General features: G+C 36.4%; 4 protein-coding genes and 1 long non-coding RNA gene across 5 annotated transcripts in view; 3 read left to right on the top strand and 2 right to left on the bottom strand.

The window, feature by feature from the left end:
- Nucleotides 1–12,674: 12,674 nt before the first annotated feature.
- On the top strand, nt 12,675–31,086 carry LOC135154283 (uncharacterized). The gene is made up of 15 exons (XM_064100243.1): nt 12,675–13,013; nt 17,160–17,222; nt 17,672–17,728; nt 19,150–19,182; nt 19,517–19,609; nt 20,453–20,599; nt 21,693–21,963; nt 22,064–22,340; nt 23,066–23,302; nt 24,278–24,354; nt 24,559–24,666; nt 25,065–25,270; nt 26,676–26,744; nt 27,093–27,188; nt 27,536–31,086. The coding sequence occupies exons 1-15, from the start codon at nt 12,817–12,819 to the stop codon at nt 27,789–27,791; spliced, it is 2,187 nt and encodes a 728-aa protein (XP_063956313.1). The 5' UTR covers nt 12,675–12,816; the 3' UTR covers nt 27,792–31,086.
- LOC135154284 (spidroin-1-like) lies at nt 29,624–39,487 on the bottom strand. The gene is made up of 4 exons (XM_064100244.1): nt 39,302–39,487; nt 34,317–35,255; nt 32,542–32,781; nt 29,624–31,591 (listed from the first exon to the last, which is right to left on the bottom strand). The coding sequence occupies exons 1-4, from the start codon at nt 39,368–39,370 to the stop codon at nt 31,319–31,321; spliced, it is 1,521 nt and encodes a 506-aa protein (XP_063956314.1). The 5' UTR covers nt 39,371–39,487; the 3' UTR covers nt 29,624–31,318.
- Nucleotides 39,488–53,154: 13,667 nt separating this feature from the next.
- LOC129262106 (sushi, von Willebrand factor type A, EGF and pentraxin domain-containing protein 1-like) lies at nt 53,155–80,300 on the top strand. The gene is made up of 24 exons (XM_064099468.1): nt 53,155–53,511; nt 54,298–54,327; nt 55,540–55,566; nt 56,736–56,915; nt 58,345–58,530; nt 65,375–65,548; nt 66,617–66,793; nt 67,663–67,839; nt 68,471–68,644; nt 69,420–69,599; nt 70,222–70,395; nt 71,092–71,268; nt 71,877–72,053; nt 72,238–72,417; nt 72,790–72,966; nt 73,329–73,502; nt 74,130–74,306; nt 74,741–74,926; nt 75,259–75,432; nt 75,895–76,088; nt 76,878–77,275; nt 78,064–78,175; nt 78,772–79,066; nt 80,290–80,300. Exons 1-24 carry the CDS (start codon nt 53,433–53,435, stop codon nt 80,298–80,300), a joined length of 3,990 nt encoding a protein of 1,329 aa, XP_063955538.1. The 5' UTR covers nt 53,155–53,432.
- Nucleotides 80,301–80,520: 220 nt separating this feature from the next.
- On the bottom strand, nt 80,521–87,646 carry LOC135154282 (uncharacterized). Its single transcript, XR_010293726.1, has 3 exons — nt 87,494–87,646; nt 84,455–84,574; nt 80,521–84,096 (listed from the first exon to the last, which is right to left on the bottom strand). It is a non-coding gene; the product is annotated as an uncharacterized LOC135154282 (long non-coding RNA).
- A 24,949-nt stretch (nt 87,647–112,595) lies between these two features.
- Nucleotides 112,596–117,661, top strand: part of LOC129262107 (CUB and zona pellucida-like domain-containing protein 1) — a 7,767-nt gene continuing 2,701 nt past the window's right edge. The window contains exons 1-5 of the mRNA XM_054900151.2: nt 112,596–112,748; nt 113,516–113,530; nt 114,515–114,529; nt 115,788–116,011; nt 117,069–117,472. Of these exons, the coding sequence (XP_054756126.2) occupies nt 112,700–112,748; nt 113,516–113,530; nt 114,515–114,529; nt 115,788–116,011; nt 117,069–117,472 (707 nt within the window). The 5' untranslated portion in view covers nt 112,596–112,699. The remainder of the gene's footprint in view (nt 112,749–113,515; nt 113,531–114,514; nt 114,530–115,787; nt 116,012–117,068; nt 117,473–117,661) is intronic.

The raw sequence follows: 117,661 nt of genomic DNA, 5'->3' as shown, positions 1-117,661 counted from the left end.
TATATATAATGCTCATTACAAGCCCACGAGAAGAGAAGGCATTGACCTGAACCTACAAACATATGGGAAGAATGAGAAGAAAAAGGGTTAAAAACGGGGGATTGTTAAAGGAATATTTTTTTTCAAGTTTATCTGCCCTTCCATCATGTCCATGGAATATATATACATGTATATAATAATAGATAATTTGACAGACCATTTCGGTAGAGGGCGCCGGACCTCTTCGAACAGCGGAGTGAAATGAACAATTATGATTCATGTCGCTTTTGGCCAATCTCCAGAAAATGTTCAAAATTATGCCACAAATGTCTTGAATTCTTAAAGAAAATAAATCACAAATTCACAAGTCTGTTTCGCAGTATTCTGTTGTATCAGATTCCCCCAACTTGCTGATCTATCTTATCCTTCTTTCATAACTTCTCTTTATAAACTCCATATCTCTCCAAGCCTCTATCCCTTCAATATTGAATCTCTGGTATCCATTTTTAACATTCTAACTATCATCAAGGTTGTCCAAAAAAAGCAGAGATCAGGATCTAATATTTACATTAAACTCGGTCTCAAACATGGAAAGTCGGTGGACGTAGGTCATGCATCTTTCTAAAGATTGGGGAAGCTTGGTGGTCGGAAATACTCTTCTTTCTTGATAACATACGTGTACAAAATGACAGTTTTTAGAGGATGATACATTTCCCCTCACTGGTACTGAATATGCACAACAGGCTTGAAAATGATAGACCTTATTTCACAAACATGAATATTGAAGCCATGGTTTATATAGATTTTATCAATTCAGTGCACTTCATGCAGCATTTGATACTAAGAAAGGTGTGGCCTTTTGTCAAGGAAAGGGGGGGGGGTGGCAAAGTCCAGCTTGTTAGTATAATTTGACATCATTCCCAAAGCATGCAACTGACTTCCCCATATAGTACCTCCAAATATGATGAAAGGATCTTCTTTGGTCAAGCCTTAGAAAGGCCATTGGCCTATGCTGGCTCCCTCATATTCTCATCTATTCTCTTGTTAAATGTATTTCTATTTTTTTTGTATATAGTGTATTCTTTGATTTGTATGTTGTATATGTTTTCAATGAGAATTTTGGATGAATAAATGAAATGAAAAAATAAGTGAAAAAGCAACTTTTGGAAATATTAAATTTCACAGGTACCTCAACAAAAATTTTGGCTACTTGTAGCAGCAACATTTTGAACACAGGAATTTTGCTCAGCATCTTGTTCTCTGCCAATCATCCAATATCCAAACCAATGGGAGATGCAAGGAAAGACGCTGTGAAACCACACATGCAATGGAGCAATGGGCATGACTTTTGTTCAGATATTACGTACCTCCTGAGTGCATGATACGACAGAAATAACAATAAGTAATCGCTGAACTATAATGTATCAGTTTTTATTGTTTATCTTTATCATTCATTCAAAGGTGTAAAATACTGTACATACCTTTTCAAAATAATTTGCTGATATAATTTCTTCTAATCTACTGGACTATACCTAACAACAATACCACATGCTTAATATACAGACACAATGTGCATTTAATACAAGGCAAATTTAAAATTGTACACACTAGACATACAGTTAAGGCCAAAAGTTTACATACACCCATGTAATTCAGTGAAATTTATTCGCTTGCCAAACATCGTAAAAATTACTATATCTTCAGAAATATAAATACTACCGTGACAAATTTGGTATCAATGAAAGAGCGTATTAAGCTCTTTCACATGATTTGGATGCCTTTGGAATTAAAGTATATTTCCGGTGAAATTTTTTTTGAAGAAACAAAAAATATTTGTGCCGAATGTATTCTATTGTTTGTTATTATATTTTCAAACATCGTTTCATCAAAATTTATAAATTTCAAATCTATGATCTATATTAAATGTTTTTGTTCAGAAGTAACTAGCACAAATATGAAATGTTTTTGTCAAGTTTATATTTTCAATTTGTCTAAAATATGAAGAGTGAAGGGGAAAAATGACACCTAAATATTTTTCAGCTCCTGATGACAAAGCAATGTGATGAAGGGGCATGGCATACTCTTTGTTTGATATCAAATTCGTCCTGATAGCACAAATATTTTATAAGATACAGTAAATTTTATGTTTGGCAAGTGTCAACCTTTCTTTGAATTTCCTGGGTGTATGTAAACTTCTGGCCTCAACTGAACATGTAATTAGTTTGATTTAGGGAGACACACGAGTATAAGGCATATATGGTGAAGCTTGTTAACAATTTGAATAGCTAACTGATCCTTACCTGTACTTTTTTAGTTTCATGAACTAACATTTTCAGGTGTTTTAATTTTGTGTGTGCTCTTTTTAGTCCCATTTGCATTAGTTGTATGCTTTTTACAAGTTTTACAATTCATAGTAGATGCGAGTAGTATTCCTTTTATCAGTTCATTGATTAAGTTTTGATTTGTCATGTCCTCATGTGTGTTTCAATGCAATTGTTTTGTGTAGTGTTTAAATAATGTGTTTAAAATATTTGAATATATAAATTGAAATTGAAATTGGAAAAGAATTAACCCTTTCAGGGTTCCCAGCTTTTCAAGAAAAACAATCCCTGATTTTTCCCCAATGAATTTTAAAAACTGCCCTGATAGTTATTTAACCCTAATTCTCCCGGGGGGCATAATGCCCCCCCCCCCCTCGACAATTTTCGCGATATATCTGCTGCGCAAATTTTTTTGACCTCGCCGCTCACTGACTTTTTACTTTGAAGTCTCGCGCAAATTTTGAGACCAAATTCATGTACAAATCCAATGCAAATTGTGTATTTAGCCAAAATTCATAAATGTAATCATTATTTCTACTTTTACTGATTAAACTTAATTTATTTTGCCTTGTTTATGATCAGAATTAAGTCTGGAACGATTTTCATCGAAAAAAACAATAAAAAACAAAGAAATACATAAGAAATTAAAAAAACAATAAAATACATAAGAAATCGGTCTTGGTACCAAAATATTTTTCATTCACAATTGTTAGGAATGCTATAAAGAATATTTTCACCAAAAAATAGCATTCTAGGAGCTTTATTTAGTGAATCAGAGCAAAAAGTATGATTTCATGAATAAATTAGCATAATTAATTCATATAAAATAAAAATATACGAATTCAGTTAAATTTACCGATGCAACTGCGTAGATTACGTCATTCTCTACCATCATGCAAATTTTCGTTGTGATCGCGCTGTCCGCGGCTGAGATCTTAAGGGGGGTTCAAGAACTGACACCCGATCGGATTTGCTTATTCATTGTTAACTTTTCAGATATACCAGTAGCCAAGAAAATGATCCCATGTTTATACCGAAATGTTATACCGAAATGTGATAATGATTTATAAATAGTAATGAAAATCTTTGTCTGGTTGTGTCAACCTTTGATCCAATGTTTCACCTTTTTATGGGAAGAAACTTGAAGTTGATTGTAATTTGATAAAGTGTTGTCGATTCATTTCAAAGAGTTGTCAACCTCACGTTAAATGACTTAGCTTCACTAAAATTGTATCCTGCCAAAATTGCATCAGTTCATAAGTCATCTTCGTGATAATGCATTTTGTCGTATGTTGGAGATGTCAAACAAAATATTAGTAACGTTTATGATAGGGTCTATATTGATGCTATGGCCATTTACGAAAAATGTTTTGCGGTAGATGACTTTCTGCATACTGTATATATTAAGTAATATTTGACATTCTCTTAAAATGGCACAATTGTGTTTTTTTTAACATTAAGTCTGACGGACTTGATTTCAACTGAAAACTGCTATTGATATGTACTTGAATCAGCCAATGACGTCATCGTTGTACCTTATTAGAGTCATGCTAGCTTTAACTGATATATTTTTCCTCCCTGAAATTTATTTTTTTAAATATATCTTTATTACTATACAGTACGTCCCACAAAAAATGAAACCGAGATTTAGCGAAGATTTATCATAACTTAATCACAAATACAATAGACAAATGACCTACCATTTAAGCTTAGAATATCATCTTTCATCTGAAATTATCATTCGCGCATGAGTGTGAGCAAAAACAATTTGAAGAAAGAATACCAAAAACTATTTTGGTGGGGGTATCTGAATTTCAAAAAGAAAATCACATATGCCTAAGAACTTCAATATCTGCTCTTTCATTTGATACCTTAATCACAGAAAACGGTCAAGAATTAAAAGTTCTGTTCCCTCGAAACAATGCTTGTATTTCCATAATTTCATTAAATAAACGTACGTGTTTTCACCGGTTTCCCACATAAGTTATCGCACGGTTAACAAAAGACTTAAAGGGATGGTCCAGGTTGGAGATATTTCTATCTTAAGAAATAGAGTAAAATTCACATAGCAAAATGCTGAAAATTTGATTAAAATCGGATGACAAATAACGAAGTTATTGAATTTTAAAGAATTGCATTATTTTGTTGAAACAGTTCTAGGCATGTCTTTATGAATATTCATTAGGTGGGCTGATGATGTCAGTTTTGTAAAGTATATGTATGTATATATATATATTTTTTTACCTATAGGAACGGGACATTCTAAGCACATTTTGTCATCATATGAAAAGGATAACTATTTTAGTTCCTCTACCTAAGCGCGAGCTGAAAATATTGTTGATATTCCGATCTGAAAAAAGGGACAATAAGGATTATGAATTCATAAAAAGGAAATTTTTCATTTAATAATAGGCCGAATGAGAACGCGAAATTTTGGAAATCATACAGAAGTATTCTCACTAACCTATTAAATGCGAGCGCGCAGTGCTAGCTGATATTTTTTTACAATCAGACCTGAACAAAAGGGACATCTTGAGAACTTTATGGAATACACGAAGATCACGTTTCAAATAATGCGAGTGCGCATCAGACAAAATGATGAAAGCTCTATGTCTGAAATGGAATATGTTTTGTGTATTGACTTAAAATTGAATATTTTAAAGCTCTATCAACTTTTATTAATTGACATGAAAGATTTATTTTCAAAGTCTTCGACCCCCCCCCCCCCCCCCCGTCATTTTATTCACTCGTGACCCGTCTTCATATTCTTATTTTTTATTTTTCCTTCTTTTTACCCTCTCCTCAGTTAATACCTTTCTTTTTTTTCTTTCTTTCCCCCGAAGTTTTTTTTTTTGGCGCCGCCAATGGGGGAAGGGGGGGGGGGGGCGCTGCCCTTTCTCCTGGATCCGCCTTTGCTGACCCCTGCACTTAAAAAAAAATTAGGATGTGGTTGAAAATGACAATGCTTCTTTGAACGTACATTATGCTAATTTTGTTATTCTTGCTACGCCACAAACAGACTAAGCTCGATCACAATAATGTATAGATATTATAATGCCAACACTATTATGGGAGGGGTGACTCCCCCCCCCCTCCCCTTAACTAGTGTTCAGCAGATCTAATGTAGTCACAAAAGGTGTGGAAATCGAAAGATTGACATCCATAATAGTCAAACTCTAGTCCGACTGTCATTCTGTCAAGAATACAGGTTCGCGACAACGGTGCTTATTACGAACGTACGTAATAAATACTACGTACGTACGTGATAAATATTACGTGCGTACGTAGTATTTATTCTTATAGTTTAGTTATATTTAGTTTTATTGTTTAGTTATACATATCTGTATACCTTCGCGTTCGCATTATTCATGAAGGAAGATAACCATCCTTTTCATAATTACAAAAAGAGTATTCCGTTTTTAGATCTCAATCTCAAACTTCTTCCGCTCGCATCAATAAATTGTTTAGTTATACTGCTATCTAAATCTTAAACTTTTGTCGGTGCCCTTTTAAAGATTAAAGTGCCTGAGGCGCGAGCTGCAAAAAAATCAGGATCTAACTGGACATTCTAAGCACTTTTTATGCACATGATAGGCAGATAGGTATGAAACTAAACAATTATTTATTGATGCGAGCGCAAAGCGCGAGCGGAAAAAGTTTGAGATTTAGATCTCAAAACAGGATAGGCCTACTCTATTCATATTTTAATGAAAAGAATGGTTAGTTTCCCACATAAATAATGCGCGAGGGCGAAGCTCGAGCTGAGATATTTTGAGATCTTGATCAGATCATAACAAAAAATTACAGAGCACTTAAAAAAATCAATTTGTAAATCACACAAAATACCTTATTTCATTCACTCGTCTCCCTATTCTTATTTGCCTCTTTTTTTATCATTTTCTTTCCTTTTCCTTCATTTTTTTTCTTTCTTTCCCCCTTTTTGTCGCGCCGCCAATGGGGGGGGGGGCGGCCCCTTTACCTTCTGGATCCGCCTATATGCTGGCCCCTGGATTTTTTAAATATTAATTTCTTTAATAATGACAATGTTTCTTTAACCGTACAATATAGTTAATTTTTATATTCTTGCCACGCCACAAACTGACTATAAAGCTCGATCACACGTTACGTACAGTCAGTGTAAAACATTATGGGGTGACCCCCCCCCCCCCCATATATTGTCCAGCAAATCACGCGATCATTAAAATGTGCTGTAATGTGAATATGTAGTCACAACCCGGAGTCATAAAAGAGTGGAAATCAAAATAAATGAATTAAAAAATTTGACATCCATATATTCTAAATCCAAACTCTTATAATCCGACTATACAGGTTCCCCGACAGGTTCGATGCGGTGCTTGTTACGTACGTACGTAATAAATACTACGTACGTACGTAATAATACTACGTACGTACGTAATAATTTTTTTTTTTCGTTGTAAAAAATGTCTGGTTTGGGGCTTCGTAGAGAGCGCAGACAACAGCTTACAAAAGCTCGTATATAAAAAAATATGTAGCGTACAGATAAGGGGGGGGGGGGGCTTGGAGAATGGCGAAATATAATATTATTTTCTGTATAGACTATGTCAAAATCTATCACAACATTTGATTTTTTGTAATTAAAATGTAAAAAAAATTGCTCTCTCGCATTTTTTTGGGGGGGATGAATTTCAAAATTGATATCAAGGTCTATAAATCGGAAAAATAATCTGTATGTTTCTTCAAATCCAAATGATATTTCACGGAATAGATACACGTCTTATAAAAATACCTTAACAACTACTCTCCGAATAGCAAAAAAGAGGTTTTATTCAGAAAAATTAAAATCATATAAAAACGACCTTAAAAATACATGGAAAACAATAAATGGGCCCTAAACAAAATTAACAAATCTAGTGCTGTTAATAAATTATGTGTAGATGGAAATATGGTTGAAGATACTCATTCTATAGCAAATGAATTTAATACATATTTCTCTCAAATTGTACCAAAGTTAGCTGGAAATATTATGCCTGTAGAAAATTTGTTTAAAGACTTTTTGGATAAAACAAAATTATAGTTCAATATTTCTTTCTCCAGTTCATAGAGAAGAATTACTTGAGATTGTATTCAATTTGAAAGCAGAAAAGACTCCCGGTTATGATGGCATTACAAATAGAGTTGTGAAAAACCTTATACATTCTCTTGCTGATCCTCTGCTTCATATATTTAATTTATCGTTGCAGCTTGGCCAGGTCCCAAAGAAGATGAAAATAGCTAAAGTTATACCCATTTTCAAGAAGGGAGACCAATTAATTACTAGTAGTTATATACCGCCCAATATCTTTGTTAACTTCGTTCTAAAAAATTCTTGAAAGGATTATTCATAAAAGGACAGTTGCTTTCCTTAAGAAATATAGTATTATATGTGATAATCAATTCGGTTTTAGAGAAAAATATAATACAACTCATGCTATATTGACATTAATAAATAAAATATCTACTTCTTTTGACGAGTCTGATCATACCGTAGGGTTATTCCTCGACTTCTCAAAAGCGTTTGATACAATAGATCATGAAATACTATTATGTAAGCTATCAAATTACGGTATCAGAGGGACAGCTTTACAATGGTTTAGGAGTTATCTTACTGATAGAATTCAGTTTGTTACAGTAAATGAATCAGAATCTCCAACAAGGCCAGTTTCCTGTGGAATTCCACAAGGTAGTATTCTTGGCCCTTTGCTATTTGTACTTTATGTTAATGATATGAAAAATTCATCTCATGTTCTCTATTTATTCTCTTTACTGATGATTCCAATATTTTCTTTACACATCATGATCCACATGTACTTTTGAGCACTATGAATGCAGAATTTAAAAAAGTAACAAACTGGATTAAAGCCAACAAACTGTCATTGAATCTGCAAAAAACTAATTATATGCTTTTTAGTCATTCATTGAAACATCTACCGCATCAAATACTTTTAGATAATACTGAAATCAAAGAAGTGCAAACAACAAAATTCTTAGGTCTTACTATTGATAACAAGCTTACGTGGAATGCTCATATCAACAATATTTGCAAAAATGTGGCAAGAAATATTGGAGTCATCAATAAGCTTAAAAACGTTCTTCCAGCACAGGCGCTATCCATGTTGTATTGTGCATTAATTCTACCATATCTTGATTATGGAGTGTTGGCATGGGGTAATGCCTCTCAAACGAGACTCAATAAAGTCTTGCTACTTCAGAAAAAAGTACTGAGAATAATATGCAATATGTCCTTTAGAGCTCATACAGATGAATTGTTTCGTCAGAAACGTATCCTTTTTTTTTTTAAAGTCAATGACCGCTGTACCGCTTGCAACTATATAATTCATGTATCAGCTAGATAGAAATAGTGTACCTATGTCCTACAAAAAAAATTTATGAGAAACAATACTTTACATTCATATAATACGAGACAATCAAATGACTATCACTTACCCAAAAGCAGAACAGTATTTTCTAGCAAAACTGTATTTTTCACAGAACCAAAACTCTGGAATTCTCTGGACAGAGTAATAAAAGATGCAACTAATCTGAACCGATTTAAATTACTCATCAAAAATTTCTTCTGAATTCTTATTGATTCAATCAAATATTTTGTGAACTACAGACTTATCCACTGTAGTACTGATTATTTTAAAGTCAATATTTAATTTTGTATATAGTGTATATACATTTGTGTTACAGTGTTTATATCTATATAATTTATAGAATTTTGCTGATTATTTTACTCTACTTATACCATATTACCCTTGTATAAAATTTTGATAGGGGGTCTACATTTTACAAGCTTTGCTTTTTTGTAGGCCCCTCCACCTTTTTTCATTTACGTTTCAATCCTGCATGTGTTATGCATTTTTTCATTGTAAAAAATGAGTTATTATAAATGTACTTTGATGATTGTGGAATATGAATATATAAATAAATAAATAAATAAATACGTGATAAAATTGTTGGCTCATTACTCCACTACTGTACTACCCTTAATTCCAAAAATGATGGTTTGAAATTTAGGTACAGTATTGACTTTTGATTACTAAAATTTTAATGCTTTGCTTCATTCACAGGAAATTTAAATTGCATATGGCATTCACGGGACTTATATAAAGTCATATTGGAAACCAAATTTCTTTGTATGCGTATACATTGACCAATAAAAGAATTTTGAATCTTGAATCTTCACTTTATCATAAATCATTAGGCCTATATAAAAACAACTTGATTGGAGATATTGTATCTTCTGTTTCTCGAAGAATATATATAAGGGCATGTAGTGGCGGATTTATGGGGACCCTCTTGGGCTGCCAAGTAGTCATGACCTACATTTTGGAGTCAACCCCATTTTATAGTGAACCTTTTTTGTTTTTGTTATTATATTTTGCTTGTAAAAAAAAATTATCGGTACTAAAATGAACTTAATCTGTGTAGTGAAGGGCTTGTTCAAACAACTGAGGTGAAACTTTTTTAGGACGTGTATATATTTTTCGTTATATCTCTATGGGTTCAACGAAGCAGGGCTGATTTATCGTTTTAACTTGGATTATTTCAATAATTCCGAAGATGACAGAGAAATATGAGGCCTAATTTAATTTGATGATAGTTTTTTTTTTCTTCAAACATATCGACAGAGTCAAATCGCCTGCTCGTAAAAACCCACCGTTATAAGATTCTCAAACATCTGAAAAGGCAGTCTTTTCGAGCGCCTGAGAAGGATATATTACGAAACTGGAAAAAAAAAGATAGCACAGAATAATAGCTGAGCCTGATTTTTTTTTTATCTATAGCCATATACGGATTGTACTGAGTAGTTGATTTATTCAATTGTCATTCACACATGATTATACAATTATTTCAAAAAAATATGATTAAAATCCGATAAAGCCTGAAAACTGCGAATCTGGGGGATCTTACTGCTTGTGTGCGATACCAATAAGTATTTTATTATATTTTTTTTGCAAGACACCATCACCCTACACAGCAATAGGCGGTCATCCAGCGCGGGGTCCGGCCTTCGGTTTTTTTTTTCTGAGGGATATCTCCATGAAATTAAAAGCTTAATCTATTTTTATTATTTTTAAAGTATTTTTGGTACATTTTGTATATTGCGTCATGTTCAAAAGATAAATGCTCTATGGAAATATAACTTAGTTCGACGAACGGGTTATTTAAGAAATGATGGCCTCCATGATCGTCGCTATGCTGCTCCCTGCTATACTGCCAATCAGGGGCGGTGGAGCGAAGTTGGAAGTGGGGGGGGGGGGCACAGGGAAAAAAGGGCATCTTTTCTTTCGAAAGGGCACTATCTTAAAATAAAGGAAAAAAAGAATCTATACCCCACTCACACAACTCATGAAACTTAAGGCACGTACTTAGGATTTTTTTTTCCTTCATAAGTAGTAACATAATATAAAAATGAGAATATGGTTTTCTTAATTGTTTCTATATACCAATGATGCCAATTCTTAATGGAAATTTGCCAAAATATTGCAAACGTTCCAGTATATATAGGAGCACTTGGAAAGGGACGCCATCAGAACATTAAGTACTGCAGGATTTGAACAAACTAGAAAAGAAACATGAGAAAAGGGGATTTATGAAAAGTAAATAATATTACTAAAATAGGGCATTTTATTTCAATTAGAGGTTAAAAGGGATGAATTTCATTATCAAAAGAAAAAGAAGTATAGCGAAAGGGGCAAATCATATTTTTGAAAGGGATTATGCGATTATTATGCACAGAACACGTTCATGAGGGGCACTTTCAGGGTAAAAAGGACACTGATACGAAAAAGGGCATAAGAAGGCAATATGGGGCACAATTGCTAACGGCATAAAATGATTTCTCGGTCCTCAGGTGAAAGGGGCACAGAACACGTTCGTGAGCATGGTGAGGGTGCATTTTTTATACGAGAAATGGCACTTGCAAACACGAAAAACGGGCCCTACTCGGGACTGGTGAAAGGGACACAGAACACGTTCGAGAGGGGGTATATTTTTGAGTAAAAATTTGCACTTATATTACGAGGAAAGGGCAACTGGTAACACCCCAAAACAGGCCCTCCTATTATGCAGGTGAAATTATGCCTATACTGTGTCCCCTTCATTATTTTAATGTTTTTTGACACCTTTATTACGGCGTAACGTGCCCTATCTTGAAAAAAGATATCCTTTTTACGTGCTTATTTTTGGTCACGCATGGTATCCATGCACTCGTCAATGGAAGGGGGGGGGGGCAAAATAAACTTCCATCCAGTGTTTCCACTTTGAAGAAAATTAATTTCCCGAATTCCAGGAATTCCGGATTCTGTTTAATTTTGGGGAAATGAAAATATTCCGGGAAATCAGAAAATTACAATTAAACTACAATTAAAAGCTGCAACTTTCAATATTCGTGTTATATTTAAAGAATTGTAGCCTCATACGTAGCTCAACATTTTCTGCTAATTTTGTTTGCTATTTTTTTATAGGTCCATGATTCAACAAAAAAGGTTATTTTTGGTCACTGTCGGAGCATGGACATGCTTGGAGCAAGTTAAGGCTAGCTCTGTTATTGTCCGATTTAAAACAAATTGAAAATTCCAGGAATTGTCTATGGATTTAAGGAAATTTGAGATTCAGTTTCGGGAATTTTTTTTTTGATCTGTGGGGAAACACATCTGAGACCCAGGGGCGGATCCAGCCTTCGCTAATAGAGGGGGGGGGGGGGTTTCCAGCCATATTGCCGTGGCCGAGTGGTCTAATTAAGGCGCCTGGCTGTACATAAAAAATCCGGGGTTCGTTCGATCCCCGGCCGCGGCACCTATGCCCGTGAGCAAAGTATTTAATGTACAATGCTCTTTTATCCTGCTTTCAAATAAATGGAAATGCTATATGCATTATGGTAACTTGGTGTGCACTTGTTTAAAAAAAAAATCCCCCGATCGGCCGTTCTAACATGATTTCTGGACATGAAAAGGATGAGTAATATAGGGATCTTCCTACATTAAAGGTATAGTGTATGATTGGTTGTTCTCAGAAAAGGGCAATGAATCAATTTCAAAATTATTACATTAATTAAATACCTATATTATTGCTCGATTTTATCACGGAAAAAAAACTTGCATAACTTTTCTATTTTCATGATATTGAGGGGTGAAACATTTATTACCTATTTTTCGGTTAACCGTTAATACTTAGGACCTTTCTATTGACGCCCTCTCGGGTTAAAAAATAAATTGATCTTAGAACACTGTTCGAATAATGCATATTCATTACGACGTCATGCATATTGATGAATACGTCATCGCGCATGCGCAGTATCTAGAAATCCCCGTATGTGTGTAGCTGAGAAAGCAAACGTCGAACGGTGCGTGCAAGCTCAAAGCGCCGATGCCAGCCGGCTAGCGACTTGTTTACGCTTTGCACACAAGCTACCGGTTCACATCACAGTCACAGGATATTATCATCGCACGCGAAAGGATCGAATAACGGACAATAAGGATAAATTTAAATGGAAGAATTGAGGGACAACTCCAAGAAGGAATCGCTGAGAAGGTCGAGAGCTCGGTATGAAGAGAGAGAGAGAGAGAAAAGATCAAAGAGGAAGCATATAGTTTTGATGGAGAAAACTTTCCTTCAGTGGAATGAGACCAAGTCAAGGGGAGGCTTCGAAACGAGCGATGAGCTGGCGGAATCATTGCTGGCAATGTGAGTAACGTTCATGATTTAATGAGACCTTTTGTTCACATATTTATCGAATTTTCGGCGCTAATGCAGTTTCGCAACGACCAATTACCAGCACACCTCATCACCAATACTTGTTCGCGGATAGCTTGAATTTACCTAACCCAGTCCCAGGTAGCTCCCGCTCGCGAGCTCTGGGTTAGGATCATTCACCGTGCACAGCAATGTTGATAGGAACTGAAGTTAGCAACCAAATCATGCGAACATGTGGCGAACAAATTGCTAGTATGCCGCATGCGAATCTATATTCGCTGATTTGGTTGCTAACTTCATTTCATATCAACATTACTGTGCAAGATGAATCCTAACCTAGGGAGCTCCCGCCCGGGATCAGCTCAGCTTCCTGGGTCCCGTTTCTTACCACCTGGACAAGTTAGTCATGTCTTTATCCACCAACCATGGAGTTAGTTCCAATCTTACTAAATCTGTTTCACGAAAGGCTTCCAAACTAAACTACCTTGATATCGATACTATCGGTGAAAAGAGCAGACGAGACGTAGCCTTAGTCACAAAATAGCATAATTTTCAAAAAGAGAATTTATGAGAAATTATAACAAAATTGCAAACATTGACATTGTAATGACTAATGACAATGTAATGAATTGGGTATTAGGATGGGGGGTCGGATGTCCGGACAGTTTATCTTTTTGAAGCCTTCTTTTTTGTCTTTGGATTACACTAAAAATATGAATTCAATACTTGTAATCATCTTGTATTTTGTTCTTTATAATATTTCCTAACATTTTGTACTAAAAATTGATTAAACTTTGCTTGTCTTTTTTCCAAATGACTTTCTAAAATTGACCTGTCCGGACACACAACAACTGGGTATACATCTTTTGAAAATGATAGCACCTGTAAATTATGCATCATTCATACTTAGACCATGAAGACTGGAGCATTCGATTGCTGAGAAAATGGACTAATGAATAATTTATTTCATGACTAAAAAAATCACATTTGGACATTGAGATGGGTGCCCCTGGCCCTGGGATAACAAATTTTAATAGTTTACAAAAAGTAAGCCATTAACGATTTTCTTTGTAAAATGATGATAATTATACAGTATTTTATGATTCCAAACATCTTTTTTTTAAAATCATACTTTAGTGTAGATGCCGAAACTTACGATTTGACAAATTCTATGCACGAACTTTGCTCGAGGTAGACACTGACACTTGTGACTGTAGTAGTCTGTATAACTTCTAGTCAGGTCAGTGAGTATGTTGAGTGACACTGACACTGTAATGACTGTGTACTAACTAGATCTAATGTACATGTAGTACTATTGACTATAGCCTAGTATTATTCATTGACTATGTAATGACTAGTACCAGTAATACTAGGCCTAGTACAGGGTTAACCATGGAGCTCCGGCCCGCCGAGCGGTTCGGAGCCCAGGAATCATTAGTGAAATATTAGGCAGAGGGTACTCTCCAAATTTGGGTAGAATTGGGTCGCAATAGCACCCAAAATAAAACGGGAAAAAATAAATTATCCACTTAATTAAATTGTATGGATGAAGCCTGAAGGTAAATCTTGACACAGAATCCTGACATCGAGGCACATACTGGACCCTAAAAAAATAAAAGTTCTGGCTCGTGTTCATTCTCACATACTGGACCCCCCCCCCCAAAAAAAAAAAGTTCTGTCTCGTGACCATTCTCCTTTCAAAATTGAAAACAAAGTGGCCATTCGATATCGAAAATAAACGCGACATAGAGAGGTCTAACTCTAATCCTCCTTGTTTGGAATTGGTTTGTACCTCGATGTTGGGATTCTGTGTGATGATAGACCTTCATATAATCAAGGTAAATGCATAATTTATTTGTCCTCTTTTATTTGGAGTGCTATTTCTATACCCCATTCTACATGTACCCCATTTTGGAGAGTACCCAGGCCATGTCCGCCTAATATTACATGGGCGAGTCCGTGGAGCATTGTAGCCCAGTGGATTAGTCTCCGGACTTTGAAGCAGATGGTCGTGGGTTTGAATCCAAGCCATGGCGTAATTTCCTTCAGCAAGAAACTGATCCACAGTGTGCTGCACTCCACCCAGGTGAGGTAAATGGGTACCGGTAGGAAGTAATTCCTTAAGAAGCTGAGTGCGCTCTGAACGCCTAGCTTAGCCGGGTAATAAGGGAGCACCTAACAAAGTGGATATGTGCACAATATGAATACCCTATATTATTATTATATTATTTTTTATAATTTTTTTACAGACTTGACAAATTGCTAGGTTTGTAATAGGCCATAGTCTACCGAACATGTACATGTATGCTACTGAACATGTAGCTGATAGTAATAATGGTCTTAACCACCTGTCGTCTGGTGGGCATTGAGGCATTTGCCTGTAATCTAAGCTGCACTGGGAAAATCTTAAACAAATGACACATAGCTTTGGTTGAGGTTTGAGCAATGGTCAAGTCTTTAATTTTGTATGACAAAGATAAAGTTCAGTCCGGGTTCAGTCCATTTGTACATGCTCATGTACATGAAGGCTGACATGAAAATGAAATACTAAGCTCTTGGGCCCATTTCAGAACGCAACTCAGTATTCAGACGCCAACTTGACTTTCAACCAATGTGCGTGATATTTATAAATATTTTGACTTGCATTTGCAATAGATCTTTGTGCAACGTGCCCTGAATGATACAGTCTGTAAATTCGCAATTACTTTTGGGAAATTCCATTAAATATGTACATCCCACCCCCTATTTGTTGGACTTTAATGAAATTTTCTGTCTCTGATTTCTTGTTCTTTTGAGTTTTGACAGTCTATAATGCTCTCAAATGACCATGACATGGTCAGATTATGAAAGTGAATATTAATGGGGGGATGGACGTACAAAAAATTTGTTGTTGTTGTTAAAGGTCAAGTCCACCTCAGAAAAATGTTGATTTGAATCAATAGAGAAAAATCAGACAAGCACAATACTGAAAATTTCCTCAAAATTTGATGTAAAATAAGAAAGTTATGACATTTCAAAGTTTCGCTTATTTTTAACAAAATAGTTTTATGAACGAGCCAGTTACATCCAAATGAGAGAGTCGATGATGTCACTCACTCACTACTTTTGTTTTTTATTGTTTGAATTATACAATACTTCAATTTTTACGAATTTGACAATTAGGACCTCCTTGAATTCCATGTGTTCAGAGTGGAATGAAACTTCATTTCACATCACAATGAGGAGAAAATAAAAATATTTTTTATTTCAAATACATGTAATAAAATACAAAAGAAATAGTGAGTGAGTGATGTCATCAGTTCCTCATTTGCATACCCACCGAGATGTGCATACAATTGTTTTGTGAAATGAAGCGGAACTTTAAAATGCCATAACTTTCTTATTGTACATCCCATTTTGATAAAATTTTCAGTGTTACATGTATGCTTGTTGAATTTTTCTCTTTTTATTCAAATCAAGTTTTTGTTGGGGTGGACTTGTCCTTTAATTATTTTGCCACAAAAACCTTACCCAAATTGTGCAATGTAAATTTAAAAAAATACAATTTGAAATTGAATAACATAGATTAGTAGAAATTTAAGAACAGATGAGACACGTGAGAGTAAGAAAATGTTTTTTCCATGGGCTAGGCCTTGCAATAGTAAAATTCAGCACTATTGCTCAAGCATATGAGCTTCTCATACAAAAACCATTGAGAAGGAAAGGGAATACAATTACCAGTAGATGATTATCTAATTGCCTATTCAGTTGTATATCACATTGGTGTTTCAAGGTAGAAATCCTTTGATCGGTGCAAGAGCAGTGATCAATCTCTTGCAAAATTCACAGGGTTCATTTACTCTAGAGTGGCAGTGACTGAAAATTAAAGGGGGGATGGGAGAGGAGTTCTGAATATGGGTATAAACGACAAAATGTATTTACATTAAAAATAATATGTATGACTCTCAGTGGGAGGGGGGCAGAGGCTGGAAATGCCCCCCCCCCCCCCCATCTGCCAGTGTGCCAATACTTATAGATGCACTTATAAACAATAATCAGTTTGGGTTGAAAGTGGATATAGCCCCTTTTGGTATCAAGCTTTACATGTATGGTTCATGTTTTCAAAAATGAAAGATAGAATTATGTTTTTTTTTACAGGTTCATCACGCAAACGCCAGTTAAATCTGCTGAATCTGCCCATGGAACTAGAGATATGGAGATGTGAGTATTTATCACAATATTTGTTACAGTATCAACATTTGCAAATATTTGGGAACAATCGCATGTGATACATTTGTCAGGTTTAGATCTGTAGGTGGAAAATCAGGTAATCACGTTATCAAATGAAGCGCCACTCGTAAAAACAGGCTAGTGCACAGTATACATGTGAATCAATAATAGGCATGGAAGTTCATGGAACACATAAAATGGATAATTTTGCTTTACTTTTTCATCTCAGTAATTTATCTTTTTGTGAAAATAAAATTGTCACTTTTTGTGTAAGTGCTTACTTTATTATAATTGGGCATGACTTATAAAGGTATACAACAATTATTATTTTATGGATAATACCGTAGATAATAAAGTTTTTGTCTTCATAATGTTCTATATTTAACCTTTTCCTTCATGTATGAAGAAGAATTACTTTAATCTTGTTGTTATTTTAATAGGTTCCCGGTTACATCATCCACACCATTTCACCGAAAGAAAGACATTCATCTACACAGGTACATATTGTATTTGAAAATTGCTTGGAAGTAGGCATTACTGAAGTACAAGCAGGATCACTGTTCCCAAATACCTTTTTGAATCAGTTCATATATACTATCTGCAGAATGAATATCAGTGAATCTTGGAGCGGTTCTTACGTTATTATTAGAAAATTTGCTTTTGTGGACAAAGTCTACATGTACATGTAATTGCTAATTGTTTTGTCACTAGTTCATTAGTATATTTTGATACCTCCAACCTCCTTTGAGATTTGTAACTTTCTTAACCCTAAATCTCCTGTGGTATTGTGATTCTTGTCATTCCGGGGGGGGGGGGGGGGGGGACATAATGGCCCCCCTTAAGATCTCAGCCGCAGATTGCGCGATCACACCGAAAATTTGCATGATGGTAGAGAATGACATTATGTACTCATTTGGATTTCACTGAATTCATATATTTTTGTTATATGAATTATGCTAATTTTATCATGAAATCATGCTTTTTGTTCTGATTCCGTAAATAAAGCTCGTAGAATGCTATTTTTTTGGTGAAAATATTCTTTATAGCATTCCTAACAATTTTGAATGAAAAAATTCTGGTACCAAGATCAATTTCTCATGTATTTTATTTTATTTTTTAATCTGTTATGTATTTCCTTCTTTTTTTTCACTTTTTGTTTTTTCTTGTTTTTTCGATGGAAATCGTTCCAGACTTAATTCTGATCATAAACAAGGCAAAATTAATTAAGTTTAATCAGTAAAAGTAGAAATAATGATACATTTATGAAATTTGGCTAAATACACAATTTGCATTGGATTTGTACATGAAATCATGTTTATGAGCAATTTTGGGTCCAACATGCAGTTACATAATGTTGCGCAATGTCATAACCGCGTACCCGGGCGTCACAAATTTTGTCTCAAAATTTGCGCGAGACTTGAAAGTAAAAAGTCAGTGAGCGGCGAGGTCAAAATATTTCGCGCAGCAGGTATATCACGAAAATGGTCGAGGGGCCCCCCCTCGGGAGAATTAGGGTTAAATATCATGTAGCTCCACCAATGCTAGATGTTGGTGTATATGTAGTCGATTGTTTATCTTATTATTTAATATTCTTTAACAATTCATTATCGTCTATTGTTTAGAGTACTTTTCAATATTTTTAGGAAGCACAAAGTTTGGGTGTGGCATTGGTGAAAGCATCAATTTTGACATTGATTGTATTGTTGAGAAGTCAGCTGATTTTCATTAATTAAATTTTTTTCTGGGGGGGGGGGTCATCTGCTATACAGAAATAGTACACCACATACATGTACATGTATCAGCAGATGGAATATTTCTTCTTTGTATGAAGAACATACATGTAGTATAATGAGGTTGAGGATTAGTCTGTAAAATCTCTGTCATACTTTTAAAGATTTATATTTTTCTTCTCACACAGTTCCACAGCTGTCGATCCTCCCTCTGAAAATGGGTAAGCATTCATTTTTGTGCCCTATCCGCAGTACCTGTAGTGTTACCGGATAGAAGGCATCATATTCCCTGAACGTCTGTCATTCCTGTTTCTGTCCGCTACATAAATGTTTTGCTTCACACTGGTTTTGATCATGTGTGTGTATGTAGGATAGATAGGATTGTCATGACCTGATTTGATGTGGGGTCACATGCTCAAGTGTCGTGTAGGTCAGTGCAAGGACATGAATATAATTTGTATCTTAAAACATAAATAGTCGTTTGGAAAGTAAACGTGAAACCTTTTAACCTTTTATCATGCACACATAAATATGTTTTTTTTATAACTTATTCAGATCCAGTCCAACTGTGTCTGGGATTCATTCGCTGCATGAGGAGTGTGCAACAGTAGAGCTTGAAGAGCAGACACTGGTCAATCAGGGATTAGAGTAAGTTTTACCATTGTTGATTCCTATGTTCGTACACTTATATACCCAAGTAGGAAAGAAGAGCATTATTTTTAAATTTTCATGCAGTTCTTCATGATGGCAATATAGGGCTGTGTCGTGGTGCATTCAGTGTACATTTTATTTTTTTGCAATTTGATTGTGTTGCCTAACCTTGTCATTATGTTTTTCTATAGAATGAAATGTCTGGCGAAACATATCAAATAAAGGGGATATACCTTGTTAATCATGCAATATTCTGCCCCTAATAACCTGAGCAAATCCATTGACAGTATTTACTATTAGTGATGTTTTCCTGCTACCTGGTCTGTAGTTGTTAATTCATCGAAGACTGTTTGGCAGGCTTTTCAATATGAAGAATGTCCTAAAATGAATTTCTATTACATATCCTGAAAGTAAGGAGATATGCCTTCACAATGTGATGCAAGGCAAGAAAAATGTCTTACATGTCTAAAACTTTTATTGCATTCCCATTGGTTTTTAATTGAGTTTTGAGTTTTTAAAATTGGTATTGGGGTACATGTTATGCAGTAGGGTTGTATGGCATACATGTTCTTTCTTTATAATATCACAAATAACCAGAGAAGTGCACCTGTTGTGGTCAAGCTTTGTGCATAGTTGATTTTTTTTTTTTTTTGGGGGGGGGGGTTACACATGTAAGTTAATCAAAGAGCATCCATCCCATTCTTGATAAAAAAATGAAATGAATGTGCCAAAGATTAAATAAACTGAAGCTCTTGTAATATGCATTGCATTCTATTATTGATTTATCATGTTGTTTACATGAATGTGAATGTTCTGTTGATTTCATAATTTTCACAACAGTGCCAACATCAGTTATACACATGTGGCCACATCAGAGTGGTTTGATGAGGAGGAGGAGGAGGAGGAGGAATATGAAACGGCCTATGAAGCTGACAGTGACTATGAACCAGAAAGCGAATTTCAACCCGAAATTACCTTCCATGAAGGGTAAGTAGAGTTTAGTTTGCTATTTTCTGTACAAGGTAGTTTGCTACAGGAATTTTGCTTTTCTAATGGCAGTTCAACATTGAAAACTATTTCATGAATAGTGTGAAAAATAATTTGAAAATGTTCACTCTAGAGAAGTGGCCTTGCTCTAAAAAGATTGAAATTACATGTAAATGACCCTGCCCTTAGCTGACATGGTTGCATCTAATCAAGCACCAGTTTCAATTTGCTCAAAAATATTTCAGTTGGTTGAAAAACAAGGTGTGTTTAATAAACTGTAACTCTACATGATGTACATGTATGTTCCTGGGATATACATTCATGTCAGATATGGTATCTTCAGATGTCGCATGTGGAGTTCAAATGGCTGGGGCGGGGGGGGGGGGGGGGTGGGGGGTTGCCTCCTAGGCCCCCCCCCCCCCTTGAAATCTTGGCCATTGACCGTGCCAAAAATTGGCACACAGGTTGTCTTGGGCATTATCTACCAAATTGTAAAGTGATTTATTAATGCAAATTTCTAGCGATGATGCTAATTTCCTCTAAATCCATGAATGAAGAATGGTGAAGAAACACTTCATGGTGTTCTTAGCAAGTGTATGTCAAAAATATTGTGATGTCAGATCAACTTTTTATGTATTATATTTATTTTTGTAATTTCTTTTGTATTTCTTTGTTTTTCATTATTTTATTCTTTGAAATTTGTTGTTGACTCTTTTGAAACCATAATTGGCCTGAAACTAAACTATTTAGATCAGCGAAGCTGAAAATAATCATACATATATGATTCTTGGTTGAAAACACAATTCGCATTGACTTTGTACACAAAATCACGTTTTTGAGCAATTTTTGGTCTGCACTTACAAAATGTTGTTTAATATTGGAACTGCATACCCGGATGTTGCAAAATTTGTCTGAAAACTTGTGCAAGACTTGAAGGAAGAAATCCAGTGAGCGGAGCGGTCCAAAAATTTTGCGCGGCAAAAATAGTGAGCGAATCGTTGAGGGGGGGGGGCTCCAAGGAAACCCCCCACCCACCTAGATAGGGTTAAAATGAATAAATAAATCGGATTGCAACATATTGTATTTCTTTTAGACCACTCCCTAAGGACATCGATGTGATTGGTGCGGAGGAGGAGGTCTTAGGGGAGCTACCTCCACAACAGCCAGACGAACCATGTGAGGCATTCACAAGGAGTGGCCTCCATGCCAAAGTCACACCAGCACAGGCTGCAGAAACAAACTTCTGTATTGTCTCGTTGAGTAGACTCAAGAGCCTGTGTAAAGAAGTGAGGTCATCCTGCAAGTGCGGAAAAGATTTAGATGTCGAAATTACACCATCTGGCACATCTGTGCATGTCAAATGGGTAAGTATGTGTCATTCAAGCTGTATTAATTTTTTTTGGTCAAATCTACCTGATTTTCTGTGTTAAACATTTAACTTATTTTATCTTTTATTTATGACAGGTTTGCTCGGATGGCCATGTTACAAGCTGGTGTGGGCAGGAAACCCTACAAAGGTCTCATGTGGGAGACATGAAACTGGCCTCGGCTATTGTCATGACAGGCAATAATTTCAATAAGGTGAGCCTGTTAGCCAGATTCATGTCCCTGAACATGATATCTAGTTCAACTTTCTATGCACACCAGCGTAAGTACATTGCCCCGACCATCGAGAAGAAATGGGAGGAAGTGCAGGCAACTGTGTTGTCCAAACACAAGGAGGGAAGGATAGTTCTTTGTGGTAAGTAATAAATAATTATTTCAATTGTGTCATTTATGAAAGGTGACTTTTTTTGCTTCTATTTGGTTCCTTTTGTAAATTAATTAACTTGAATTCATATTTTCAGAAAATCTGTAGTTGTGTTTCTATTGTTTGTTGTTTTGAACAATGTTTTTTTTTTCTTGTAGGGACAGACAAGTAACAAATATTTAGAAATAGAATAGCATAGAATTCTGCCAGTCATGTCTAATATGTTAAAGTTTGAACAGTACAAATTTGACCAAATCAGGATCGTCATCTCCATGTACATGTACATCGATCAGGTCATACTAGGGCTTAATCTATAGCAGGTGTCAATATGATAAAACCCAACCAAACATCTTGCATAAGGATGCAGTTTACTTTGGTCAGTCAGTCGGCCACATTTTTTTCTCCCCTCTTGAAGATGTAATGGAATGCTCTTCTTTTGTATATGATCAGCTTTTGATTGATAGGTCAGTGCTGAAAATTTTGAAAGATGGTCAACAAATCATGCACTCAAAAATAGATGATCATTGAATCGAACCTAAGTAGAAAGAACAACTAACAGGTGTACTTTTCACAAGATTATTCAATAGCCAGTCCCTTTCATCTCTTCTAAACATGTAAACTGTATTTGAGTACATGTCTGTAGGGAAATGAAATGAGAAATAATGAAAATTTACTTCACATTTGTAATGCTTTCAAAATTGTTTTTTTGTGGGTAGGTGATGGTCGCAATGATTCACCAGGATTTTGTGCGCGGTACCTGACATACATTCTCATGGCACATGACACGAAAGACGTAGTTGACGTGCAGGTGGTTGAAAAGAGAGAAACCGGGGGGAAGAGCCCACTTATGGAGTTGGAGGGACTGAAGCGGGGTCTTCACAAACTTGAACAAGAAGGGGTGCAGATTGATGAACTGGTGACCGATGCTCATCCTTCAATTACCCGCTATATGAGTATGTAATTTTTATATTACTTAATAACATTGCATGGACAGGCGTGACAGAATTCTGTCGTAGTGCCATAATGACTACCCATTTTACCACACTTTTATTTATAATTTGATCCTACAAATTATGTTGCACATTTTGGCTTTCTTGACTGTCTCATAATGAATGAGGTATAAATTAAGTTTCTCCCATCACTGCATATTTCAAATCCATTGAAACAATGTCCATATGGAACTTGTAAGTTTACTTTTACTACATCAGTTAAACCATCTTCATATTTTTTCTATTTTAGAAAAATCTTGAATAGGAATTTGAAAGCTAAAGCTTGTCATGATTAATTGTTAATCTGGGTTCCGTAACACAAAGGTTAGCGATTAATCGCTAATTTGATAGACGAAGGGGGTGTTGCAAGAAAATATTTGCGATCAATTACTAATATTATGTTCCAATTTTACAACTGATAGATCAATGTTAGCTGTAGCAAATCAGATTAAGATTCTTGGTTCAAGGAGAAGATTGGCAATCAATTACTAATTTGCAATTAACTACAAGACATATGATTGATCTAGGGACCAAAAATAGATTGCATTTGATAGTCTGATTGGTTCCTAGTCAGTCTGTTAAGCAAAATTCTGATAGGCTATTTTATTTAGTGATTAATCGCTAACCTTTGTGTTACGGGGTCATGGACATTAAAACTTTATGTTTCAACTTTGAGAAAGCACTAACATGATGCAATGTATGGTAATATTTGTTGAATATGCAGTTACAATAATGTGGTGACCTTCATCTAAAGACACAACGTAGTTGGACACCATTTCCTTGTACAGTACCCCTTCATTTTTGTCCATCGTATATGTCCAGCCTTGTTACTACAACTTTGGCTACTAATTTAGTTCTTTGATAAATGAAGATTGGGCAACTGATTTCCATTCAAAATTCTATGATAAGTAATAGTTTTTTTTTTAATTCTAAAAACAGGAGAGAAAAGGCCCACCATTCGTCATTCCTGGGATGTATGGCATGCTGGGAAAAATCTTGGGAAGAAGCTAACCAAGGTAAGCAGAGAGAACAAACATGGAATTTCAATTGATGATTTATAAATTTTTGTATTATTTTTCAAAGTTTTTCATATTTGATGTTTTTCTTATGAATTGAAAATTTGAGTGTAAGTTATCACTAACAATTGTGTTTGTTCCTGTTATTAGGGGATTATGCAATGTTAAGGAATTCTATAACATTCATTTTGTCTTCATTTGCAGGCAGCAGGCAAGGTATCAACATGTGCACTATTGTATTGGGTGAGGCATGTCGTGTTTCACTTTTGGTGGTGCGCAGAGACATGTGGCAGGAGCAGTCGAGCATTTCTTGTAAGTTTGACGTTCCAACTTGTGAAAAGAAAGTATTGTTCCCCCCTCATTGAGAAAAATGCTGATTGGTCTACACCCGCTTTATATACATTGCATTTGCTCTCCTATCCCGCATATCTAATCCTAGTTTATTTAAAATCAATTAGTCTACTTTTCATTTACACTTGTGGTCTAATAACCATTTAGGCTTGAGCCCATTCACTATGTTTCCAGATTAGGCTAGAGCATTTTTATACTCTCTTGGCCTCATGTGTATAACCCATGTATTATTGGAGTATCAGAGATTACACCCCCCCCCCCCCCCCCCCCCCCCTGTTGAAGTTCAGGTTGAAGTTCAGCAGGAGCGGGTCAGTGAAATTTTTAATTTTCAAGTCTTAATTTTTTTTTTCTTTCTTCAGGCCAAATGGAGAGGACTGACCCATCATGTAACTGACAAGCATGAGTGGGTGTCTGGCTTGGATGAAGGCACAGTGACCTGCAGTCATGAGGAGTTACCTGAGAGGGAGGAATGGTTGCAAGCAGGATCTCCTCCACATCGTGCATTGGTAGAGTTATGCTATGAGAAGCGGTTTTTGTCAAACATTGAGCGATATGTGACATTTAGGTGAGTTATTTAATTTCCACAAAAGAACATTCTAACATTCTTTTCAAGTGTTCATTCCTCAATACGCCTCATAGCTTACAGTATGTCTGGAACTTTCATACTCTTGATGGTATGGCTTTAGGAGTTGTTTTCTCATTAAAGTGGTCAGCGATGATGAATAATAGTCAATGCTGACGAAATAGTTTTGATTGGTTGACTGGTTTGTGACTGTTTATATAGAAGCTTTCAAAATGAGAACTACTTGTCTATGCTGACAGCTTATCAAAGTGGTCTTCAGAAGAGCAATTGGTGACATTGTACGTTTCCTCATTCATGAAAAGTCTGCGAACTGTTCTGGTTGCTGAAGGCGATTGCCAGAGGCATTATGTCACATTTAAATTCTAAGAATAATTAAAGAATCTTTTGACTGATCAACTTCAAACTTGGTTGAAGTATATATGTATATATAGAAGTAATGGTCTGCTTATTTTTAGATGTTGTGGGTTCAAAGGTAACAGAAATCATTACCAGAAAGTATCTTCAACTCACGATAACTTTCTATTTGAAGGCTCAACTTGTCCGTTTGTGCAAATGGGAACAGCAATGATCACGTTAGAATTTGTGTTGAAATGAAAATAAATAATTCTTGTCATGACTGAATACCCCAACTTGAATCTTATGTGCATATAAGAGGGACACTGTTTTTATTTTACCTTACCACTCATGGGATGGAACACCCTATCGGCAAATGCTGTTCATCATGAAATCGAAGATCAAAGGCGTATTATCATACACATTGAAATACTTTGTTCTTGGGATAGCGAACTGTTTTCTTGGTTCATTTATGCATTTTGGAAATGGATTTTGGGGGTACGTCAAAATTATAATTTAGTAAGGAAACTAACTTTGACAATTAATTGCTTATGTATTCTCCAATATATAGACTTCCCCAAACATCAAAGGTTACTGTTGTAAGAACAAAACGGACAATTCAAGTAACTGCATGGATTTATAATTCTATTCTTATTTATTGCATGTGCTGAAAAATATACCAAAGATGGTCTCCATACTTACATTTGGATTTTGATTGTATGTGCTTTTCATTATACGTATAATGGTATCACGATCAGTGTCCGACCATCTGTCTGTCCGTTAACTTTTCCTTGTAAACGCGATAACTTCAGTTCAACTGAACCTAGGCTCATATAATTTGGTGTGTATGATGCTAGCATAGATCCCAGGAATTCTATTGATTTTGAGGTCAGACAGTTAAAGGTGAAGTCGCCTCTTTCCACTTTTCTTGCTTGACCGATAAATCCTTTTTGCGTGTTACAGGCAGGTGCATTATATACATGTACTTGCCTTAGCGACTCTCTTTGTTAAATAAATATTTCATACATGTTTTTTGGTATTTATGTCCTCCCAGGCACACTTCCACCATTGAAAGCCTGAACAATCACATTCTTATGTATGCTTCAAAGCGATATTCATTTGGGTAAGTAGACATTTTTGTATAAAATTTACATTGTATCTGAATTTTTTATTTTTCAATTTAGAAGAACAAATAAAAAAAAAAGGTTCAGTTTGGGTCATAAGAATAAGATGTTTTCTTTACTTACAGGTGAATAGCAAAAAAATCAATGAAGAAAGATTGGATTTGCTTAGTAAATCTCTTGTTTTATTGTATGTACATTTACAATTAAATATCACAAATTTTGGCCCCTTCCTAATATTTTACACTCTAGATGATCCTGTTTTTCGTTTTTACAATTGCCCAATGCATTGAACCTCATAAGTATACCAGTTAGTGTGACATATTTATGTGATCTATTTTCACTTTCAGGTATCGTGCATTTCGGGCACGAAACTTTATGGCAGTCATTGATTACCAAGCCCACAAGGATAGACCTTACAAGAAGGATGCAAATGGCGAAAAAAAGTAAGTACAAAGTTACTCTGTCATAGTCATAGGAAGTAATGGTACATTTTGAGCATATAAATGTAGGGGAAGGTGGGGTAAATACTCCGGCCTAGATAGGGTTAAATACAGGTGAAAAATATTTCAAAAGAATCCGATTTTTAAGGCTAGGTACTCATTTCTACAAGATCATTAATCATATCAATTCCAACATGCAAAAAAGCAAAGTGTCACAACTTACCCCGCCTTCCCCTTACCTATTCCTCATTGTCTTCCACACCTTATTATCATGTAAACTCTCCTTATATTCCTTTTATTAGTGTGAAGGTATCCTAACATTTACCTTATTTCATATTTCCAATTAACAGGCACCAAATCAGATGGTCCAAACATGCAAGGCAGTATGTAGCCGTTGGTGTAAAAGAGGCAAAAACCTACCCCTACCTGAGAGAAATGATGGAGGAAATCTTCATCATGCGCGCAAATGATCCTCTGCCACTCTCCTCTCCTATCGAGATGCTGGAAACTGATCCACGCCGTATAAGGCCACGACTTGAAACAGCAATGCCTCTACCCAATGTTCAAGAAATTTTGGAGAGAAGGAGGAGTAGATTTGCCGTATGAACTTTTCAGGAACGTGACCATCTCGGACCCATTGTTGGAATCATTCCAAAATAAGTTGCAAAATGGAAACGAAGCTAAATGTTGGTTTTCTTTCATCCAATCTGAGACGCTTGCAATTTTCTTTCCTGATTGTAAACCAGTTCATATAATCCAGAAATGAACTTATTTGGATTTTCTAAACCCAAAATACTGGACCAGTCACCATAAGGAACACAATGATACATGCAGTTGTGCACAAATGTATAAAATTGTCTTGGTAAAAAAAAATCACTATATAAGGATTTCAACTTGTTGGAATAGTTGACTGTATTGCATAGCTGATATTAATTTTCTTTTTCCTTTTTGAGTAAGTTGTAAAACATAATTTAAATGAAACCATATGGACAACAGCTGAAATCAGTTTTTTATTCATGACTCCATCTACTTGAAGCGGTTGGCAGAGGCACTAATCTTTGAGGGCGTTTGTCCTTTGTAGTTCCATTTTCATGATAACATCTGACGGGTCAGTGTCTGACTTAGTCAAAGTTTACATGTAGGAGTGACAATTTGAGTAGTGTTTCGGATCATGTGATGTAATTTACAGAGGTCATTGCATACATTTGAATATCTCACTGTCATGATATTGATTGAAGGACTTTTGGGATCCAATTCAAATTTACATTGTGTACATATTGCAATGATAATGATGTGATTAGCTTTTAATGACACAGAGGTCATAATGTAGTGCTCAAAGAATATATCTTTTTGCAATAGCTAAAGAACATTTTTAGTATGTGTGCACATAGGAGGACAAAGATCTGAAAGACTTTTCTGTCATAAGGTCAAAGGTCACAGGGTCTTCTATCTTTCTCGTAATGAATGATGTTCTGAGTGATCAACAGCAAACATGGTTCAAGTATTCTTGCACTTTTCAAGGTATTGTTGATTTTATCTTCCTATCTTATCCATAATAGGGAGAAAATTATCACCAAAATTGTTTTTGTGAAGATGGCCATTTGTAAGTTCCATACCAATAGGTCGTTGCAAGAAACATTGCAAGCCACGTTCTAGCAGCACAAATTAAATTGGTGATCGATTTGAAACTCTGCTTTTGTGCCATGAAATCTTTTGTGCAATGAAGACGATACCCCCCCCCCCCCCTTTTTTTTTTTTTTCGTTTCATTTTCCTTGGTATTAGGACAATTCTATTATCACAAACTTTGGTTGAATGAAATCAACCACTTGTAATTTCCACTTTAAATTTTGTCATTTAATGTAGATAATACTCCTATCTCCCCCCATTTCACGGTATTGTTGGTTATCCTACTTTTGAAAGAACAACAATACCATTATTACATATAGAGTACCAAAGACTCATGTCGTCAATTTTCCTGTTTTGCATGTCAGCATTTTTTACACATTTTGGTATAGCATGATTAAAAAACCCCTATAAGCCAAAGTTGGTGGGATTGGTTCATGGGGCCTTAAGATATGAGGTCTTATCTTCGAGCCCATGGACTGATTCCCACCAAATCGGCTAATAGGCATTTTTCACATGCTCTACCAAAATATGGTATCGAATTCGATGAAAGCCAAGTTTTTTGTGACATCACTTGGGTACTCTATTTCATTGAAGAAAATAATTTGTATTGTCCACACAAGTTGCTCAAAATCAACTTTAGAACTGCTGTAAATTGCAACACACCATCCTTGCAACGGCCCATTAACTTTTTTCACTCAATGAAGATGTAAATATCCCCCACTGCCTTCTCTACATTTTCTTTTAAACTCTTTCCTTTTCTTGTAACCATGATATGCAAATTACCAGAGACTACACCACTCACACGTTTTATCGGGGAAGATCAACAAATATCTTTGGTTTGGTTTAATGAAGAATAACATATCAAATATAGGAAACATGCAAAAGTAAATATTACAATTTTTATTTTCAAAAGTCCAAGGAATTTGTAGACCAGTGGGGTGTTTCACAAAGATCTTTTAAAAGTAAGATTTTTAGAGTTGCACTTAAATTTCCAAATGCATGCATTATAAAAAGTATCACATGGTCAAGTCATGTTATGAAAGATGACATGCTCTACTGCATATCAATTAATCAATTAGATTGCGTGTCACACTCGACTCCTTGTGAAAATAAACTCCAAAACATCTATTGGAAAATTGATTTGATCTTGTCGCACTTATTCCAGTCGTTCAAAGTACAGTATATGTTCTTATTTTGCCGCACTTATTCCAGTCGTTCAAAGTACAGTATATTTTCTTATTTTGTGACAAGCTGGATATCAAATCCTGTTTATTTCTGTTATTCTCAGTTTTATGTTGTCCCTTTTGTCACCAGCAATATTTTGAGAAGGAAATAATTCTACGACCAAAAAATAATGTTCCTCTTTAGAATAGCTGTACAGTATTTGTCCTATGATTATTTTTACATGACATTGCAAACTCATAAATATAAGCAGAAGCCAGTATTACAACTGAACCCAAACCGTTCAACCATTAGAAGAACATAAGTTTGTTCATGCTTTTATATGAGGCACCTGTGGTGTAACTTGCCTACATCGCCAAAAGAAAGTTGTTGTTTTTTTCTTTCAAAGGACATGATTTTATGATCATGGCATTCTTTATACATATAATCGAGGTACAAATAAATGTTTAGAAATAAAACTACATGAAAAAATAATGGTCCTCAGTTGCATATTGTATAATCATTCGTATAAATCCTTTCACTGATACATTTTACAGTTTGTCTCTATTTTCTCTCAATCAGAAACGGTTACCTTTTATCATTACAACTTTCATGCTTATACAATGTACGAGTATGTTTTCAACTAAGGTTGCATGTCAAAATAAGGTCCATCAATGAATGTAACTTTAATTGCATTGATCTACAGTTACAATGTGCATATACATGAACAAAATATATCTATATCTTGTCAGTTGCTATAATGTAATGACATGGCAATGTAATTAAGTAAGCTACTTCAATATGGTGTATCTGATCAATATGTCGTAAGAATCAAACATATACCATGGAAAATGACATAGAACATGTGCACCTTATAATGTCTAAAACAACTCATTTTTATCTTGTGAAAATAACCGGTCAGCCTGGAAACTGGGCACCATGGGAGATAACTGTATCTTTGTTACCACACAGTTGAAGTAGTTTCAAAGAGAAAAGTGGTGTGTGTTGTCAGTGGTTCATTTATATATCACCCCTGATGCGTATGTAACTTGTCAAACAGAATAAATCGTAGTGATGTAATTTCTTCTTACATCCCATCTTGATGAAATTGAATTTTTTTGTGTTTGATTGATTTTTGTTATAATCCGACCCGGTGTTAGGGTGAACTTTTCCTTTTGATAACATTATAAAAATATTTTACTTCTTGCGTTTGAATAGAGCTTTAAAAGAGAATGAAATTTTGGAAACAAGTTAGCCAGTGCGAAAACAAACAAAATCTAAGACACTAATCAATAAGAGTTTCTATTGAACTACAGAAGTTAAACTGAAGATGAGGAATACCGAGCTAAACAAATCTTCCTGGGATGAATCCAGTGTACTGATCATTAGGGGATGGGTATCTCTCATGAATCTTGTCCGAACAGCAGCTCGGGACAACTCTTCTATTACCCCTTCCCAATGTCCCATGCTGCCAAAAAATTACAGACCTATAGGCCGAGTGCCTCATGGATTTATTGGCCTGGCCTGGTTCCTCAGCTGCCACAAGAAGGTTGTAGGCATCGTTCCACATTGCCCTCTGGAGTGCCAGGTTTGCCTCATCTATTATGAGAGCAAAGGTCTGAAAGGAAAGCAATAACAAGAAATAAAATATTTGATAAAATTTGTATTTTTTTGTAACAAAATTCTTTTAAAAAGACTTATCTGAAAATAACAATGAATGTAATACAGAAGGTGTAAATTTAATTTTCAGCCATGAGTTATGCTATTGAAAATCATTACATCATGCTAACAAATTTTTGAATAATCATCTTTGAAAAAAACACAATTTAGATCTTGATTTGATACAAATGTAAGAAAGAAATTAAAATGTTTGTGTAAAAGAAGAGAAAAAACACCAAGGTATTGTTGGATGTTGGGCAAAGTCACACAAGGACTAAGAAAAGGATGTTTGATTCAAAGTGGGATAACAGATATTATATGACACCAAGATATTCCTTGTCATTTGATTGGTTGTTCAATATCGATCATTCAGCCCATTTTACAATGATGTCATCAACCGTGCAATTTTGGATCCATACAAGTTTGTCCATTGCACGCCACCGAGCCACCCATGCATAAGTGTATACGTGATAGTCAACAGACCGAGCTCGCACAGCATAAGCATATTTTGCACATTTTGCATCAACATATGAAAAACAATCTATTTAAGGTGTCATATAAACCAAATAATGAATGTTCTTTTCATTCGTGCAATGGACAGAATACTTCATATGGTGAAATATGAAATGAATGATCCACTCAATTCGGCTTCACCTCGTTGAATGGATCATTTCATCTTTCACCTCCTAAAGTATTCTGTCCATTGCACTCATAAATATTCATTATTTGTGTACTATGTACATCTCAAAATGTGCATTTGGTTAAACATCTGAGAATAGTTGCCTATTCAATTGTGAAGAAATGTGGTCTTTCAAATCCCTTGTGCAGGACATATGAATTTATTTTGGATTTGTTTGCTTAAAACATTCCCATCCTAATACGATTCTCCATCAAGTGAAGTTGACTTACACCATGTCTTGTGAGGCACTCATTAGGTGTGTATCCGCAACACACATTCTCCCGATCTGTAGGCTTCACTGTGCAATTGTTGCACACACACCATGATGGGATGTCTCGTTGTGTTTCACCTGGGGATGGGGGTGTTGCCTGGCCCTGGTTCATTAAATCTATGATAAGCCCTGGCTCCCTCTCCACTTGCCTTATGACGAGGTCCTCCAATTGTTCCCTCGTCATATCTCTTACTTTCACCTAAAAAAAGCAGAATGAAAGGGAAATATTGTGATATAAGTCTGCATGATCCCAATTGAATATTTTTTTTTCCTCATTTGACAAAATAAATATTTCCAACCGGTATATACATCACTGAAAATTCACTTATGCAAGTATCATGTCAAGTTTGTGTGGGCCTACATGTTTCTTTTATATTTGTAAAATAGTGAAAGTCTGCAGGAGAACCAAGAAAGTGGTTAGGACATGGACGACATGATGAAAATGGATAGCAAGAGGATGGTATCTGAGCCAAAAGTGATTTTATAAGCTCAAGTGGTCTCTAAAGCACATGCTCCGTCCTTAGAATTTGAAGAAAAATATGAAAAAATGAAATCATTTCTTAAAGGTCAAGTCCACCTCCGAAAATTTTTTATTTGAATCAATAGAGAAAAATCAGACAAGCACAATGCTGGAAATTTCATCAAAATCGGATGTAAAATAAGAAAGTTATGACATTTCAAAGTTTCGCTTATTTTAAAAAAAATAGTTATATGAACAAACCAGTTACAGTTACACCCACATGAGAGAGTTAATGATGTCACTCACTCTTTCTTTTGTTTTTTATTGTTTGAATTATACAATACTTCAATTTTTACGAATTTGACAATTAGAACATCCTTGCCTGAAGCAAAAAATGTTAAAATAATGAAATTCCCTGTGTTTAGGAAGGAAAGAATTTTCATTTCACATGACAATGAGGAGATAATTAAAATATTTCATATTTCATATCATAAAATACAAAAGAAATAGTGAGTGATGTCATTAGTTCCTCATTTGCACACCCACCGAGATGTGTATATAACTGTTTTGTGAAATGAAGCAAAACTTTAAAATGCAATAACTCTTATTTTACATCCGATTTTGATGAAATTTTCAGTGATATGCTTGTTGAATTTTTTTCTTTTTTTTTCTCAAATCAAGTTTTTGTTGGGGTGGACTTGTCCTTTAATGAATTTCAACATCATTGCTTACACAGACTAGGTAAAAACTGTTTTTAACAAAATTCCTTTCTAGAAATACTTTAATTGCTCTTATTGAGGGTCTGCATCTATATCTATATAATATAGATGCAGAAGATTATGTCTCCTCACAGCGTTTCTATTAAGTCTTCTTTTGTTTCTACATTATGACACTGACGCATAACTGTATATATATATATATATGTATGTATATACATACGTATATATATATTTTTTATTTTTTTCTCCCCATAAATGACATATTTGGGGGGGATATAAAAAAAACCCACATAATTGGAAAAATTGGCATTAGACCGAATGAAAATAAACCGACATGGATTACCCCCCCCCCCCCTCCTTCCCCTGCAAAAACATGTTTTTAACTTTTTGGGGCTTCTTTTCACAACTTTCCACTTGAATCTATATCTTGGAGAAGCAACAAGTAGGGATTTATGACTCCATTTTGCAGTTTTGAATTATTATGATCCCTTTCGTTTTACAAAACAAAGAGTCCTGAGGTGTATAGAACTATTTATGTCGAATTATGTAACAAACCTTCAATCTTTCACGACGATCTTGACGCAGACCTTCAATTCGAGCAACCTCGGCATCATGTCCTCCTCCTCCTCCACGTCGACCACGGCCTCTGCCTCGGCCTCTGCCTCGTCCTCTGCCTCGTCCTCGGCCCTGTCCTCTGCCTTCACGTTCAATGGGGCCCTCTCCACCATCTCCTTGGTTGCTGCTGCCTCCTTCTACACTATCTTCTGCATAGCCACTACCAATTCCTCCAAGTCCTTGTCCAGTTCTAGAACCTCTGCCTCTACGCCCAACTTGAGACACTCTACCTCTCCTTCCTCTGTTTCCTCCTCCAATTTGTCCTTCTTTGCTGGTGCCTTCGCCTCTTCCTCTGCCCATGGCTTCTGTTCCAACCTGTCCTCTGCTGGTTCCTGCACCTCTTCCTCTGCCTATGGATTCTCTTCCAACCTGTCCTTCTTTGCTGGTTCCTGCACCTCTTCCTCTGCCCATGGCTTCTGTTCCAACCTGTCCTCTGCTGGTTCCTGCACCTCTTCCTCTGCCTATGGATTCTCTTCCAACCTGTCCTTCTTTGCTGGTTCCTGCACCTCTTCCTCTGCCTATGGATTCTCTTCCAACCTGTCCTTCTTTGCTGGTTCCTGCACCTCTTCCTCTGCCTATGGATTCTCTTCCAACCTGTCCTTTACTGGTTCCTGTGCCTCTTCCTCTGCCAGTGCCTGTTACAATGCTTACTCTTTTTCCTACCCGTCCTTTGCTGCCTCCTCTGGGTCTTCCTTTCCCTCTGCCTCCTTGACCACCTCTGGATGATTTACCAGTACCTTCTCCAACGTGACCTTCGCTGCTTTCTCCATGGCCTTGTTCTTTGTCCCTCCCTACTCGCCTACCTGCTTGCAGTCTGTGGGTACCTCCTTCCTCTCCTATATTTTCGTGTGATTCGGCTGGGTCTGATATATCACTGAGCTGTAAAACGACAAACAAAAATATGATTTCACAACAGCTATATATACATAGATAAACTTTGCCAAAACATGCAATGAAATACAATGGTTAACACGGTATTGCTTGACCAAAAAAATTCCCCCCCCCCCCTTCCAATTGGTCAATTCTACCCCAGCAAAAAATTGATTTGAATCAACACAAACAAATCAAACAAGCATAATGCTGAAATTTTCTTTGAAATTTGATATGAAATAAGTTATAACATTTTGAAGTTCCACTTATTTATATAAACAACACACTTATATGCACAAAACTAAGTGATATGCAAATGAGAGAGTTGGTGATGTCCCTTACTATTTCTTTGGGATTTTATCGCTTGAATTATTCAATAGTTTAATTTTTTAAGATTAGACAATAATGACCAATTTGACTGGAACAAAAATTATTGTTTCACATGTTCAGGGAGGAATACAAACTTTTTTCATATGACAACTAGACAATAATAAAGTACAAAATACATGTAAATAGAAATGTCATCAGTCCTCTCATTTGGATCCCAACCAGGATGTGCATATCTGTTGTGTACATTTTAGTCAAACTCTATAATGTTGTTTCTTTTATTTTACGTCTAATTCTGATGAAATTTTCAGCATTATGTGAGTTGAATTTTTCTCTTCATTTAATGAATTCAATTAATCAACTTTTGGTTGGGGTGGACTTGTCCGTTAATCAAAACCCGACGATTCCTGTACAAAGTCTATAGAAAATGCAGAATTCAGAAGTCATAAAGAGTGAATTTAAGAACAACTGGGGATCCTTTCCGATCCTTTCTTGTGGTCAATGATATTCATGGATAACCAGTCATTCTTAAAGTCACTCTTCACGAACAAACAACTTTATAAAGCACCCACCAGCCATGGTTGTAGACTAAAAATTTTGGATGGTGTTTCTGGGAGCTTGAAATGTTTTCAGCATACTGCATTGGTTTATTTAATACAATGTATTAGTAAATGACCTATCGTGGGCAGCATTATGCGTAAAATACTACTTTTGACGTGACCAAGTAGCTAGTCTCCCCCCCTTCCTCCCACCCTCAAAAAATATTGTTTTATCAAATACTAGTAACCAATCATCTCCCTGCATAACATCCATCAGGTGATGATGGGTGTTTTACTTGAAGATGAGGGTATGTTACAACACATTTTGGTAAATTACCAAAATATGCCATTTACACAAACGTTATGTAACTATTTCATGGCACAATTTGGTAACTGCAAAAAGTGCTGATAGTGCACCTATGCCTAAAGGGTTTTTATGTTACTAGTACCAAATTGTGGAGGATGTGCCAGCTTTGTGGCATAATATAAATAATTATGGTATCGGGTTTGAGGCCTTCCCCCCAAAACAAACAAAGAATAATAATAAAATAATGACTGTGTCGAGGTATCAGGCGCTGTGTTGTAATGGTAATGACATAAAATAAAAGAATTAATGTCATCACATAATGTTTCTCACTGAGATCATCGCTGTTAACCCCATGGGTATTTTTTGTCATTGAGAATGAAGCTTTGATTTGGCAGGGGTAGTATTTATCTGTGTTTGAGTGGGGGGGGGGGGGATTTGCCTCTACATCCAACGCCATTTTGTCAATTGACCATGTAGTCTAATGCCTTTTAGTCAAATATCATTTTTGTTGAATAGTACTTTGTCCTATATAAGCAGTTGGTCTAAGAGAGCGACTTCGTCCAAGAGCCATTTCGCCTAAATGCCACTTTGTTCAATGGATATTTTGTCCAATAGCCAGTACAGGTACCCACTTGATCCAATTGACAGTTTTTCCAATACCCATTTGGTCCAATTCTCACTTGGTATAAAAACGTTAATGGGGGCAATTGCACCAAGTGGGTATTGGATCAAGTCCGACCAAATGGACATTGGACTAAAGGATATTGGACGAAATGGCTATTGAGATTTAAATGAAATTTGACCAAAGATTAGTCCAAGGTTATTGGACGAAATGGCATACAACATTCTTGCCATAATCCGACCAAGTGGGTATTGGACCGTGCAGATCTTAGATCAACTGGTGGTGAGACAAAAGTAATGGTAGAACAAGTGGGTTTAGGCGATGTGGTTACCAAAATGTGTTGTAACATTGTGGCGGCACATTTTGACAACTGCACATTCAGATAAATTACCAAATTGTGCCACAACAGGGTATGCGATAAGGGAATAAAAATTGAGAAAGGGATGACTTTCATTGAGCTTCATTTATGAGCCCAAGGGCGTAACAGTGGTTGGTGGTGGGGGGGTGGTCAAAAACCACAAATTTCCCTGTCATAGGTGAACAGGATTTTTAATGGTTGTATAATGCAAGCTTTGGGACAAAGCTCTAGGCGGAAGTAGCATGATGTAAAAAGAAATGAGGACAGCATAGCGCATTGGGGAAAGGTTTTCATAATAAAAGTCCCAAGCAAGCAGAGTGAGCTTGACGATTTATCAACTTAGTAGAAAGTAGTATCACAAACAGTTGTTTTTGTGAATTCGAATGAGATACAGGAACAGTAAACATCTAGTTTTAATGTTTAGGCCCTAACTTTACTCCTTTTCCTTGTCCTGTTCTGTTGAGATGGGAGAACAAATGAAATGTATCGTACGGACCAGGGGCCGCGGAACCGGGGGGGCTTCAGCCCCCCCCCACTTTTTTCCAAAACCGTGTACAAAAACGTAAAAATGACCATATGATTGTGATTTTTAGCATGGTCGGCCCCCCACTTTGAAAACCGTTCCGCGGCCCCTGCGGACTACGGTACTCACGCAGTCTCACTCTCGAGTCAGACTCATCTTCTCATAATCATCTCGCCAGAACTAATGTTGTTAGATACCGTAAGGGCACTAGTATTCAACCCGTTTGGAGAGTTTTCTCAAATACCATATAGAATTTACCTGATTTTTAGACCCGTCTTATTTCCAAGAGCTAATGCTGGTTATTCTTTTTCCGTCGACTGTGTGCACTGGGCAATCGAATTATACGGCGATGGTTTTTGGCACTAGTATTCAATCTGTCCGCAGTAGTATTCAACCTAGCGATGAAAGATGACCCGGTCTCTCAATCTGCCCTTGTCCCATCCGACTATGGACTAGACCATTTGAGATGAGACCAAACAGGGAATTAATCAAAGCCAGAGGCTTACATAGATCTAGATCTAATTTAGCAATCTAAACCATTTTGAGATTCGCTATCTATCCTCACAAACGTTAGGTTGAATACTAGTGCCATTCAAAGGCCATAGCCGCATAATTCGATCCTCCGCGCAAATAGTCGACAGATTGATCAATAAAATACCGACAACAGATTACCCTGGAAATAACAAAGGTATGAAATCAAGATAAATTCCCTATTTATAAGTATTTGGGGGAATATTTCAAAATCCTTGAAATATGCCGAGTTGAATAGTAGTACTATAGACTTATACTAAGTGCATGCCCATACGGTATACTACTACTAGTAGTAGGATGGGGGGGGGTGGTGGGGTGTCCGGACACTTAATATTTTTGAAGCCTTCTTTTTTGTCTTTGGATTACACTAAAAATACGAATTCAATAGTTGTAATCATCTTCTGTTTTGTTCTCTATAATATTACCTAACATTTCGTACAAAACATTTTATGAAACTTTGCTTGTAAATTTTTCCAAATGACTTTCTAAAACTGATCGTCCGGACACACAACCTGTCCGGACACACAACAACTGGGTATACTAGCCTAGCCCTAGGCCAGATCTAAGTAAATATATCTAAGGCAAGCCTTTTTTTTAATATGACATTTCGATGACGACCTACATCATTCCCATGGCCCAGCCACAAATAAATAAATCTTACACGTTTATTATCACGGAGATGTGACTCTTGTCTTGTGAGGGTACATCACATTTTGATTAGGCCGCTGTAGCCTGTAGCAGTCGTCCGATCCACAGACCCTACCGCCCGCACCAGTACGGTACCGGTATTGGGACAGCCATGCAGACATCAGAACCCATCATCAGAAAAAAGAAAGAAATAAACTTACCTCTTCCTCTTCAAAATACGCATATCGCTGGTATACATCTTCTTCAATGTCTGAGAATGACGAATCCATTATGATATGACTTTTATTTTAGACCTAGATCTATCTAACTTGTAGAGATATCAAATGCCTGTTGAGGCGAATCATCTGATGAAAAGATCAAAACTTTTACAGAGTTGAATTGAAACCACCATCTGTACACACAAAAGTACACGTACGAGCTGTTGATTTGTGCAAAGTACGTGAGTATAGTCTACACATATAGACCGAATAGTGCGTGTATGCGAGTATCGATGCACGTTTTGGAATTTTAATTCACAAGCAGATGATGAGCAAAGAAAATTGAGGGATGGGGCAGACATGACGTACTCGGCAAGATTTCAACAACAACAAAAAACAGTGACAAAATAGCTATTAATTTTGCAGCCCTGCAAGGAAACTTGCATCTCGATTTTTAATAATGAGAAGTTCAGTATTGCTCAGCAGTAAAAGTGTGATTTTTATCTGGGGATATATATATACAGGACCGAACTCTGTGCTATAGACCCAGAGTTATTAATTCTTCTTTATTTGCTTGTTTAAAAAGCACAGTCACATGCAATCATAAAATATACACAAAGTACAAATAATAACATGAATACAGGCAAGATACAATGTGTATTTGGGTCTCATTCCTAAGACGGTATTTACAATGAACGTGTGGGGAATCCGGGAAGCAAGGTACGTGAAGAAGACTACGCAAACTTGAAGAAGCAGAAGAGAACAGACCAACGTAATGTGTAAGCATGGAGCTATTTATAGCCCCATGGTGTATGATTTGTGTATCAATTTCGAGGAGATCAACTCGCTCACACACACTCACGCGAGCCCATGAGCCGGAAAGTTGGGGGCGGCAGAAGAGAGGGTGGTAGCCTTATTACCAATGGACAGATCTAAAGCTATATTCTATGGACGGATGGAGCAATCTTCTTGGATGGAGAAATGACTGAAGATCGAGTGAAGAGAATGAATGATGGATTGATAGCTGGGCCTGGGTATGGGTGTATTGTATCATCCGCCCGATCATCCGATGGATAGGCCTACTGATAACCCCCCAGGATGGACGGATTGAATGGATGAACGAATGGATACCAATGATAAAATGATGAAATAAAATGAATTGGTGGCTGGACAGATGAGCTGGTCATGTAGAAAAAATAGCAGAAAATACGCATTCGCTCTATGTTTATTTGAGAAAAAAATGTAAATGACTGCTTGTACGTGCTTGGCGGTGAAAATGACAATTACACGGCTCACACTTTGTTTGGGGGCATGAGAGGAACCACTTGCTACGGTCATCGCAAATAGATTCTCTGCCTCTTTACAAAATGAAATGAAAGTTACAGCACTGTTAGGTATATATGGGTTTCGGGATGGGTTTACCCCACTTATGCGTACATGATTATGATCTTGGTACAGGTAGAGGCAGCTGCATGCATTGGCCTTCAGTTTTTTTCATAGTCTTACGGATTAGACGTAGGCCTATAGCTACCGTTTCGTGTTCTACCAGTGGTATGGGGTAATAGGTACGGCAATATGGGTCGCGGAACAGTTTTCAAAGTGGGGGGGGGGGGCTGACCATTCAAAATATCACAATCCTAATGTCATTTTTACGTTTTTTGTACACTGTTTTGGAAATAAGTGAGGGGGCCGGGGGGCTGAATTCCCCCCCAGCCCCCCCCCCCCGGACCCGCTTCCGCGGCCCCTGAAGCATGGGTTGTTCGCTAGCTACTTCCACATGCTCGTCCCAGCCTCTGCCAAGATTGAAACTTCATAGAGCAAGGAAATTCTGAGATTTGCTATGTAAACAATACCGTAGACTCTGTTTCGGCACGACCAGTGGCGTAACAGGCGGGGGGGGGGGGCAAGCTGCACCCTAACGGATTTCACTGGAAAAAAAAAACGGGGAAAAGGGAGGGATATTTTAACAAACATAAGGGTGAAAGGGGAAGGGGAAAGAAAAGGAAAGGAGGAAAAGGGAAGGGCAAGAGAAAAGTGAAAGAAAACGAAGATTTTTTTTAATGGAAAAGGACGGATATCGGACGGAAAAGGAATGAAAGAAGAACATTTGAGAAAGAAAAAATCATTCCGAAATAGGCCTATATTTAATGCAATAGAAAACATAGCGGTAAATGAAGGTCGGAATGGAAATAGTCAAAAGCTACATTGGAAATCAAAGAAAAAAGACAAGAAAAAAAATTAATGACACAACCGGGCTGCCGAGGAATGAAAATAAAGAGTGGGAAAAAAGAAGGACTGCTTACAACATAGCGCTATAAACTTGCTAAATTTTATTCAAATAAGCTACCGGGGCAGTTGCCCCAGACCCCACGCGGTAGGAGCTCTTCATCTATAACCTTCAAATGGCTCTGTAACGCTCCTTGTAGGGACCATTCCATTTCAATCACTGGCCTACAAGTGGTTCTACACCCAAGAAGTAATAAAATAAATTATAGGAGACAACGTATGATGAAATGAATGGAAACAATGAAATGTCAATTTCGATGGGCAATTTTTTCTTGCTCGATTTGCTCGCGTGCTGGCGACTTTTTACAAATTTTCCCACATTGCTATGTTTGGCCACCTCAAAATATTCGGTTCAACTGGGTTGAATAAATGTAATGTGTAAAAGCTATATTCTGTATATACCTGCGATTTGATTAAAAAACCGGCAATCTGCGAGGTTTAAATGGCTTTGATATCAAGAAGGGGAAAGGGGCGTCACATAAATAGAGTACATGCAATGTCACTGCATGGCGTACATGTTGGGGGCGGGGGCTTGGGGACCATCCGCCCTCAAGAAAGAAGATCTGTGACCAAGATATAGAAATAGAAAAGATGTAGAAATAGAAATTGAGAAAACAATGACATGAAAGAAGGAATAATTTTCTGGATTCCCTCGCTTAGTTCACTCGCACAAAAAATAATGTTGTTTCCGTCGAGTTGTTGGGTCATTTTACGCTAAGGCAGTGGCAGCATGGAGTTGAAAGTGTGGGGGCTGAGCAGAAAGGGTGAAGGGGGCTGGCCATAAAAATATCACATGGCATTTTTTTGCGTTTTATCTTGCTATATGTTTAAAAGATGTAGAGTAACCCGAACCCCTCAATTCATAGGTTCCAAAATATGATATGCTGCCGTCGTGAAATAGGGGAAAGAGAATGAAAGAAGTATCTGGACTATTGAATACACAACCGAAAGAATACGAGGTCGAGACGGTCCGAAGTGATAGCTGGGTGTAAATAAACAAAATAAAATACCAACGAAAGTTACCCAAAAACAACAACAAAAAACAATCAAAATGGTAGAATACATGAAAAAGTGGGTGTTATCATTAAAGGGCATAATTATCCTGTAACGCATTTTTAGAGTATATATAGAAAGACGAATTAAATGTTGTATTATATCCGACGCCTTTAGCTCCACGGCGTCATCAACATTTTACAACTCAGGCGGAAAATAATGTTGAAATCATTATTGATGATAAAGTAAATTTACTCGTCTATATATGGCTTGTAAGAATAGTTTGGGGCGGGAAAAGCCTACCTTTGGAAGTAAAGATGACATTCTTGTTTGAAAATAATGGGCAGGTCCCGAGGTTTAACGGATATGAGATGCACATTTTTCATGTTGCCGATGAAAATATTCTTGCCTATTATGTTTTCATAAACTCCAGGAGAAAAATGATAATTATACTTGTGAATCCTCACTGAGCGGTAATTCGATATGTAGAAGTATATGAATGCACAGCGGCCACGGGGCAATAACTCACAAGTGATATATTTCTTTGAATCTAGGCATATACCAAAATAAAGCTCACACTTCACTTTTGGATTCCTACTTTTTTCCCTTTCTCAAGGGCCGCGAAACGGATTGGAAAGTGTGATGGGGTGGGGGCTGCCCATGCAAATAATCATAATCCGATGGTAACTTTTACTTTTTTTGCAGTGCGTGGGCCGCAGCCCCTCCCCCCGTTTCCGTGGCCCCTGTAATACTTTGATTATTTGTGACATTAAATTTTTCTTACGGACCAATTTAATTTATAAGTTTCCGTGTAGCCCTTCTCCCCCTTTTTGGCTGATACGTTTCAAGCATTTCTTTGCTTTTGGAGTTTTACTCTGCATTTTCTGCATTGTTCATGATAGTTATATGCTTTTACATTCTTTATGTCTAAGTCCTATATCTTCATACAGTTAAAACATTGTCAATTGTATTTCAGGCAGTATTATGATTATGCTACATGCATTGTAAATTTATTTTGTTTATCCAATCAATAAATCGAAAAAAAAACTTCCAAAAAAGAGTTGGAGAACAATATTGAAATAAAAGAAAGTCCCTTTGAAAATGTGAACATGAAGACTATAGACACAACCGGATATAGGAATTGTAGAGCAACGAAAATACAGATACAGAACAATCACGTTCAATCACTGCACAGGCGCGGGGGGGGGGGTCTTGGTTCCACACCCAAGAGGAAATAAAATAAATTATAGGAGACAACGTATAATGAAATGAATGGAAACATTGAATTGTGTTGTTAGCTGAATATAATGGAAAAATCTATCACATAATTAGAATGTAATTTCAATAGGCAATTTTTTCCAGCTCGCTTTGCACGCTGGCAACGTTTTACAGATTTTTCCCACATCACTATGTTTTGCCCCTCAAAATATTTGGTTCATTACGCAACTGGGTTGAATAAATGTGTTGTGTAAAAGCTATATCCTGTACATGCCCGCGATTTGATTAAAATAGCGCGAGGTTTAAATGGCTTTGATATCAAGAAGTTCCGGGGGCTCCGCCCCGGAACCCCAACCGCACAGCACTTCGTATGGAAGGGTTGGGCCATGGCCCCAAAAAGTTCTACAAACAAGAACAAAAAAAGGAGGAAAGAAAAGCAAAGGAAAAGTGTAGAATTTGATTTTATTTACTGAATATAATACAAAAAAATAGCTCAAAGTTAGATTCTTCTTTGTTTGCAGTATGTGTAATTTGTTTCCTTTATTGCAAAGTGCGTAGAGAAACTTTCAGTTTATTATGCGCTATATAAGAGAAGTATTATTATTAGTAATATTATTATCATGAAAAGGTGATTTTTTTTCTCGCTCGCTTCGCTCGCTCGGGACTTATATAAAGCAGCTTTTTAGCTCATGTGCTATACTGCGCCCCTCGGTTTTTTTTTACTCTTCACGCTACTGCGACAAAGAAGAATGAAATATATTATTCTCTGGATATCATGTCAAAATCTATCACAAAATTTGATTTTGTATTAAAAAGTCAAAATTTTTGCTCGCTCGCTCCGCTCGCTCGCAACTTTTTTTAAAGATAAATTCTGCCCGATACGCAATATCTGGCCTTCTCAAAATAGTCGCCTCATTACACCATTACACCTGTTCATACCATGATATGACCGGGAAATGTTGGGCTCTTGCCCCCCCCCCCCCCCTGGCCACCGACCCCTGTTACGCCGCTGACTCAAGTATATACTCGACCCCCTATACATGGGCGTACAGAAAGGGCTCAGGACTCACGGTCCCCTCTAAAAGCTGTACCTCCATAGTGGGTATGTGCCGCGAAGGGATCGACCCCCATTTTTTGACACTCAAATTTCCGTTCCAAGGCATAGCATTTTTGTGTTATTGAGAAAAGAACAAAGAAAGCCGCTCCAAAGCATAGCATTTTTCTTCTTATCGAGAAAAAAAGAAGAAAGAAATCCGCTCGAAAACTTCGCATATTTTTCGTTACGCCGTTCCGGTCGCATTGATCTGCTACAATAAGCTGCAATTTTGGTAAAAAGCGGCCGCAGAGCGCTGTCCGACCACCTCTACGCGAGCGCACTCGGCGCCCGCCGGACTCGCTGCATCATGCACGCATGCCCGTTCCATAGGGATACATACGCACCATAAAAGCGGGGGGGGGGGGGGGGGAGGACAGGGGGGACTTGAGGTGGGGGGGGGGGGGACGGTTCCCCCAAAATTTTTTGTTGATAACCTTTTTTTTTTTTGCTTGTCAATTTTGTTTCGTGCGCCCCCCCCTAAATTCACGTGGACCCCCCTGAAATGTTTGTGGTCCCCCCCTAAAATGTAGGCTGATGACCTTTTTTTCATTTTCCTTGTCAAACCATTTGGGTGATCCACTTTCCTAAAATTTAGGTTGATAACCTTTTTTTTGGAAGGGGGAGGGGGCTTGTCAAATTTTACCTGTGTCTATCCCAAAATTTCAGGTGGACCTCCCCTAATTTTTTTTGCTTCCGCCGCCAATGATACGCACTCACACGCTGGCGATCCGTTCCAAGGACCCCCATTTTCACAAACATTTGTAGTTCCAAAAGCCCGTTCCGAGGGCCCTCCTCTTTACAATAAGCCCGCTCCAAGACCCCGTTTTTAGTCTCGCCAGCGGCACACCCCTACCACTTTTTTTGTTCGAGTGCCCCCGGCCCCCCCCCCCCCCGGGGGAGAAAATAAAGACAGAAAAAAGAAAAAGGGTGAGGTATAATAATAATCATGAATATACTTTCAAAAAATTACATTTATGCTCGCCCGCGAGCAGATTTTTTCAAGTATTTAAATCGTAAAGCCATACACCCCATTGGAACGAAAGATGAAATGAAATCCCCAAAATATAACAATATTCGTGATGTTCTTCGACCCAAGCACGTAGGCAGCTTGACATGTCATTGATTGACTCGTAACCTTTATTATAGCTGGCCTCAAAATAAAAGAAACGGAATAGTAGGCTATATATGTTACAAAAAACAGAGCACGCGGTATTGTAGGTGGAGGCTGTAATTTACTGATAGAGGTAGTCTATATAGGACGCACAGTTATTATTTTTCCTTCTTTTTTTCAAGAGTATCATATAAAAGACATCATACAACACGTGATATGAATCATAATGAGCAAATCAAAAAACGTGATAACAGTTTAGTGAACGGAATTAGAAAAGGAAAAGTTGTGTATAATAAAATGTAACTAAACAGGAAGAAAGAAAGAAAGAAAGAAAATAAGAAAGAAAAAAAAAAGAAAGGAAGGAAGGAAGAAAGAAATACGAATAGCCATTTTCTTTCCCTTTCACAAGCACCCTTACACGCCTCCCCTCCTGCTTGCCTAGCCTTCCATACACTGAGGAAGTAATAAAGAGAGAAACGAAATATATGAGAGAAAGGAAAAAATCTCTCATATACACACACACACACACAAACCCAAATCACCGCAATTTGAAAGAAGTGGGGGTAGCCGGGCTGAACATGCATAACGTCATTGTCGTGATGGTCACTGCACGAAGCACATTTGACCAAGGATTTGACATGTCCGCGGTATCGAAGGAAATATAGGAACAGAACAACCCTCATTTCAGTCTGCGCGGTCAACGTGCAGCAAAGCGGGACTTTCCCTGTATTGTTGACAATGTGATCAAGGTCGATCGTACGTTTCAAAGTAAACGTTGTGCACACGGCACGAATCTGGGCGGTGTTGTCTTGCACTGATCGGAAGTTATCGAATCATTTGGTCTCAAGGTGGCGCTCTTCATATTTCCTTCCTTCGATTAACCATACTTCCAAATAAAGCAGACAATTCGGGACTTCTCATCTATTTTATTTTTTTGGAAAAACAAAACAGTACATTCTGGCCAATCCAGGCATTGTTAGGAATCAGAACTTGTATATCAATATTGCGGAAAGCAAAGCGCGAAATATATAAAAAAAAATTGAATTAAACCAATGTCACAATTTACCTTTAATTTACCCAAGATTTATTTAAAACGAATTTTAGCACCTTCAAACACTTCAGATAAAAATAGGGATGATGGAAGGCGAAAAAATAGAAAAGATGGAAGCTTGTGCAAATTCACAAACATACGATTTGACATCTCTCCTCTTTGGTCTTTCTCTCTCTTTCCTGACAGATCTATCTCTACTGCACGGTTGCTATCTGTTTAGATAGCGACACGAGTGGTGAGTGTGCACCGTGTGGAAACATGCAGGCCCGCCGGAGGAGAGGGGTAAACTCGGGACATCTGAAGGATCTATCGGTTGGACCAGTGCGCTGGGTCAAGCAAGACACGGATGAATTGATGGATATTGGGATGGCTCTGAATAATGATGGTACGTTAGTGATAAAAAATAATCATCATAATCATTATATTATTGCTATTATTATTGCTTCTATTATTGCTGTTGTTATCATTATTAATTATTATTATTATCATTAGAAGTAGTATTATTATCATTGTTGCTATTATAAGTATAATCTAAAGATCGTATTATACAATTAAAGTTAATAATATTTATATTATTCATAATACTTATGATTATTATTATGATAAAATACATGATATTCAAAAGAATGGAAATAAAATAATGATAAAGTTAATGATACTTCTAAATATAATATCAATATTCCTCCTGTTTCACACACACATGCGCACTTATCTCTTATCATTTCCTTCTTTCCCCATTTACCATATCTACTTGGTTTGTTTTCAGAAGTTCGAGAGGAAGGTTCAGTTGGTGAGAACGCCCGACCCTGGATGACAGCAGTGGTTGTCATGGCAACTGTTATGGGCGTGATGTTTGTGGCGATTGTCGTACTAGTGAGGAAGAACAGAAGACAGAGCTCCCGCTTCAACTAACAGCATGCAGTTGATATGACTATAACGGCCATAGCAGTGGGAATGGGAGCAATCCTTCCGCCGGAAATAAAACTACTCTTTCAACAGTTCAGCAACAAAACGGTTCATGTGCAGGGCGCAATGGATCCTTCTTGATCCAATTGAATACGCAAAAATCGATTTTAAGGAAAGTCCAATCGCCTCGCTCCCTCGCATACATATGTCACGATTTTTACAAATCCTCCATAGAAAAATATTTTTTATATGACCATAGTGATAGTCAAACTTATTATTAAAAAATTCTATGACAGACAAAAATATTATATCTCAATCAATTTGTTGGTTGAAGTTAGGGATTTGTTATAATTCTCTTCAACTCAGCACCGGAAAGCCTTTATCATACATACTTTTGTCTCGTCCTCAACTTTCTATAAAAAAGTGATTTCATTTGATATCATATCGAAACATTTTAATACTGGAAATGTTACAAAATTTACATTCAGTACTGATATAAACGTGTATAGTAATGTATTAGCGTTTAACAATATCCTAATTTAATGTACATTTTTATTTGATATGTTTCTATTTCCATTGTGAAATGAATAATTGATAAAATCTATATAACTTGATTAAATTTTTATGCGAAATCTTATTGGTTCTTTTTCTATTACTTTGATGTATTATGATATCAATACCCAACGCATGTTCTAAGCGTGATGTAATCTAATCGATATGTAGGAATATGAAGTGCGACCCCCTCCCCCTCCGAACATGATCAGACGGAGCAAAACCAGAAGCATCTTTGATCAGGGCATGAGGGGTGTATAAACATTCACAGCAAAAACTGCGGTGTTAACTGGTGTACATAGAGGACCACACCAGTGATTTTACACCGGTGTTAAATTGACAGTGTTAGTTTAGCACATATAGGTGTTATTGCAACACCTTTGGTTGTTACATGTACACTCTTTGGTGTTATATTCAATCTCTATAGTGTGTAATTTTAACACCAGAGGGTGTGGTCCTCTATTAACACCCACTGGTGTCAGTTTAAACACCACAGTTTTTACAGTGTTAATATGAAGTATTTCCTCCCTTTTAGGAACAGATACGTTTTCAAATACTGCATGATCGGGAACAACCTAACATAATGATAACAAAATTGTGTTAGAATGTGTATGATTGAGTGGGGTTTTTATGCATGACTATCCCATTTATTTGTGTGGTTTCACCCCCCCCCACACACACACACACGAAAGGGGGGGCAGCTTGGACTGTTGTGCAACAATTGGTTTAGCAATTGGTCCCACTCTGTAATGTCTTTGAACTGCCCTCTTATAGCAAATATGGTGTTTCTATGGTGGGACAAGGGTCACGTGGCCTGGGCAACACTCTCAGAGAGTACTGCCCCAGGCCAAAGTGAAAGTGAAAGGGAAATATTTAAAAAAAATGGTAAGGAAAATGGGAAAATTATTACATAGGTGAAAGAGAACATGGAAAAGGATGACAAAAGATAATAACATCTTAGCAACATAATTATGATATATGAACACTAGATCAAGGCGTGGAGGAAGAGATAAATCTGAGAAAGAGATATGGTGCTGATGATGACGATTATGGTGATGATGATGATGGCGATGATGACGTTGTTGAGTACGGTGATGTTTATGGTGATCATGATGATGGTAAAGTTGATGATGATGATGATGATGACGACGATGGCGATGATGACGTTGCTGAGTACGGTGATGTTTATGGTGATCATTTTGATGGTAAAGTTGTTGATGGTGTTGATGATGATGATTATTATTATTGTTATTATTATTATTATTATTTATAATGATGATGGTGGTGGTGGTTATGATGATGATGATGATGATGATGTTGATGATGATGATGATAATGAGGATGATGATGATGATGATGGTGATGATAATGGTAATAGTGATAATGAGGATGATGATGATAATGATGGTGATGATGTTGATGATGGTGATGATGATGATGATGATGTTGATGAGGATGATCATGATGATGATATTGATGATGGTGACGTTGCTGAGTACGGTGATGTTTATGGTGATCATTATGATGGTAAAGTTGTTGATGGTGTTGATGATGATGATGATTATTATTGTTATTATTATTATTATTATTTATAATGATGATGGTGGTGGTGGTTATGATGATGATGATGATGATAATGGTAATAATGATAATGAGGATGATGATGATGATGATGATGGTGATGATAATGGTAATGGTGATAATGAGGATGAGGATGATGATAATGATGGTGATGATGTTGATGATGGTGATGATGATGATGATGATGTTGATGAGGATGATCATGATGATGATATTGATGATAGTGATGATGATGATGAAGATGTAGATGATGGTGATGATGATAATGATGGTGATGCTGATGATGCTGATGACGATGAGGATGATGATGATGATGATGATGATGGTGGTGATGATGATGATGATGATAATGATGATGATGATGATGAGGGTATGGATGATGAGGAGGGGGATGCTGCTGCTTTTGATGATAAGAATGAGGAGGGGTGTTCATAACACACTATGCATTCAACATTTCTGACATGTGATCTCCCAATTGTGTTTCCGTAGTGACTAGGGAAGAAACTTATGTTACCGTTAGCATGCCGAGTATGAAATATAGCTGCGATGTATATTCCCACGCAAAGATACAGTAGAAAATCGATATTACAGGACGACAAAGCATCCCGCTGCATGTAGACGTTTATGCCGACTTATAGAACATAATAATAATAATAATAATATTCCGCATTTATATAGCGCTTAATACATCGGAACGACGTCTCTAAGCGCTTTACAGACATATTATTACCCCGGTCATCGGATCCTTGCATGCCCGCATACAATGTATGCACCTTCTCCACTCCCTGGGGAGCATTCCAACAAGAGTTCCAAGACTCAATTGCTAGGCATACTACATATATGCTTTCACATCCTACCGGGTACCCATTTAACACCTGGGTGGAGAGTGACAAAGTGTGGATTAACGCCTTGCCAAAGGACGCTAGGCCATGGTGGGATTCGAACACACGACCCTCTGATTACAAGGCGAGAGTCAGAACCGCTACACCACGACGCTTCCACATAGGCAGATACCCTTTGCTGAAAGATCTTAAAGAATAGACTGAATATTCAACTCGTTCTACAAGTTTGCTGATGGTGGTGGTGGGATGATGGCGATGATTAGGAGGGAGGAGTTGACATTTAATCATCCTCCTTAGTCATTTTGATCTCGACAAGTTTGATGAGAGAAGGCCTAACAAGTGAAAGCAGCTCAAAAAGAAAGCAAACAAAAATACAAATAAATGTTGGTGGCACTTTTGAAGTTGGGAATTGATTTAATACGATCGAATATATTTTATTTGAATGTTACAGCACAATATTATGGAATCAGTACTGAAAGTTTCAGATGTCATAGCACAGTGTTGGCGCTATTTCACAAATTGACGCTTGCACTTAAATATCGAGCATTCTTGAAGCCTACGTAGATTTTGGTCTTATGCACGCGACTTTTTATAACTAGTTTTTTTTTTTGCATTTTTTATTCATTTTTTAACAGTAGTGCTATTAAGGTACAAGGGCGCGGAACGGATTCGAAAGTTAGGGGGGCTGACCATGCAAAAAAATCCCAATCAGATGGTAATTTGTACGTTTTTGTACACGATTTTGGAAAAAAAGTGTGTGGGGGCTGAAGCCCACCCACTGCCCCCCCCCCCCCGTTTCCGCGGCCCTTGTCATTCGTAGTAGTATAGTAGTAATAGAAGTAGTAGTAGTAGTAGTAGTAGTAGTAGTAGTAGTAGTAGTAGTAGTAGTAGTAGATATCCCAAGTGGTATTATTGTATACAAATTACGAGTAAGTTTGTGATGTAATAGGCTCACTTGTCCATGCGATAGCTCAGTTGGTAGAGCGGGGGTTTCTGATTCCGGTGACCCGGGTTCGATTCCCCCTTGGAGCGCTATTGCCCTTTGGTAAGGCATTAATCCTCATTACCAGGTCCCTCGGAGATGACATTAAACCGTCGGTCCTCTGGTTGCTTATAAGCATTTATGCTTTATTAGCAATCAGGTAAAAAAATCACCACCATCATTTATTTTGTCAGACTAATTGCAAAAATATAATAAAAAAATAAAAAAAATAATACATATTAAGGAAAACTCCTTAACAACGTAAGTTGCAGTGAAGTGGTTAATACAGTCGACTAGGAGTTAATTCATTCTTACTTTTTTTCGAGAAAAAAAAAGATAATTTTCTTATAAAGAAAATGCAAACGAAAAAGAGGCTTCCAAAATCCTTATCCCAGCACTCAGTACATACAACCCCAATCGCTCTATTGCCATGTGTCTTTTTCTTAATATAGGATACATTACTATCAAACTTCTGCTAATTTATTTTTTGTTGCTTCTCTTCCGTTGAAATTTGCACTTGTTTGCTTGTATAATCCAACTCAATATTTATCGTATTTATTCACGAATCTACACAGTACATGATCAGCCCCAGTCCCGCCTAAGAAGTGACAATACCAAGAACAGAATAATTATAACTCAATAAAACAAGTCTTGATGACACATAACATAACGACATAATTATTCATGAAGAATGCAAATTTTTGATATGGTTCAAAATGATTCAATTGATGATGGTAAAGAAATCAAATGAAATTGAGTATCATGAACCGCTGAATATCTAGTGAATTGCTTAAATAGGCTCATTTAATTTGACACAAACTGACAAAGATGGAATAAAATCATTTTTTATGGAAACGTTGGGTATTCTAATTCATTTTGTTACGTCAGTTATGCCTAAAAACGTCACGCACTAGCAAAACACATAACAATGGTTTACCTTTGACCTCCTCCGACATAACAAAATTTATATCTTCCATTTTTCCAGACAATAAATTGCTGCAATCATACTTCGTCTTATCAGAGATATCGATCTTTATCAATCACGGATGTTTAGTCATAATACAGACAAATAATTACAGATTACTGTAGGGATAGGCGGCCTCAGAAAATAAATCACACCCTCTGTGGAAGTTATTGGTTAATAATTAACCAACCAAAAGAAGCATTATATCTACCCTTTGTAACTTCAAATTGTATTGAGCAGTTTTATGAATTCTTTGGTTTCCTTCGTTTGTTTTAACTGATAAGGTGTGCAAACTATCCCCATGAACGACACCACGTAAGTGCATGACCAAAGTATATGTCCTTTTCTTTAGTAATGTATTTGTCCTGTTTTCTTTTCTCGTTGCATGTCAATATTCTTTCTTCTAATCTTCAATCGCTTAGTAAAGAAAGCGTAGCTCGTAATCGATCAAAAGTCGGCCATTTTTTTTTTCAAATCTGCGTTTAGCAGATCCTACAACATTTTCTATTCCTGGATTTAAGACTGTAGAAGCATGGCCTAGTTATGGAATAAATGCAAAGTATAATGATAATAATGTCGAAGCTAAACGTTCTCATCGGATTTGTGCTTCTCTGGGTTGGATTGATTTCTAGTAAGTATATAAATTTGATTTTTTTTTTATATATCTGCATTTATTAATGTTTCTTGTTACTGAACAGACTATATCAACCCAAAACGCTTACACTGCATAAACTCTGGTGTTGATTTAACACCAGCCCGGAATCTATATATTTCCACACCAGAGAAGTGTTAAACAACACCAGTTTCGTTTTGTTCTAACACAAGATATAAATATAGGTGTGTATACAACACCAATTTTGAATTAAAACAGCATCAATTCAATTCAAAATGGTATTGTTTCAATACTTCTCTGGTGTAGACATATATAGATTCCGAGCTGGTGTTAAATCACACCGGAGTTTTAACAGTGTAGAGATCAACCCCTGCGGAAATAATTGATATCAATGAACAGGTTTCGCTATACATATCTGAATAGATGAAACGATGTACGGGAATATTACGATTAATGACATGTTTTCAATTCAAATAGAACATTTATTTTCTTACATTTCACAAATTTCCACATTTTTCGTAAACATAAATTCATACAAAAATCAGTTTGTTATGAAGAATATAGATACGTAAATGTTAGGAGCATATAAGAAGGCGTATACCCTAAAAGCAAAGGCATGTGGCGGGATACGCCACAATGTAATGTAAAGAATAGGACATAAATAGGCCTACTGAAAACAAAGATAAATTGATTAAGAAATTAATGTTACTCGAATTGGTCGTTTGGCATTTGGAATTAAGAAAGACTTTGTATAGCACTGTTTCATGATGTGGAAATATAACTATTTCATGTCTCTTCATTTAGATTCAGGTGTAAAGGGCGATTGTACTAACGGTGAGTATAATAATCATTCTCTCGTCATTTCGTCTTACACCAGCCTTTATTTTTTTTAATAGATAGTCACTATAGACAATAATACAATCTATCTGGTGAATAAATAAGAGTAATATAATTTCACCATGTGGATCACTCTCATATTGTTTTTAACCAACCGACAAGTTGGTTCAAATTTGAACCTATCAACAATTAGCTAAAACAAAATTGAATTTGACCCAGTGTTAGGTTGATTGAAAACGTTCTGAGAGTGTATAATCATTGATCTAACTTTGGTCGTGCCCCTCCTTACGCAATATTATTTTTCTAATAATAGCAAGGGTGATATGTAGAATGTTTTTGTGTCATAATCTCTTGAAAAAAAATCAAATGGTTAGACAGTAAGTTTTTATTCTGGTGACTCTCCTTAAATGTATTACAGTTGATAATAATAATTATCCTTGATTATATAGCGCTTCGCACTTACTTTGACTGAAGTGTCTGCGCTTAAAAGTAATGCAACCTAATTACCCTGGCTAATGGTTGATAGTTTCGGTGATGATTAGGCAGCTGTTTGATTGGCAAGATGTAATATCCTTTTAACCTGGTCAAAATCTGTCACCTTCTACATTGTCGAATATTCAAGAACAAGGAACAAGGTCATGTATTTCTTCTTTTTAAGGGAATTTGGAAAATCAGAACGCGAGATAAAAGTATTTAAGCAATACCCTGTATTTTACTACTACTCTAGTCGCCATGAACCATCTTTTGAAAATTGAGGCTTCGTATCTTTCTCAAAAATAAAATCTGTTTTCGAATATTCATTTGTAAAATTTATTTCATCTCATTTTCTAGTTCCAATGCATTTATGAACACAAATATTTATTGCGCGCTTAAAATCTGATCATCATCTGAATTTCACGTTATTTTGTATAGGATCGATGGCCATAGCTGTATTATTTTATACATATATATTTGATTTAATGACAGGCACTAATCTACTCCCTTTGTGTAGAAATTGGACACTATTTGACCTTTAAAATGGCGATTGAATAAACATTATTCTATCATATTGGAGTGTTAAAAGTAGCTCTTTTTGTTCAAATTGACCGAAAAGGGTAAAACGTCCATCATACAACGGCGACACGCACTCTACATGCTCTGTTTCGTGTTCTTTTTCACAATCATTTATATTAATTATCATTTTTGTGTCATTTTCTTCATACCATAAAGTGTCTGGACAAGACTGCACAGGAACAGGTAAGATGTTTACATTCTTACCTTTTTTAAGTACTTTTTAGTACAACAAACGTTGTAAGTGAAACAAACAAAAATGGTTTCGTTCTTTATATCCCTCCACCACACGGGCAATCCAGAGGGGCTCGCCCACTTTCACCACGTTCACTTCGGCATGTTCTGCCCGACGTTTCAACATAACTCACACGATGTATCTGCGCTTGCGTTTAAAAATGTCGGTCAATACAAACTGTGGTCTTCGAAGGATTCATTTAGATTTAACCGGTGGTTTTTATGATCATGGCTGAGCAACCTTTGGTTTGCCTTACTCCTCTTTATTTCTGTAATATGGTCCTTCTCTGAGATATTCAGCACCCATCATATGGATCTGTTATAGCATAGAGGTCTATGGTGATAGAAGGCATCTATCTTTTGCCTGCCTCTGGCTTTGCCATTTCCAAAGTTTCGAAAGCCTATAATGCAGGCCGAGGCTGCATCCTTTGCCTTTGCGAGTCTGTTATTTTATGTTTGGTAAGATAGGGAGTTCTACGAACAGTGGCTGCTATTAAATGTTCCCTGTCATTTCATTGTGTCGTTTTGTACCAGGGACGGATCAAGGATTTTCCAAGGGGGGGGGGGGGGCGGGGCACATTTTCCCAAGGGAAATTAGACAAGCATACAAGAAGGGTACTCACTTGTGTATGAACGACATATTCCCATTTAAAATATATGTTGTGACTCTCAAAGGGGGGGGGGACACTTGTGTATTAACGACATATTTACATGAAAAAAAACTATGACTCTCAATAGGGGGGGGGGTACGAGCCGGAAATGCCCCCCCCCCCTTGGATCCGCCACTTTATTTGTACCTATTTTCCTATATATCAAGCAATCAATCCGGATATGAGGACCCCAATCCTATGTGTTTTATTTTTGTGTGGAAAGAAAAATAAGATACAATATCTTACTAGACAGTTTCAACTCCCATATACGTATACTATGAATGTGTTGTTATGGGTCATTAATTTAAGCTGAGGAAATGCGTGAAAGGAAAACTATTCTTCTTACCTGTAAACACCAAACATAGAGTAATTATCTGAAACAATTATCTATTAAAAGAAAGCAAAGCTCCGTAGATATTTTCTGACACATTATTCAACTTCCTAGTTACTGTTCTTTTTTTTTAAATATAGATTGCTGTTTCGATGACATACCAGTTCCATTAGGAACAGGAGGTGGCATAACCCCTATACAAGACTGCTATAGCACTGGAAGTACAGTGGACTACACCTGTATCGGGAATCTAAGAGGCCCTCCTAACCAGAATTGCAACAATGGAGCATGGTCTTATCCATTCGCTCCAACGTGTGAAGGTAGGAAACATTGAAGATTGGCAGGCAGCTTTGGTAAAGGCTAAATAGTATAGTATTTTATAAACTATAGAGTGCGGACATTAGATCGATTGAATTTAATGGACTTGTATAGTGAATTATTATTTGACTCCCTAATCTTGCAAAAGCATATCGGCCGTTACATCATTTGTTATTGATTGACATTTGCCCCCCCCCCCACCCCCATGATTTACATGTATAACGCTATCTCAGTAAAATATTTTTCATCCATTTATTTTTAAATCAGTGCCGTTTGAATACTTATACACATTAAAAGTAGAAGTTGTATGCGAATAATGTATTTTATTTTTAAATATCTAACCCGTTTCCTGCTTGAGAGGTGAAACAGAAATGACAGATTTCTTAAACATATTGTTTATCGTGGTACTGAATTAAGTAAGTTACACGTTAATTGTCATTGTAAATTCCTCCCAAAAATATGGTAATATTTTGTCGATGCAAAAGCCGATTAAGTGTAAACACGGTCTTCTCGGAGCCCAGTCTACACAGGCTCCGCTGTACCTGCTATACCGTGATTTTAAATTTCTTGGGGATCAATCATTCCATTAATTACCATTATTTTTCTGGATCATTCCTCGTCCTTATAAATTTTCCCAATATATTCATGATACTTTCCTTGTTGGCATCCTCAAAATCATACTTAATACCAGGTCATTCGGACAAGATTTTTGTAACGCTTGCCTTCTATTTTTTTGTTATATTTTGTTCCTATGTCAGTTCTGCACGCATAATTATGATAGGTATCGGCGCAATAGATTGATATAAATGCCAATATCCGTGTTACGATTTTTTATCATCTGCTTTACATTCGCTCGAAGCAAAGCGTTAACGCCATTTTGTAGTAAACAAGATATATTCAGTGTATTTCATATGAAAAGATGCACAAAGAATCATACAAAATGTCGGACATCTTTATAAATATTGCATTTTTTCATTTTTTTTCGAATATCAACTTTAGTTTTTTTTATGCTATAGAGATAGATATTATTTTTGGTCAATAATCGATCTTAATATGCACTCTAAAATATTGAGTAAATACTACTTAAATAATATTCGTGAAATTAGAAACATGAATTTTATTTATTTCTTTGTTAATTTTTCTTTAAATTGTATGATATATATCATCTTTATTCATTTATGGATTGGGTGGAGGGATAGATATCAGGTTAAAATATGTTTCAATTGTGCAATAGCCATACCACAATAAAACATTAATGGGCAAACCTTTCGTGCTGTTTAATAGTGTAAATATCTTGTACATGATATTAAATATACATTTTGTATTTTACAAAGGATGAATAATTCATTAAAGAGAACCATGCTTACCATAAGCATGTCACATCAATAATCAATGATCAATGCTTATCTTTAACATTTTTTCATGATTTAGATGTGGTTTCATGCCCGCAGCCTGTGGTACCAACAGACGGCAGTATAAATCCGGATGAAACTGAATATGATCTATATACACGGATCAATTACGCCTGCAACGAAGGTTTTTCACTGGTAGGTCCCGACGAAGCCGTCTGTGAATCGGGTGGGACATGGAACCCTTCTACGACACCTTCCTGCGAAGGTAAGAAGAACCTGAATATCATGAGATTGAGAGATCTGCTACACCTGGTATTTTTTCATGTTCTTTATTTCCTTTTCCCTTCTTTTATTCTTTGTCTTTCTTCTTCTTCATCACCTTCTTCTCCTCCTCCCTCTTCTTCTTCTTCTTCTTCTAGTCCAGGATAGAAGAAGCATAACCTTGTTTTTTCATATATACAATATTTTTGGATGGTTTCTTGTCAATTCGAGGGTGCTGATTACGAATCTGAATGATGCCACTCGTGATACCTTGAGCATTTTCCGCAAATTGGCAAAATCCAATATGGCCTCCAAAATATGCATATTACCCATGAAAATCATAAAATTGCCAGCAAATTGGCTATAAAATATATGTAATTGTGTTGCAGGAGTGAAATACTCTCTGAAAAAAACATTTTATGACAAAACATTTATTTCTTGATATTAAAAATGGCCGCCACAGACCTCTGTATACCCTATTATGTACAATATGAATAGGAAAAATTATTTTTTCACAAAAATGATCACTAAACTGCAAGTATGTGATCTATGGACGAAGTAATATATGAAAATCATCGATGCTAACATGATATATCATTTATTATGTCATGTATGGGAAAATTGTTGTATTTGATATTAAAAGTAGCTGCCACTGGCCCAAATAGTGTTATTTTATATGGCACAGGGGCCAACAAAAATCGCAAGAGTGAGCACTAAAGTGCATATTATTAAGAGAAACGAATGGAATACTGACTGAAAACACAATTGCTAACGAAATATATTATTTAATATGCCATGTATGTGATAAATGCTGTATTTTGATATTCAAAATGGCCGCCAAAGGCCCTAACAGTATTATGTACAATGAGAAAGAGCACCAAAGAAATCACAAGAGTGAACACTGAAATGCATTTATTTGTGATGAATAAATGGGATACTGTCTAAAAAACATAGTTTTTAACGAAATATATCTTTCAGGTTTAAAGTTTGTGTTTAACATTGTATTTTTACTTTCAAAATGGCCGCCATAGACATTGATTGTATTATGTACAATGCGAACTAAGAAATAAATTTTCACACGAGTGAGCACCATGCACGTAATTGTGATCTATGAGTAAAATATTGTCTGAAAGCATAATTTCTAACAAGATATATCATTTCTTCTGCCAGGTAGGTGATAAATACTGTATTTTGAAAGTCAAAATGGCCGCTAAAGGCCCCAACATTATTATGTACATTGATTTTAACAGATTTTGGCTTTGCTTGACTAAATGGTGCTGTATGAAAGAAATATTGTCTGAAAACATGATTACTTACGAAATATATCATATCATCTAAAATTTAGGTAATAAATGTTATATTTCAAATTTCAAAATGGCCGCCATATGCCCTTTTGAGAAAATTAGCTGTCCTCATTCAAATTGTACATAATACAATAAGGGCCCATGGCGGCCATTTTCCATTTCAGAATGCAGCATTTATCACCTTAAATGCACCAGATATGATATACCTCGTTAGGAACCATGGTTTTAGACAATATTTCACTCTTACATCACAATTATATGCAACACTTCTAGTCAAACAAAGCCAAATTCTGTCAAAATTATATGTCCTAAATTACAATGTACATAATTTCAGTACCAGGTTGCGATCTTACAAGACATGATAGACCAGACGGGAGAAGAGGAGGTGGTGTTTGCATGTATATCAACCGTAACATTGAGTATACTCTAAGGTGTGATCTTATTGATAACTCATTAGAAGCAACTTGGATCGAATTTTCTCCTGACAAGGATGTTAAATTAATTGTCGGTTGTCTATATAGGCCTCCTGATGCAGACGATGTATACTCAGAAAAAATACTAGCTACAATAGAGAAAATAAGAAATGTGAATGAAGAACTGATTCCCCTTGGTGATACAAATATTGATTATAGAAATAATGATTTACAACCCCATAATCTTATCGCTAATATTGAAAACTTATTTCTCCTCACCCAACTGGTTGATAAACCAACAAGGGTAACTCTTACGTCATCAAAATGCATTGATCATATTCTGAGTTCGATTCCAAATAAACATAGTATGTGTGATGTAGCAAACATTTCACTTAGTGACCATTACCTGATATATACAAGTGTCAATTTTAAGAAACAAACAAAGGATCATACCGTCAGGCGTTTTCGAGATTATAAAAAAATTAATGAATCTGATTTTATCGAAAGGTTGAAAAATACAAAGTGTTTCGATGTTATCGGTTATAATATATTAAAGGAAGTGTCTGTTCAGACAGCATGGGTAAAATGGAAGGATGCCTTTTTAGAAATAAGCAATGAATTTGCTCCAATGAAAGAAGCAAGAATGAAAAAGCGCTTTAATCCCTGGATAACCCCAGATATCGTTAATCTTATTCATAGGAGAGATTATTTAAAACATAAATTTGATACTTCTAAATGTCAAGAAACTCTAAATGAATATCGGAGAATAAGAAACAAAATTACTTGTATGATAAGAGAAAAGAAAAAAGAGTACTACAATAATATATCCCGTGAATATAATAATGATCCTAAGAAACTATGGAATGAGTTACACGCTGTCACAGGCAACAATAAATATGAGAATAACACATGTGAGGTTGACTGTGATGAAATGAACAATCATTTTGCAAATATTGGTAAAATGATAGCAAATAATTTTCCTGAAAAAAAAATTTGATTGGAAACATCCTGAATGTGTTTATTCTTTTGAATTTAGAAACGTTGAGATAAACAAAATCTTAAAACATCTTACTCACCTTGACAAAAGCAGTAAGTTGGATGTTTTAGGCCTAGATACAAAATTATTAAATATCGCAGCACCACACATATGTGACTCTCTAACCCTAATCTACAATAAAAGTTTATCTTCTGGCGAAATACCCGACGACTGGAAAATAGCACGAACAACCCCGGTTTATAAAGGCAAGGGTTCAAAGAAAGATAAAAATAATTACAAGCCTATTTCTGTTGTTAGCCATGTTGCTAAGATCATCGAAAAAGAGGTTCAATCCCAACTATTGAAATACTTAAATGAAAATGACATGATCAATGTCGACCAATCAGCCTTTTTACCTAATCACTCTACCTCTACTAGTCTCCACCGCATACTCGATGATTTTTATGAAGCCGTAAATGAAAGTGAAAAGTAGCTGCTTGCTTCTTAGATATTTCCAAATGCTTTGATTGCATCGATTATGATTTACTGATTTATAAATTAGAGAAGTATGGAATACGTAGCAATCAGCTTAAATGGTTTCAGAGTTATATTGCTAATAGAAAGCAAACTGTACAGCATCAAGGTAAACGATCACAGATGAGGAACCTCACAATAAGTATTCCTCAGGGTAGTGCCCTTGGCCCCACCCTTTTCCTCATCTTTATTAATGATATTTCGGAATATGTCACAAATGGTTCATGCAATATATTCGCTGATGATGTGGTTGTTTATGTTAGTGGAAAAGATAATACTGATGCAAATACAAAATTATAAGCAAACATGGTTGAAATCAATAAATGGTATGTTAATAATAGACTTCGAATTAATAAAGATAAAACTAAGGTGATGCTATTAAAATCAAAATCCTTAAATGAACTTAACATTTATATTGAAGGGCACAAGATTGAGTAAGTCAATAACATAAAATATCTTGGACTCATGATTGATGGTAAGTTGAAATGGAATGCTCACACTAATATTCTATGTAAATCTGTCGCATACAAAGTCCATATTCTTGCAAAACTTAGTAAATTTGTTAACTCTAACTTATTGAACATATTGTATAAATCCACAATTCAACCATGCTATGATTATGCATGCTCTGTATGGGGTAATTGCCCAGAAGTGTACAAAAAGAAATTGTTGAGAACACATAAAAGAGCAGCACGAATAGTCACGAAAAACTTTGATTATGAGAAATACAATGGAACTAAGTTAATAGTGGGTTTTCGCCCAGCGTCGTACGACGCTATCTACGACGTAGAACGATCTCTTTGTTCGTGCGTCCGTCGCGCTCAACTCTCGCTTGTAAGCAGTTTCGCAAATCGCTGAACGCGGCCGGATCGACCGGCTGGCATGGTTGGCATGTAATGTTGACACGCCAACATGTGCATTGTATATGTTCCTACTATGTGCACACAACTGGCAGTGCCATGTGTCTTGCAGTCGCGTCGTCGACCGAGCCATGCAACGGCTTTTCAATCATATTTCAATAATCATACTCGTTTAAACTTCTACTGTAACATTTTGAAATTATACTTAGCTTGATTTTAGTATAATTGAAATGGTACTCACCGAAAAACTCGCATTCGAGTCCATGTTTTGAAGCTTTCAGCTATCAGTGTAGTCAGAGTAGAGTACAACATGTGCATGCACGCGATGGGCGAATGTGTTTACATCGATCGGCTCAGCTTGCTCGCTCTACAAGCGATCTGATTGGCTGTTGACGGCTGTTGACAAATCCTACGTTCTAATGCGGACGCCCGCTAATTTGCGGAAGAACCGTCCGTGATTTGAGCTCAAGAACGCTCGGGCCTCTGTTTCCATGAAAGTTGGCGATTTTTGCACACGTACGTTCTACGTCGTACGACGCTGGGCGAAAACCCACTAATGACGGACTTGTCGTGGCCAAACATTGAACAAAGACGCAACTACTTCCTAGCAACACTTATGTACAAATGCATTAATGGCACTGCTCCTGGACGATTATGTAATGAAATTGAGATGTATTGTGACCGCCATGGATTTAACACAAGAAACGCCGATTCTTTAAATGTAATAATCCCTAAACCTAAGCTAGAATTATTCAAACAATCATTTAAATATGCTGGTGCTAAAATATGGAACGAGCTTCCACCCAGTCTCCAAAATGCAACATCACTCGATAATTTTAAATTTAAATACAATAAATTAATTCTAAAACCCTGATGTGCAATTCATATGTACTACATTACCTGAGAGTTTTAATTGTTAAATGATAGAGTTTGTAACCCAAACCCCAATATGCGGTCTCATGTTCATTTTATATACCATTTTGTTCAAATACACTTCGATCCAAACAATCTTTGTAGTAATTTGTTACAATTTATTATGTATCATTTTTTTATATTTATAATTCAGTTTGCTTTTTGAATACATGAAACACAATTTTTTATGTATTCTCATACTTTTATGTAAATTATACCACTTTTTTAAATTTCTATCTCATATCAGTGTTCAACTTCTGAATACTTTTTATTATCCTGATTTTTATCGATTTTTATATAGTTCTGTAACCATTAATTCATATACTTTGTCTTTGAATATTGTACTTTTAATTTGCTGTTAAATACTTATATTTAATCACATTTACTTTATTTCTTTGTATAACATTTTGTAAATTTTATTGTATTGTATTGTATCATTTTAAGCACATTTTTTTTTTTTTTTTTTTTTTTTTTTTAGATATTACTTTGATTTTTATCTCATCTTAAATATATTATTCTTTATATGTATTTATGTTTTTTAATGTCAGGACCATGATGTAAAACAGTTTTTAACTGATCTTGTCATCCTGAATAAATATATTTGAATAAAATAAAATAAATAAAAATAATACTTTTAGGACCTATGGCAGCCATTTTGAATTTCAAAGTGCAGCATTTATTACATCCATGACCAATATGTGATGCATTTATTTAGAAATCATGTTTAAGATAATATTCTTACTCATACATCACAGTTAAATGCATTTTATGATTCTCACTCTTGTAAAAAGTAGATTCCCTATATACGCATATAACATAATTTAGTTAGGGCTTGTATCAGCTATTTTTAATGATCATGTTATCAAATAATGTTTTATCATACAACAGGATTTTATGGATTTCATAGTCAAGTAAATCCAAATTCTTACAAAATTACATGTCCCCATTTACATTGTAGATAATTCTGTTAGAGCCTATAGGGGCCATTTTGAATTTCACAATACAGCATTTATCTCATGCATGGCAAAAGAAATGACATGTTTCGTTAGAAAACATGTTTTCAGACATTATTTTACTCGGTAATCACAATTACATGCATTTTATAGTTCTTACTTTTGTGAAAATTAATTTCTTCAATCGCATTATTCATAGTGTATAATGGGCCTATGGCGGCCATTTTGAATGTCAAAACACAGCATTTATCACATAAATTGCATTTATATTTCGTTAAAAATTATGTTTCTAGCCAGTATTCCACTCGCTTACCTTAATACTAGTGATATGCATTGTAGTACTCACTCTTGTGAATTTCTTTTGTCCCCATTAACATTGTACATCATACTGTCAGGGCATTTGGTGGCTTTTTGAATATTACCATGCATCATTACATACATGACATAGCAAATGATACATTTCGTTAGCAATCATGTTTTCATCCACTATTTCACTAGAAATCACAATTACTTGCATTTAGTGCTCGCTTTTGTGAAATTTAGTTTTCCCCATTCATATTGTACATAATATAGAATAAAGGGGTCTATGGCGGCCATTTTGAATATCTAGAAAAAAAATGTTTGTCTTCTTCTTCTTCATCCCCGTCTTCTTTTCTCTCGTTCTCCTTCTCTATGCTACATGTAGAGTACAATACAAATTTGAAATTTGTTGTACTGTATGCACAAACTGCGTGCAACAATCTGTGTATTAATACATGTATTTACCTTGACACGCACAATCCTTCTCAAACCTGATCCCGCATATGCATGCACTCGGATGCACTCATTCGCTATATGATTTTGGAAGTGTTTTATAATGTTGTTAAATCGTTTTCTATTCATTGTTTCTTTAACAGCAAGTTGTGACCAACCAAATTTAGCAAACGGATACGTTGATCCTGATAAAACATCTTATATGAATGGAGAGGTGCTCAACTATGAGTGCAATATAAATTATACACTGGTCGGAGTTTCTACAACAACTTGCCGCAATGGGGTCTACGATCCCTCAGCGTTACCAACCTGCTACAGTAAGACTATGTTCTTCTTTATGAGTAGAGAAAAAGTAACTATTCATGCTATTGAAAACGCTTATTTGCGACAGCAAAGTTGAAATATGCTGTGTCTTATCAACTTCATTTTGATTCGTTCCTTTGATTTTTTTCCTTCACTTTTATCTTATTATTTGTATACATGTATATCTTATTATTTTCTAATTCATTGCAATTGTTGTTTACTCAAGAAACCATTATTTTGATCTCTTTATTCACTTACTTTTTTCCTTAAGGATGTATTTTCTATCTTTGATTCTACATCTTTAATTGATTTATTCAGCATTTCTTGTTTTCTTCAGACAGGATGGTCTCTTCAATGTATGAAAGAAGAAACGATTTTCGAGAGATCACTGTAAGAATAATGAGACAGTATATGGCAAAAAACAGTAAAAAATTAAACAATAGAACCTGCTATGCAAGAGGAATTGAATTGAAATTGGAAACACTTCCTTAAAAATAACAATATACAATACATGGAGAGATCGATGGAAATGATACAATTCAACAGCAAACCAAAGTAAGATAAAACCGGCACTTATATCGAAAATAACGGAATGAAAATACGAAAATATGAGAAAAATAAGAAAACATATTAGATAATAACGATCATAATTACAAAATAGTTCATTTCATAAGTATGTGAGTAGTGATGAACGCTATTATCAAGCACATTATTCGTGACGTAGGCCCGTATTTAGAAGTCGGATGTAAATATAACTCTAGTATAAAGTTGTGGTTTAATTATAGAGAGCCGGTCTTGACATTAATCTCTAATGTACATTATTCAATGTATCAGCTATTTTGACTCTTGCATCATTTTTAACTGTCTGGGAACGATTGCTAAGATATTTATCTTCATCATTAACGAATTGGTAAAGAGCACAGTATAAGAAACATGCCAAGTAAACAAAATTTTGACATTGTTGGCTTTCCATAATTTTAGCACAACGTTAGACCTTAGTTTAAGTTAAACCCGACTTCGGAATACGGCCATTGAGTGTGAAATGAAGAAGTACAATTGTATAATTTTACATTATTCTTCAGGTATGTGCAGTCCACCTGTGGTTGAAAACTCGGACTACAATGTGCAACAACTACCGGTCGACCACGCCTCCACGATTACGATAGAATGTGACCAGGGATACTCAACCGGAACCGGTACCGACCAAGACTTGACATGTAATGACGGCAATTTTAACGACGATCCGCCAGTATGTTATGGTAATTATCCTTCCTTTCTATTTGCCACTCGTGTCGCTCTAAAAAAAATATATCGAGCTAGAAAAAGTAGATCGCGAAAAGGTATGAAAAATGGTTCTTAATGGCCATTGGGCCAACATGGTAAATTTACAACCCAGCGGCATGGAATCCTTGATTTTGATTGGCCATGTTGGCTCTTGCGCAGTTTTATCATCTTACTTATAACATGTTTAATAGGAAGTTGGAGAAATAATTGAAGACTTTTCATGGAATTCGACCCAATACCCCAGTGATAAGAAATTTTGTTAATTAAGAGCAATCTTAGGTACACATAATTTTAACGTCAGATATCTCCAAAGGACTTGATGGTGGACACAATGTTTACGTTACGCTGAGGGCGAGGGTGTTCAGTTCCTCTTTAATCGAATTGGATTCGAAGCTCGGCCCTCAGTTACGAAAACCATTTTGAAGAACTCTCGACTTGTTAAAAAAAGTTTCCTAATTACCTCATCGATGGCGGTGTAGACAACCATACTTCCCTTGCAGATATTTTATTTCAATCTATTATTCGGTGTCCTCTCAATGTCGCTACATTTCTCTGATTTAACAACACTCTTTACGAAAACAATATTCATATAGTTAAAAGCGCGGTTCAAATGTTATTCAACGCTTTTTTTTTTTTACTATACCCGAACTTTACACAAATGGATTAACAATTAAACAACCATGCTTAATTGATTGAAGATGAAATTCGGAAAAATAACTTTAATTATGATTTTAAACACAATTTTTAAAGTGTTAAACAACTGCTGAAAAGTTCGTACAGTAAAGAACGTTGCATACAAATTTTAAACACTGTTTTTTATGATTTGACTGTATTTTTTATGCAGAGAACTGTTCGCCACTGACTGGAACATTTGACAACGGTGCTCGTTCTGGAGACACTACACCTTTCTACCACGATGAACAGGTGTCATACAGTTGTAACAATGGCTACAGCTTGGTTGGCGCCCCCGTCATTGTATGTAACGATGGCAATTGGACTGATGACGAACCTGTCTGCAAAGGTAAGCCGTCTGGTTGTAGCTTGTTTTGAGCGTTCTGGTGAGATTTGTATATCGCGGCTGTGTGTGCATTATGCTTGTTGGTGGATTGTGTTCACGCTGTCCTAGATTTTCCTCTTTCTCCTTCTTCTTCTTCTCCTCCTCCTTCTTCTTTTTTTTCTTGCTCTTCTTCTTCCTTTTGCTACTACTTCTACTACTACTACTACTACTACTACTAATACTACAACTACTACTACCACCACCACTACTACTACTACTACTACTACTTCTACTACTACTACTACTACTACTACTACTACTACTACTACTACTACTACTACTACTACTACTACTACTACTACTACTATTTCTACTATTATTACTACTACTACTACTACTACTACTACTACTACTACTACTACTACTATTACAACTGCTACTAATTACTACGTGCCAAAAGTCATAAACTGTATTTTCGAGGGGAAAAAACGGTTATGGAAACTATATAGATTGTATGGGTGCTATTACCGCAGCCATAATGAGAACGAATGCAAAATATTCTGCAACTGACAATCGTATGGAGAGAATATATAGATAAAAGGCATACATATAGATATTCACTGTGGTTGATATTCGTCTTATATTGTTCTTTTAGAAAATTGTGTTGTGGACGAGGTGCCTTATTCCGATTATTCATCTGGTCGCACGGTTATACACGGTACTATTTTTAATGTAACTTGCGATAACGGCTATTCAACGGGTACATCAAGAGCGACAGAGCTTTCTTGTGATGACGGTACCTTATCTCCAGGACTCCCTACATGTTACGGTGAGAACATGCCACTTTTCAGAGTGAAATAGAAAATTAGTAAAGATGTGTTGTTTCTCGAAAGGAATTGAACCCCTTGACCTACATAGTCTATGTTTGCTAGCTTTTAAGATGTTTTAATAACTCCTTGCATCTTATTTTCAATTCAACCGTCCATGCAGATGCGCTGCAATTCCAATTGTATCGATGTGTAACAATATGACGCACAAACAATAATGTTTCTAATTTGCTTAACTCAGGAGAGCATCGTATCAACGTCTGTCAGACAGACGTTGATAACAAAACGGAAGTAAATGCACAAGATAATTGCTGAAGAATTGTACTAAGACTTCGTAAAGCAGACACGGCTAAATGTGCCTACTATTTATATCTCATTAAGATTTTATGTTTTAACGAAGCCGCTGCTTAACTTTTCCAATCGCTAAACGTTTCGACTCTATTCTCCAAATCTTGACATTCGTGATGATACATTGAAATCTAATCCAAGAAATATCACCACCCTAAGATGCATCCACACACACCCTCACACACCCTCACACACACACACACACCCGCACACACACACACACACACCCACACTCACCTACTCACATACGTTCGCACAACCCTCTAAACTCATTTTGTTTAGTTTCTCACAGACACAATAGCGTTTATTACTCAGACAAATCCTCCTAAGCTTAGAAGAAGAAGAAAACAGAATGAATACTTCTTAAATATTCACCAAATACCACGTGTATATACATATATCTAATCGAATAATTCATTCCAATTTCAGGAGATTGCACACCACCTACGGTGCCTTACTCCGACTACAGGATCCAAAAACCAGACGTCTTCCACAACACTGTACTCACGCTATCCTGTTGGGGCAACTATTCCCTCGACGCAGACTCACAGAGCACTAATCTCTCGTGTAATGATGGGAATTTCGAGGAGGATACCCCTACATGCTATGGTAACGTATCGGTTGAACAAATAAATCTAGTTATGGTCACAAGGGTTTCATTATTCTAGTAACGGAATCTCCAATACTAGTGCAAAATTGAAACATTGCAGCAAAAAATATGCTTACGATTTAAGGGGTGGTGACTTCGGCAAATTCCCTACACCAGGTTAAACAAGCTGAAGAAGAAGAAGAACCTTCCCCGGCCTGATTACTGAATCCTGTGGGCAAGATTCGTTTCTTTGTTTTTTTATACACGGTTTACTAACTCCCTGGATTAATTTTAAACTTAATAGACCTCACGTCAGTTTCGAAATAGAATATATACAAACATATATAAACATATAACTTAGGATGTGTATGCCCTTTACAATATAGACTTTTCAATGAATCCATTTAGGTATGTGTAAACCAATAATTACTTGGTAACTATTTTTCTCTCTTTCCTCAAGTGTGCTCTTATTTTCTTATTAAAAAATCGAATTCAAAGAAGTAGGTGAGAAGTAATTTTAAAACATGAGGAGTTACTTATTAAGTGTTTTTTTTTCTAGGTTTTGATCGTAAAATATCAAATTCCTTGAAAGGAATTACAGTTAAGGTTATTTTCGGTATCTTCCTTGTAATACATTTTCAGAAAACTGCCCTGAGATTTCTGCTCCGGACGACGGTGTAATAACAGATGGAGCAAGTCCCTTCTACCACTTGGAGGAGGTCAGCTTTGAATGCAATGAGAACTTCACCCTGATCGGCCCATCAGATATCACGTGCGATGGCGGATCATTCGATAACAGTCCTCCGATATGTTCGGGTACATTGATCCATAACATTGATCAGTGGGTTACTGGATTACTGGGTTACAGTGGGTTACTTTGGTAAAGTATTGCTTGTTATAGAGGAAGTTGTGGAAGCACAAGAAGACAGTAGCGGTAGCAGTAAAGGTGCAGTAACATTCGGAAAGTGTTTATTACATTGACAAGTGTAAACACGTCCGTTGTACCTGTCCATGTTTTTGATTGGTAATTTAGAATCCTTTGGATTATAATTCTTGATTTAATAATAATAATGTCACAATGTCCCTATCAGCGTGCTTATGTAAGCCACATAATCATGGGAACATAATTTATAAAGGTAAATCATATTCAGTAAAGACGGGACGAGTGCCCAACAGCTGCGTAATGAGTTAAAAAAAAATAAGTTGGGTGCAGCATGGTATGTGAGAAAAAAAAAAATCATAAAAAAATCGAGCGTGCGAAGCGAGCGAGGAATATTTTTGACCTTTCCTAAATGTGAAAGATTTTGACATAACATTAAGAAGAAAATCATATTTGAATATTCTCATTCCTTTTTCCTAAGTTCTCTACTCCTTCTTTAACTGATTTTGTCATGGTCTTGAAACTTTTTGGGGCCCTCCCCATTTGAAATCCAGTGGTACCCAATTCACGAGTTGTTTCATCCTCAGTTATAAATACTAAATTGATTCCATTTTTTTTACCTTCGTTTCCAGCTCAATGCAAACCACCGGTCATACCAAATTCAAACTCGACATCATCATCGCCCCTCCTCGAATCAGGATCCAACATAACTGTGGTATGTGACGACGGATACTCTAATGGTCAGTCACGAAGCACCACATCAACCTGTGACAGTGGAGAGCTGCAACCCGCAGTACCTCTTTGCTATGGTAAGTCAATCGACCCCTCTCCCCTCCTCGACCCCTTCCTATCCCACCAGCATGGGACGGATTGGTAGGACGAATGTACATGAATTGTCATTATATTGATCGCTTCGTTCCTAGCTATAACTGGAAGTGAATATCAGTTCGTAAAAAAGATAAGTATTTTTCTCTAATGGATGTAGGCTTGTGCCGAATGATATTTTACAAGTGTAATAAAAAGTTTGGCATATATTGGCCATGCATCAGGCTGTCCTATCGATCGATGAGAACGATGAAATAGTACAATATCAGTTTTGACCTAGTCATTTCTCATTATACATCGGTAACGAGTGCTTGTTCAAACGTCTACTTCTAAACACTCCCAAGGAGAGATCATTTTGCTATTCGATGGCCCGAATTTGAGAGGGGGAAAAACACCTCTGCGACGTCGCAAGAGTGTGGATCTGAAACTTACTTTTCCTGGCTATGCGGCCGCATGCTTCGACAAAGCACATTGCAATCTATCTGTTGAAAATGTTCAGCGTATTCAGCTTTCCTTCCTTTCGCCTTGTTTTCTGGTAAGGAATTGTCAGATTTAGCAACAAATATCGTGTTTTGCTTTTCCTGAAATATAGCGGACTGTACGCCACCCGTCGTGCGCGACTCTAACTACGACACGCAGGAGGATGACGTGTTCCATTCTACGGAGATCCTCATCACCTGCGACGCCGGGTACTCTACCGGTATAAGCACGACGACAACGTTAACATGCATAGATGGGGGTTTCAATGAGACAGTACCTGTCTGCTATGGTAAGTTTCTTAAGGAGGTCGGTAACGTACATTCCAGAAGTTAAGGACATTCCATGATTCACGGTTAAACGAAGTCCCATCTAATTTTGATTTTGAAAATGCATAAAGGGTTCATTTTGGTACCCATCAAAGGCTACATAACGAAAAAGACTCTTGTGTTTATCACTTATTTTTCTCTGGACAGCTGACTGTACTCCACCAGTCGTGCCTTATTCCGACTACCAATCACAGCGACCTGCTGTCTTCCATGACACCGAGTTCATCATCCAATGTTGGTCCAACTATTCTACGGGACCAGACTCACAAAAAACTACAGTCACCTGTGAGAATGGCACATTGAGTAACGACGATGTCACCTGTTTTGGTAACTAAACAGTCTTCAAACAAAACAACTTCTTAAGTTATTTAAATCAAATGAAATTGCTTTCATCTGAAAAAAAAAAACATTATTGAACTTGGAATTTAAATTTAAAAAGTCACCATGCGCCTGATTGTTATTGATGACTTCTTGGAGCTTGGATAAACAGTTGACAATCAGACAAACAAAACACCGTTTAGACCATTGCAGGACGGGTTTAAGTGGTAGTTCTTGACATTTAACGTAATTCTGGACAGGGGCAAAGACGTTATTGATATTTGATACTGGTAAATACATTTCAATAAAATTGGTTAACATTTTTTAATTTCACTAAATATATCTATTGTGATATTTGAAATGTATAATTTAATTCACTAGAAAATTGCGAAGTTCCATTGGTGGAAGATTCGGACTACAGCGAGCAGGAAGATGATGTGTTCCATTTAGTCACTTTCAACGTTACTTGCGATGATGGTTACTCAAACGGTGATGACATTTATACGACTTTGACATGTACCAATGGTGATTTGAATGACGCTGATCCAATCTGCTATGGTACGTAACATTCAGAAAATGAATAGAAAGTTTATGATTATGGATTGGCATTAGACGAATTGGAAATAAACCGAAAGTTAGAGAGGTAGAGCGTGCATAATATGGATGGGTTTCGGGGGATGCGTTGGTAAGTTTGTGGATAATAATAGAAGTATACAGTGCTGTATTTCCTGTCTGATGTCTCCATGGTGAGTGCGGGATGGAGGGGGAGGGGATGGGCAGGAGTCAAAAAACAGAACACGTCAAGTATGAAAAGGGTGATTTAAAATCATGTCTGTGTTTAATTCATGACTCGGTAGCAGTCTTTAATACTAATTTGCAAATTCTGATTTATCTCTTTTTAATCTCCTTCAATATCGCAGAGAATTGTCCTGATTTTGGGATCATCGAAGACGGCTCGTATACTGGCGACGCCCCTCCCTTTTACCACAATGAGTCAGTATCATTCACCTGTAACACCAATCACACACTGATTGGCAGTGAGACACTAATATGCACTGATGGCAATTGGAGTGCACCTATTCCATCTTGCAAAGGTAAGACCATTGCCCCGTCTTACAAAGAGTTGCGATCGATCCAATCAACCACAACTATGGAAAGTCAGCAACGTCAATAGCTATTACGAATGTTTGTTCAAAATATAAACTATGATTTATATTCATGCATTCATTGCTTTCTTGAAAATGCAGTGTTATTCCTTTTGTTTATCAAGGGCATTGATCAGATTATCACTGCGTCATGCTTAGAAGTATTGGTGAGTAATGATGGGGTCTATTATGATACTAATTGTACTTGCTTGTATAGCGCTTTACACTTTCTTCATCAGAACTATCTCCGTCGTCGTCTTAAACAAATCTAAACGATCTAAGTTCAAACCGAACTGCCATGTCTTCTCCATACAGTAATGCAGCATAATCGCCTTGTCTTTGGCAGAGCATCTTTTCTTGAAATGTAAATACCCCCAAATAGAAAAAATATCGACAATTATTCCAGATTGATTTGGTGAGCGTTTCTTGATGTTGCTAAATTTGTGTCTATCAATTCTACCTCCATGCATGGTTGACCTGTCGTGTCGACAATAATGATTTTTTTTTTACAATGTGAACAAAAGCCCGCGTACGAACTGGTGTTATTAATTCCCACAATGAATCTTCTCATTGTAGCGGACTGCCTTCCTCCAGTGATAGCCAACTCAAACTATAACACCAGCAATCATCAGGTAAATCATGATACAACCATCGAAATTACATGCGACACGGGGTATTCTACCGGTGAAAACACGACGCAGCTCATTCAGTGTATCGACGGCGATTTCAGTCCCGAGCCACTCCAATGTCTACGTAAGTGGTGTTTTTAAATATGTCATTATTATGTTGTTAATGTATGTTTTGTCGTTGTCGTGATAACGTATTTGGGCAATACTGTTTTCCGAAAGAGTGCAGTATGTGTACGGTGATTTACAGAGAATTGGGCTACTTGAAATAAATTGCAACCCCGGTATTATCTCTCTCGCTCTCTTTCTCTCTATCTCTCTTTAATGTTCTTAAAGATAAATCAAGATTTCTGATTGTTAGGTGTTTTGATAGCTTGGGTTTCATCATTCATTAATAAACACACTGTATGAAATGCAAATGATATAATCATAGGCCTACTACTTGCACTTGTTTGGTTGAGAAGCAATCTAATTACAATAAGTTCTTCCATCAGTCAATATAATTGCTTGAGCTGTATTCACTCATGACTTCAATATGTCATAAATAATTTACCTGTTTAGGCGATTGCACACCGCCGATCGTAGAAAACTCCGACTACGCTGCGCAAGTGGATCCTGTTTTCACATCCCAGTCGTTCGTCATAACGTGTAACGCAAATTACACGGTAGGAGACGGTGACTCAACCGCAACGACAACGCTGATGTGTGACGATGGTGAACTCAATGAACAGAACGTCACATGTTACGGTAAATAGATGGGGCTTTCGATTTTTCATAAAAAAATTGCTTCCAAATTTAATACCAGTGTGCATTGAATAGAATGATAATAATCTCCCCGGCAAAAAGAAGCCAAAAACGGAAATAATATCCATGATGGTAATGTTTATTCGCAAGCATTATTGGCTAGATAAATACGGAATGGCAGGTGTACAATTTAATAATCAATTTTAATTTAAACTCCTTTCAAAATGATTGTTTCATAATCTATTAAATGATAATATTTGTAGTTTAGTCTTGTGATTTCTTTGTTGTCGTTCGTTGTAAAATCCGAATATCGTTCTCAATTTGTTACCGAGCAGCAAACTGCCCAGACCCAGGCCAACCCATCGACGGCGAATACGAACTCATCGGTGATGGGTTCTACCACGGTACGGTAGTTTATTACTATTGTGATGCTCGTTTCGAACTCGAAGGTGAGAGTGAACTCGTATGCGATGACGGAGAATGGTCAAGCCCTGCCCCGAATTGTACAGGTAATTGGATGATTATGATTGATAATGATAGTCAAAATGCAACCAGACTACTAATACCTGAATACTTCTACAATTTTATTAAAATTACGACAACAATTAGCAATAACTTAGTTGCAATGATTGGGATGCTATTACCGTAATAATGATAAGTTTGTCGGCGTGAATGATATATATATTTATTTATTTTTGAGTATTTATATAAATTCTTCCTCAATACATTTAGAATAGTTTGTATTCTTTGTGAAATAAAAATTAACAAATCTTTATAATACAACACATAAAAATCGACACACAATAAAGAAACATTTGATACTTATAATCTAACTTCAATAAAGCACTTATGACCAGCTATCTAAGCAGAAATAAAAAGAACTGAAGAAAAAAGACCGTTCCACCTATTTTCAATTGTTCCGCTTCTCGCCAGACATGCTTATTTTCTCCCTTTTCTCCCTCATTCAACAGATAAGTCATCCTATGACCTGATCATGCTCACCTGCGGCTCGACCAGCATGGAAGTCGAGATCCCAGTGATACTACTCGAAGACATTAACGTGGACGACATCGGGATGGAAGGGGGTCTGAGTTGCGCTGGTTACATCGACGGTGACATGATGAGGGTTAACACGTCTCTCTCTGGATGCGGCACCAATAAAACGGTAATATTAGGGTCAAAGTATACCAATATCTTGCTTCTACCCGTGTAGGCCTATGATAAATATGTTTAAAGGGATGTCGAACCGAGCTTGATGATAAATGGTTTCTGCGAAAGGAGAAAATTAATGAAAACCTTTAAGTGAAAATTTGACAGGAATTAGGACCAGACATATGAAAGTTGTGGCTGTTAAAAAATCGATAACTCAACTCAAATGTGCAAATCGAGAAAAGTAGTGAGAAGTCTTCATCCTTTTTTCTTTGTCATCCATTAATCATTAAGACTTATCAATTTTCACTCTTTAACAGAAAATTATACATCAACCGGTTTTTTGGTTGGTTTATTTTTTGTTCTAGGTAACCATGTTTACATACACTTACCGTATTTTAAAGTTATTTCCAAAGATAGTCATCCGTAGCCAAATGCGGTTGGTGCAGTAACGGTAACGCAGAAAAGAATTTTATTTTCCAACACTACTGCGCAAATTGGAATTCTACTGCATACTTTATCACTTTTTTATTACTCAGCGACAGTTGCTCTATAGAAAACCTCAAGATACTCTTAAGTGTGCATTGTGTGTATAGAATATTATCTAGTGTAATGTATATTTTGTTGTTTAATGTTTGCTGAAGCAATGGCATTCCAGGGAGCATGTTCTTGTGAACTCTCATTGTGCTTCAAGCCTACGTCACCCAATATACCGCAGCGAATCGTAAGCTCTGTAATGCTATATATCTTGGAAACCTGGTCTTTATTTTGGTGTAAAATGTCCATACCCCTTCCCTTTACGCAGGAAAATTCCACCTATGACACGTACACGAACCGCGTTGTCAACAATTACTATGATGACGTGATTACCAGAGTGGTTGATATCCAGATTCCCCTGAAATGCTCATACCCCAGAAATGAGGAGGTGCGGGCTGTCCGCTACGCAGTCCTTGATTACGTTCTAGGAAAGAACTTGGAAGAAACGGGGACGTATAAGATGACGTTCGGCATCTACAACACTTCGCTTTTTACGCATCGGTACGCGGATGGCGGAGCGGTTGACCTCGATATCAACGACAAGTTATTCTTTCAGCTGCAGCTCGTCACCGATGTCGCCGACAACTTTCTGGTTGCAGACCAGTGTTGGGCCACGCCTTCGGAAGACTCCGAAGATTCCACGAGCCATGCCTTGGTGGATGAAGGGTGAGTGTAATGCTCTATGATGACTAGAAATTTTCTATCGTCATCAAAGTACCTTGATAGTTTGAGTGTTAAATGGCACCAATGAAAACAAGTGTTTAAAAAATATCGAGCTACTAAAAAGAATCGATGAACGAGCCTCCTTTATCCTCTTCTTCCTTTCAACCTTAATTCCCTTTCCTCTCTTTCATTGATATCTTCTTTAATCATTGGCAATCCATATCCAATGACAATGTCACTGATTTCGTTGAGTATGTAGCTTCAGATACGTTAATGTGTATTAATATATTTCAAGTATTATGCTAGGCCTCATGCCCTCTTGGCGATTTCACGTACACCGTTTTTCATTCCTGAATTATTGACTTCAATATTTCCTTATCTGATGGATTTTTTTTAATGCAAATTTATTTCTCAATTTTCATTGTCCTGCATTTATTTGATATTCTAGATGATGACAAAACAAATTAGAATTCGGTGAATAACCATTGCCATATTCAAAGGCACTGTCCATGATTGGGAGGGTACAAAATCATGATTCCTTTTTTTGGCCTGTTTTCTGAAAAGCAGAAAAGGGGGAGAGGTTCTCTTCGCTGAAATACATATATTTACAACCCAATTAAATGATAAAAAAAACAATGAAATGTTTTCATTCCGAAAACACACGCGGACATCATCATCTGTTACCCATAGTACTCAATGACTTTTAACCCCAAAAACGGGAACATTTCCCCTTCTCAATCACCCCCTTCATTTGATTTTGGTCATATTAATTGTAATGTTTTTTCTTACAGGTGCGCAAGTGATGACACACTGAAGTTCCGAACAGGATATGAAAATGGAGAAGGCACGACTGTTCAGTTTGAACTTAGATCGTTTAGATTTGTTGAAGACGACGACAAAGAGGTACGAACGGTATCATGTTTGTCAATCACATCAGATTTAACATGCCCATAATTACTAACGCATTCTACAATGGCACCATCATCTTTTATACCAAAGATGGTTTTAACATAAAACTTATTCAAAAAGTTTTGCTTTTCCATTTTCATGGGCATTTCAACAGGCGGTCTGCAGGCACAGACCCTGATTGACAGTTTGATCAACAAGTGGGTCTCCCCGCAAAGACCAGCGCATACAAAACTTACTGTTTCAAGAGGGCCTTCAGTACATAAGGCATCATTAGGCTGCACAATCAGACCCTTAACTCGAGTGAAGGGTGTACACAGCAGACTAGGTTGAGGTTGACCCCGTCACATTCAAAGTGTGAACGCTCGACCATATCCAGCAATCGACCGTAATGGTCATGAAAAAAAATGTTATTGTGTTTGTTTGTTTTTTGTTTTTTGTCAAATCGTACCTCAGTAAACTATAGTTCCACTATTTATACGTTAGGCCATTGTTTGATTTGATATGTATAATCCAATAACTTGCTTTTGTTTCTGAGCAGAAGAAAAGACGATGTCTTCATCTTATAAATACTTTGCCCTTTCAATTACCAGGTTTATGTCCACTGCGAAGTATTTGTCTGCCATGAGGGGTCCACGGATTCATTCTGTAACTTTAACTGCGATTCCTCGCGCAAACGTAGACACTCGGACTATCATCTAAGCGGTTGGGAGCGTGCCAAGCTAAGAGGAGAACTGTTGAATAAAACCATGTTGAATGGGGGAGGTGAACGAGAGAAGAGAGCAAGCGTGCATCATGACCCCGTTGTCAAGTTCGTGAAGGCTGGCCCTTTCAGATGGAATGTCGGCGTTGGCGGAGCTCCTCAACTCCATGCTGTTCCGCTAGCAGGTAAGTTTACTTTGCGCCGACTGCTATTTTGCAGTAAGAAAGGGTTTAAAAACATTAACCGTTGCAACAATGAAAACTTTTTCCAATGGAATTTCAAATCTACAAAAAACAAACAAACAAGTAACGGATCCAGATGAGATGAAATATAAAATTTGGAGACGAAATGATGTGGTGTGTAGTATAGGCATGTACCTCTCCACATCTCCCCCTCTCTCTCTCTCTCTCTCTCTCTCTCTTTGCCATATTCTGAGGCGTTGAAGACCATGGACTGTCACGCTTCTCTCTCCAGCTTTATATGAAATCGTGCATTCTCACCTCCCTTACAAAAAATTCCTGTAGTACTCTGTGATATGTACTGCAGGAAGTATCGCAGGAAAGTACTGCAGGAATTACGTGCACGTAATTTGGGACGGTACTACAGAAATGTACAACAGGAGTACAACAGGTCCGTGTCCTGTGATACTTCCTGTGGTAATAACCGCATAAGTATGGCAGGAAGTATGACAGGACACGATCACCACAACCGCTACAACCGCTACAACCACTACCACACTACTATTAGTACTACAGGACAGTATCACAGGATAGTATCACAGGATAGTATCACATGATAGTATGACAGGACAGTATGACAGGATAGTATGACAGGACAGTATGACAGGACAGTACTACAGGAATACCGCAGACCAGTATCACAGGGAAGTACTACAGAACAGTATCGCAGGACAGTACTACAGGAGTACCGCAGGCTTCTGGTACTGTGTCCTGTAGTACTGTCCTGTGATACTGGTCTGGTATTCCTGTAGTACTGTCCTGTGATACTGGTCTGGTATTCCTGTAGTACTGTCCTGTGATACTGGTCTGGTATTCCTGTAGTACTGTCCTGTGATACTGGTCTGGTATTCCTGTAGTACTGTCCTGTGATACTGGTCTGGTATTCCTGTAGTACTGTCCTGTGATACTGGTCTGGTATTCCTGTAGTACTGTCCTGTGATACTATCCTGTGGTGATAAATAGTATCACAGGACAGTATGACAGGACAGTACTTTAGGAATTCCGCAGACCAGTATCACAGGAAAGTACTACAGAACAGTACTACAGGACAGTACTGCAGGAATACCAAGAGACCTTACCGCAGGACAATTCCTGCAGTACTGTCCTGTGGTATTCCTGTGATACTGATCTTTGATATCTTCTGTGGCATTATTGGTCTCATCCTGCAGCCTTCTTGTGATACTTTACTGTGGTAATCCTGCAGGGGTATTCTTGTTGATTTCCTGTGACAATCCTATGGTATTGTCCTGTAGTAGTCTGTGCGATTTTCTCACGACACCGTCCTGCACTGGTTTGTTAGGCGTAGTAGTTTGTAAGAATTTCCTGTGATCCAGCACAACAACTTTGACATCTTGACTAATGAAAAGAGGCGTGAAAAAACCCACAAATTTGCAAAGACGTTAAAAGCATATTCACATACCTTTATTATGTATGAGCTGTACTATGCACAGTATAGAACATCTTTGATATCATAAATGACTGCTAGAATAATGCAGTAACATTTCATCTTTAGGATAAGACATGTACAAAGATTTATATCCATGAACATTGAGATGCCACATGAACTACTTTCACTATTCATACATTGCTGCCATTTTGAGATCACATAAAGAAAGCTAGATTCGACCCAGAATCCTTCCCTCTAACACAACAATAAGCGATTATTATTAATACCTTGGTCACATTCCTTGACCGGTTGCCTTACGGCGAGACAAAATCAGCAGTTTTAGGTATTCCTGTACAAACCACCCACGTGTAGCTGGTAGTAGCTGGTACAAGGATGATTAAGACTGTTAATTTTGACTCGACGTAAGGCCACGAGCCGGCGAATGTAACCAAGGCTTATCCAGTATTATGGTTGCAAAAAAAACTGTAATAGCTGAGCAATTGCATTTTCCCCTTCTTGTCAACACCCGATTGGCTTAATACTAAAAGCAGAACATCCTTTACTCAACCATGTTATGAAACAATGGATAACCACTTCTGCATGTACAGATAATGCATGGTGCACATACAGTAAGGGATGAAATTATGATGTGTTGATCACCAGTATAAACTTAAAGTACATGAACGTAATCATAATCACTTCATTTTGCTCAGAATTCACTTAAGTCCATAAATACTGAAAGATATTTTTGAATGAATTTCACATGATTTAGAACGTTCACCATAGGTTAGAAAAAATATGAACATAAGATTACTTTGCCAAAACGTAGATCAAATCTATTGAGACATTAACCTTTTTGACATTGAATAGGCATATCATTTTACACAGTCTTCTTGTCTAAGAATTGCTCCAACTACGTATTGAAGGGTTATATATGAATGTAAGCATGAGCCCATCATAAACACGAAATTGCGGCATGTAATTTGATTTGCTACATGTCATAATTGATAACTAAATGACGTTCAATACTTGATGTTGCTACATAAAATAATTAAGGTCATGTGGCAATGTGAATTCATACCTACTCGAGTCATTTAGTAATTTCAATTAGTATATGACCTAATTAATTATGACATATAGCTCAAAATTGACTTGAATAATTATGACCAATTTGATTGACCTCAATTATTTGAAGTAGCAACATCAATTATTTAACATAAGCACTCTCAATCGAGGTGGAGTAACTCTTCTTTAGGTCATGTTACTATTCGAATTGGAACATGTCATTGTTTAGGTCATGCAGCAATTCAAATTACTTGCTCAAGTAAACAATTACAATTGTAATATCACGCAAAATGAATTAGCTGTACATGACATAATTCTGTTCTTTGATGGGCTTATGCTTCCATATATTAAGTAAATGGCTTTAATTCTTAATGATTATCCAAAAATTCATATACATAAAATAAACCAATATGAAGAGCATCATATCCAAAGTGATCACCAGTTCACCCAATGTTACAGTACAAAAATAAAAAGCTGATTTTCTTATGTACTTTCACACATGTTATACATGTGCACTGTATGTCACTTGACCCTGGCAGACAATAGAATTGACAAGCAGTGAGTCCTACATGTACATGTAGCTGCCTGGTTTGCATACTTTAATGTTATATGAATTTCAATCATGGCCATGTGCTGTTTATACACTAAATGGAGGGATCTTGTCATAATGTTATGTCAATTAAAAACTGAATAAAATCCCAATTATCCTGAATAGCTAGACTAGCCCCCTTGCAATGGACATTGTAATCTTGTTTTCTTTTACCTTTCATTATTTTTGAAAATTTTCATACAACTAGGGCTGGGACTAAAACCCGGGTACCCGAGTAGAAAAATCAATACCCGATACCCGAAAATTGCTCACCAGTATAATGTACATGTATTTGATTTGTATTGCGTAGTGTAAGACATGATTGTAACTCATTACAAAAGTACACAAGCCTCATTTTGAATTTCACCAATTACCCTCTAAATATCCATAAATATACAAGTTTTCAAGTGATGATGATGTGACCGAGATCGTTCAATCATCGCCATGTTTCTTTTGCAGCGCAGTGACGTCATCCAGCCACTGCGACGCAAACCAATTTATGAATGAAAATATAGTAAGCATGCGCATTGCAAGCCTCAGCCCCACGCAGTATTACGTCAAAACAAGTCTGCAATACTCTGTCACCTCATACCAAAATCGACCTACGAAGCACCAGCCAATCACGTTCTTGTTACCATTTTTAGTTCATCATAAACCGAAAATGGGAACACGATCGTGATTGGCTGGCGCATTTGACGCTCCGAAACCCGGAAATCAATTGACTTTGTTCACGTAGCGATACAAACTCACGAACACGATGTAATATCGATGCTACTTCGTAAGATTTTGACGGAAAAGCAAGAATAAAAATTTGCTTACCTGTGCAGTATCGGTGAGAAAACCTTTTATAATTCATATGATATATAGGAAAGTGGCATTCTAGGTCGATTTTGGTACGAGGTGACAGAGTATTGAAACTTGTTTCGATGGAATACTGCGTGGGGCACGGGAGGCTTGCAATGCGCATGCTTACTATATTTTCATTCATAAATTGGCTTGCATCGCATTGGCTTGATGACGTCACCTATGGGGTTTTTCCACCAGTCATGTTTCAAGTGACATGATTTTCAGGTACCCACCCGAAAATTACCACGGGTACCCGAAGAGAAAAAACCCGAAAGTCCCAGGCCTACATACAACTCTTTGTTTTTTTTTATACTTTATCAAAGCTTTTATGATTATAAATGTAATTAAATAATTTGACTTGATAAATGTATATTACTGGTATACTAATTGTGAATTTTTAGCAAGAAACAGTATTTGTGTTGGATTAATACATAAAAATGTTGCGAAATTTCGGAACAGCGTACCCAGGCATCACAAATTTGGTCTCAAAAGATGTGCAAGACTTGAAAGTAAAAAGGCAGCTAACAGCCTCCCAGTTATTAACCCTTAGTTAAATTGGACCAATTTGACCCCCCCCCCTTCCAAAAATTTTGCGACCATGCTGTCGCACAATTTTTTTAAAACATGCCTCTTTCTAGTCTTGTGCATCTTTTGAGACCAATCTTGTGTCACCCGGTACGTGGTTCTGTAATAACGTGACATTATGTAAGTACATGTCATACCAAAAATTGCTCAAAAACGTGATTTTGTGTACAAAGTCAATGCAATAGAGGAAAAAGTATGATTTTGTATTCTAATTACGCATAAATTAGTATTATCACTTACTAACAATTTGCGTGAAATAATTTACAATTTAATTTTGTAAATTATGCCCTAGACAACCCATGTGCCAATGTTAGACGCGATTGTGCGGTCAAGATCTCAAGGAAGGGGGGGGGGGGCCCTGGAAACCCCCCCTCCCCCCTTCCCCGGCCATATCAACTCCCAAAATACCCTGGCTTTAGTTGACTTTCTGGCTCCTCTTGAGTAGTCACCATTCATTGGACAGCTTGTTTTTATCCAAGTCTGTATAGCACGAGGCAGCTTAATCTGTAGAAAAAAAAACACATACCATTACGATAACATGAACAACATAAAAATACAAGAAATAAGGTGTTTTGCCCCCATCTAGATCTCTTTTCACAAGTACATATCTATCGGATAATGAGGTCCTTGCGGCTATCTCTCTTAGCATATTCTTGCTTATAAAAGCAAACTTAGCCGAAGAGTGACAAACAATTTATAATGCAAACAAATTGTCATAAGCACATATTGAAACTCTTTAATAAAACAATGAAGAATAAATCTACATCTTCTAACAAGGATTACACTGTATGCCACTGCATGAATACAATCTGCTTAATTTTGTAATTATAATATCTACTGAAGTGAATGCCTATATAATCACCTTTTATGAACTCCAACCGTGTCTTGTACAAGAACATGGCCTTTTCTGTGTACACCTGTAGTATCTTTCCCACATAATGCTGGACTTGCTGCTCGATCATCCAGAGATCCCTCTTTGAATCTTTAATGAAATGAAATGAATTTGAGTGACATAGTAAAATTTTATTTGCAGGTTAATACAAATACATGATGTAATAAAAATACATGATAAAACTTCTTCATTTCCATATTGCAGTGTTACAATTCAGGTGCAAAGAGTCATATTCTTTAATAATATTCAACATAAAATCAATGAAAACTAGTGCTGTTGTCGATAGGCCTCATATCGACATTGATGTCGACATACGAAGGATTTTCAAAATTCCGACATGTCGACATGCACGCACCCACATCGACATGTAAACATAAAATAAAAAGGGGTCTAGCCTACAATCACGAGTGTAAAGATTAGCTGAAAAGTTAGAAGCATTTATCCACAGTAATTGGCGCGATTAAAAGGTTTATTCAGCTTAGCAGCGCATTAAATGAAAAAAGAATATCTGCGAGCTGTGCGGCAGTAGAAATACGTCAGTGCAGGGCCGGCCTGCCCGATCGAGCCGCCCTCGATATCCCGTTATAGCGAGAGTAGCATTCACCGTACCCATCCACGGAAATATGTACCCATCGCGCGCTATTCACCGTGCTTGATAATACGTTGCTCCTCAATGCATTACTTTTCACATAAACGTGAGCAGCAGCGAACACGTGTTTTTGTCAAAGTTGTGACTGCCGCAATTGAGCGCTTACTTCATATCACGAAGTCACAGAAAACTTCCCTTCATTTGTTTGGAGATCGTTGCACGGATCGCCGCGGAAGTGATACTGAAATTATCGGTCGATTTTCATTACTTTTCATTGTCAAATTGAGGAGCTTGCGTTTGCAGCAATGATCACTGTTGTAATTGGTGATTCTCAAATTGGCTACGAGTGTTATTGAGCAATGCTTTCGAAACCGGATCCTGGTACAAAAACTTGATTCTCCAGAAAAAAAATGTGGATTAAATCCGTGATTTTGGAAGCTCAATTCCCGAACTGAGCCTGTATTATATAGATCTAGTGTGGGGATATCACTCGTGTCAAGGTGAATATATTTGATTGAGAGTGTTGTTCCACGATCGAATGCTTTTTTTTTATGTTAGGGAGCCCAGGCTAAATTACGGTCCCTTTTTCATGTCGACATTGTCGATGTCGGGATTAATTTTTAAGCGACATGTCGACATGGATTTTTGTTCCCGACAACAGCACTAATGAAAACATTAAAAGTAGAGGAGCATTTTAACCTTACTCACAGTCTGTTATTGTCGCTAAAGTCTTTACAATAAGAAGATTGGGCACTTTGCCGACATCGCGTAATGCTTTGCATCGATTTACATGTATAATAGTCTTTGTGCCTAGTCTTTTCTATGTAGTGTCTTTAATATGTAGATAAAACATGCGTCCTTTAGCTAGTTAGACGAACAATTTTGGAAATTAAAGACGGATCCATATTTTATCAACCGGAAGAGAAATTAGTGCTTAAATGAAGCTATTTGAGGGATATTGATGATATTTAGGGTGAATTGACTTCACATCTTTTCGTAAGTTTGTCATGTTCATAGAAGGCCGGACTTGATTTTATAGAAACCTCTTTTAAATTTGTGGGATTGCCTACCTCGAGTGAAGTTTGTGCAGGCTCCACTCCACTTCACTATTGCTACACTACGCTCCACCTACCCAAACTTTGAGACCGCGAACTGGATCTGTCCGATCTGATATTCCGAGTGACAAAAAGTGGGATCTTATGGGGGGGGGGATATCAAATTCATGCAACATCACGCTCTTTAAAAAAATTAAAACTAATATTCTTCCTGCACACAAAGTTTCAGTTCTTCTCCATGCCTCTATCCGTCTCAAAATTGATGATTTAGAGCCAACATGAAGTTTCTCACACGTATCAATATTCAATACATCGCATGCGTGTGAGGTCGGTCGGGTCAGACCAGGCCCGGTATCTCGCGAATATTGCATCCGCATGCAATGTTTTGAAATCGGCAGCGAATTATAAATATGTGTGAGGAACTTCATGTTGGCTCTAAATCACCAATTTTGAGACTGATAAAAGCATGGAACTAAATGAAACTTTGTGTAAAGTAAGAATATTAGTTTTAATTCTTTTTAAAAATCAAGATGTTGCATGAATTTTATATTCCCCACCCCCATAAAATCCCACCTCTGTCACTCAGAATATCAGATCGAGTTCATGGTCTCGAAGTTCGCGTCTGTAACGTTGGCGAAGAACAATAGAAAACAAGATGGCGGCGTAAACATCGGGCAAGTCTCTTCCGTCTAATCATGATATTTTTCGCATTTTTTGGAATGAATTTCTTCTTCAAAAATAACGACGAGAGCGTAGAAATGTTGGAAATTAAGTTTTATCCCATGTACATGATTTAGGTCTAACGTTAGGCTAGATCTTTTAGAAGGAAAGTAGAAATCTCGGGGCCGGGGGTGAAAGTTTCAAGTTTTGGCTTCCTCTGTGTGGGTATATGAGAAAGGATCCCTGGCTTCATATGAGAGTGACCTTACGAAGTTACGTTAGTAAATGATTTTCACTCTCTAGAAGCCGCCTGGCTAGGCCTACAGCCATTCCCGATCACGATATTTTGAAAAGTGGTGGATATATTGACTTCAAATGTGACTGAGAGACTTGTCATGACATTTGGGAACAAATATTGGTGATGAGGTATGCTGGTATTAATCGGCCGGTGCGAAACTGCATTAGCGCCCACCCCTGACCTGGCTACAATCATGACAATACAAACATCCTCACCGCCGCCATCAATATACTACTAACTTAGCCAGCCGTTGGCCGTCCCCGGCCGGCCGCGCACACCGCAGATCAGCCCCCACCCGATAAGCGATCGGGAACAACGGCAGTGCAGTGGCCGTACGGTAATGATTAAAAAGTCGAAGAAATTTAAGTGCATGCCGCGCCAAACTACGAAAAATGGATCTAACTTACTGTTTAGCCTGTTGTGTGAATGTCTTAAGAAGTCGTTGTCCGAATCTGATCCATATTCTGTTAGTTTTTGTTGAAATATTGACGGCCTTCTTCATCAAGCTTCGGGTTCAGCTGAGCAGTTACGAACGTTTTTTTTCAAATGGCGGAACCGGAAACACGTATACGGTACAGTCCGTGCGTTTGTACGGGGAGCTCGGAGGGGGGGGGGGGGGGTCTTACTTTTTACTTGGCAACCAGACAATTTGACTATTTTCGCCATCATTTATATATCATATTATTAACGTAAAGGAATTGAATAAAGTAAAATTCAAATATTTATTTCTTCTTCCTTTCTTTTTTCTTTTCTATGTCTTTTATTTTTTTTCTTTCTCTTTATTCTTTTTTTTAATATAAGGATAGGATTTAAAAACATGTCTCACAATTTTACTGAAAATATGTTATATAGGCCTACTAGTATGCAAGTAGGATGACAAAGAAAGCAATGAGGAAAATCACAGCTCCAATCCTATGTATTTTTAATTTTATTTCTTTTCAAAAACACACATTTTATCCTTTCTTGCGATCGAAGGAAAGATCCCTTTATAAGGTTCAAGTAGTAAAAGAAAATAATCTTAGATCAAGTGCCGGCAGGGTATTTTGATAAGGGGTGGAGGAGCAAGACAAGCAAATATAAAGATACCATTTTGAAGCGAAACATAAGAAAAGATAATAACTTTGCCAACGAGGTAAAAAATAATATGATATCGGTTGTGACACTTTAAGGATGGAAAATAGTTTGAAAATATATAGATACAAACTTCATACAAATTAGAAAAAAAGAAGCAAAATAAACTGCCATCATATGTGAACAGAGATACAAGATTGTTCTTGCAATTAAAAAACATATTTACAAACTATATATAGCTTCGCATCATAAAAATAGATTGAAAATATCCAAATTTATTTGATTTAAAAAGAAATAGATATAAACCAGCCTGGCTAACATATTGCAAGGTGGCAAAGATATAAACCGGGGATATAAAGCAAAAAATAGGCCTTAAAATGGAAATTAAATATCCTATTTTTAGTTTAGCCTATTCCACCTGTAAAAAATATTGTGAATAGGAGAACAAATATTGAAGTAATTTTATTTATAATAATATATTTGTAAGAAAATAGGTCCTTTTTACAAAAAAAAATAAATAAAAAAATAGATGGGAAACTTGGAAAAATGTATTTTCTCGCAATAAAAACTTTAAGGGGCCAGAATCGCATTAAAACTTGGTTATGAAACGTGTAAAACAAAATCTTAGATAGCATTTTAACTGAGATTTATTTTTTAATCAACATTCAACGCTGAACTTTCTTATGTTAATTGTTTATCAATATTTTGTGAAAACAGATAGTGTGCACATCTTCATGAATATTCATTTGGTGGGCTGATGATGTGACATTCCCATTTTTCTTTTTTAATGTTAGATATGAAATTATGATTATCTATTTTTTCAATACATGTGTAAATAATGTGTCCCCATTGTAAAGTTGCTGCATTAAATAACTAATGCGGTTAATTAGTCGTCATTCCAATTGTTTAAGTTCTTGGTAGAAATATGTTGAATAAATCTAATTTCATATATTGTACAAAAGAACATGGGATATGACATCATCAGCCCACCTAATGAATATTCATGAGACATGCCTAAATAAAACTGTTTCATGGGAATATTGCAAATCCTTAAAATTCAACTTAACTTCGTTATTTGTCATCCGATTTTGAATAAATTTTAAGCATTTTGTTTTGTGAATTTTACTCTATTTATTGATTATCTCTAGCGTTGACCTCCCCTTCAATTATTTTCTTGTATTGTTAGAAAGAGATGGATGAAGTAGAATAATACGTTCATGCTTATATTTTTATTCATTACAATATCTCTTTGAAATTCAACCCGGCTTCCTCACAACCATTAAGCTCTAAGAGTGTTAGGTGTGTCCTGTATATTTCAACACGTACCCTTTTAAATATAGTCATTTTTTAATTATTCATCCTGTTTTTTATGAAAAATAAGTGGCGAACAAACAAAACAAAAATGATAATTGAAATTTAAAAGAGCGCATGAAAAAGAAATAACCCTGAAAACGAACAATAGTCCTCAAAATATAAGTTGCCCATTTTGGGGTCAATAATTTTTCGCATTTTTCAGTTCGCGCTTTGCTCCTAGTTTTGATCTAGTACGTATAGTACCCTTTCTCGTAGAAATAGAAGCTATCGAACTTAAAACCTCTGAGTCTCAGTAGGCATAACCCCCCCCCCCCCCCCTCGCTGATATAGACCTACACAATGGGACAGGGTGAAATATAATTTTGAAATAGGGCCTATATGTCACAATCTAGCTATCACAAAATTAAATTTTCATATAAAAAATTGTACTTTTTAAAATGAATGGTGCCCTTTTAAGCCATATGGCCTTCTAAAAATATAAGACTCAATACGCTACTGACCTCTCCCGAAACTGAAAAAAAAAGATAAATCCCTCACTGGAAATAAAAAAATTAGTCTGTGGTACAAACAGGGCTTCCATACAAGTACTGAAGGAAACTAATTTTTTCATGTACTGTACCACAGAAAATACACCAGTAGCGTCTGTGATACAGTTTCAGTCATATTTCTGGGGTGGCTGCATGAGAATTAAGTACCGCAGGAAATTTTGAAAGTATAGCACTGGGGTTGCCATAGAATTTTAGAAGTGCCTATATTGAGTCCTGCAGGAAATTTCAAAATTTTCATTTACCACAGAAGTATCACAGGGTTTTCATAGAAGTGTCTTTAATAGGATCGAGTACTGCAGGAAATTTCAAAATGTTCATGTACCACAGAAGTATCACAGGGTTTCCATAGAAGTGCTTAGTAATAGGAGTACTGCAGGAAATTTAAAAAATGTTCATATACAACAGAAGTATCGCAGGGTTGTCATAGAAGTACTGCAGGATATTTTATAATTTTCATGTACAACAGAAGTACGACATAACTATCACAGAGTGATATTGTATACAGTTATGTACAACAGAAGTATTACACAGGTACGACAGAGTACCATTAAGGTATTGCATGAAATTTTCATATTTTTATGTACCACAGAAGTAGAACTATCACAGAGTGATACCACAGGAGTCCTGTAGTAATTCCTTATACAGTTTTGTACAACAGAAGTATCACACAGGTACGACAGAGTACCATTAAGGTATTGCATGAAATTTTCATATTTTTATGTACCACAGAAGTATGACAGAACTATCACAGAGTGATACCACAGAAGTCCTGTTGTAATTCTATATACAGTTTTGTACAACAGCAGTATCACACAGGTACGACAGAGTACCATTAAGGTATTGCATGAAATTTTCATATTTTCCTGTACCACAGAAGTATGACAGAACTATCACAGAGTGATACCACAGAAGTCCTGTTGTAATTCTATATACAGTTTTGTACAACAGAAGTATCACACAGGTACGACAGAGTACCATTAAGGTATTGCAGGAAATTTTCATATTTTCCTGTACCACAGAAGTATGACAGAACTATCACAGAGTGATACCACATAAGTCCTGTGGTAATTCTGAGGTACCGTCGTGTATGACAGAAGTATCACACAGGTACAACAGAGTACCACTAAAGTACTGCAGGAATTTTTTGTAAGGGCTTAATCGATTACACTATTAGAAATACAATGTTCAGCTTATCACCAGCGCGGAGTCCTTCTTTCACATACAGAGTAAGATTTTCCAAAGCATATCATCCACATGACATGAGCATAGGAGCTCAGACTTCTATTTGGATCTGTTATTTGATGATAGGTCTGTCCATGAAATTCGTATCATTAATTTCAGAAACCAGACCTAAACCTACTAGTCTCTTAAAGCGCACAATTCCTGAAGATTTAGCATGTACAATTTTATTTTGTTTCTTAACAATTGTCTTCTTCTTCTTTTTCTTCCTCTTCTTCCTCTTCTTCTTCTCCTTCTCCATCCCTTCTCCTTGTCATTTTCCTCTTTCTCATCCTCTTCTTCCTCCTCCCCCTCCACCTCCTCCTCCTTCTTCTTCTTCTCATTCTTCATCTCTTCCCTTTATCTTCTTATCTTTTTTTACTCTTCTATTTGGAATTCGAAATCTACCAAGATGGGGGTAAGGATGTCCATTCCCCGAACGATGGCATGACCGGTGGCCAGATTTCCCAGTCGTCATCGTCGGCGTGGATGAACTCGGTGATCGGTCTCGGTGTCATCGTCGTCGTATTTGCAGTGATACTCTTAGTCGTCGTCAAACATTACAAGCGACGGCTGAGGAGAGACTACCGCTACCAGGCTTTGCATTTAAACAGCTAGACGATACCACTCTTCATATAGAAGCAGTGAGATCAGGGCCGTAACACGAATGTAAACGATTAATCGTTTATATATGAAACGACCTCTCAATATCATCTAGGACTAGGAACCAATCATAATTCTTCTTTCAAATTGGTAATTAATTAATTGGTAACATTTGTGCTACGACGCCCAGTATGTATTTTGCTTCTAGATATTAATGACTGCCTGTATACGTTTATATAATAAACTCACCAAGCAAACGCATACAATATGAACTGCTACGATGTTAAATCTCGCGGCTGATAACTTCATATAACGAGATTTCTTTGATATTCGTTTAATAGCGTATATGATTTTCATCTATAAAATTAAACTCAGTGTAAAATTTTATTTGTATAGATTATATTTTTATCATCCAGAGTGGTGAGTGCATCTTGAAGTGAATCCATACCAATGCTTGCAAGATTAAACAGCTGTGAATTATTCAAAATTTTGTCAGATAGGAAATTTGTCTTGAGGCTATCAAATTTGTTTCATCTTTCTCTGATCAAGTAGCATAAATTAAGAAGAAAAAAGGAATGACTGTTTATTCGCGGTATCTAAAGTGGTTGTTAAAAAAAAAAACAAGCATTGGTTTATCGTAGGCTTATGACCACAAGCAATAATAAATTTCTTTCGCTTGAAATACTTTAAGAACACTTACAATTTATTGCTGTTCTTTTGTGAATCAGACCCCGATATGTAGTTGTTTATTATTGTCTTTCATCACCCATTTTTATTAACATATTTCTTATAAAAACATGAAGATATCAAAATACTTATTTATTCACATTGCTAACGCAGATTTATGAATGTTTCGGGGTTCATAGAACAGTTAACCGGGTTTTCGAAGAAAACAGTAATGCTGCTAATTTCAGTATGCTCGTTATTATGATTATAGTGATAATGATAACACAAAAACTGCATCGTCATTTGGATTAATAAAAGACACGGTAGTGAAAACAAGTCCCGGAGATGTATGGAAGGCCGTCTACATTGACTCCAGTGGTGGAGCCTCCGACGAAATTCCTGCTCCCTGATTGGAATGACACTGTTTTATAGGAGACCTGTAATATTATACCCCTTTAACTTCAAATCAAATTTGTGACATGATTGATATATACCCCTTTTTAAAGGAAAAGAATGACTGCTGCGTGTCCGATTTTTTTTCACTCGCATTGTTTTGTTTTATGTACTGTTTTATACCCAGATAAATGTTTATTAAACAAAAAGAATCCATCCATTCATGCTAACGGGGATCAGCAGTAACTCAAAATCAAAGATGCTATGTCAGTTATTAAATTTAAAAGGTCAGATATATCTGTTTGCGACGAAACTGACGAAATATTATGGCTTTACGTGACCTTCTACTCAGAAAACAGATAAACAAAATAAATGTTTGTGTGATAAATTTGCGTCATTTTTAGATTTGTCACCAACAATTGATTATTTGAAACAATGTTGATCTTGATAATGGTGATGATGGTGAGGATGATTATAAAACATTGAGTGATAATGATGGTTAGGATGTTGGTTGATATAATGAGGACAGTGATTATAGTGATGAAGATGGTCATTATGAGGATGATGATGATACTGATGACGACGATGGTAATAATGGTTACACTTCGTAATTCCGAAGGTTCTTTATTCCGAAGGTTCGTAATTCCGAAACACGTAAATTGCCTATACTTCGATGTTCGTTAATCCGAAAACATAAAAGGGTTCGTTAATCCGAACATTTGTGGCGTTATTCCAAAGGTTCGTTATTCCGAAGGTTCGATAATCCGAAAACGAAATAAGGTTCGATCATCCGAAAACGAAATAAGGTTCGTTGTTCCGAAGGTTCGTTAATCCGAAAACGAAATAAGGTTCGTTGTTCCGAAGGTTCGTTAGTCCGAAAACGACATCAGGTTTGTTAATCATTTCGTTTTCGGACTAACGAACCTTCGGAATTACGAACCTCACTTTGTTTTCGGACTAACGAACCTTCGGAATTACGAACTTCATTTCGTTTTCGGACTAACGAACCTTCGGAATTACGAACCTTCGGAAATACGAACCTTCGGAATAACGAACCTTCGGAATATCCGAACCTTCGGAATAACGAAGCTTCGGAATTACGAATGTATGCGGGTAAGAAAGACTATGATGTGAAAATGATGATGATTATTTTGATGATCATGATGATCATGATGATCATGATAATGATTATAATGATGATGACAACATTTGACAAGCAAAAAAAAAGGTTTTTAACCAAAAATTAAGGGTATTTCGTCCACACACAAAATTGAAAAGCAAAAAAAAAAAGGTCTTCACTTTCAAAGGGGGAGGGCACACTTTGTTTTGTTTTAACGGCATATTGACATCACAAATTGTGATTGTGTCTCCGAAAGGGGGGGGGGGGGCACGGGCCGGCTTTGCCCCCTCCCCCTGGCTCCGCCAGTGGTGATGATGGTGAGGATGATTATGAACATTGAGTGATAACGATGGTTAGGATGTCGGTTGTTATAATGAGGACAGTGATTATGGTGATGAAGATGGTCATTATGAGGATGATGATGATGATGATAATGATGACGACGATGGTAATAATGGTTACACTTCGTAATTCCGAAGGTTCTTTATTCCGAAGGTTCGTAATTCCGAAACACGTAAATTGCCTATACTTCGATGTTCGTTAATCCGAAAACATAAAAGGGTTCGTTAATCCGAACATTTGTGGCGTTATTCCAAAGGTTCGTTATTCCGAAGGTTCGATAATCCGAAAACGAAATAAGGTTCGATAATCCGAAAACGAAATAAGGTTCGTTGTTCCGAAGGTTCGTTAATCCGAAAACGAAATAAGGTTCGTTGTTCCGAAGGTTCGTTAGTCCGAAAACGACATCAGGTTTGTTAATCATTTCGTTTTCGGACTAACGAACCTTCGGAATTACGAACCTCACTTTGTTTTCGGACTAACGAACCTTCGGAATTACGAACTTCATTTCGTTTTCGGACTAACGAACCTTCGGAATTACGAACCTTCGGAAATACGAACCTTCGGAATAACGAACCTTCGGAATATCCGAACCTTCGGAATAACGAAGCTTCGGAATTACGAATGTATGCGGGTAAGAAAGACTATGATGTGAAAATGATGATGATTATTTTGATGATCATGATGATCATGATGATCATGATAATGATTATAATGATGATGACAACATTTGACAAGCAAAAAAAAAGGTTTTTAACCAAAAATTAAGGGTATTTCGTCCACACACAAAATTGAAAAGCAAAAAAAAAAAGGTCTTCACTTTCAAAGGGGGAGGGCACACTTTGTTTTGTTTTAACGGCATATTGACATCACAAATTGTGATTGTGTCTCCGAAAGGGGGGGGGGCACGGGCCGGCTTTGCCCCCTCCCCCTGGCTCCGCCAGTGGTGATGATGGTGAGGATGATTATGAACATTGAGTGATAATGATGGTTAGGATGTTGGTTGTTATAATGAGGACAGTGATTATGGTGATGAAGATGGTCATTATGAGGATGATGATGATGATGATACTGATGACGACGATGGTAATAATGACTATGATGTGAAAATGATGATGATTATTTTGATGATCATGATGATGATTATAATGATGATGACAACAGTTGACAAGCAAAAAAAAAAGGTTTTTAACCAAAAATTATTAAAGGGTATTTCGTCCACACACAAAATTGAAAAGCAAAAAAAAAAGGTATTCACTTTCAAAGGGGGAGGGCACACTTTGTTTTGTTTTAACGGCATATTTACATCACAAATTGTGATTGTGTCTCTGAAGGGGGTGGGGGCACGGGCCGGCTTTGCCCCCTCCCCCTGGCTCCGCCAGTGGTGATGATGGTGAGGATGATTATGAACATTGAGTGATAATGATGGCTAGGGTGATGGTTGTTAAAATGAGGACAGTGATTATGGTGATGAAGATGGTCATTATGAGGATGACGAGGCTTGTGTTGACCATACATATATTGACAATTAATTTGTTGATAGATTGGATGATGATATAATGACGAATTGATGATTAGTATCTCGATTTAAGCTCACGATAATGGTAAACACGACAATAAAATAATGAAATATGACCCTCATGAACAAAATATACGTGTGTAATCAGGGTAATATTCGGGGATCATCAATGTCATAAATGTCTTCATATCAATTTCATGTAATCACGTCGGCATTATCTACCTATAAAATGAGATGGGGATTGATATCAAAGTGGATTAAATGCGTGACAAGATACATTGATTGCCATGTAGTAACGACACAACTCATATTTGACGGACGGGTTGTGTTCTATAAATATCATAAAGACGGGGTATCTGGCCTGGTGGGAGACTGGACACCTTGTTATCAGTAGATGACGATTTCAAATATCCCATCTATAATGGTGATATTTTGTAAAATTTATTTTACACATACCAAACATGCGATCCTATTCACTGGGTGATATCCTTTACATTCATGTAACTTCCCTCCGGAAAACAGGGCATCTTGCCACCAAGCTGACAGTTACCATTGTATTAATCAGAGACACTGCAGCACAGTTGGCTAGGGGGAGTCACGACCAAGAGAAAAAAAGGAAAGGAAAGAAGGGATGATATGATATGATTTTCTAAATATTTTCCAAAAATATATCACAAAATTAGATTTTTGTACTACAAAAGGTCAAAACTTTTGTTCGCTCGCATGTTTTAAAAATGTTACCGCATATGCACCCTTAGTTTTCTCGGGGCTCATTACGCTTCTGATCAGTGGTCTGTGCATCTTAGCCAATTACAACCAAGGACGTTACTGAAATCGTCAGAGCTTAACATCTAGTTAGTGCTGACATCCTTTATGACCCCCCCCCCCCCCGCATATCAATATTTTTTGCGCAAAATGTGTACTGGGTGGTATTCAAAAGACTAGTGGACTTTTTCGTATTTCAAGTATGGGGCCCACTCTTTTGGCTTAACCACTCCTTTTCTCACATTTCTAAGTTTCTAGATAAGCCATGATTTTCATTTCGAGTAAGGTCTATAAAACCACCCTTTTCGAAAAAAAAAATTATTCGTGAACATACAAACAAAATTACACCTTATTACGCAAAAGGGAAACGACATGCGTATAGGCGCACACAAAGTCAGTATTAAAGACACCGGTCCTTCAATGTTCCACTAACAATCAAGTCAAAATTTGCATAGTGGAAAATGGTGCAAGTTGTAGTAAGATAATTTGGCTGGCTCTTTTGATTCCATGAAAGCCTCACGAAATTCTATTATTTTATCATTGATTCTATTGACGAGATTCCGGACGGGATTCTTCTTAATATTCTGGTCATCTATAAGTGCCCGTCGGTGGAAGCCTCGAAAAAAGATTTGCTTTAAACATGTTTAAAAACGTTCAAATCGTAAAACGAAGAGTGTCATATTTGAAAGCAGAATCACTTTGGTCCACATGGAGGCTAAAATAAATATGCGAGAAAATAACTACCTATATCGGTAAATGGGACTTTTTCTCGTTTTTGCGTTTAACATGTTTAAAAACGTTCAAATTGATTGATTGATTGATTCTTTATTTCCATGCAAAAGATAAATCATACAACAGAAAATACATTGACAATATTTCACGGTAAAATAACAATAAACAATCATTGCATGGGAGGGGACAGTCATAAGCACAAAGGCTTGAACAAGGACGCCCCTCAAGAATGACTAATATACTGCCCTGAATAAAATCAATATAAGTCATATTTAACAATAAAAGCAGGGCCAAAAGTAAAACACATCAAGCATGTCAAGAATAAATCAAATGATAATAACACACCAGCCGTGTATCGATTAATATTACTATGTTTAACATAGATACGTCGTATAAAATAATACAAAACATACAGTATGCAATATGATGAAACTGATGATAGAACAATATCTTAACTCAAATAAGTGTGCTTAAACTCAAACTTAAATCTGTTCAATGTAGGTGCACCACGTATAGTTAAAAGTATATCATTCCAGGTATCTGGACCAGTATGTCTTATTGACCTATGGGCTAAGGCGGTTAGCGGGTTTGATAAATGTAAATTTGTTGAGGTTCTCGTAGGATGCTTATGAATAAATGAATTAAAAAGGAACATATGATCAAATGTTATTGGTAATTGGCGACAATGAAACCTAAACATAAACAAAGCAATTTGAAATTTATGTATATCATCAATTTTTAAAGTCTTGAAACGATTAAAGAGGGGACCAGTATTTTCATAATAACCAGCGTCGGCACACAAACGAATAGCTTTCTTTTGTAAAATCGTAAAACGAAGAGTGTCATATTTAAAAACAGAATCACTTTGGTCCACGTGGAGGCTAAATATGCGAGGAAACAACTACCTATATCGGTACATGGGACTTTTTTTCGGTGGGAATGTGAAAATCGCTTAATCACATATAACTGTCCAATGACGCAAAGAGATTTGGGCAAAGACGTTATAAAAGTAAGCAAGGTACTGTTAGATAATTCTTTTTTTTCTGATTTGGAAACAAAAAAGGCAAATAACGAAATATTGAGTAAAAATTGACTCTTTTTTTCAAAATTTAAAACAGAAATAACGGTCGTTTTTCAATATTTTGATTCAAAAGTGAAATTTGTAAAAACAGGAAAACCCCAAAAAACCGGTTAATTTTTCAGTTTTACTGTTTTTACATATTTTAAATTTTAGTTTTTCCTTTGAAAAACACAAAATTGAATTGAAATTTTCGTTTTCTTTTTCTGTTTTGCGTTCAAGAAACAAAAAATTGAATCAAAACTTTCGTTTCCTCCTTCTGTTTTGCGTTCAAGAAACATAAAATTGAATTGAAATTCTCGTTTTCCTTTTCCGTTTCGAAATCAGAAACACGAATTATCTGATCGTACCGCCGTCAAGGTACGATTATACATGTATAATTCCTTTTCCTTTGGCAAAACGGAATATTGAAGACTGCTTATTAGCTGTTGCAAAAGGGGCGGAGCCAGACCTAATCACCTATGACTGGCCGGCCTTGTTAAACCTTGATTTAACAACAATGTACTATCTAATTTGCACGTGTACCACGATAAGATAAGTCTCTGTTCAGATGCAAATTTGTTAAATAATATTTTAGACCCACCCCAAAGTAAAATTGTTTCCATTATAATTCCATCATCCTCGGTAAAAGTGTGTGATTATAAGGCATAAACTAATGTATTAAAACTGAGATGCGTAGATAGAGAAGAGATGCTACCATTTTGCAAAGCCATAAATTAAAATCAAGGTGGATAGTTGTTAACATCAAGGTTTCACATGGCCGGCCAGCCATAGGCGCTTAGAACTGACACCGCCCCATTTGCAAAAGCTTCGTCAGTCTGGCGTTTGGCCAAAGGAAAATGAATTATCTAATCGTACCTTGACGGCTGTGCGATCAGATAATTCGTGTTTCTGATTTCGAAACGGAAAATTGAAACGAAAAGGTGAGCTCAATTTCTGTTTCGTGACGGCGAAACAGAAAAAAAAGAAACAAGATTTCAATTCCATTTTATGCTTATGTTTTGTGTTTTTCAAAGGAAAACCTAAAAACTAAAATATGTAAAAACAATAAAACGGATAAATGAACCATTTTTCTGTTTTCCTGTTTTTTACATATTTTATTTTTGAATCAAAATATTGAAAAATGACCGTTTTTCTGTTTAAAATTTCGAAAATAGAATCAATTTTCACTCAATATTTCGATTTTTCCTTTTCCGTTTCGAAATCAGAAAAACGAATTATCTAACAGTGGTGTGGGGTGCAATCTTAAAAAAAATCAAAAACGTAAAACTTAAAACGTCTTGGTGCACGTTCTTCAAACTCTATGTCATTTTGATCACATTTGCAAAGTTGAAAAAGGTTGTAACCTACAGTTAGAAACATTAAATTAGTTAAATTACTCATTTTCAAACTATTAGAACTTTCATTTTGAAAGTATAAATACAGATTTGACAAGAAGGACCGATTTGACTGAACCATATAGTTTTAAACAATGCTAATTCCACAGGGATGAATTAATCGTTGTTTCACTTGACAATGAGAAGAAAATTAGAATATTTCATATTTCATATAATAAAATACACAAAAAATGGTGAGTGGATGACGTCATCAGTCTAATCATCATAACGACCAGGATGTGCATATAAATGTTTTGTGAAATTAAGCAAAACCTTAAAATGTCATGACTTTCTTATTTTACATCCGATTTTTTATGAAAATTTCAGTGTTATGCTTGTTGGATTTTCTCCTTTTATTCAATTCAACTTTATGCTGGGGTGGACTTGTTCTTTAAATCTAAAAAAAAACAAGTTCAATACAGCTCCGATTTGTTATTGAATGTGGAATTTCTTCTTACTAAATAAATGAACCTTTTTTCAGCAACAATGCACCTTTCGATTAATCATATACCTCTGGCCCTAAAGGTGGTGGATATTTCACTACACGGAGACATTACCCAACAAAAATGCAAACATAATAACAATTCTCCGAAATCGTTGCCAATTCTAACTATTAGTTAAGACACGCCATTATTCTAACCCTCTTAAGACTCCCAACAATTTTTCTCAAATTCCCCCATCAGATAAATTCATTTCATCATGATATGATTGTATTGATTAACCTTTACAACCGGTACAATATTGATATATCCTGTATCCTGCCAATTTATCAGCATAGACAAACAAAACTAGTTACCTTTTCATTACCCATTGTTAGCATTACTCATAACCCAAGAACAAAGATAAAACAGTTTGACCAACACCACATAAACGCCAGACATGTCTCTGGTGTTCGTTGAATGTCTTAAAGGGAAAACATTCTCTTGGCTAAAATGTTGTTTTAAAATGAAGAGAGTAAAATAAACATGTTTAACAAGCAAAAAAACGTTTATTTCATAAATACTTGGATGGAAAAAACGAAGTAATTGAATTTTGAAGTTGTGTATATTTGTAGTTAAAAACAATTAATTGTATGCATATCAGTCATGAATAGGCCGAGTAATGCAAAATTTAAATGTTGTGACCTTTCCTTACTTCATTGTCAGATTGTGAAGAAATCTTCAGAATTAGCTTGTATCATTTTACAATATAAATGTTTCAGCTAAAATACATTATTACCAACCGCCAATATATGTTAATTGGTCAATAATCTCCCGCTTGCATGATGTGTTAAGTGTTCAGATTGTTTTATTTGATTGCTTTGTCTTTTCTGTGTTTCTTTAATATCTCCCTCTTTTTTCAATTCGTTCTTTAATTTTTCTTTACCTCTTCTTTTCTGTATGCGTTTTTAAAGAAAATCTTCCAGATAACTTCATGCGTGTTAATACAGCAAAAAAATCATGCTCTCGGGGATCTTTCACAAAAATACAGATCATGAGTGATATCAATAATCTGGGTGATAGTTACCTTTCGAAAATAAGATGTTATATTTTAAAGAGTATCAAATATAATGATACTAATGCCCTCTTTTTTGTTGACATAATACTCTTAGAAAAATTATATTAAAGTTATTTTTCCTCTTCTCAAAATGTCCTAACAATCAGAGTAATTCACATTCAAGTTAGGATGAAACAAAAGAACCTTCTTGCACTGGTCGCGTTGCTATGATAACCCAATCTCCAACAATATTGATCTTTGGGGAGTTATAGGACTAATCAAGAAATCAGATCGACTTGCAAATGTTATCTCTCCGGTTTATGAGATCAATTTTTAACGAAGGATTGCGTAAAGGATGTGAGAAGAAGTAATACGCTCCCTAGTTTACTTAGAGAGATAGCAATCTTCTTTGTATTGAACTGTATCTTGTTTGATGATCGAGTATTGCTTTGCATGGGTAAAGAAGAAGATCAAACTTAGGTGTGATAATCTAAGTTGCCACGAAACAGAGGTTGGTGTGATGGTAGAGTGACTCTGCAAAGTCACCATGCTCTTTCGTTTTGCTTTCTTTGCTTTCTTCTTGAATTTGATAGACTCAACTTATACACAAATCAATTTCTTGTCACATTTTTGTCTTCTCAAACATGGCAACTATTGACAAATACAAAGACAGAATACGCGAAGGGCTTTGATTATGAACATTTTATATAATTAATCATTAACATGAAAGCTACATACTCCCAAATAAAATTGCAAGAAGTCGAGGTGTATAGATGTAGAGGAAACTGACACACGGAAGAAACGAATAAAAGAAATAAGAAAAGAACTTCATCTTTAGATTAAAAAGAAGAGAAAATCTGATTATGGGAAAAAGTTAAGACCCCTATCAATTCCCAAAGGAACATTCTTGCATGACATTTCTTGCATATTTGTGGACTCTAGTTCATTATTTGTTGTCTCTGCCTCTTAAACAAGAGAGTTCTCCCTGACTACAAGGTTATTGCAAAAACATCCAAAATAATAATACATGTAAATATAAGTGAAGGTTTAAACAAAATTCATCAAAGATTAAAATCTTATTCAATCCTTTTTTTTAAGTTAAATGCGAGCAGCGTCCCCCTAATCGTGTTGTATAAGAACAAAAATATTAAATGTCGTTTTCTAAACACAAATGAAAAATGGTTTTTATTTTACCTTTAATATATCAACAGACAAGTCATTGCACATCAGCTCCTGAAAGATTTTTTTTAGTCCTCCTAAACCATTAGAAATTTTGAGTTCAGGTATTTTATATATGATATAATGATCAGCTACTCGTATATGACGGCATAAATCGAGATTTTAAATTGAAATAAATTTCTTAGTCTTTGAGAGATTTTTCTCAAAATCTTTACCAAAACGTTGTATTACCTTTTTCATGGTACTAAAACTAATATATAGGGCAAATTCTCCTTGAGGAATACAAACAGAAGGCAAAGCCTGTCAAAATGTTATTTATCGTTTTTCCTTGGTTAAAAAAATGAATTTTACATTTTAGAAATTTAAAGTTCTAAAGTTCCCTTTTCTGTAAAATTTCATTTTTCTTAAAAAAATGTCATTTGAACAATCGTCACTTGCTTGGTGGGAACACAATTATGCAGTTTCATAACAGCCCTTTTTAAAGATTTAAATTTATTTTCTTAAACCTTGATTGGTCTAAAAAACACATTGTTCTTCAATGAGTCGTATAACTTTACAGCTCACAGTGGCGAGTGTGCCCTTATTCTCTTTGCGTTTAAGTTATCAGTGTTTGTAACGATAATCAAATTACGTGATTTTCTGTTGATTATGGGTCATGTTTAATGGCTAGAAACCATTATGATGACCCGGTTTTCTGATGAAATGTGTTTGTGAATATTATGATAAAGCAATAATCAACAATCAAAGTTCATCGGCCTAATCTATGGTTCCGTGAACGTGAATTATTAAAGCTTTGATGAGTATTGGTACATAATATGATGATTGACCTAAAACTGACGTGGTCTCATATAATTCTGAATTCCATGAACATGTCCATTTGTGACCCAGCACCGCAAAACCCCCCAAAAGTCGCACTTGGTGTGTGATTTTCAATTGGAGCCAATTAAAAGTATTTTGGTCAGAATGTTTAAATTTAAGATTTTGTGTTTTCTGAAAGAACATGCTCTCCCCTATTCAACTGTAAAGAATTGGATGTACCAATTAAACATAAAGTGTAATTTTCGAGTGTTTTTATTGGACCTATTTTTGTCTTTTTTATTTAATTGTAATCATGTTTTGTTTTCGCGAAAACCTAAATATTTCATCTCTCTTTGAACCGATATAAATTTCAAACAGGATAAGGTTTAACATTGATATACTTGTTCGAACTAATGGAGAGGATGTACCTAATTAGTGTATGAACTTTGGAGGCAATCTGATAATTCCTTCGATTGAAATTCTATTGATTTTTAATCTTCCTTTAGTCTACAATTCACACTAGTGGAAGAGTAAGTGCTCTTCAATAGACAAGTGATTTTTAATCCCCTTTTTCCTAAAGGAGTGTTCCATGGTAGAGATCATTCTCCTCTTGGTTTAGTGGGTTAGGATCAATAACTGTTAATGAGTTATATATCATTATAAAGCTTAGAATCTCTTTTTTCAGAAGGGCTATTAAAGTAAAATTTTGATTTTTTTTTGCGGGTTTTGTGATGCCCTGTCAATAAATAGTTTGAATACAATCAATCAGAGACTCCAAAATCTTAACTAAATCCGTATCTCTTTTCTTACCAATACTTATTCTGTACATTGTGATGCACATCCAAGCTCTTATTCTTTCTAATTTCTCGAAGGATTTGGAGTAGAATGTTACAACGCTTAATTTTAACTCTCATTATTGAATATCATTTCCCAGCCATTCTAAGCCGACTACCTGGCCTATATGCCACATCATTGTAATGGCACTGCCATTACAAGTTCAGTTGGGAATTATGCTCGTTCACAAAGGTGTAAAATGAAGAAATCGCAATTTTCATCAGCCTAGTATATTGTACAATAAAGGGTATTTATTTCATCCTAACATGAAAATTAATACATGAGAAATTAATCAAGGGGGGGGGGCATAAAATACTTGTCTTGACTACTCTGGGATCGTATGTTTTTTTTTGTACTTTGCGAACATGGTGTCTGCCAGGTTCTCCAAAGTAGACAGTTTTCGCATTCACTACGGTGCCGCTCTCTAACAACGCACCAATTCTTTTAAAATGCAAGAGAAGTTAACCCTAAAAGGACTGGTCTACTTGAGATGTATTGAGGACTGAAGGGCCATCACCCCCCACCCCCTTCTGATCTCGGCCGCCGTTTGCGCGATCGCGCCGAAATTTGGCACCACATAAACTATAAGCTACTTTTTTGCAGATGTCAGCTTTGTAATCTAATTTTAAAGTTTCTACAAAGAAAAATTGCAAAAGCCAATTTTTCCTTATGTATTTCTTTGTTTTTAGAATTTCTTCTGTATTTCTTTGATTTTATCTTTTGTTTTTCATTGTGTTTTTCAATGGAAATTATTACATACCATTTACCAACTAAAGTAAACCCTAAATTAATTAAGCAGACCAATTAGAACGAAAAATAATCACCTTTTATGAGTTTAAACTCCCATAGACTTTGTACACACAATATGAAAATGAGCCATTTTCGGCATGACATTGTCTCGTAAAAAGTCATGTGACGTCGCGATGCTGTACCCGTATGTCACGAATTTGGTCTCAAAAGTTGCGCGAGACTTAAAAAAGAGTCATAACATTTTGCGGCGCTATCTTTTTGTGTTTCGGAAATATCGCGCGAAGCGTCGAGGGGGGCATCATGCCCCCAGTCTTTTTAGGGTTAAGACACGGATGTCTTACCCCCCTTCAGAAATTGGATCCTATTGTATACGCGGAGTATTATGAATCGCGCTGTCAGATAAAGCTAAATCATAAGAATGAATTTTACGTCAAATCTTGCAATTCTAAGAAATTTGGGTTCGGGGGCTTAAATTTATTATTCTTAGTTTCACGACCAAGACTAAGCCATTTTTTTACACATCATTAGGTCATAAGGTTATGAAGCATGATATCAAGATAAAAAAAAATATACAAGGAAAGAGGAAAAGGAAAGCGAAATAGCAAAATTGCTGAAAGGAGTTACCAAAGACAATTGAAAATCATTAGAGAAATGTGCATTCTAGGTCAGGATTGAGCGCATTATGGGAAAACTGTGTCCATTCGGGTCACCATAAAGCGACAAAGGCTCATGGGTCTGAATTCTAAACCCTGCTTCAACATAGATCGTAGTGTGAAGATGTGATTTAAATACTGATAGTAACATGAAAGTGACGCATATTACCACGATATGAATTATGATCAAAATGTCACCACATTTGCCAGTCAAGGCACTAAACACCATTTTAAAATGATGAATACACTAGTATCCACCAGTAAAACGTGGTAAAGATCCAAGTATAGCATTGCCCTGGGAAGCGGGGGTGCTGGGTGTGTTATTTTCCATAGGCAGCACCCCATACAAATCTGCTACAGGTATGCTAAGTGGCAAATTTTTAAACTTAACTCTTAAAGTTTTTATTTTATTCATTTATTCATTTTTTTTTTTTTTGGGGGGGGGGGTTTGCTTGCCAAATTTCTCCTGGAACAAAACTTCACCTTCTTTTGTATAGCGAAACTTTTTTTTTCTGCTTTTCAATTTTAAGCCAGCACCCCCTGTAAAAACAAAATTGTTCCAAGGGCCCTGGAGTATAGTCACAAAAAGCAAACGGTGTTAATTGGTGTTACTCGGCTTCCCATACGTTTGAAAAGACTTAGTCCATGGTTTAAGTCAAACTGTAGTTAAGAATACTAGCCCTGGTGGGTCAACATGAGTTGGGAAAAACTTAACGGCACAAGTAGATATCAAATGGTAATATTATCTAGCTTAGACCTGACTATGCCTATTGATAAAACCTTGAGATTCTACCCGTTCGCTTCTTTCTCTCGAAAAAATAGCGTTAAGTGTTGAAGTTTTAATTAAAATTGACATTTCATTAGATTGATGACGATATATATACGTCGAATTGATAAAAAATTGTCTGATGGGAATGACGATGGACGAGACAGATTTCGACATTACAGGTGGCAAATAAAGAAAGGTATTACACCTCCAACGACATGATCTAGAAGCTCCCTATCACTGTGTTCATTTATGAATCGCAGCAGCCAATTCATGCATGGTCAATTCATTGCTTCGCCCACGATACAGTATTCGTTCTTGACCATCGCATACCATATCGACGCTCATTTTTTTTTCCAGTGGTGTTATATCTCAATAGCTGGATCCTATTAATAAGGGATTGATGAGGCATTATTGGAGATGTCTACATTCCTTTGCCTGTTTATCGCAACATGTCTACATCTTAGAAGCGTCATACTTATTCAGACGATATATTTTGTCACCATGGCGACAATGTATATAAAACAAATCGTTTGAATTATGATATTTACGAACTAGATATAATATTCTCCTGAAATCAGAAGGTTATAACCTTCTGATAAAAGAACCAATGGCTTACTTTGCAAATAACCATAGGGCAACACGTTCCTTTTATTGGTTTACTTTGTCGGTAAAGTCGGAAGGTAAGGCTGAGGTCTATCAAAATAACCATTTAATTCATCAGGTAAACGATAACACAACGTCCATTCGTAATTAAAAAAGATTGTCAGGGAGTTGCTATAGCCAGCAATGGTTTACATAGCAAATATTGTTCAACATCAATTGAAATCGGACGTTTCCCGACAGCCTTACAGAATCTCAGACGTTTATCAGTCGTGATTTAATCATCACACCGACCCCGCATTACCATCCACCAACGCTCCAAATACACACACTTATATCAGTATTTTTTCCGCCTCACCCTATGTTTTACACACACACCCTCACATCCTCACACACACGCACACACACTCGCACACACCCACCCACCCATGCATACCTTCTCCCATCTTTACCCTCCGCACCCATCTTAATAATGACCCTTTACTTCATCATTTTCTTTGCATCTTGAAATAAATGCATGTGTGAAACTGTCAAACCAAAGAATGGTGTCAGATTTGTCATGTTCGTACGAAGGCAACCCTGTTCTCGATATAAGATATTGAAATTTCATCGCATGATTTTTTTTTCTATCTCAGTATCATAAATTATAGTCGTTTCCCGTATAGCAACTGATTTCAGATTTTAAAATTGAGGCATTAACGGAATTAATGAATTAAATTGCGATTTGTCTATATTTGCGTAGGAATGTTAGTTCTATCACAATTCAACTCTGTATAAGCCAATATCCTGGTCGCGCCATCGATATATATAAAAAATAACCAATTCCGATATACATTTCGCCTCCAGCCATGTCCCCCCCCCCCCACCACTATTCTTCACAGATATCTCCTTTTCTTTCTTCCATATTTTCATTAATCTATTTTCCTTTATTTTTATTGCTTTCTACATTTGTTCTCTTTTATTTCCCTCATGCAATAAATTTCCCATTTTATGTCATTGCCCTAAATTGTGACTAAAGAAAACCTTTGACCAGGTTTGTTTAGTTTTCTTATCAGTTTGAGATATGAGATGGAATGTTAATGTTTACCAAATCCTTTGGAAACATCAGCACGGCCAAGTTCACTCCCACCATAATCATTTGTTTAAATTTCTCCTTGCCCTTTTCTTTCAAAGTTCTTGGTAAATGTAACAGGGGAAAGAATGCAATTTATAGCTCGGATTTTCCTTACATCATAGAAACTGAGTTATCATGGAAGTCAGTCCAAGGAGGGGGGGGGGGTTGGGATATACATCCATCTCCCCCAATATGTCATGTTGGGGATGGCCTGTATTATTCCCTCAATAATTTACGCTAGAATACAATAATACGATTATTAACACGATAATTACGATGAATCAGAATTATGTATGGCAATAATATAATGAGAAGCAAGAAGTAGAAGATGGCGATATGATGATTTGATGAATATGGCGATGGTTGTGATGATTATCGTCAGAATGGCCATCCACTTGGTTTTTTTTCTCATAAATTTCATTGTGTATTGTTATGAATGAAACAGTTCCTTGAAACTGTCAGAAAAATATGGATGTAGACAAAAGAACAGGCCGGGATGAAATAGTACAAAATTTTAATTTCTTACTATTCCATGCATGACATAACCTTTTACAGATTTACCCCTCCCCGCCACTGGTGTACAAATGGGGACAGAGCTTTGGGAGCCATGGACCTCCAAAAAGTTTCACGACCAAGAAAAAAGAATAGACTAAGAAAGAAAGGAAATTTTAAATATGAAATTATTTTCTTAATATTATTTAAATCCTATCACGAAATTAGATTTTTGTTTACAAAAGATTAATGATTTTGCTCGTTCGCTTCACTCTCTCGCAGCTTTTTAGAAAGGTTTCCCCGAGCACTATGTCTGGCCCCGCACATAATTTTTCTAGTCTATTAGTGCTCCCCGCTTCCATGGATGTGTCAAGTTTATCTTAAAACCTTTTTGAATATCACTATTTTTGTAAATATGTTTACTCAGGTTTATTATGGAAAATGGGTGGAGAAAATGCAAAACAATAAGATTAGTTGTTTTAAGCAGGTATAAAAAATAAAAGAATCATGAGAATTGACAAAGTCATTCCATTAATTTATAAAAAAGTATTCATTTAATCCTTACGAAGTACCTAGTTTTGTTGTAAAAAAAAATCCAGCATGGATGTACTTAAATCTTCGGTCATAAGGACTACCACCCCCCCCCCCCTCTCCCCCTCTTTCTTTCTTTCTCTCTCTCTCTCTCTTAGAACAAAATAACAACTTTTAGATCTTCGAGCAGCCCCTACACTCCCTCACTGTTCATACAAAACGTATCGATCACCCCCCCCCCACCGTTAACGCCGATCGACATCAAAGCCTAAATTTACAATTCAATTGTAATGTTTAATTGTAATTGCAATGCCAATGCCAGGTGATTTATGGCTTTAGCGTAACATTTTATTGTTATCGTGATGTGTCGCAAAATAAAATCTCTCGTCAGCTGGGTAATCCTATCATTTGAAAATGATACATTAGCAGCAAGAATCGTGGAGAATTCACCCTTTTCTCTTTAATACCCCCGGCCCATAGTAAAAAATAAAACATATTTAAGACCTAATAATGATAATTTATCAATAATAGCAGTGCTGCCTTAACAGGGGTTCAGGCATTCAAGGAATTTATTCCTACTGGGTACCCACTCACCTCAAATGGGTTGAGTGCAGGACAGTGTGGGTAACTTTCTTTGTTGAAGGGAAACACGTCATGGCTGGGAATCAGGGGGGGGGGGCGATCCTGGGGGACCGGGGTCACAGTGCCCCCCAAAAAAATTGAGGCACTGAAAAGTTGCCCTTTTTACGCAAGAAAAATGCTCCCCTCACGAACGTGTGCTGTGCCCCTTTCACCTAGCTGAGGAGGACCCGTTTTAGGTGTTATCAAGTGCCCTTTCTCGGTAAGTGCCAATTTTTTTTCAAAAGTGCCCCCTCTCGAACGTGTATTGTGCCCCTTTAACCTGAGAGTGACTCGTTTTATGTGTTAGCAAGTGATATTTCTCGTATCAATGCCTTTGTTTTTACCAAAGATTGTCCCCCCCCCTCCCCACCCCTCACGAACGTGTACTGTGCCCTTTTCACCTGAGGAGGACCTGTTTTCGATGTTATCCAGCGCCCTTCCTCGGTTAGTGCCAACTTTCATAAAAAATGCTCCCTCTCGAACGTGTCCTGTGCCCCTTTCATACCTGAGAAGGACCCGTTTTACGCGTTAACAAGTGCCCCTTTGTCTTCTTATAGCCGGATGCCCTTCTCGCAGTGTGCCCCTATTTACCCACGAAAAGTGTCCCTCACGAATGTGTTCTGTGCCCTTTTCGCCTGAAAAGGACCCGTTTTATGTGTTAACGAGTTCCATTTTCCTTCTCATAGGTGCCTGTTCTTCATATCAGATAAGTTGTTCTTAAAAACCACCCTGTTCGTGCCAGATGAGCGCCCGGTTTCTTTATTTAGCGTTCTGCTTCCTTCTACAAGTGCATCCATCCCATAATCCCTTTCGAAATATGATTTGCCCCTTTCGCTACTTCTTTTTCGTTTGACAATGAAATTCATCCCTTTTAATTAAATGACCTATTTTAATATGCCTTTATTCACTTTTGATAAATGTCCCTTTTCTTTTCTAGTTTGTTAAAAATGTTCAGTCTGTTAATTTTCTAAGAAAACAATATTCTATTTTTGTATGTGTTACTACTTGGGAAGGAAAAACAAGTGGAACGCATCTGGAAGTCTCGCATGCATTGCGCAATTCGATAGAGCAGCATGCAGTGCTGCCTTTGAAAACAGCTAATGAATAATTATTCACAGAAGAAAACACTAATGTGATAATAAAATATTATGTCCATTGACCCAAAATTACCTTTGACTATGATCATGTGACCTACACTGCAAGACATGTGCATAACAATCATTCATACTTGATTACCCTTATGTCGACTATTACCCTAATATGTATAAGTTTTATGAAGTAAATACTTTCGAAGTTATGACAACATTTCAAAAACTTAACTTTGGTTAAGATTTCAATATTGATTTCCCCAACATGATCTAAGTTCATTGACCCTAAATGAACTTTGAACTTGGTCACGTGACCTGAACCTCGAAGAGGATGTTCAGTAATACTTAATTATTTTTATGTTTAAGTTGCATGAACTAGGTCCATTTACTTTCTAAGTTATGATGACATTTCAAAAACTTAACCTTGGATAAGATTATAATGTTGACGCCGCCGCCGTCGGAAAAGCGGCGCCTATAGTCTCGCTCTGCTATGCAGGCGAGACAAAAACTTGTAAGAACAATCATACGGGCCTTAAGTGTTATGAGTCATGTGAGTGTGGTAGACAAGATTTTCTTCCCCTTTGTCTTAAGATAGTGCTCTTTTCGAAAGAAAATGTGCCCTTTTCCCTGCCCCCCCCCCCATTATCAACTTCGCTCCGCCACCCCTGCTGGGAATCGAACCTACGTCCCTCAGATTGAAAGACAAGAGTCATAAACACTAGACCATGACACCCTCATATGATGGCATCGGTGTTTTGAAAGTAGTTTGATGTTGTTTTGCTATATAAATGTAGTATCCGTCATTAAACTTGGGACGTAAAATATCAACTGATAAGTTTTTGTCCTATTTATTTTTACTGGCTAAATATTATATATATATTTGTAAATTCAAAGATGTTTTACCAAACATCGAGGCCTTTAAATTGTTTGTCAAAAACAGAAAGATTTGGAATACTCCTTAGCATAAAAAATAAGAAATAAGCTTTCCATCCACTTAAAAAAAATTGAAATTTGAGGTGTAACCCTGATATTTATAAATATGCTATTTATATGCTATTAGTTCGACATTTTTTCTTCGATATTTCTAATCTTTTTAAACCCATACATGTTCAGCAAGTAGCAACTGTACAATGCTATGTTGTTAGTGTGTTTGTCTTGTATTATTTTATTGTTTTGTTTGTTAAGCTTTATTCATATTGCCTTTTGTTACAATAACTCTGATTTGTTAATAAGTTGTAAATATTGTAATTTTACCTTGATTATTAGTTTATGATTTAATCAAACATTATTACAAATATAAAAAATGGGACGTAAATTTCGCATCATTTCCTTCTGTATACTTTTAAGGTAGATTTACACAATTGCAATGCGCTGAGGTGGATGATTTTCATTTAAATCGGAGATTATCGTCTTAAAACACAACTCTCTTTACCTGACAAATTATGCTCCGTCCTAGAATTATATTACCCGTACCAGGTTCATCTTGTTTGATTAGGTGCTTACGTATGGAATATGATTGAAACGGAAACAAGTTTGATTTCCAGAAAATGCCAACGTAGGCATCTTTTTCAATATTGAGGGATCAATAAATATTATATATATATATATATATATATATAACAACATAATGTCTGTCAGCGCTACCGCACCCTTCCATTTTGTTTCTTATCTCGGTAATTACCACCTCGGCAAATATTGGGTTTTGTTTGATTGATTTGAACAGGAAAGGTGGAGGAATAGGGCGGGGGTGATGAATCTGACCCGATCTTGACCGGAAAACAACTCAAAGGGTTCGTGTTACGCGCATGTTCTTTCCGGATGACGAATCATGATTTTTTTTTTGGTGAAAAAAAGTTATGTCATAAAAGCGGATAGAATTCTGAAGACTCTGTCAGTAGTTCGTTGTGAAGAAGTTGAGGAGTAAGCGAAGAATCCCATCTGGACTCTTAAACATAATCTCACCAAAATGGCCTTAAGATTGGTTCTTGTTTCGCTGGCATTCCTGACCATCACAGGTATATATACTTATGCTGTATTATATACATGTATATATATGTGTATATATATATAAACGTATAATTTCTTCCATTTTCACAAAATTTCGTTTTTTCATATGAATTATGCAACATTTGTCGTAAGAAGTGTCATTATTATTATGTATATGTCTTGAATTCGTGTTACAGGCGTTTCCCGTCACAAGTTTTTTTAATTTTTATGATATTTTATATCGACTTTTCATAACAAATGATTTTGCATTTTTTGTGAAATTTTCCATGAAAGAAAAAAATTTTTTATTTGAATATAATTCTTACATTTTAACAGAAAGCCAATTCCTTTTTTTTAACGAGTATTTTCATCACGATATGACGAAATTACAATCGTTTCTAATTTAAAAAAAAAATTTTTTTAGATGAAGGTTCTTGCCCGGTTCTTGTCGTTGTCGTCATATTATTTTCACATATAGATGTTGGCCTATTTCTTATAATAATTACAGTCCTCATTGCTACCCCAACGAGACGCCACTTGGCAATTATTAAATCATGAATTTAGATTTGCTAAGATTATCTAGGTGAACTTAGGTTAGTAAAATTTATTTGATTATTCCGCACTTCGGAAACCTTGATTTGAAGCTTACGCAGTCGCACAAAATGAAACACATCGACCACGTTGTGCGGCAAACGTTCATGCTATTATTTTGTACTTACTTTATCCCCGAAATATGTGATTAATCTTCGTTCTAATTACTTCAACACTTTTATATTCTCTTCTATTTCCTATCCAGGAATCAATGCCCAAGGTAAGCATCATATTTTACTTTTTTTCTTAACAAAATGAATGATTATGCCCATGTTACACATGCGAAACCAACTCCTGACCGATCAAAAATATTACGTTATTACCGATGACATACCAACGGTCGGTTTGGAGTCAGATTCGCCGGTATACATGTAACTGCGGTATTAAGAGACATGTGGACTATCCCTCTCATGACTGAAAACAACTTTTAGAGACATTTTTGGAGTAGAAACTGGAATATTTGTGATGTCGTAAAGTGAAAAGAGGGAGCCGATGACGTAATTTTTCTTTCTAATTTTACACAACCTGGTATGTCGTGTTAACTTAAAAAAAATGACTAATGCAAACCGCAAAGCACCACAACTTGATTTCTCATCAATTTTCGATGAAATTCGTATTGCCCTGCTGTATAGGAAATTGATTATGATAAAATCATGCTGGTGACAGGCCGAGCTTGGCCTTTGTATCATATCATCTGATCATATCAAATTGAATATTACCTCATTACTGAGGAATATAATATCGATAACACATGATCATGCATTAAACATGTTTAAATGATTATGATTATCTTTCTATTTGTTAAAAGAATATTGTTTCTTATAAACTTGATTTATTTTTAATACATCATTTGCAACAGGTATGTAGAAGCGCTGTAGGCCTATAAAAACAAAAAGCGTTGAAACACCTTAAAGTTTAGTTTTAAATGTTGACTTACAACAAATCCTCAGAAAACAATATTATAAAATTGTCTTACCTGTCTTTTATTCAACTTTTGTTGTTGTCACCGTGTATTGTTTCTGAACAATTAATAATCCATATATTATTAAAAATGTATAAGAAGTGCCACATGACTGCTCAAGATAAATTAGATTAACTATTTCTTTTTCAATTAATGTATTAACTTGCAATGGTCTACTTTAATAACTATTTTTGCTCTCTCTCACTCTTTCTCTCTCTCTCCTTGCCCGTTTTTTCAATACAGTTACGGAGGAACCAGGTATTTATATATCGATACTATTCAAAACCTGTGAATTTAAGTCTTTACTTTTAATGAAACTGGTCGTAGAGAGCTTCTATTTTGATTAGATAAGCATGCGATCACGTTTATGCCATTTGTAAATATCGGAAATAAGTTTCAAAATGATATCCACGAAAAAGTACAGAAGTAATTAGTAAGAAAAAAAGGGTGTAATAAAGGACAATTCCATCCCAACAAAAACTTGATTTGAATCAAAAGACGAAAATCCAACAAGCATAACACTGAAATTTCATCAAAATCGGATGTAAAATAAGAAAGTTATGACATTTTAAGGTTGTGCTTAATTTCGTTACTTTGTTCACATCCTGGTCGGTATGCAAATGAGGGGACTGATGACATCACTTACTCACTATTTCTTTTGTATTTTGTTACATGACATATGAAATATTCAAATTTTCTCCCTGTTGTCCTGTGAAACAAAGTTTTATTCCTCCCTGAAAATGTGGTATTACCATTGTTTCAATATTTAATGGTTCAGTGAAATTTTTTTTTTTGCCAAATCTGTAAAAATTTAAATATTGTATAATTCAAACAATAAAGAACAAAAGAAATCGTGAGTGAGGGACATCATCGATTCTTTCTTTTGCATGTCATTGAATTGTGCGTAATATTTTGTGAAAAATAAGCAAAAAGTTAAATTGTCGTAACTTTCTTATTTTACATCCGATTTCGATGAAATTTTCAGCGTAATGCTTGTTTGATTTTTCTCTATTGATTAAAATCGACATTTTCTGGGGAGGACTTGACCTTTAACCATTCGTCAATACTACACTTTTTGAGCAACAAGTGTTATACCTAAATCAAGCAACATGGAAAATGTATTTCAATACAAGAGTGGGGACATGAAAAAAAGGTAAAGAAAAATATTATTGAGTATTTCCTGGTTTTTTTTTAAAGCATCAATTTTTGTTCACTCATATATGTATATTTTTTGTAACATAATTAGTTTTTAAGAAGCTTTATAAATAGTTTGTCTGTAATATTACATTCTCAAAATATTCGATGTCGTACTATTATCACAAAGCATTGTGGGTCCCTTTCATGATGGACATATCAAAGTCATGTGAATTGTACAGTTGTGGCAACAATAGTTACAGTGCTTAGCATTAGTTACAATGATGGAAAGTGTTTATGAAGCGGGCCTTTGTAATTTCATTTTGTTAATCAGAATGTCATTATCGCCGTCGCGCAATGTCTTTTTTTTTTCTTCTTTCAGAATTAGACACTGAAGGAATCATCCTAACATGCACAGATACTGAGATGATTGTTGAGATCCCCAAATCACTCCTGACTGGTGAAATGTCAGGTGAGAACGTCCGTTTCGAGAACGAAGAAGACCCTGATAATGCATACTGCCGGGGAGTAGACACATCCAACGACGCCAATGAGGACATCATCGAACTCACTACAAACCTAACGGCATGCGGAACAAACAGGAACGTAAGCATTGATTAGAATAGTCTGTCAAGTTTTTATCTTTATGATTGTAGAGCCAGGATGTCAGTTTGACATAGCCTTTTCAGTATCACAAAACCGGCGTGGTGGTGACTGTGAGTTAAGTTGGCGTAGAACCAGGGCCCGTATTTCATAAACGAGATAAGCATGCCTGAGTAAAATATCTAAGCATTTTGTCTTATTTACTGTCTAACACAAAATGCTTAGCCAAAACACGTATTCCATAAAGAATTGGCTAAGAATTTTGTCTTAGAATTTGGCTAAGAGTTTTTGCGCGACTAAAACAGATATAGGATGAATGGCTAAGCAACTTTTCTTAAAACTGCAGTCTGTATTCCAAAAATACAAAATGGCTAAGAATTTTGCCCTAACTTTAAGACAGTTGTGCGTTGTCTTAATTGTTTTAGTTTCAAGGCAATTTCGGCCCACGCCTTTTCTTTATCCTGAAACGTAATACGTGAATTAAGCGTGCGTCTCAAGATATATTCCCTTTCTCTTATTTCCGCTCTTAGCGTAATTTTCTCTCCTTCAGTGAAATTGGCCTTCCTTTTTTCTCAGCCTCCATCTTAATATTTGTTATGATGCGAATTTTGCTTTAACACATGCAACGCATAGTCTTTTTACCGCGGAGCAGTTACGTTCGCGACAAAAGTTGCGTGACGTTGCAATTTTCTCATGACGTCATAGAATTTGATACTTTGGCTTAGCCATATCGTCTGACTTGAGACAAATGTCTTAAAGTTTATAGAATATCGTTAGGGAAGATTTCTTAGACGAGCAAAATGCGAAGACAAATTGCTCAAACTTAAGCAAAAAGCTTATCTCGTTTATGGAATACGGGCCCTGGTTATGATCATGGTAAACGTGAAAGTATGATAACGCTGATATCTGTGTGGCGACTTCACGACACAACACGCATCGATGTCTGATTACAAGGTGTTTTAAAACATACAAAAAATATAGTTAATGATTATATACATAATTATGAACTTATTGCACATTCCTTTCTTCATGCTGTTTTTACTCATGTGATGCCTCACAGGAAAGTGCCGACGAGGAGACATACACCAACCGTGTTGTCAGCCGTTACCTAGATACTGATGTCATCAGCCGCCAGTACGCCATTGAGATCCCTCTATCATGCTCGTACAATAGGAGTAAACAGGTCGGTAGTGGGAACGTCCGCTACCAACTCACTGACTACACCATCGACAAGACTCTTGATGAGGAGGGTGCCTACACCTTCTCATTCGATATCTACACAGATGACACCTACAAGGAGGCTGTGGGAACCTACCCTATCGTCATTGGCCTCAACGAAGAACTGAACTTCGCTGCATCCGTGCTGTCTTTGGACGATACCCTCGACCTCTCCATCCGTTCCTGCAGAGCCACACCAAATTCGGATTACGACTCTGACGTCTATTTCGACTTTATCGGCGGAGCGTAAGATTTCTTCCTTATTATATCAGTATGTCGCAGCCTCACAAAAGAAACCGATTTCAGGCCGATTATCGTCAAGGTATACAATCTGTCGACTTGACGGTCGGTTTCGTTCCCTTGAATGACATTGGCGTTAATAGTTTCAAAATAAGTGGCCTTTATATTTGAATTGATCCCGCACAAGTGGATCAT

This window comes from Lytechinus pictus, chromosome 5, assembly GCF_037042905.1.
Source record: "Lytechinus pictus isolate F3 Inbred chromosome 5, Lp3.0, whole genome shotgun sequence".
Classification (NCBI taxonomy): Eukaryota; Metazoa; Echinodermata; class Echinoidea; order Temnopleuroida; family Toxopneustidae; genus Lytechinus; species Lytechinus pictus.
The sequence above is the reverse complement of the archived record's forward strand: the minus strand, read 5'-3'. Positions and strand labels throughout refer to the sequence as shown.

Bases quoted from the DNA above. Each gene is read 5' to 3' on its own strand.
- LOC135154283 (XM_064100243.1), top strand. From the start codon at position 12,817: ATGGAAGAATTGAGGGACAACTCCAAGAAGGAATCGCTGAGAAGGTCG. The intron at 23,303-24,277 runs GTATGTAATTTT...TTCTAAAAACAG, and splicing joins TTCAATTACCCGCTATATGA to GAGAGAAAAGGCCCACCATT. The intron at 24,355-24,558 runs GTAAGCAGAGAG...CTTCATTTGCAG, and splicing joins TTGGGAAGAAGCTAACCAAG to GCAGCAGGCAAGGTATCAAC.
- LOC135154284 (XM_064100244.1), bottom strand. From the start codon at position 39,370: ATGGATTCGTCATTCTCAGACATTGAAGAAGATGTATACCAGCGATAT. The intron at 32,782-34,316 runs GTTTGTTACATA...TGCTTTTTTTAG, and splicing joins ATCGTCGTGAAAGATTGAAG to GTGAAAGTAAGAGATATGAC. The intron at 31,592-32,541 runs GTAAGTCAACTT...CTTTCCTTTCAG, and splicing joins AGTGCCTCACAAGACATGGT to ACCTTTGCTCTCATAATAGA.
- LOC129262106 (XM_064099468.1), top strand. From the start codon at position 53,433: ATGCAAAGTATAATGATAATAATGTCGAAGCTAAACGTTCTCATCGGA. The intron at 67,840-68,470 runs GTAAGCCGTCTG...TTGTTCTTTTAG, and splicing joins TGACGAACCTGTCTGCAAAG to AAAATTGTGTTGTGGACGAG. The intron at 72,054-72,237 runs GTAAGTTTCTTA...TTCTCTGGACAG, and splicing joins GACAGTACCTGTCTGCTATG to CTGACTGTACTCCACCAGTC.